Source organism: Tribolium madens, unplaced genomic scaffold (assembly GCF_015345945.1).
Source record: "Tribolium madens isolate multiple individuals breed KSU strain unplaced genomic scaffold, Tmad_KSU_1.1 Scaffold_2;HRSCAF=44;Tcas5.2_LGX, whole genome shotgun sequence".
Taxonomy (NCBI): domain Eukaryota; kingdom Metazoa; phylum Arthropoda; class Insecta; order Coleoptera; family Tenebrionidae; genus Tribolium; species Tribolium madens.
The window spans coordinates 2,803,457-2,928,720 of record NW_025400995.1 but is presented as its reverse complement, the minus strand read 5'-3'; the positions used below and the strand labels follow the sequence as shown (position 1 = coordinate 2,928,720).

Genomic DNA, 125,264 nt, shown 5'->3' with positions numbered 1-125,264 from the left:
TCCTATTAACTTCGCACATTTTATTGTAGTTATAAAATTTTGCCATTCAATATCGAATATAGATTTTCAGAAATACGACCATATGGTAACGATTAMTATTTAGAATATTTAATAGATTCTTTGGATTAATGTCCAATAAGTATAACAACAATTAAAAAAAAATACTGCGAGATTACTWAAACTGAAATTGTTATAATGTCAAACACAGAGCGATTATCTTTTTTCATAAGATGTTAAGTAAAAAGTACCGCAGACCGGTACTAAACAAAAAGTTTTTTGACCAATATTTACACACTGAGAGAACAGTTTTTTACTAGTTAAAGATTTAGCTTAAATGTAAACTAATAATTTTTTAGAATACGGCGGAAGAAACTATTGTTATCAGAGAAGAAATAATTTGTTAGGAATTTCCAAACATAGCATTTCTTAGTTTTTAAGTGATTCTGATTTTATAAAAACTTAACATCTACTTTAATATTATCATTGCAGTGTTAATAATAAGAAATATTTATTAACAAGAAACAAGGATCATTAAAGATTAATAATCTCGCATTAGATATTAAAAGATGTGTTCTTGATAGTTAAGAAGTATATCTTAAATAGAAAAATATTTTTTAGGTAAAAATATACCGGATTGCTAATCAGTATAGCCACCAGCAGATATATAAACCTAACAAAAAAATAAAACTGTACATATATTATTTAGAACAATTTATTAAGAAAAATAATAAACATTTAAAACATCATTAAGTACAAATTATGTATTTAGTACTGCACGGGGACGGGGATGCCAGGATGTCAATCACTGCATTAACACTCATAAATAAAAAAATAGACTTTAAAATTGAAAAACTTACCAAAGATGCAGATTTGTACTCTTTAATATGCCGCATCAATTTGAATTGGTCATCAAATTTTGGCACCAGCTGGGGAAGGAAACTCTGAACAAGATCCAGCAAAATATCATATGACATTCCTTCATCTGAATAAGAAAAACCAAGAAGTAGATAGTTAGATTCCATCAGTTTAACATTAAATATAATTGCTTAATATTTACCAAAAGTTTTTATCGACAACATACTGCATAATTTACAAAATGAAATTATTGCAGTTGAAATAACTTTATGGAGAATGTAGTTTGCAACAGTCCAAATCAGCCACTGCTCGAATCTATTGCTCATAAAAATATTTTTATCTTAATACGCAGAGCATGTTGCAATTAAAAATTTCTGGTGGTGGCTGATCCGGCGATTGTAAATATCATTATACTAACCTTCAAATTTTTGTAGCAGTGTTACAAAATGCCACTGCTTAAGCCGCTTTTGGCACTTTTAGTCAACCGTACTCCTGCACTCCTCAAAACACAAACACAAATACAACAGAAAAAACAAATGACCATTAAACTATTCGTTCATGTAAAGATTCGTTCGAACAAAGTTGGAGCACATTCACCACACACAACGTGCAACTGCATGTTGTGGTGAGCATGCGCACTGACATGACSCGCTCAATTTTTCCAAGTAATATTTACGTATTTACATTTGAAGTTCCGTTTGTTATATGTTAAGATCTTTATGGTGGTTAAAAAAGAATAAACTGTTGTTGAATAATCGTTTCCATTGGTTATCATGTAAAGAAAATACCATTATTGACTAAACGAAAATTTAAATAGATTTATTATAACTATTAAATTATTACTTATTTATTACGATCTATAGTTTACATACTAAATAACAATACCGTAAAGAATATTATGTTCAATAAAAATAAATCAATAACTTAATGGAAAACCCGACATGTTATTTTCCAATGTTGGTTATTGCTTGAGAACATACATGGATTAGTATTAAACTTTTCTTAGTCAAACTAATCTATCATTTAGCTGTTACTATTTATTTTTCTCAGTGCAAGAATTATCAATTTACTGGCGAGAAACTGAGAATAGATCAACATTTTGAAAAAACCGGAAAGATTAAGAACTTTAGAATTGAATAAAATAACGTTTTCGCACTCCTAGTAGTCTTTGAAACTAAGGACTTAGCAGTTTAATTTTTAGAGTTCGTGAAAGTAGACTCTTTAAAAATGATAAAATTGGTTATACAACTTCAGGTAGTTTAGTTATTAAATTTGGATTCATTCGGCTCAAGGTAAAAACTGGATTATTTTAAGATTCTCGTTTGTAATAGAAATGCCGCGTCACGAAAAACGGGATGCTTAATCCTTTCCATTTGGAATTTAAATCGGAAAAAACACTTTTGAATAAAACTCTGGATATTTGTCTAATTACAGCAATTATTAGTAATGAAACGAGTAATCAACGTTTAATTTTAAAGAGGCTTCATTTGGGGCGTTCAGATTCAGAGGAAAGTGAAGTGTCGACTAAGTGTAGGTAAGGATTACAGTTGTAGGTTCAAAGTTAATTACAATTCAGTACTAGCGCAGGTGTTTCCACCAAAGTTTGCTTTGTTTTGGACACTGTGATTTAAGTTACGAGCATTCGCTGCAGCCACGAATTCCACCTGACCATTTTGCATTCTATGACACTGACAACGAAAGGCATACTTCTGAAGCCTCCAAATTCTGTTCAAAAGCGTTCCACAAATGTTATTCCACATTAATTAAAAAACGACACAAATGAAAAATCCATTTTCTGCGTTAAAATAATCAATTGTTAACAAAAATAGTGAAGTTTATTAATAAAATTATGCCATTATAAAGTTTTAGTTATTTAAAAACTTAATTTAAAAGATCCTTTCATCCAGATCTGCTAGCTTAGATTTAAAACTCCATTGATTTTTTTTCTCTTGCTACATTATGAATGTACATACATCTGAAACACTCAGGCGTGCTTTTGAATTTTTCTACAACTTGTGGATATGGAAAAAATAGTGCAGTTTATTAATAAAATTATGCCATTATAAAGTTTCAGTTATTTAAAAACTTAATTTAAAAGATCCTTTGATCCAGATCCAGCTTGGATTTAAAACTCCATTGATTTTTTTTTGCTCCTGCTACATTATGAATGTACATACATCTGAAATACTCAGGCGTGCTTTTGAATTTTTTTACAACTTGTGGATATGGAAACTCCCGAACTAGAATCTTATATAAGCATTAGCTTAAGTACACGAATATGTAATATGAAATTACATATTGGCAATACAGACTTTGTCTGAAGCTAACAATTAACTCTAGTTAATGTTATGAATTTCTCGTACTAGAATTTTTATAACTACAGAAAAAATCGTAAATTATTAGAAATTAAATCCAGTAAATAGTACCTACCCTTTATTACGATGCATTTTATGAACTAATATTTGCAACCAAAAAAGCATTTTTAATTGCAGATCTTTTAGTGATGAAGTGGTCCATAAATATATTCCCGTAATTAAAATCCGATCCATTTACTGAAACGTAGTTCAAAGCAAAATTATTTGAAAAGCGTATCATGTTTTAAATATTGGTTTTATTGAAATTTACTGAAACGAACAACATTTCTATTTGCAAATTAAAGATTGATGTTAATAATAAAAAGTTTTTAATTTTTATTGGCTGTTTCATAAATCAAATAAAACGACTTCCTTAAGAGGCTCACAGAGTATTATTAAATCCACTTATTGCCACCACAGTGTTTACTCAGACTCAGAAGGATTATAATTAGGAAGCTTTCTCTTAAATAAAACGTTTAGATGTCACGTATTACCAAGTTTAACATACACTTGTTTGTAGCCCCAGATGTTTTAAATAATTTTATGATTTAAGTTATTAAATAAGCATTATCTTTCGAAAGCTCATTATAGAAACAACACATGCCATAAAAATGATTTTCAACCTTATTTCAAAAGTAGACAAATTTAAATTAAGCAATATAAGTTTTTCCAAGTACAAAAAGTATACGGTATTGAGTTAAAATAGTATTGTAGTTAAGCTTTCTATTATATAAAATTAGAAATATCTATTCAATGTGTTTATTGTTTGCAAAATTAAACGTAATAAAAATGTCTATATCATGTTTTTTACTTTAAAACTGCCTTATAATTTTGATTATACTTGGTTACTAAAAATATTGTTATTATGTAAAAACAACTTGACGGAAACAAATAAACTACGCACAAATGAATAAAAATATTCTAAAAAAAGCTTGATATTTAATTATGTAATTTAGTTTTTTCACAATCATACTATTAATTAACCTTTGTTTAGCTCATCTAAAAGATAAAAATCAAATAAATCAAAACAATTATTGACATTGAAGAGAAACTAGAGTCACATTTGTCTTTACCACCAATGTGACCAGACCTTAACTCAATTGAGAATAGGTGGGATGCGTTGCAAAAGAGCTTTTCCGATCACCATTCACGACCCATAAACCCACGTGAACTACAAGAAGCGTTACCGACCATTTGGAATGCAATCTCTCATGAGATTCCGAAAATATTATTAACAGTAGGTGACAGCAAGTCGTTGCTAACCATGAACATTATACTCGATGTTAAATTAACTGTAACACCAAAACTGCATAAACTGACAAGAACGATATTATATTTTTTAGAAATTTATATTGATTTTTTATTACAAAATGTATCTGATTTGTAATGTTTGACTTTATTTTATTATTTTTAACAAAAGATCCATTCTTATTTATAACTAAAAGTTCCAATAACAGCAATATTTCTATTCATTTCTGCGTAGTTCATTTTTGCAAAAATCGAGATCAATTTACGTATAATAAAATTTTTCGGGATGTGCGCATCATCCAATCTACATTTCCTGGTACTCGTATTTGTTGTGAAGCTTGGTGCGCTTCCTAGAAAGCTTTACATTCAATTTGTTGCCATCATTTGTTTTTAATAAATAGCTAAACGGTGAAGTATAAAATTTCGGATTTCGGATTGAGTAGGTCGAAATTACTAACTGAATATTTTAATAAACAACTGAAATTATATAATTACGCAGAGGGCGAAATAAAGACTAAAAATAATCTATCTATATTTATAAAATAAAACAGGACAAAAGCATGAAATGAAATAGTGTGAATTAGTGAATTACTAGTAAATTAGTAGATTATTTTCGAAATTACATCCTAAAAATTGAAAAAAATGGAAGAGAATGTTTATTTAAAAATAAATGGAAAAAACATTTATTTTTATGTTCTAAAATGCACAAAACAGTGTTTATTTATTATTTATTTAGCTATTAAAACATTACACAATAGTGTAGATTTAATATTATAAACATTTACAGATGTTTTAGAGTAAATTTAGCTGAAATAGTAATTTTGTGGTTTGTTCTCACTAACACATTTATATTCTTATTAAAAAATTAAAGATAAAGTATATAATTTTTTATGTGTTTTATCTAAGTTAGTTTAAAATGTTATGTTGATACTTTGCCAAGCGTAGCCTGTTGAAGTAAGTGCAATAATCGGAATAATCGTAATGTTGAAGTAGTGTTATTGGAGAAGTGAAGTTAAGAATTGAGTGTGGAGTTGTAGTGTGTATCGCGTGTCTGAAGAAATTGAGGTGGAGTCTTCGTGTCTGGAGGTGGCGATGAATCAATCTGTTGGCGGAAATGTGGCTCTTAGCCGGTGACCTTCGTCGGCACCAGAGTCCTGGATGCAGAGCAGCGTCCGACGGCCGCCGGCGTCGCGGCTCTAGTTCCATCTCTATGACAACGGGCTGCTTCACGCAGGTGCCAGCCAACCCCTATATATCCAATCCTCCATAGAGGGAAATCCAGTCTAGCGCAAGTTTCCGTCGAGGAGCACTAAGATGAGCGCGCTGCGCCGCCAAATCTGAGTCTGGACTCTTGCGCACTTTGCGCGTGTGGACCCACCATGAGACCATCTCCAAGTGTTCCGCTTAACTGAACAATTAATTAAAACTTGATTGCGATTTAATATCGATCCCGGCCTAATTGGTGCTTAAATTGGTGGGTGTCGGGGCACTCATGGGGCCGATCTTGCTCCTCCTGCTGGTGGCCGCGGCCCGCGCGGACCTTGATGCTGACCGGAAACTCATCCGGATCAGAGGCGACATCATCCTCGGCGGCATCTTCCCCATGCATGAGCAGGTCCCCGGACGCTCTGATATGCCCTGCGGCGCCGTCAAAGAGGAGAAAGGCATGCAACGCCTCGAGGCTATGCTCTACGCTATCGATGAAATCAACTCTAGCCCCGACTTACTCCCAAATGTCACTCTCGGTGCACTCGTCATCGATTCCTGCAGCAGCGATACTTACGCTCTCGAGCAGTCCATGGAGTTTGTCCGCTCATACATGAACCAGGTAACGTACCCGAGAAGTTACCACAAAACTAGCAGACGCTCTCTAACCACTTCTCAAGAACAAACCAAACCCTTTTTAAACATATCAGAAAACTTCAACATTTACCTAAAGGAACAGCCCCGACGTTTCAGCAAAAATTATATATTTATTTGAATAATGTACATTCGACGCTTGCTACATTTCCATTCAAATAATCTACGGTGTAATAAAGCCATTTGCCATGTCGGATGTTATGTTCCTCGATATTCACATTTGCATTAATCATCTTTACGAGTCTCTTGTGAGATTCACTTCCGCTGATTTTCTTCCGGATATTTGCAATACTATTTTTCGGAAAAACAAAATTGCAAAAAAAGCTCTATACAACTAATTGATCTCCTCCAAGCCTCAATTATCTGAAGTTTCATAGAAAGCCCTCATATTATGTGCTTTAAGTATTATAGTGATTGGGTATTTGAAGCACGTTCCAAGGCCAAAATAACAAAAATGTGTAATTTCCTGTTGGAAAATAAAGAAACATTTATTTTGTTATTGCGTTTTGCGAACGTCTTGTGCAGCTGTGGTTTTTCATTTTTTTAAAGGGACGACGCGCATTAGTCAAGCTTTTAGAATAACATACAAAAGTTGTCAGTAATGTTAAGTATTAAAAGCTTCAGCTTACCACATTAGCTTCAAACTTAGAATTCAATAATTCAAAAAGTTTTTTTTACTCGAAGTGAAACTTTGTCATAAGACGCCTTCTTCTCTAACTCCCGTGCTTTATCAGCTTTTTAACTTATTTGTAAACAACGTCGAGCGGATATCGAAGATTCAAGGGAAACCTTATTGGAATTGCCTTATATGCGTACAAACTGGACACAAGAGCAATATTGTTTTTTGCAAATTGTTCTCTTGTTGATCGGATCTTTCAGTGACTTAGCAATATTCAAATGCAGTTCTTAAAAGTTTATTACGCGATGACTGGATTAGTGGATTATAATGCAACAATGTTTATATAATAAAACCTTTAAGTATATCGTAGATGTTTATATATAGCTGAATTATTTAAATTGCAAAAAGCGTAAGCTAATTTCGTTTGTAATAACTACAACAAATTTGACTAGCATAAAGTTTACTTGTAATAATTATTTGATAAACATTACACGTGTTTATTAAAACGGGAAGAGCTTTTATTAGAGGGAAAACAGCAATTTGGCCTTTATATTAAGCTGTATATTACAAGCGCACTTTCATAACTTGAATATATTTTCCAAAACGATTGTGTATAACAGCACGATGAAATGCCTGATTAAGATGAAACAATGTGAGTGGAAGCTTGTTTAGGTGGTACGAGATTAGTGGAACAGGTTTTCGGGTTTGAATAGTCTCAATTTGGGTGAAATGTATTCAAAAAAAAAAAAAAACTAGTACAACCACTAAATCTTTACGATAACGATTAAAATCGAGGCTGGCTTGGTGCCATTTTTTTTTAAAGGTTGGTTTTTCAACAACTTAAGCAATTTTTGGCACCACAAATTATCCTGCTGTTAGTGCACTACATGCGGATATCACGCAATCAGATACTTTGAGAATTTACTACAACTGAAATTTAACCTAAGTTTTCTAGTCAAATCGCTGCAAGTCATGTCCCAGGAAATATTTATATGTGGTAAGCCAATCGGAAAATTTTCAGCACATTGATCGACTTCGTTATGACACTCAGACTGTGTTTCTGTGACGCCTGTTTTAATTTATTACTGAAGGCTGCACTAAAAAAATATCATTTGTTTTAAATAAACTAGTACAGAATTGTATTTCCCTTTTTTCTAGCGTAGCAACGCCCAAAAGCCGCAATTGTGATGACGAAACTTTAAAACGCTTCTTCAGGTATGAGTTTTGATTTCAACCCTTTTAAAATCCTTTTAGCAAAAAATGAGCACATTTTAAAGAAAATTTTTATTTCTATTAACTTTTAGCACGAATCGATAAGCGTTTTAGTATTGAACACGCTATGTAGATAATATTTAATTAAACTGCACTGCATATATTCTATTATGTGGTTTATTAATGTGTGAAAGTGATAATTCAATTTTTCGCGTGATTGTAATTAATTTATATTTGACTTTGTAATAAAACGGTTTTGTATGTAATTATATATTTGTGTAATGGAATTGCTTAAAGTGTCTCCGGTTGAAATTACTTATGTTGGAGACATGTTGATGGCACAATTTCATGCTCTTTGAACAGGAAGATGATATTTTCAAATAACGTTATATTAAAAATAGTTTGAGGCAACTTAAGCGTTTCAATCAATGTCTAAAATATAATAAATGTTTGATTGGATATCCTTATAACGTGTCTTATTTTTCATTTTCTTTTCTATTCACTTGTAAACCGAACGGACAGTGAAATTTATTGAGAATGTTTGAATTCTCTATATAAATGTATTGAAGCTATTGAATTTGACGGAAAGATTTTAAAACACAGTTAAAAATGTATGACTTGGTAATATTTAATTAAATATAATTCAGCTTTGATAAATCATTACAAACTTTCGGTTTAAAATTTAAAATTTTTATATTTTTATTTTTATTAACTAATAAAAATTTTATTTGACTGAAGGTTTGTAATGATTTATCAAAGCTGAATCAATTACAAGTCAAGGTGAAAGGGCTAAATCTTTAATCTAGCTTGTTTTTTACCTTACGTAACAATGTTAGATAAAGAACAAAGAAAAAGGGAATGTTTTTGATCAAGACAGCTTTTTTGTTTTCCGTCGATTCTTCCAGCATCACTTTTTCTCTAACTCAACTAAGAAAAACGTTTGATTTCGGTTTTCAACTTTAGTTTGTCAAGATTTACTTCCTATTCTTAACACAGAAGCGTGCTTTCTTTATTACCGACTTCATTTCATCACTTTAAATTCATAAAAAATGTTTCAATTACTTTTTTCTTAACAAATTTCAGACCGTTTTCAAAACTCTGTAACATTAATTAACATTGTACTCCTATCATTTTGGATGTTCGAAATTAATTAGTTTAATAATAAAATGAATTTTATATGTAACACTCATTATCTTTGCTTCCAATTATAAACTAAACCAATGTTCATTAACTATGAGTATTTCATATTTTTTTAAAAATTAATTTAATACAGGTGCCATTAATATTAAAACATTCAAAAAACAATGTCAAGCCGGCAACAGCAGCAATATCATACTTACCTTGTTTACCTGCATGTTCGTTTAAAACGCCGTTTTCCTGTCATTTTAAAATAAATGTGTCATAGTAATATCTCGAATTTACATAATAAATATGAAAATATTGCTTAAAATCAACTTTTGTATAACAAATTTATAGCACAAACTTTTTGAAGTTTAAGTCATAGTGTGCACTTGTCACGATTGTTCAAACTCAACTTTATGATGAAAACAAAATATAAATTCTAAATGTGACGGTAATTTCTTTCCAACATTTGACACGAACTTTAACACGTTTTCTGAGACTATTTTATAAATACACATAAATAAATCATACAGTGGCGTTTTATATTACTACATTGCAAGATAAAATCTCTAATAACAGAGTAAAATAATTTTTTTTAATACTTTTTTTACGTGTTTCAAGTTAAAGTTTTTTTGAAATTCTATTAGATTCCAGCTTTACTTTTTTAATCACTTGAGCGTGTATTAAATGCTTAATATTTATTAGAGCTTAGGAATGACAATTAAAGTGTAAATTTATACTCATTTTAAGTACATAGTACAAATGGAATAGATAAAAAGATTCAAGCGATACAAAAACGTAAACATGTCCTGTTAATCCTTTGCTGGCGCAGAGTTTGGTTCGAATTGAATTATCTGAAATTTACGGCAACGTGGACGCCCAAAAATAATTTAAAGTAAGTTTTGTTGGGTTGTTCTTTGAATGTATTTTTTGCTGAGAAGTTATTAAAGCTCAACTAATTTATTTCCATATGTGGCATGAATAGATATCAAAGAAAAACAATCCGGAAAGTTAAAACGATTTTCGAAGTTGTACTGTTATATTGCCACGTGAGACTCAAGGGTATTTTCTTATCTGCTTTTCCTATTCTATAAAAGAAACGTATTATAAAAACTCCAATTATATATTTTAAATTTGTATGGGCAAATAAAACACATTCAGTAATTAAAACATTTGGAGGATCTTTAAATTGAAAAACATTTTTCTTTTGTTGTAACAGTCATTTATTGACTTTTAATTTGTAGTGAACAAAATAAATTTACCGCTCTTGTGTGTATTGATTTGAGTTTATATTTTATTCAGTTCAAATTGAATCGATTTTATACAGCTTCTAATTAATTTAATCTTTAAGTAATTCGTTGAAAGTTCTCAGTTCAAGCAAATGATTGAATAATGGAGGCGATGGTAAACATTTCGGACTCTCGCAATTTATCATTAAATTCTAGACTCCAAAACAATTTCAGTAAGACAGAAGTCGTTATAAGACCAGACAGGTGCTTTGACTTTATAGTATAAGGGTCTGCAACAACAGGTATTTATACCAGAGATTAGAAAGCACGCAATTTAAGAGTTTGTCGGCAAACTTGCGAACGCTGAACTCAAATTTAGTATTGTTTCTTGAAATGGTTGTAACTGTACTTTCGAACAAACTTTTTGCCTGATTTTGAGCCAATTGAAAAGTTTTGGCATAATGATCAAAGTCACAACTTTGGATAGACTTGTAAAACTTCCGGATCTCTATGGACGTGACAAAGCGTCACATAACGTAATAAAAAATATGTTGAAGACGTGAGGACTTGACAAAGCAAACATGTCTATTCTGTTCGAAGAGGTGAACGACTAACTATACATATATATCCTATTTGATATCCGAAATCTAAAAGTTTCACATTGAGATTGTGTAAATACAACTTTTAAATTGATATTGACAATGAAGATTAGATTGTATGGCAAAAATGAAACGCAAACATCCTACCTCTTTTATGAAAAGCTCAAAGGTGCGATTGGTCCTGTAAATAGGATGAACAATCCATTTGGGAATGTCCCAGTCCCAGAACCTCGTTTGTCCTTGATAATATGTAAAGTGGATTCTCTGAAATGTGGATTATCCGTCCCATATACATATTACACGTACGAAACCAAACTCACTCTACTCACATAAGCTGATTTTAATTATATGTGCTTGCTAAGACGTGGATTACTGCAATTACAACATTGCACAATAGACAATATGCTTAGAATTCCAATTGAAGTGTATATACGTAATGTTAATATTGTTACGAAGACATCAAAGACGTGAATTATTTATAACTCTAAACCAAATTGAGCTAAACTAATTTTTAATTTCCCTCTTGCATGTTCTGGATATTTTTGTGCAGTCGCAAATTTATGCGTTTCTAAAATTTTCTCATAAATTAATTCCATTCTCGGCGTAACTTGTATCAGACCACATTTTTGCTTTTGATCGATAAATAATATCGAGGGTAAAAAGTCGTCTTTTTGCGCAACAGATGAATTATAATTAAATTCTTATAGAGTGATGAAGGTTCGTCTACAATGGCGGTAATTTCCCTATCAATAAAATTTGCATTAATCTTGAACAAGTTGACAAAAGTTTTACTTTCTGGCCGCTTATCAACAGAATTTAAATATTAGTTAAAGCAAATCAGAGTAATTACAAAATTACCATCTAATGCAAAAGCGAACTCTTATCGCAAATCTAAATTCGAACTTAGCAAGTTTCCATCTTTTGACAACTATAATTTTGCTTTTACGACATTTCTATGGATTGGCTTATCTATTTAGCAATTTGTCTGATAAATATGGACGTAAAAGGCTAACTATTAAAAGAAAATTTCCGTGATGGAACGTTATATTGAATAAGGATTTTATGGGGACGATACTTTTTTTAGCCAAACTCTAATAAAACTTCCAACTTAAAAAAACAAGTAATACAGATCGATATAATCAAGACGAAAACAGTCCCTAACAGTATGCAAATTTTATTTATTACGTTTATTACCTGAGGGCGGCAATGAGATAAAAGCAAGACTTCTAGAATCATGTTTAAAGTATGTAATAGTATTAAATGTCAAATTATAAATGTTTTAGAAGCAAATTTACGACGTAAATATTAGGCACCCTTGAGCTTACAGGACTAGATATTCACGAACTCAAAAGACAAGCACGTTTAATCTAATTATGCCAAGAAAGTAATTACGTCTTTGCGGCTTAGTCCGAATTCAAATTTACACCTCCTTTAAGTTTCTCAAAAACTATTCATAATCACAATTTCCAATTCTAAATGGTTGAATGAATTCACTGATCGCAACAAAAGTTAATTTATTTTAAATAACCACAAATCTGGTTTTGACAGGTCTATATTTGGAAAAATATCTAACAACATTTTGTACAAGAAATAATACTCTCTTGTGGACAGCATTTTTGTGACTTACTTCGGCGTTGTCATACACGGAAACCACAAGATAGTAAAAATAGGAAGTTATATTCCTTTCCGTGTCGTTAAACTCATATAGGAATTATTGATTTCTATATATATGAGGATAAATATATACATACGAATTGTATCTAGAACCATAAATTGCAGGATCGATGATAAAGTAATCATTTGAAAAATGTTATATGCATTTATGAATAATTCATTTTAGGCGTGATTAATCAGTCTAGTTCAGAACAATCGTTTAATGATCACTAGTATACAGGGTGTGTCAGAACTCGACCCAGAGAAAAATTTCAGGTAAGATAAGATTCCAGGAACATGGAAAAAATGTTTAAAAAAATTCGACATTTGACATTTTTTATGTCGATTTAATGATTCTGATGATCTTGTACATGTTTTTTTTATATTTATTTAGTAAAAGCAGAAAAGTTTTGCTAATAAAAGCCACAAATAACATTAAACAGTTTTACAATTTAGATACAGTTTCCTTGTTTCCTCTTCTAATAGCCTGTAGCAAAAAAATATTTTTACAATAGAAATAAATAGACTTAAAGTGCATAATTTTGAAATTTTTATAGGTAGAATTTTTTAAATATTTTTTCATGTTCATGGTATCCTACCTTCGTCTGGGGCGCGAGTTCTGGCACACTCTGTATAATTGAAGTTGTTAAACTTAGGTGGTAGAGCACCTTAAATCCACCTAAACCTCGCCCTATTGTACAACTTGTAACAATAAAGGCCAGTTATAATTATAATTATAACTTATTTAATTACATGTATAGTTAATCCAGTTAACAGTTTTTAATTCTTTTGTAAATTTAATCATTATTAATTCTGTTGAGTTGTAGAAGAAAACATGTGGTGGCTTCAGAGAATTCTCTCGAGAACTGTGAGAAGTCTTTCAAGAACGTCTTGTCTAGACAAAAAATTCTAATTGTGAATATTGGTTGTTCTGTTGTTTGAGTCTGAATGCTTTGCGGTTAAAGCGGCAACCTTGTTAATGTTAATCTGACGTAGGAAATGAACATATAGTTAAGACATAACATAATTAGTTAAACAAATCCTTTTAAGGAGACTCTAACCAGAAACTGACTAAATTCACTTGGCCTAATAGCAAAGACGGGGAATTTCAATTGCTGCCTCCCATCTTAATATTCCTTGGTTGGGAGTTTGTAATTACATGAGATAATCCCTACCTAACATGTTTACTTGACTACTAAGCGTCCGCTAAAAACACTCGCAAAAATCAATAGGCTTTAATCAAACGCCAGCTCTTGGTTTCCTATCACAATAGTCAAATTTTAATAAATAACGACGTTATTTTTCGGTGATCGAGCGTCGAGTTTGTTTTTGTACCGTTAACAAGTTCACGCTTTTCACTCAGTTATTTTGTAATAATGGCTGTTGAAAACAATTTTTCTAAATTAATTTAGACTCACTAATACGTTTCTAGTTTAATTTTCTTTTATTTCACGTTGTAAAAGGATTTTTTTTTCAAACGAAAGAATCTCTTTAAATGATACCACAATATTTAATTACGAGCTGTTTTGCTACTGCCAGTAAACAATTCACTTAATTAATTGTTGTGTGACAAGTGGGCAAGGAAGAAGGGATTCACTGAGTAGAAAGGACTTTGAACACACATAAACCGACAAATTCGAATTAACTGAAACATTTTTTGTAGCGCTTTTAAACCGGTTAAAATTGAAAAGTTAAAAGTTGCTATTTTTACACAATTGCTTTAGTTTGAAAGAAAGAAGTGACGCTGTTGTTGTTTTGGGTTTACTTAAACGTGAAATTTTAATTAAATTTTAAGACAGCGTAAAGTTTACTAAAAAAATATACTTCATTTATTTATGATGAACTTTGACAACGTTTCAACAATGTGTTTTTTGTGAGTAGCCACACTTACACGTTCGTAGTTTTTCAGAATATTGAAAATCAAGTTTTAAAGCAGAAACTCTGGAGGGATAATTATAAAGTTGAAAGTTTTTGACATGTCATATGAAAGTTCGGAAAATGTATGTATACGTACATTTTTTACCAATTTTATGCTCCATAAAAAGCCAGTCAGGGTCTTTAATCACTTTTCTCTAGCAAGACAAGATAGCCGCCGAGATCTTAGGTAGTTTTCATTTATATGGTAATTTTGACGATTTATTTGTGGTGTTAAAAAAGGAGTTATCGTTAGTTGGAAGTAATTTCCTGTAAGCGATTCGTTCTGCATATTTTTTAAAGTAATTTCCATTGTTGAAGTGGAAACTTCAAATGTGCATATAAATTTCAAATTTTGCAAGAGTTTTAGTTAGGCATTATTCAAAGTACCCGAACGAATGTTGACTTTTCAATAAAATCATAACTTGAAATTCTTTGAAAAATATTGTTTGAATATTATAGATATTTTCCATGTTGACCTTTCACGTTTAACTTTATTATCAAGACGAAGTGTCATTTGATTTCACAGATGAAAACAGAATTCTCAACGCAATCAAACTGCAGTTTGCAATTCAAATTCGCGTTTCAATTAGAAGAAACTCTTTCAGGGAGACAACTCCATTCCAATCAATTACCAATTATTACCAATTAGTGTGTAAAGCAATCATGAAAAAACAGCAATTTTCTTTTTAACGATTGATGGGAAACATGATATGAAGGAGTTCGACATACTACTCAAGTGCTCCGGGGAGATTTACACTTGTAAAGTTCTGACGTCGAAAATCTGGTTGTTTGTTTCAGCTGACTCATCAAAAAACCTTTCATCTTCGATATCTTAAAGTTGTTGCCAACCTTTCAACTTAAATTATTTTTAAAAGCCGTGCGCGAACGGCCGTAAATAAACAGCAAATTAATAAAAAATCCGTCGATAACTCTTCAACTTCCTTTTTATTTTCGGCCATTACTTTGCATCCGCCAACGGAACCGGCAATGCTGTGCTTTATTGCCTCGTGGACCTCATGCAGTTATCGATTTATGAACCTACGAAACTTCTAAGAATAAACTTTGATACCAGAACGTGATACGCCTTTCTCGACTTGCCCTACAAAATATTTGTAGTTTTAAAAGCAACTACTCCTGTCAGCGTCAAAATTTTTCATAATGACATTTTTCATTTCTTCATGTTTTATTTATTTTTTTATTTTATTTATGATAACCTTTATTTGTTTGTATCACAACAATAAACTTTTAAAAATAGGCCTCTTTAATGCTTCTATGTTACCTTCGTTTATTTCTGTCGGAAATATCAATTGTTTTGATAGATGATCTTAATGTCACTCTTTGTTCTATTCTTACACGGAAAACAACAAAATCTGATATAATATCGATTAAAATAGACTGGTATACACAGGGTGAAATATTTTTGAAAATCATTTTATAAATAAAAATGAAAACTTTAATTTTAGTACGCCACTCGTTAAATATTAAGTTAGATTTAAAGGAACCGAAGCAAAAATGCTTCAAAACTAAATATCTCAATTGATGTGCCCAATCTTTGAAATAAAACACCTTTTAAACTAAACCCCGTCTTTGAAATAAAATATCTGGTGTTAACGTGGGCTTAAAGTTGCGAGCTTTAAATCTCGATTTTTATATACAGAATGAGTGCAGTGTCACCCTCACACAATTCTATCATTTTATGCGAGTTTTTGGTTACTTTTTTTGATTGATGTTTTCAAACCAGTATTGTCGCGCTGTTGAATTTCTTTCTTAGCTTTAAGCAAATAAAATATGACGCAGGAAGTGAAATAATAGTTATGATGAAGAGGAAAGTAGAGATAATGGCGACGAAGCACGCACACCACGTGGTTATGACCCGACAAATAGCTGTCAAATTTTTTCCACACGAAAAAATAGTAATATTATTTTAGTAAAATATTTTCAGGCGGCCTTTGTAGCACTTTAATCGCTTTCTTGCGTTAGCAAGCCACTCACTTTCATATTTCATTTTTTCTAGACTTCTTTTATTCCTTTAGTGATTGCAGGAGATTCCAGTTTTTGTCACCGTTTGGGCTGTATTTTACTTAGAAATCCTCATTTGTTCTACAAACTTTCCACTCTATCTAATTAAAAGTTTTTGTTTCAATTTTTGCGATTAAAATATATAAAAATCGAGACATTTTATTGCGTTCACAGTACTTGACAAAACATTCACTTGTGTATGCATTAAGATTTATGGGGCTTAAGACATCTGAGATAGTTTTACTGCAGTTTTAAATTTTTCATAAGATTTTAAATAATTAATTAGTTTTTGGTTTGTTGGATCAAAATTATGCACTCCCTTGTTACAGTAATTAGAATAATTGTCTCGAAATTAATTGTTTGCGGTACGTGTAATAAATTTGATTTCAGTGAAGAAATTGTTGCAAATTTTACTTCTATAAGTGTAGGTGGTCACTATGACGACATGATGTGTTAGAACAATTACATTAATTCCGGTGGTAAATATGAATTGGGACGAAACATGACAACGTATAAATTCTGAAAATGTGATATGAATATTTGATTTGAAATTTACGTGTTGGTTTGAGCAACGTGCTTGTTGTAAAAGTTTTATTTAAAATTTACTATTGTCTTGATGTAGGACAAACAGAATTTTGCAGTTTCTTTGATTTAAATCAATTTTTCTTTGAGAAAGTGCCACTATTTTGTTCTCATTTATGAAAAGGGGAAGTGAATTCTACAGTTTAGAAACATATAACCCAGGAAAGTGAAGCGAGGCACCGGATGGCAGCAAGCATCCGATTGCTTGCAGAAATTTGCACAACGTTTCACCTCCTTCGTAGCAATCGTCTTTTTTCCGCTTTATTCTCACTCGTAGCTCTTTTATTAAGTCTTAGCTAATAGCAGTGTCTTAATCACAGCAAAAAAATTTAAAACGAGTCCAATCCAATTAATCGTAAAATTCTTTTTAAGCTACTTATCGTCATTTTTTCTTTCATGAAACGCGGTCGATAGAAGGACATGCTATATTGGTTCAAGACGTTGAATAATGCATTATAATAATTCCAATTTTTTGCAATGGACATTTATTATATAATTTTTAATATTTTTAATTCACTCATTTATTACAGTTTAAATATTTAATTACGTATATTGACTAACAAATTTATTTTTTTACACAACATTTTAATATTAAAAAGTTAGACTTGCAAAGAACATTGCATAATATGAAATATTCAAAAATTACCATTGCTTTCACCCGCCCACTATTTCTAATTTTGTTTTATTCTCTAGTGTAATTTAAGCTTTTGTTGAGGCAACAAAATACAAAAACATTTACCCATAACATTTTTTTTTTAATTTAAAACACTTTGACGTTTTTACCTATGTTTTTAAATAACAATAAAGTTTATTGACCCGGCGCATCCACAATTTTTAGTGATATATTTTTTACTTTGTGATGCAAATTATTTTTAAACTACGATTATTTGATTACAAATACGCATTTTGAAAGCAATTAGTAGTCCTAACAGTTCTATTGAACCTACGTCGCCGCATTTATCCGATACGTGCCTTCATAGTAATTCTACATGTCGGTTCTTCTAATTACTTGTGAAAAGAAGAATTATACCCAGATTTAGTTCTGTAGCAGAAGCTTTTATTGGGCTTTGTTTTTATCAGAAGCATTGGGTTGTTTGGTCGTTGTGTTGGGTGGGGCAGAATAATAAATAATAGAACTTGTGAAAGCATTTGTCAATCTGTCAATGTAAGATATTTTTAAAATGTATTTACTGAATAGACACAGTACGCTGGTTACTATCAAATAAAAAAATTTAGTAAATTTGTTTTTTATGCAAATTTTTCGAGTTTTTTCATTTGCCCTCGAGAATGAGTAAACTTTCAACTGGGCTTAAATTTATGTTGTCGATTATGTCTTTTTCGTAAACTTTTTTATTGCTGCTTTATCCACATTGTCCTCGAGTTAACCGCACAATGGCAAATGCTCGAGTTTCCGGAATTTATTGATTGTGTATTTAATAACTTTATTGGTAAACTAGCAGTCATTACCAAAGAAATGCTATTTTGAGACACTTATTTACGTTCATTGGTGCTTTGTTTGACTCGCTCAAACGTGTTTAATGAGAATTTAAAAATTACAACTTGACAGCTTTTTTCATGTCGAAAAGACTAGCAAACATTAAACTGCAAATGGCTGGAAAATCCGAAAGCAGTAAAGCGTCCGGAAACCTCATGTTTTCTTTGAAATATACTCACAGATTTATTTTTCAGCCACCGGATTTAAACTACGTTTAAAATAAAAAAATTATAGAAACCAAAAGTTAATCTTTGTTTTTTTTGAAAATCACAAGGGCAGCTCTAAATTAAAAATCTTTCATATTGAGATCTTAGCGGATTTGATAAGAACGGCATTTGTAAAGACTCTCAAAATTAAAATTCCTGCGTCAATAAATGTGGTTTAATCACAATATAATCTAAGAAGGTACGCAGCTTTAGGACTTTCATTTGACGTTTGAAAAAAATACACTGAAAACTCAATCGACTTTGCGTCTCAGCTTGATTAATCGAGCGACTTCTTTTGATAATTACCGACAGCTGTCGGTAAACCGTGGCAAAGACCAATCGACCGGCATATATCGACCTACCCCTTCTCATTTACGCGACCCCACCGAACGCCAAATTGATTATAATGGGGGTCAAACTTCGCTACTTTTATCCAATTTAGACAAGATCTTCCCAATATCGACGCCAATTTTCTTAAGATTACACTTCAATATGTGCACACGACGTTTGGTTTAAATTATATAAGAGAGAGGGGGGGGCACCTCGCTTAGATCTTAGATTAATAACGAAATAGTTTTATAGTGTAATATATTTTCTTTGTAAGGTCTGTTTGACTAGTAAAACGATTTTAATTTTGTTTAAGACCGATAAAAATTGTGATTTTTCTTTTAATAATAGCCGCGACATAAGCTCGGGTATTTGGTCGTAAAACCAAAAACAATAGTAGAACCTAAATGCCGTAATAAAGTTTCACCAGATCGATTAAAATTGTAATACAATGAGCATTTAGTCCGGTCGTTTTACCATTTTTGCGCTTAACAAAAGCTGCGTTGGTGTATTTACGTGAAAGGGTGTTGGTTTAAAGTTTAATAGGTGGCATAAAATAATTTCGAGAACAGGCTGAAAAAATGTGGACAGGAAATTGCGGATATCATTGTGTAGTGGAAAACATTCTACAAAATAATCTCCGGTTAAATAAACCTTTTACTGTATTTTTTGTAAAAAAAGCGTTTGTCTCGTATTTTCTATTTCTTTTTGTCAATTGACGAAAAATAAATGACCAGAAATCCGTCAAGATCGTCGAACATAATCGAAAGTCATTAATACAAGCTGAATTATGGGGGTTCCTAATTGGCTGGAAGTTCACGTAAATACGGGCCTGTCTATAGGTGATGGAATTGCTCTGAAATGCGGCCTTTCGCACATTTTGATAGATGGCAGCTATTTTCAAAGTGGATGACAGAAGGGATGCCCATTATATTATTGCTTTATACACATATATTGCGTTAACTTTAGTAAAGCGTTGCAAGAATTTTATATCAAATATCGCACTTGAATCAAATACTTTCTATTAATACAGCTTAATCTTTTCAGCGGACGGAAAAACAAGTGAACAGCTAGCAACAAGTTTGCTATTTGTAATTAAAACTTCAAGGTTTTTTTACTGGATTTATTAAATTAAAATTAAACAGGATGTTAAGTCGGAAGTTTAATTTCGCGAAATTTTACAATTGCTTCAACCTAATGAAAAACAACCTTCCAGACGACAATATTTACGAAAGAAGTTGTCACACTATATCCGGTGATAGAAACGATGTGGTATCATTTTAACAATAATAAGTAGCACAGTTTCAGTAAATACAAAAATTCGTTTTCTAAAAATGGGCCTGGATTAAAATTTTTGGATATCTCTGTTATCATTTACTTGATGATTATAAAACTTGACAAGATAAAAGAGTAAAAGATTTACTTTTGTGTTATAAAGTTCTGAGAAAAGTATACATTTGCTGTGGCAATAAAGTCTTTTTGGATTGACTGTGCTACTTGTAGAGAAATATTTGTGGTTAAAAACAGGCCATATAATTTTGAGTTACCCGATATTTCAAAAAAAGAGCATAAAACTGATTTAACAGAAAAAAAGAAGGTTATTATAATAATAGTATATTATATTACAAAGTAGAAAAAAGATTTTTTGTAGCCGAGCTGTTTATTTCTCGAAATGCATCGAGGGAAATAATAAATGCCAGGCTATAAAAACTTTCTCTACCGTATTTTATATAACATTTTTTTACTATTAGCACATTTATTACCAACATGTTGCCTCAGACGTAACATGTAATTCACACTACAATTTTTGTTAATTCACTATTACCTACAGTATTACCTCATTACTTACCTGAGTTATTAACTTAATTTGAAAATTTTATTTTATTCTTATCATAAATAAAGTTATGTCATTTTTGTACTTCTGCAACTATTAAAGGAATTTTTGAACTTCATAATATGAAATATTTGTTAAAATAACAAAGAAACTGCAAAGAGAAGAGAAAAATTGATTAACATTTAAATTAACATTTGCCTCACTACCAATAGTATTTTAACATAAAATAACGCAACTTGTTGGTTTGACAGTTTTGACATAACAGAAGTAGTAGAGTTGGGGTTATTCTTATGTTTTTAATGAGGAAATTTAAGTCTTTTTTTTATTTTGCATTAATTCAATCTTGTGATGTTAATAGTTTTTAATAATAATACTTTAGAAATATTTGTATCAATTTAATACCCTCCAACATCGGCATTTACTCACCTCTAATACAAACTGGGTTCATAGTGAAAAATGATTATTGACTACTAAGAAAGAAAAACAACCTTTTGATAAAGTAAATAATAGTATCTTTTACATCTAGTAGAAAAAAATTATAATTGTAATTATAATTTATTTGAGTTTGAAATATTATATTTTTTCTCAATGTGCCAAAATCAATGCATTCTTAGTGTAGTACATCATTTTCAAAAATTCTGTTACGTTTTGTAGAAGTTTTGGTTACGATTTTTGGCTTTAAGGCTAAACAATTGTCGATGTTCTTCTATTGACTTTGTTCAAATTGTGTTGCATAAATTATATTGTTTAACTTGTGTAACCGTTGAGTAATTAAATGTTTGTTTGTGGCTAATGTGATTTTGGAATATTACAATTGGTCAAGTAATTAATTAGTAAATTATTTGCTTAAATGCCAAATGTTTATTTTGGTTTACTATTTGTATATAAAATTTTAAATATAAACATGTAAAAGTATTAAATATATTGATTTAACGCATCCAATTTAAAGTTAAAACGTACAGTATTTAAATTTAAATCGTCGTTAAAGAATTAAGAAATTGTTGAAACTGAAAAAAAGTTAATTATTATTTGCGGATGGAGTTTGTCTCGCCTCAATATTTCGGAAGTTAGCTTGAGAGAAAATTAATGAACTGAGCTGTCCATTTGTAAACCAAGACCGGACAAGCGCGTCCACCTTGAACTAACATTCTAATAACCCTCTTTTAGCAGTTTTTAGCAAAAAACCAGCCGACAAATTGGCTTTTAATGGTTGGGATTTGTGGCTGGGTCGGGCTGGTCTGAATTGGATTTTTAAGCAGAGCGTTTTATTTGATTCCGGAGGTGTCGATCTCGTGGGAGGGAACAACGAATATTTGAAATTCAGGTGACATTTCATCATGCATAGAATTCGGAGAAGTAAATGGAGGCAATTAGAAGAGTGGCAACAAGCTTCATGCCCAAGTTTCAGTTTAGTGCATTTGGTCGGTTAGTTTGTCGCAGAAACTACACTGAAAGTTTGAAATGCGCAAATAATTGGATGCATACCTTAATTGAATGACCGCGAGAAAGGGCATGGAGTTGAGAATGATCGATGAGGGACAAGTGTGGCCAATGGACGAGGCATCGCAGGCGTAGAAGGATTAGCGCGTTTTGAAGGAAGAGAGCCCAGGACGCAATCATCTGAAGTGGGTTGTACGCTCTGATTTATAACGGCGACTCTGTTGAATTGAAAGAGCGACACAGCCGCACACGGGACTAAACAAAGATAAATTACTATTTGAACAGTCTGGAGGACTCTGATCAAATATTCACATATTATAAACGTCCTTCGTCTTTCAAAACCCAAATTTTTTTAGAAACTCACAACCCTCGTCAAATAATTACCGTCACACTGAAATACACAAACTAAATCAATCAGCAAGTTCATGCGAGCCCAGGATTACGCCTCGTTCCAAACCTGATACATTTGTATGGATCAGCTCAAAGGCCGCATTTATGACGATTAATCACTTCGTTAATATCCTTAAATAAAATTCCTCAAAATCCCTAAAATCTTTAAAACACACTAACTTCTACTAACTTTTAATTCAGTCATTTCTCCTTGTCATACATTTCTCAGCCCTTTCACAATAAACTATCCACCCAGATTTATAATTAAGATAACTCGAATAACGTTTTGCTCTAGTTTTCGTCATCAGTGACCAAATCTGAGGTAACATCTCGACCCATTGACCCATTCAACAACGATCCTCGAGTAATCAAAGCCAAAATGGTCAGCGCTCACTTCAAATCCTTATCAAGCGCTACAAATCCCAAATCTACCTATTCACTTTTTATCACCGCCACCAAAAACACGCCATTCGGATCAGACATGATAAATTACATAAACGGAATCACTTACCATATTTACACCTGTAGATGCTTTACTTCCACAAAAACCGGTTTTAAATCACCAAAAAACCGGTTTCGCCCTAAAACCTAAAATACGGTAAACGGTATAAATAATAAACAAAATTAAAAAATACAACAAAGTGGTAACAATAAATACACAAAAAGTACAGACACCGTGCCATAAAATAAAAATGTAGCTTTTTTATTTTATATTGAAAACACGTTATCAATTACACAAATTTGCAACTTTCTAGTAAATCTTTTGGAAAGCCTAATTTTAAGAATCAAAAAAATATTGACAACATCTTTTTAGTTTGATATAACAGAATGTTTTCTGTGACCACTTACCGATGTAACAGAAATAAAAAAAATGTGAACCACAATAATTAAGGAAAACTACTTCCAGATTGTAATAGACCTAAACAACAAACGGTTTTCATAAAATTGCAATAGCCGGTTTCTGTGTGCATACCTATTCGATTAATGTAAACGTTATGTTTCTGAAAAGATATAATAGGATCCTTGTAAATGTCACTAAATTTGATTTAATGTCTGCAAGGTCCTTCCTCGGTCAATAAAAATAGCACTTGGAACGTTGTTATCGGTGAATTTGAAAAATTATGTCTTTATCAGTGCAAACAAATGTAGCAATAACTCTTATTTTCTATAAGAATCTATAAGAAATGGCTGTTACTTCAGCTAAGCTCTTTGGTAGGCGTGTTCTTTGCGATACGCATCGGATAAGCTCTAGAATAAAACTTTCCTCCGCTGATGCGAATACACGTCAAACTCTTCACTAACATAATAAAAGAAAAAGCACCAATTTTTTTGATTAATATTGTAATAAAACGTCTAGGGCTGTTATGTTCTGAAAAACCTAACACGTTGATGAAGTCAAAATATTTATTATTTAGGCCACATATTTGTCTCGTTAGTAAAAAGGAAATTACATATTTAATTTATACCTTGGAATCAACAAAAACATTTTTGTGCATTTGTTTTTTTTTGACATTTGCGTTTGAAATGTCTGAAGCGTATTGAAAATAAAGGTACAATTAAAAATGATTTCCATTGGGTTATTTCATCCCATTTAAATACAGTTAAGAGATTCCGTCAGCGCAAAAGAATCATTAAAAATGTCGATAAATCATCGTCAAACTTATATTGAAGGTTTCAGAAAGTCTGTAATAAAGCGACTGTAAAAATGCCTTCAAATACCTGTTCATTTGATAAAGTATAGGTAGTTAATGTGTTTATTATGCGTGATTCGTGGAACTTTGTTCCAAGTTTGATTGAAACAGAAGCGACGGAACTATATGCAAGATTAATGAACTTTGATATTGAATCTTAAGCGGAACAGTTAAGCCATACATTAAAACAACTTGACACTTGCTTTGTTATACAGAAATATTATCATTATCTCTGAAAATGTATCAATAGTACGTATCAAATTTTCTCTGATGCTTTCAATCGCAAATATTTACTTTGAGACAATTAGTTCAAGAACGGAACGAAAAAATACTTTGTTTGTGTTAACGTTCGAAATCTGTTTCGGCGCATCTATCTTGAATCTAACGCAAATTATTTACAATTAAAACAAAGTAAATGTACGTGTAGACATCAGCACGAAGCGGATGAAGCTAGGTGCAAATAAGCTGCATAAAGGGATTTAAATTTCTCTTTAATTGAATTTCTGTTTTAACCAACACTGTCTCTCAATTATTTTTGTGTTTTTTTAAAGATGTAAATTAGTCAAAATTTTGGCTCATTTCCTTCTAATCTGAGAGCCATGCGAAACAATTGGCTATATATCAATGCAATAAATATTCCCTCAGCAATTGTCTAGTGGTTTTAATATTAAGCGTCTTCTAGATTTATAATCAAAGATTAATTAAAACAAAGTTGACCTTTAATTCGGGCATTCATTTGTAGTTGTCAGCAATTCTATTAAGAGCAAATTAGAAGCGTTCACAGCACAATATTGGTTATTTGTATTTAGAATTAATAAGTGTAATTATACCTGAAATAGTTTCAGTTTTATCTGTATATTTTAGAGACTGAAATCCATTAAGGCTTAGCTTTACTGGAACGAGTGGGTCATGAGCATCATGTGTGGCGAGTTAATGACGCGAATATTCTGTATGGATGATAATACTGCATGACCAAACAAGCTTGTATGGTCAGATATGCGAATTTCTACACCGACATTTATTAATGAATGACGCAATTGCGTTTTCTTTGCATCATTTCATTGCGATACTAGAACAACACAACCAAACTTCTGTTTCTTTAATACCACTTACTTACATTTTATCCGGACGTTTCTTTTATTGTCAGCGTTTCTTTGTTCTGTTTGTTTGGTCGATCGTTTTGAATTTGCATATCGAAACGTTTAGATAAAATATTTCTCACCCACTCTTATCTATCTCTTATTGTCTCGGCCGAATATATTCAGAGGCGTGAGGCATCTCCGATCATTTTTATTTAAATGTTTCTTTATATCTAATGCATCTTTCACTCGCTGCACATCAAATTTACTGGCAAAAATACAATAAAATTTAACCGCAATAAATTTTTACTATCTCGCTTTTCCACCATTGTTCCAAGATTGTACTTAAATTCATGCGACTATAACAATAAAATATGTATTATGTTTTTTAACCAGTCTTTATATCAAAATAAATTAATAAATAATCAGGCAATGTTTTTTGTTAAAAATAAATTAATTATTGAATTAAATATTGATTTTGTCTGTTTTTCAGTATTTTATAATCAGAGTAAAATTCTATTATTAATATTACACATTTTATAACCAAAGAATCAATACCAATAATTAATAAACAGTATTGTGTGAAATTGTATTAATCCAGTATTTATAAATGAGGAGTATTTTAATAGTTATAATTTTGCCCGGCGCATCCACCATTTTAATTAACAAATGTGTATATTTATACGAATGTATTGGTTTACTTAGCACTTTTTAAACCGGTTTGATACTAGATTAATTAAAGGTTTGTTAGCTTTATGTTTACATAAGAAAAGCAAGTTAACGATGTTTGTCATCGATATTATCTGTAATGTTTCAAAGTCGATAAATGCAAGGACAGAGTCACTTTGAAAATCCTGTGTAAAATGCAGACGTAAAATGTGAGTAAATATGATCAAAGTTTTCAGTAGTAAATCACGTTAGGTGATTCCAAATGGTAAAAAACTAGTAGAATAAACACTTTGTGTTAGATTCCGTGTGTCTACTTTCTGGATAAATGTGCACTATTTGAATAATATATTAGGAATGTTCGCATAGTATTCCCTTGAGTGGCTTTTATCCTTCATGAAATACGTCAAACGTCACAATACCGTTGCATTTCTTTTTTCCAAGTTTATTCATTTGAATAAAAGTAATTGATCATAAATTGTGAGCGTTTTAGGAAAGCCTTGACCATGTCCATCCATGTTTAATTTTCCGGCATTGTACAGAAACCGTAGCTAATGTAATTAATCCTGTCGGGGTTGATAGGTAGAGAGATTTAAAGCTCTGAGAATTTAGCCTTATGTTTACAGTCCGAACAAACACATCAAGAAAGATGATTTATGAAGCTCACTCGTTCACTCCAAATTCACAGTCTGTTGTACTCAAAACTCACAAAATATCCTTAATATCTCAAAAACTCCAACTACTGTCAAACATCAACAGTACAACTGCTCAACCTGTTATATTACACGGACTTTATTTCACTTGCTGGCAGATTTATCTTAAATTGTGTTTACCCCACTGTCTAAATAGAACAAAAATATTCGTTGAATTGTTGCGTTTCTGAGATTCAGTTGAAATTATTTATTTTGTACGGAAGCAATTGAAATCTCGTGAGTAACACTTTTATCAAAGTTTCTTTGGTATGCATATATGGGAATTGATTTTAACAGAGTACAGGAATTGAATTGTAAATGTAGGAAATAATTTTTTGGAGTAGAAAAGAATGTAGAAGTTTTATTGAAGTAATATTCTAAAAAAATATATAAATTGTGAACGAAACTTAATCAATTAAGTCGTGCTCGTTTATATTGTTAAAATTAGTCTGTATTTAAATCCCAGAAGGGAGTAAACGTTGTAAACACATAAAAACGTACCGATCCTGAGTCAATAGTTGAACAAAATCAGCCGAACTTGCCGACAATTTAGATTGAAGTATTGCTCTTAGCGACGAGAAGCAATATAACTGTCTTAGTGGTACTCGAGGGGTTGCCTTAAACTATGTGATGCAATGCTCTTTCGGTCCTGTCCTTCCTGTCTCCCACTGTTATGTAATCCTTGCAGTCAACAAATGTCATAGCATACCAATTAGTTTTCCAAACATTTCGAGCGTGCCTGGGCTGCAAATACACGGACAATTTCTTGTTTGTGTACTGCAATGTCAGGCTTTACCTGATTATAATTTTATTATTTGAATAAATTACCATCAATAAAAAATCATTCGTGACGGAGAATCTTAACAAAAACAATCCTTTCAAAGGTCAAGTGTCAAGAGAAGTGTGATCGACGACGGATACATCCATCTTAAGATGCTTACAATGATTTATATTCTGTATTTAGAATCTAAAATAAAACACATTAAACAACAGACAGCACTTAGGCCCTCAATATAAACGGTTGTTATCCCGGCGCATCCACCATTTTTAATCTTTTAAATTGTATTAATTTTTATTAAGGCATAGTTTTTACTTGTTGTAAAGATGTAAATAAACTAAATTTAACTATTGTTTTTAATTTTTTGTTGCATCCAAATTAATGTATAAGAATGTTTAATTTTGGCTTGACAGTTTGCCGAGACAAACTCTATTTTAGTTACATTTATGCTAAATCATTCTGGAGCACTTGTGCACTTGATGATTTGATTCTGAGTGTTGTAAATGATAATTTAAGATGTAGTGCTTTATAGTAAATATACGAGTGAAGATGAAAAAGTTTGACTTTGAATAAAAGCGACTTTATTTTTGCCTAAAAAGTTTATTTAATCTGATTGAAGATAAAATATGAGATTATGTCTCGTGTGTAACCTTTTTCTTGGTCGGGCTCGTAGTAAGTGAAGCGTATAAGTAAAATTGGAGGTAAAAAGAGTTTTTTGTCCTTTTAAGTTTTTCAACAAAGGGAAATTCCTGCTTGTTAGATGATGAAAATACAGTGTCCTTTGTAATCCGGGGTTCATTTTCATAATTAAGCGTGTTGTTGTTTGTTCATGATAAGAATTTAGTGTTGGTGGAACGGTTAAGAAATAAGTTTATTTACGGGATGTTTGAAAATGTTGTTTTTACCAGTGTTAATGGTGGCTTTTATGCGCACAGGCAAAACAAGAAGTTGAAATATCATTAAGCTTAGTCCATTAGGGTGACATAAAACGTAACTTTACTAGCTGCACTAGTTCACAAGCAACTGAAACGGTCCTAGCTCTAATTTACGAAATTATGATGTGAAGATTAGACGACAGTTTTTACACAAATCTGCTTTTCATAATTTTGAAAAAGTCAAGTCAGCACTTTTACAAAATTAAATTATGAAATAGGATTTGCAAACTTGAATCTACAAGTTTTACAAACTTGTGAAACCTCATTTGTCTTTTCTTATAAATTAATCGACCTTAGATCCCGGAACTCAGGTGTTAGAACGTCGTGAAATTTTATGATTTATTAAAAAAAACGCTTATTTTGCATCGCTTTGCGTTGATTAATTGCATTTTCGTCTATCGTTTAATGATAACAATTTGTCTCCTTGTTCTAAATATAAAATAAATATAACTGTTAAATTTACTGCTTTCAGTATAAATAGCGTCGTAAACCTACAATCAAGTACGACGATATCTATAAAATTATTTATGCTGTCCAAGAAATACACAATTTTTTCTCTCTGATCGTATCAATTTCTGAAATTGACACTTTTTCCAGGACATGTCGGAGTATAAGTGCGAGTCTGGAAAGCCGCCAGTCTATGTGCCACATAAACCGGTTACAGCTGTCATTGGGGCTTCTTTTAGCGTGGTTTCGATCATGGTGGCAAATATCTTGCGGTTATTTAAGGTATGTATTTATTTATTCTCAAATTTATTTATTCCTCTCAAATTCTGCGTTTACACACGACAAATTTTGAGCTAAGCCGGAAGACCCAATCTACACCAAAAATATATGGTTTTAGCTCGTTTGCTACAAAGTAATAATTACTACAGAGCATCCATCATTTTTTTATTAAAATTTTTCTACACGCTCTGTTTACAAATAAATTAGTAACGCTGAGTTTTGTTTGGCATTATGTTAAACAATAAAAGAGTCTATTATTTTAAACACAAAATATACACAAACAAATTGAAATGTATTGTATGGTACCCCAACATTTTCACAAACATAAATGTCACTTGTTAAAACCATTACGTTACATAGTTGCCAATCATGTTAAAGAATAATAAAATTTGTGCAGATAAACTTAAAATGAACTAATCAAGTCAGACTAGTATATGAAGTGCTTTTATAAGTGTTCATCAATCTGTTATACTTTTGCAAAAAAACTAAAACTTATAAAAGTTTCATAAGAAACGCTATATTTAATATTGCATTTTATCGATTTTAGCGTTCACATTCAATTGATTATATTTTGAAGTCCTTCCAGACTTTTCAATTTTTATATTGGCAAATATTTTGTAAATAATAATTGTTGGTATCTGTGAAAGCCTTAAAAGCACTCACCTAAAGTGGACACTAAAAATAAGGGTATAAAAGCCACAATAACATGGGTCGCATTAAAGACCATTTTAATTTAGTGTGAATACTGTAAAAAGGAGAATTAGGTATTTTCCTTATTTTACATGACAGCTTGCCGATCATTACCTCTAATACGAATAATTTCCAGACAGAAATCCGGAAACTTATTCGAACAAGCTGCAAGCGAACTTCCTCTATTTCTCTTGTTTTAATGAATAAACTTGTGACAGGTTTATTAAATCTGCTTGTTCTTTTTTTCTCTATTACAAACGTAAATAGTAAAATTACTCAAGAGAAAATTTGTTATTTAACAAAAATATACTTTAATTTAGTAACAAAAAATATTAAAATAGTTGTTAATGATAAAAATTGTATTTTCTACTTTTGGGCCGAGTATATTTATATTTTTTATTTTTCCCTCACCGTCCATACGTCTCACTAAAAGCATCAAAGTGGTCAGCTCAAGTTTCACACATTTCTTTACTGATGCACTTATTTCAGTCGCGAATCTGACACTTCTAAAACGATAAACTCTGCTCTTGAAAAATTCAAATTTCCTATGCAAAATATGAGCTTCCTAATTCCTGTTTATTTACAAAAACTTTTACCAAAACATTGCAATGTCTTAACTATAAACAATTTATTACATTGTGTACTGAGTAGTAATTATTTATATTGTTAAAAGATATTTTAAAAGTTGTTTGTTTCATGATTATCTCTATTGGGGATTAATCAAATATTTTATGAAAACATTGTAAAACATTTGAAGTTTCTGAGAAAAACAAGTTTATACAAATATCTACTAAAATTCCTCAGCATTTGCCTCGTGTTCTTTCGTTCATGTGACATATTTTAGTGTTGTAACAGTGTTTTTGTTTTTAAATTTAGTTTCAACTAAAAGAACAATTTCGTTTAAAAAAATTACAAAACTTTTAGCTCGATATTCAAGAGTCGAGAAATGGAAACATTATGTTTGTGAAAAATGTGTTTTAACTTTCGGCAAATTTTGTAAGTTGAATATGTAAATTTGGGCAGAGTAAAATTAAGCAGAGTTAATTATACTTTTAATTGGTCTGTGTTGATCAACAGAGAGCAGCTAATTACAAACACAATGCAGCGAGAGGTATCTTTTAAACGCGCGTAAATAGGTGCAATGAAGCTTTCTGAAGTATCTTTGTAAAGGTTTAACTTGGTACGACATGCGTATAAAATTTCATATCTGTTAAGAAGCTTGAACAAACAAGGAATTGCCTTTAAAACTCGTAGAGTAAAAAATGCCATAAAACTTATACCAAAGGCATGTAAAATAACTAGAGGGCTATGCAAATAGGATTTCTTTGTGAGGACGTAACTTCCTTAATTTGTTTTCTTGAGTGAACAATTAGTGAAGAGGGTTGTTTACTAAATGTTTCAGATCCCCCAAGTCAGTTACGCCTCTACCAGTACCGAATTGTCCGACAAGTCGAGATTCGAATATTTCAGCAGAGTTGTGCCGCCTGATAATTTCCAAGCTCAAACGATGGTAGAAATCATCAAAGAATTGGGCTGGAAATACGTGTCCACAGTGGCAGTTGAAGGAGATTATGGAGAAAGAGTAAGTAAAGTTTTACAACCGTATTTTCCAATCCAATCTAATCTAACTCGCTTATTTATGCTTATTTTTAAGCGTAACTACATAACTCTCAATCGAAATATTCCGGGAAAATATTACTTCGAATTTAAAAAGCTATCAAACACGCCCTACACAATTTTAAATTTTTATTTGAATAAAAATTTACAACAATTTGACCGATCGTGGCTACTTTTTTTGCTAGTTTTTGAGTAAACTTAGTTTAACGAACAATCCAGTAATCCACTACCATAGTGGGAAATATTTTTGTACATTTTTGCTTGATATCAATGAATTCGTAATGTTGAATAACATTTTTTTGTTAAGAAACGATGTTTTAAGAAGAATAAAATTAGGATTAGATGTAATATTTTAGGTAGAGCTTTTAGGAAGAAATTAAGAGTTGTGAGACTGAAACACGAAAGGTAAAATCGTGAGAAATGTGTCTCGGAAAATTAGAGAAGTTGAGGTTGGTTTGTTGTTTATGGCTTTATATCAATCACAAATGCAATTATGAGTAATAGGAAAATGAGTAAAGCAATGCCTATTTTAACTAGACTCATAAATTTACGTTATGTTTGGCTATTAAGTTAACAACGTCACTGTTAAAGTTGTCAAAAGATGGCGCACAACTTTTAACGTTAGAGAACACTTATCGCATTAATTACTGCGTAAGGCGATAAGTCTGTGTTAGTAATTGAATATTAAATACTCTAGATAATTTCTGCATGGGTTTAAAAAGCCTATTAAAGCCTTGGGGATTAAAAATCGACTTCCAATATTAATTAATGGTGGGTACCTCTAATATATAGAAATAATAAAATCGTCGTGCAATATTTTTGTTTGAAAATATTGAAGTCGAAACTGGTGTAAAATTTGGTTCGAAATGAAACAAACGATTGGTCCCTTATTTCCTATATGAGATTGCATGGGCTCGTAACTACCGGAAATGGACTGAAGTGACCGCTCACTAACGCAAATAACTAACTGAAAAAACCCAATTTCTGCGAAAATAAAACAAACAAGAGAATTTAAGTGTATAGAGGAGGAATGGGAGATGCGCCGGGCCAGAAAATTTTACCGCAATAAAATAATGCATTCTTAAGTAGGACCGCGATGGGCGGTAATAAATCATAATAATAAAATTTCGTGTCAACTTCTTCCAACATACGATGTCGCTTATGTATGTACAACAAGGAAATTTCAACGCATAAATAATGTTATTTCGAGACGTGTCGCCTAAACACACGTAAGCATTTTAGGTATCCGTCCTATTTAAATAGCGAAAGACAAGACGTGTATCCAACATAGGGTATTAAACGGCTCAAACACCCCAAATGCCACTACAAAATTGATTTAAAATGCGTATTATAGGAATCCTTCAATGACCCACCATTTACATTTTACATTATTCAAATTTTATTAGAATTTTCACTTCTCTCGAAGACGATATTAAAGAAGTTGGTGCTAGGATTATAAAAAATTTGTAGCTAAAACAAAACTTTATTGAATAAAATGATGTTACGAAATATCAACTTCAGACAAGTTTCAATTTAACTTTTGTTACTAAAAATACTACATACATAACAATTTAGACTTATATACGTTTTGCTCTTTTACAAGCTGAAATATCAAGAAATCTGCTTCGTTTAAATATAAATGCAAATTTTGCTTTCATATATTATAAAGCTTTTCAACTACAAAAATTAATCGAAAAGAGAAACGACTCACCAAATCTAGTTTTTTTATTTTTGTTTACTAATTGTAACATAGCTCCCAGCATTTGCAAATCTTGTACCAACTTTTACACTTTGCGTAATTTTTTTGACAATTCATCATAATAATAATTTTAAAATAGAATTTTTAAACAAATTACATAAAGTTGCGAATATCATCACCTGAAAATTTCTTTGATCTTTGACTTAATATGTTAAAACAGGCTATAATTCAACTCACTATATTGATCTTGTTACGGTTAGGATAGAACAGTACTCACGATATTAACAATCTATACTCGAGGGAGTTGTTTAGTAAGCATCTTCTCAATTTAACACAATGATGTGGTTGCTTTCGTATAGATTATTTAGAAATTAATTACTTCATGTCTAAACTGGCCCAAGAAATTACTAAATTATTTAGTTGACGTAAACTAGATTGGTTAATTTGGTTTCGTAGGTCCAAACCGAGCTGACCAACAAAACTCTGCAAGCTTTAGTTCCATAGCTCCCATGGTAAAAAATATGTAAATATAAATTTGCATGTTCGACGTTGCTTTGTTTTGGTTGTAAACTACGGTGGAAAAATGTGTTTTGGAATGAAGAGTGGACTTTGTGTTTGCGATGAGTGGGCGATCATTTTAGTGAATCAATAAAAGCTCTTGGTATAGAAAAGCCGGCTTAAATTAGTTGAAATAAGATAAGCAAACGGAGCGATATAGAAGGATAAGAAGGAAGGATCTGAAATCCGTCGGCACGCCAGATGAAAACGCAGATATGCAGCAAAGCAGATACACAACGGATTCGGATTTAGAATCGGTTGGGAAAAAGTCACGGGACCTTAACCGCGCCGACCACTCTCATTGTTATGCAATCCACTTTACGAGTTTAATTGACGTCAAAATTGCCAGCAGGCAGTTCTTTAAAATCCGTTTAAAATTATGCTGATTTTGTGAAAATTTTCCAAATATAAATATTTAAAAATGATTCTGATTTATTTAAAACACGACGATGTTTTCGCTCCCAGAAAATAGCAAACTTTTCCACGCTAATTAAATTCTTCACTGACCCAAAACTTTTTGTTTTTACTAACTTAATTATCTCCAAGCATATTGTGTCACGGTAAAAAATCACTTCTAAATTTACATCCTTAACACTCTATTGTGAAAGTTTCTTGCTCCCATTAATCGTAATTAATTGTACAATAATATCAAAGTGAATTCTATTAGAAACGACATTTTACTGCTCAGTTTATTGCCGAAACAATTTCACAAATTTAAATTTGTACACAAGGACAATCGCTTCCACTCCAAATACAATTCACATTATCACAATCAAACGCCCAAAACGGTGCTTCCAAAACGATGATGCAGAATTACATCTAAGATAAAATCACAAAAGGACAATGTTCTTACGAACACAAAAATTACTTTTCAGAAAAATTTTGTATTAATAAAATACACTTACCTAACAAAAAATGAACAACAAATTTTGAATAATTAATTATATTAGAAAAATTAAGAATTTAAACAATAAGTCCAGGGTTTATATTCAAATTTGAATGCTGATATAGATATTCTCAAACGCTTCCAGCGACGTACATTACTAACGAACTGCTATACCGATCTTCCAAACATCTCCAAATTAGGATCAGCAATCATACCATTCAGATGTTGCGCTACACAAAATTTTAAGTGCTGTATTGTTTCTTGTTTCAATAATAATTAATTACATCAATTAATAATTTCAGTGTATTTACTAAACAATATAAACATAAAAAGGTAAAATGTAAAAGAAAAAGTATACTAGTATAGTAATACATATCAACAAAACTGAGTTTAGAATCGAGTGACAAGGTTATAATTAATGTAACTCTAAATTATTTTCATTTAATCGAGTTTGGTCCAAATCTCGTAATAAATGTAATCATTATCTGTTTCCCGGTTAGTTAACTATTTGAAAATGTGTTTAAATCATTTCCCTTTTTAACCCTAAACTGCGTTGGCTAATTATAAATGTGTACATAAATCATTGCATGAAAATGATTTTATTTTTAACGACAACAAAACGCATTTATTATACGAATACCAAATAACCATGAAAGCAATGGAATTAGCTAAATATAAACCTCGTTTTTACTCTCTATTCAACAAAATAACCATAATTTTAAGGAAAGAAAACTAGTCTAAAAATACCATAAATCTTCTCGCATCGAAAATATATCGTTCATTTTGTGTTGTAAGAAAAACTTGATTCTTTTTATTTTTCAATTTATGTTGATTTATTTTGGCATTAATTGTGGCGCTTCCGTGTTTATTTCAATGATCGCATATCCATCGAAAAAAATTTAATTAAACTCGATTATTTCCAAGTTAGCGAATTGTGGAAATGATAGAACGAACTGATAAGCTATAATCGAACAGCTGGAAAAGTTTTAAACCATTGCTCGGAAAATTCGCACGAAAAATAAACGATTTCCTACAATACACACCAAATACAACAGTACAGGGATTGTACTATTCACCGGCAACAATGAATCAATTCGCATGTTTTTAACTCGGAATATGTGCGATTCATTTGACTGCTTATGCAATGAAAATAGTTTTTGAACTCTACTTTTAAAATGAGCATTTTGAAGATAATGTGACTAGTTCACAAAATACTATTTCTCTAATTTTGGTGTTAAAAATTTTGAAAGAGTGAAAATAAATCGCTATTACGAGTAATTTGATTAACATGAGTAAGCGTCATCTACTATTCACTATTGGTAACAGTGAACTTTATTAATAAATATTGTAGAAACTTCCATGCGCGAAGAGGTATTTGCGCAATTGAAGCACTCACCTCTTCGTCGCTCGTAGCTCTAATAATACGCTCATGCGCAAAATGTGTATTCTCACACTTTTTCGTAAATAACTATTCTGCTTTTTGATAATCATAATTAAAACAAATGTACTCGCGCATTTGTTGGATTATCGTCGATGATTTGCATGAATTTAATCACGTTTATTGTCTATTCACTGAAATGAATTCAAAAGAAATTATTTATTTTGGAAGCTATCGGTTTTATGCAAATTCAGAGAGATTTGTTGAATTAATTCCATTGTTAACACAGCTTCACGTATCGAGTTGCTCCAGAGGACTGCTTCAGATGACTCTTGCAAATGAGGTAGCATCATAAATCGATTACAGTTACATTCTCGAGAAACTGCAAGTGTCACAGTAATTCAACACCGATTTACGATTTACTACTAAGACAGGATTCTGTTTTCTAAGAATTAAATCTGACTTTATTTGAATGAAGTCTTCCTTTAGGATGTAAATAATAGAACATTTCAACAGATTTTACGCAAAAAATATACGTTTTGACTTTCCAATTGAATATGTATGAAACAGACATCTGAAAAGGCTTATTTAAAAACAATTAGGACGTGGTTACGGTTTTTACTAAAAAACCTAATTCTATCTAAGGGAAAATGAAGGTTTTAATTTTATTTGCAAGTCGAACTTTTAGTGCACGCATACTGTTACATTATTTACATACTAGTATCATTTTACTGAGCTAGTTCTAGTTTCAAAGTTGTCGTTTGTTAGCTTACACGGTAAACAAGAGTAGGTAAAATCATGTTTAACGATGCAATCTTATAGCGCAGCTTAATTGAAATTTTTTCATCTTTGCAACGAGGAAAAACAATTCGCAATGTTTTCACGTGCCTCAGTATTGTTTTCTTGCATTTTTCCGTAGCTTATAAATGGTAAATAATTCAATTTACATCATACATATTACAAATATATACAAACAAAATTCCATAAGCTTTCACCGTGATTTTCATCCAAAAGGGAATATTTAATTTTATTATTCCCAAATAAAGCAACACTACAATATTAAATGCCTCATACAAGATTTTAATCAAAATGTTATTCCCAAGGGGAGATTTTGCGTACATTTATTAGATCCGTCTACAGACAAGATCATTTACTTTCAGTCTTAAATTTATTATAACTTCTTAACCTTACTCCAGCCTCATACAAGTTTAATGGTGTGTAATTTTTTTGTCAAAAGAATAGTAAAGTAACGAAAGCTGTCTTTATATAAGGGAAACTAACGTCTATCACGTAAAAAAAATAATCTTTGAGAAAAGATAATGCTAATACGTATTGGCGGCTCGGCAACTTTAATTAAAAAGTTTTTAACCAAAATCTGCTTTAATATTTTAAACCCATTCATACATATTCATTAAAATAATAATGCCACGTGTGTGTTACCTTTACGTTTAAAATTGTTTTAATTTTGATCATTTACATAAACTCTCTGTGAAATAAATTAGCCAGATTGTTATTACGGCACTCTCTCAATTTCTCAAAGTTTTCTAGCAGAATTTTAAGTATTCCAGACACGCATCAGTGAAATTGGGATAAAAATAACTTTGATACGCGACTGCCATTAGAAAAAATTAATGTCTTTGGCGGACAAAAAGCTCGATTGGTGCTTAGAGCGGAATTATTTAATTATCGACGTTATGATCCATTGACTGAATTAAGTTCTTTCCCACTTGTAAAGCACTGCATTGCTAGGCATGACCCACATCCCAGAGCTTTCGTATTGACTACATTTCACTTCAATGGCTAAATTTAAAACTGTAAGGAGCCAGTACACGACTTGATTTTAAAATTAATCACGTAATTTAATATCGAACATTGGTTACACAAAAAATCTCTTGTATAAGAACAGCTTTTGCCTTTTTAAAGAATTACTTTACCGTCTTATAGATTTTGTGATATTTGACGCTAAATTTAGGTAAGAAATTTTTGTTTTTTTGTTAAAAGTTCTAAGATCAAGTGAAACAAATATGCAGATATTGAAGGCATCTCAGCATTATTACTAGAATAGGGTCATAAATAGAGATTGTATCTAAATTTAGCATAGTTTCTGGATTAATTTGAATGATTTGGTTGATGAGAGGGTTGGGTTTAATTAAAAGAAAAACACTTGGGGGCTTTAGGGTAAGTTAATGTCAAGTAAATTAAGGAAAAGGGGATGAAGAAATTAAACATCAAGGTTGTCATAATTGGAAAAATGTTAAATATTCGACTAGTAAATTGTATAAATAAATTTACATGTAACAGTTGAACCGTATGAAAACTAATTAAAGGAAACAACGTTTTCTACGTGACGAAACTTCAAGATTAAGGTCTTGACATCAAGTAACAAATCGGTTGTTCGATTTAAGTTGATGATCTGAGGACTTTAACCAGGTCACAATTAAAAATTCTGAAAATAAAGTTTTATTTTTTATAGTAGATAGTAGAAATTACGTATTTTACATTTGACACTCCAACTTGAGATGTGCAGATAGAATCCTAAGAAATTTATTATTACAGGGGATAGCGTCTTTTATATCTTATTCAGCCGATGCCGGAATCTGCATAGCAGTAACCGAAAAAATTCTCCGGAATTCTAAAACCGAAGACTTCGATAGAATTATAGATCGACTTCTTCAAAAGACGGCTCGTGCAGTCGTCCTCTTCGTCGACGAGGACAACACGAGGTAAGATTTTTGAAACCGTAAAAATTTTACTTTAAATCAATCTAATGCGGTCCAATGGAAAACACAAGCACATAAGTGCTCTAAGCCACAGGAACAATACCGCTTCTGCTAATCGATAACGTTTTTGCTGCTTTTCTAAATCGGTCATTACTGAAATCCGATACATTCCTACTAATTCCAGGATTTATTCCGTTGGTCTAAGAGAGATTAGTATATTATTTCAATATCTTCTTTCTCTCAATTTTCCATAAGCAACTTTGGCTATTAAAACCACATTTTAGTCACCCCTACTACGAAATTTTTTGATCAATAAAGTTTCACTCGTTCTGCCATAAAGCTTCCTGCAAATTTTCTAATTATTTTAAACTTTATTTTAAAAGCCTGCAAATACGCAAAAAATGATTAATATCATTTTCAAATTGAGTATATCGAGTGTTAAACTTTTTTTTTCTCGATGAATATTAAAATGTATATTTCCAAACATAAGTTTGGTAAAGAAGAATTTGGAGTTTTTTTCTTGATAATGCTGCCAATCTAATCACAATGAATGTAGTATTTGGTGGAGATATGTGTGAAATGACATTTAGATTAGTATGGTATGGCTGATATACGTTCCAAGCGGTCTTTAAAATTGTTTAATTGATTGCTGAGAGCCATAATAGAGTCACCACCACAATGGATGATACATAATCCAAATTAAATCGCAATTAGAGACGACATTTTGCAATAGTTGCAGTTTCGGAATGTAAAACAAATGCAGTACGAAAAAATGTTATACTTTATAAACTTCAACTGTCACTCAGACGCGATAAATGTTCAGGATTTATAGCAAACCTTAAAAACAGGGATTTTATTTTCGAGTTGGCAGCTGGAGGATTACTTTCCATATTAATATGAATTTGTACAGAGATAGATATTTTTTGAAATAAATATAATTCAATTTGTACATAAAAAATTTGTTGTCGCAAAGATAATTAAGTTTTAATCATAAAAAATATGACAGAAGCAAAGTGTAAAAATCCAAAGCTCGTGGATACAATAAAGCGGCGAGATTTTACCACATACTACACTAAAATTTCATGTATATTACCATATTTTCTTTTAGTGTAGAAAAACGACTCATATAAGCCAAAATTGAAAAACATATAAACATTTAATAAAATGAAAGCTGGAGGTAAAAAGCATACAAACGTCTAACATCATTTTAACGACAGAAGTAAAGATATTTTTACTTGTAGTCATAAAATACTGTAACAAAATGGTATATTACTTTTCACAGTATTTCTCGTCTTTGATATTGGACTGAAAGAAAACTTGAAATTTGCACTTTCCAGGCCTAAAACGATTTCTGCGTTTTGTTTAAAATTTAATTTGTTTTTTGTCTGAATAATTTAGGCGGCGTTGTGCGTTTTCAAGATTGATTCAGATGTGTTTTCGCTACACACCACCAAAATAAATTAAAATTTTCAATCTCGGATAAATTTTAGCACCAAACTCTTAAAGACACTTTCCAAAGACTTCTGCTTTCGATTATTAAAAGTTTTGCAGTGAATGCAAAACTGTAAACACTTTATAGCTATTTTCATAAAGTCAAATTGAAAATTTTAAAGCCACAATTTTATTAAGATTTAGCTTCCAAATCCGGATATATTTTTGTTCTGTTAATGTATTTGGGTTGCTTGCGGTTGTTAGGGGTGATTTGTAAAATCTCAGGATTTGATCCATTTGTCGTAATGGCGCCTCATCATTCGGAAGTTGAAAATGGCATATTCAAATCGCGTTTTTTGCTAAATAAAAGCTATTGATTTTAAGCTTGGATAGTTGGTTTTTGTGTAGTTGGTTGAAACAGCCTATTTGTTTATACTTTTAGAAAGCTTCTGCAAGCAACAATTCGTGCGAATAAGACAGGACATTTCCTCTGGATCGGTAGTGATTCGTGGGGAGCTAAAGTACACCCCGTCAGGGACCAGGAGTTCGCTGCTGAGGGAGCAATCACCATCCTACCCCACAGGAATGCTATTCAAGGTACTAAAAGCTATATTTATACACGAACACAGACCGGTCACGGTCCCGGATCAAATACTTCGATAACTCGCAACACCACCATTTATTAACTCTTTGATCTCGCATTCACACTATTACCTCTACTACAACTAAAAACGCTTTCCAACGTTCTATCGCTGAAAAAAGCCTTGCTGCTGAAGCACTAAATGTAGAATGCGTCATTCTATAAGAGTGCCTCTGACAGGGCCAAAAGTAATTTGGATAATTAATCTTCCCAGAAGTTCAAATATCTGAACTTAAAACTAATTTCATAAATCTAGAAAAACAGACTTTTCATAAGTTTATTGTACTTGTGCAAGTGCACTTACTCAAAGACTTTGCTCACTTATTTAACTCAACCAAAACGTCATTTCACTTTTTATTAGCTTTTTGTTGACTTAATAAGAAACCATAATCTCAGAAGTTCGTTCCTCACACTCACAATTTTTCATTCATATTGATTATTCTGAATTTCACATAAAAATCTCTGTGAAAACATTTTAAATACCCACAAATAATTGTTGTCTCTTTTAAATCGTATCTCAGGGGATTATTACTAATGTTTGTCATTAAAAAATTAAATTGTTTTTTATTCAGTTTGGTTAAATGGACGTATGTATCGCAATAAACGTATTAATTGAAGATCGGTCATAAATTAGATCCATTTCAATAGTCAAAAAAATATTTACGATTTAGAAAACATTTTGCTGATCGGTTTATTTGATGAGAAAATATTGCTACCTACACTTTAGCTACAACTAATTATGAGGACATTGAAAAAGTTGTCGTATTATATAAATTGCATCCTAGCACGACAACGGCCACGTCTTCATCCAATCACAAAACATTTTTAATCCTACAATGACAAATAGTTTCTTATTTTTTGCCATTCTACAACAAGGAACATGACCCGAGAATGCACAAGAAGCAATTCTGGAAAAAAATTCTATTTCTTATAATAATTTCTTTAATAAAATGTAATTTGTGATACTTTTGGTTTTAGAAATTACAGATGTGTGATTTTTTAAGAAAAGTTTAATAAATTTAATTTTTTTAATTAAAGTGGGTTATTCTTGTTAGATTAATGTTAATAGTAAAAGAAAAACATTATTGAATACTTTAAAAACAGTTTCAATAAAGACTGTTATTTTATTTTATTTTTTCTGTTTATTTCTCTAATTTGTAAAATAGTTAAGAACAGAAAACTCGCTGTAATAAATTAACCGTTTTATAAAGAAATTTATTACTATTATATTTGCGCAAGGAAAACATGTAAATGAAAACACAAACTATGTTAAAAATTTACACAAAATGTTTATTTATTGTGTTGATTGAAAAGAGAAAATCTAAAAACACATATTTAAAGCAATAAAATTTTGTGAAATTGCAATGGCAAACTCCTGAAAATTAAATTTACTCTAATTTAAACCACACTTTCACTTTCAAATTTTTTTTAGTGATTCAACCTGGTAGCTAATAGACTAAGCTAATATAAAATTATTATTTATTGATAATTATTTTAAATTTCGCTGTATTATGAAATTTTGAAGATCAATTTATTTAACGAGCATTTTGAGCAATTATTTGCTTCTTTGCTTGAGAAAGAGTGTGGGTGTGTCAAGTGTAGAGAAAGAATGATAATTACAAAAATGATGTAAGTTGACACCAATGAAAAATCGCGAAAAAAGTTGAGACCTATCTGTGAACGGTAGACTGAATCCGAGGAGAGAAACATGCGGATTCAGCTTTTATTCAATTACGATTTGCTTGATTCAGTTTACTCCAGCCGTGTCTGATAGACAGTAGAAATGGTGTATTTTATTAAAAGTTTCACGGCCTAAGAGCGAAAGATAAGAGAAATAGTAGAAGTTGAAGGGGGCGAGTTTTAGAAGTGTCACTAAGGAAACTAGAAAATTGTTTGAAAATCAATGAATAAGAAACAGCAATAAGTTCAAGTTGATAATGCGCTTATTCCACATAGTCGCTCACAAAATTGTTCATGTCAAAATAGAATTTTACGAACTAACTCTGATTTCACACACTTTAGAGCTATCAGTATTTTGCTGGATTCAGGATGGTGCATTGACAGCTAGCATTCAAGAAGTGAATGACACTTTTATTATAGGTACACTAAGCTTTTCACTTTTTATTGACATTAAACCTGACGTGCTTAATGGTTTGTTTTATTGAGATCTAAGTATTTATTTCATAGCTTCAGCAATATCCATTACGGAATACTACTTTGTCACAAATTAAGGTTTTCACTTAAATTTTCGAAAAACAAAAGCACTTGTATAAATTTTAAATTGAAACATTAACACTAATATAAAAATTTCACTTTGAAAAAATAATTTTGTCGCCTGATTAAATTGCTTCCACAAACATTACCGGTAGCAAAATAAACTTTACTGACATGAAAAACAAAAAAACCTTTTTTAATTAATTTTAATGTTTCAAATTCTATGAGCAAACACTTTGCACACAAATTCGTAATTTCTATTTTAAAATTAAACGCTTAAAAGTAATATTTGCCCTAGGTGAACGTTTGAAAAATCAGTGTCATTTTTATAATTGTGAACAGCTTTGTGAAATTGTTGCGGTGCGTCCATTTCTGTCTTTGATTGAAATTTACCGACTCTTGCGTGTGTTTGATGGGATAGGCGGCGTGTGGGCGGCATGAAGTGTACTTAAAGGTGGTTTCTGAGAGGTTTAAAAAAGCGAAATTTAGAGAGAAGGTAGGCAAAGCTCGAATCTGTCCAAAATTAATTTACCCTAACAATGTGTAAGTAATAAGTTGAAATGTTGAAGCGTCGTTATCTCTGAGGGGATCTCGTTATAGAAACGTCCTGAGGTGATAGCAGAACAACGTAAAAACATAACGAAATGACATATCACATTTTGGCGAAAAATATTGGGATGGAAACGTATTAAGTTTCGTCACGATTGTACTTTCGTTTGAGCTGTTTTTGTTGCAAGCTTAAAATTCAGACATCCACGTATCTATAGCCGGATATCTCGACTCTCTATTGAGTCTCTCTCTGAACGAATTTTTACGTTTTTGCTCTAGGATCTAATAACATATGTTTTAACGTTGCGACATCTTTAATTCTATACCAGTTTCATTAAATCCAGTTATTTGACACGACAGGGATTTGTCTCCCTTGACATTTCGTCAAACTCAACTCGACTTAGAGCTGTTCATTCTGTATTCGAATAATCGTTCACTAAGCGTACAATAAAATAGCCATCACTTTTGGGAAATGTCAAGTGGGAGGAGGCCTTCGGGGCAAAATGACAGAATTGCGGCTTTGACAGCCACACGATTACCTCAACCGCTGCAGGGACAAGGATAAGCATTTTATACGCACCACTCCATTATTTATGCCCACCATGTATATTTCTAAGACAGATAGCTCAACCAAATAAATCCTCATGTCAAAAATGAAAAAAATACAACAAAATCTCTATTTATTCTACCAGCACATCATATTATTACTAAATATTAACTGCTTTCATTTCAACGAATAAAGGATGTCATTATTCTATTATATTATGCATCGATAACCTAATCTTTTCTGAAATAAAAGCTCCGAGGCAGGATAATTATTTCATTGTGTCGGCTACATGCCAGTTTTGAATACAATAAGACTCGACAGAATTTCTTACCATCTACGTGGGCACATCTGAGAAAATCTTACATTTCAACGAAAGATTCTGTCACTACTACAACATTGCAGATCTGCAGGGCAAATTCATTCATTAAGAAATTTTGTGACATTTAATCTTAACTTCTGTTAGTTTATTAGTATGAACGTTTCCTCAAAAATTTAAAGAGAATTAAAGAAAAAAGTCATAAAACTTTGATATAGTGGTTTTATAGTAGTATAAAATCGGTTGTTTTGCTAGTTCTTTTCTGGCGCAACGATATTTATTCCGAGTATAAATTTATCAAAACATCAATAAGTCTACGTTTACAAGAAAAGCATATTTCATTTATTCAATGCTCTAGGAAATAATTTTGAGAAACTTCTTTTCAATTACACTAAAAGCCTTGATGCTATTTCAAATATTAACGAACATCTTTAATGCTTTTCCATTTTGCACTTGTGTGATAATATAATAAAAACCAAAACGCAAGCACCCCTCAAATATAATAATCAAACAGAGCAATGTATGTAAATCTGAAATAGGCTTTCATAAACGTGAAAATACGATAGAAGAGAGTCAGCAAGTTTTCGTAATATATGGGCCAACAGCGGTCGGGAGCCCATATTTCAGTTTGAAGAATGTACCTTGGGGGCAATTAAAGGCTTCTCTGTATTGAAATCTGGCAGCACGCTTGAATTTCGTGCGATAAAATATTTGAGTGTTTTTGTCACGAGGAAATTCAATACATTAAACATGAAGTAATTTTAATAAGTGTGTCTGTGTGATGTAACGTTTGCAATTTTTTCAAGGTTGGACACTTAGGTTCGGTTTATAGAAGCGTAATTAAGTTAATTGAAATAAAACCTAAGATCAACTGATCACATGGCCAAATTGAACCAACCAGATGCTCAGATTCCGGTTAATCGCGCATTAACTTTTAACAACGAATTCATTTTTAATTCGCCTTCTCTAAACTGACTCTAAATTTTCGGTAGATTTTGAAGTAACTGTGACACCAATAGACGTGCAAATAATCCACAACTTTAGATAAAATGTATTAACAAGAACGTTAACTTGGCTATAGTAAACACGTTCGGTTTAACAACTTTGTAAGCCGATGCAGATATACGGCCATGGAGATATTTTTCACGTTAGCACTGGCTGTAAATTCTTTAATTTGTTCGACGTAATCAGGTCAATCAAGCCGCACTGGCCAACAACAGTTTAAGTTTATTCCGTCTTTAATTTGTTGGTTTAGAGTTTGCATCGTAACGAAGCCACAAGCCGAAGAATGTTTCAAGTGCATCTGAGCTAATGCAATTTACATACAAAGCGAGTACTCCAATTATAACAGTTATACATTTTAAGGATGTTAAATGATGCCTCTTAAAATTTCAATCATGAAATGCTTAATTCTAAAAAATGACGACCAAAAACCCTCCACTTGAAGTCTTGGCAAATTAAAAATTTTGTAAAGTGGGGTTTCCTGCACTCATATTTCATTTTACTCAAATTTTATTAAAACAACTGACAAAAAATGTCGCTATATTACGACTAAAAGGCATCAACAAACGTTTAATTTACTACGAAAACCAATTTTCTCGTTTTCCAGAAATACAATTTTCATTCCACCAAAAACCATTCTTGAGACAGACTTTCCAGTTTGCATTTATATTCAACAATATTCTCTTTGTGTTTGGCTTTTAAAATATTTTTTGGTTAGTTTTTCAAAGAGTTTATAAATATATATCTAATTCCACATAAATGAGCTTGCTTTTTCATATTTTCTACGTAAGCAGCTTTGTTACTACTTTGTTGACTTATTTATATGTATCAAATAATAACAAGAGTTTTACATCAGTACAAGAGTTTTCCTTTGACTCCTTCCACTGTAAGAATATCCGATTTTATAAGAATAGTGAATAAAAAAGTTATAATTTATGAACTGAATCTCACTCTCCTCGTATTAAGTTTTAGTGATTTTGTTTTATTTCTGTTGGATTTTTAGTTTTTCAGTGACAGAAACATTTAAGAAAAAATTATTTCAATAAGTTGATTTTTCGGAGATTTTTATTACTATAAAGTAATTTTGTACGGCACTGTGTAAACAGTGAAATATTTACCACTCACGCGTTCTGTAACATAGCTACCTTAAATTTACAAAAATCGAAAGCAATAAGATTTGAAAGACATTTTATTTAATTCAATAAAATATATTTCAACCTATTTTGGCTTAATTTTCTGTAAACGTCATTTAACGTCTTTTTATACAATTTCTCTAGTCTATAGAACAAATATACAAATAATAAAATACAAATTATTTTATGTTGAAATAACACTAAAAATTTTGAAACCACTTATTGTTTTTCAAATAGTGTTTTAAAATAATAAAGTATTGAATAATAGTACTCCTAGAATTTACGACCACTGTGGGTAAAAATGTTCTCTGATTTGCTTATTTTGATTTTTGATTCGCGATTCATCTATTTCAGCTTTATATATGAAAAATTCCGTACAAATAAAGCAAATAAAAACTGGCACGGTAGTTGAAATTAATGAAGCGCAGACTTTAGTTTCAGCACATACTCTATTGTTAATAAAACTGTTAGTACAAAACGCGAGATACTTCTCAAATCCTCACGAATTAGTCGGAAATCAGGATGCTCAAATTCGAACCTGAACCCTGGATTTGAAAGAAGCATAATTTTAAAACTTGAAATCAATAACAATTTATCGTTAATTTGGTATTTATCAAAATCTACAAAAGATAAGCTTTCGAATGGTACAAAAATCACGTCAATACGTTTTTGACAAAAATATTTTTCTGTCTTTATACAATCCGTGCTGGCATTTCTCTTTTGAGATTACATCTGATATAAAATGTAAATTTTTCAAATTGTGTATACTTTTTCAGATATCGTTTCATATAAAGTGGTTTCTTCTTAAAATCTCATTGCTGATGAATTTTTTTTTTTATTAAGTACGGTCAGATTACGGACTGGTAAATAAATATATAAAACCAATGAAACGTGACAAAATAATGGCAAAATAATTCATGGGTGAGCTTCATTATTAATTTGAAGCTTATCGAACTCGCACCCAAATTCTCACTCGAAACGTTTTGCAGCAGTGTGATCTATTAGTGACCATAAACATTTGACAGTCTGACAATAATTTACAGCACTGGGCGAGCAATAAATCATCTGTGCTCGGTTGCAGGAAAGTTTGCAACTTCATGATTAGAATGTAGAAGTTTCGAAAGCTACTAACAACGTGAGAGCACTAAGCTTTCATGCGAATAAGCGAATGAGCGAGTAAGCGAATTGATACAATAAAATTTTTGCAGAATTCGACGATTATTACATGTCACTGAGGCCACGAATGGAAGGAGATGGGTGCAACTCAACCATAGACTCCAACTTGCCTCATCCCACAAAACCCGAGCTAGTTATCAACTGTCGCAACGGATGGTTTCGCGAGTTTTGGAGTCAACACAACAAGTGCAGTTTCGATAACACTGACCGGAAATGCACAGGAGAAGAAACTATATCGGATTATGAACAAGAAGGTCTAGTGCCATTCGTGGGTAAGAATAATTTTTTTTTTCAAAGAGAAATTTAGTACGTTGCAGTTTTTACATTCATTTTATCGCCGAATTCGTCTTAATATCTAGAAAATTGCTTCCAAAGCGGAATTCGCTTTTTAGACTTTCTAACTATATACCTACTCAAGATTCAAATCTCGAGTTAAATTTTAAGTTGGAATTATGGCCATCAAGACGAAATCTTACTTGTTAATCGCAGAGCTCCTGCAAGTTTCGGTCAAATCTGCATAACGCAGGGAAATTCGACTCCTTGATATAAGCCTGCGAAGTCCAAGCGACTTGTAATATTTTTCACAAGTTTCACAAGGTTTATCAATCTTGTGTTAGGAGTGCTAAAACACGACAACTGTACATTGCGTAAATGTTACAAGCTTTTGCCATGTTCAAACTAGCTAGCGGCACATTTGTTTGTCCAAAACCGGCACGAGGTGTAAAGTTAGTTTCAGAACAGTACAGTTTTGTAACTGAATTAGGAGTAAACTTTAATTTATAGTTATGGTTACAAATTTGAGTAATAATGTTCGTATCTTTATCTTAAATTCTGATGTGAGTATTTAATTTGCTTAAAATAATAGATTTGGATACCGAATAAAATTAAGAAAATAGAGATCTAGTCTAATAATAACAGAAGCATGTTTCTAAGTAAACGTCCGCTTTTCGGGATTAGATGTTGTAGATGTTTGAGCAGTAAATGGTTGAGATGTAAATTAAAGGTAACTTCCGTTGTAATTTGACAAGGGGGAATGAATCAATACACTATTATGTTAATGTATGAAGTACTTAACATGTCAAGGAACGCCTGTTCCACTTTCCATAATACAATAATCTCACATATTAATTAAATTCGGTAATTAAATCATTTACATACGGCGCTAACCGTCCCCTCTAATAAGGGTAATAAGCAGGCAATTACACTATTGTAAGACGCTTACTCTACACTATGTAATCCTTTAAGATATGTAAGTTGGTTGTCATGAAGTATCTAATGACACACCATTTGTATGCCCGCGTAAGGCTTATCGCAAGGCCTATAATACCTTTATTATGTGTCCTCTTCCACACTAATCAATCTTACAACATAACCACAATTTCAAACGCACCAGAAGCTTATACTTAATGGAAAAATAATTGTCTCATACTGGCACATTGGTTCTGAATTACAAAGAAAAGCTCGAATCTATAAACAAAAAACAGAAAAGAAGTACAATTCAGTTTAATAATATGTTATTGCAATTTTAACAAACTTTCTAATTAAATTTTTGAAATTTTATAACAAAGACAAAAAAATTAGAGTTCACCTTAACGAAATCTCAAAAAACCTGATTTATGTGATATTAACTTTACATAATTTGTTTCAATAAAGACAAACAAAAGCATATGTTACTGCAAATTTGTGTTTAAATTTATATTAAGTTTAAAGCAATATTTTCTTTTCAAAAGTGTTATGTACAATTTTAAAAATATCTAAAAATTATGCAGTCACTTACTTCAGTTTTGTTTAAAATATTAGAAACTCTTTTTTCGAAGTTATATATTTGTTATATTGCATATACATAATAAATTTGATTGAAATTCAGATGCTGGTCCAGTTTCAAGTTTCGGTTTGTTGCAAAGGTAAACTCAACGAGGCACTGTATTATAAATTAATGTAAATCAAATGTTACGCTTTGTAAATTGTTTTTATATTAAACATTTAGTTTCATTTAACTCGAAAATAAGTAAAACTTGCATATATTTGAATAGTTTCAGACTTTAATTAGTACTTGGGCTTTTAATTGATGACGGGTACAGCGATGCGTTGCTAAAGGTAGTTTAAATTTCGGTTGGCATTTCTATGGTTGTGCCACATTGAAACAGCATAATTAAAATGTCACCACAATACATGCCGGGGGCGGACGACCGAAAGAAAAGGACAACAATTGTTCAATATTATTAACTCATCCAAATATGACGAGCTTCTGTAAATAGGATGTCAACACTTTTACTATGACTTACTCCAGAAAAATCATCTAGAAACCGTGTGACGGACTCATCACCTATAAATTGAAACCTAAATCTTATATCCATGCAAGCTTTGTTCCCGAAGGATACATTTTAATTTCACTGAAAAGTCCCATCTTGATACAAATCCATAGGTTTGGTGAGAATTTTTTAACAATGGCCAATAAAATATTTTTGTGACTTGTTAAAGTTAATTGTCTGCTGTGTTATTGGAAAAGACTTTAAATCTACGACGTATTTTTGTTGAATGGCTTTATGTGCTTTTTGTGTAAGTTTTTCCGGCATTTTATGTCTAGGAGAAAAGCGTTGCGAATGTACATTATGCTCAAATCGATGGAAAAATTTCCTTTGAAAGTAATGTATCGATACAGTTGGAATATTTAAACATGATTCAGTTTTAGGAATTGTAAACATCCAAATGATAAATAAAAAATCGATAAAATCAAAGTAAAAAATTGTAAATAGTGATACGTAGTTCATGTTTAATTTAACTGGGCTCAGATTTACCAATTTTATAGGCTCTAATAAAGTCATAAACTGGTTTAATTAAAGGTTGTCATTTTATTGGGCAACTTTAATTGAGTTGGAATCATTTGGAAATAAAAACTTCCAACCTACCCGCTTTGTAATTAAATGGTAGTATGAAATCTGATGATTTATGCAAGTTATCCATCTTGTTATTGTAGGGAAATGAAATTACAAGGCAGCGGTGGTCAGCTTCGATTGCCGCATCTGTTAGGAACATCCTCAGGCATTTCAACTTAAACTCCTGATTGGTTAACCAATTGCCATGAAACCAAACTAATTTTAACTTTTTGGAAAAACTGCAATTATTTGACACAAAGTGAATAAAAACGAGTTTTAACTACTTTATTGATGGCCAATTTACAATTGTGGCGTAACTATAGAGTTAAAGTTGATGTTATGCGCTTGCAATACAGGGTAAACAAGTAAAAAGTGTAATTTTTTCATTTCATTCAAGATGGAGCGTGAAAACCCTGAAAAGGCTCTATCTGGACTAGGTTTCATTTACGCATCTGTGTTGATATTTATTCTCCCTACAGCTATTTATACATAAATGAACTGCAAGAAATTATAAAATTGACGCAAGAGAACGTGGGGTAATTTAAATATAACTAAAGTTCATTAGCTCGAAACAAACCGAAGGCACTTTGATAAACCATCTCATTGTACGAAAATATTGATTTCTCATTTAAAACTTTTCCATCATTTTTTCTTGTTATTCCAAACAATGACAGATTAATATCACCTCAAAACTTCACGTTTAATTTTAAAACACAAACATCAACTTTAAACGACATTTTCCTGACAATATATTGCTGAAGGCAAAAATCAAAATTTCAGCTTGGTTATGTATCATATTTTCAGCTGATACCAAGCGAAAATCCCAGAAACGCATCCTCAAATTTATTACGATCGGGCAAACGACAAAATACTTTTTTTGACAGCGAGGCACAGGAAATAATTCAGATATCCGTATATGTTTTCACCCCAAAAGCATTATATCTGCTTTCACGAGGCTAACCAACTTTTACAATCAACTAATACAGCAGACATATCAATTATTCATATATTAACTGGTTTGGCGAGTTTTAAAGCTCAAGCTTTCGATATAGAAAAATTGGGTATTATTACAAAGCGGTTTTGAGAGTATTCTGTCGATAATTTAAGGCCAACAGTATATGAGTTCAGGTGATTTACACCTAGTTTGGGGCAACAACACCGAGATTTACTACTAAAAGGTGACGATGTAGTTAGTTTAGAAACTATCAATATTGTGGTCAAATATAACACAGCGTCAGTGTTTCTTCCTATACTCAATATCTCACTTTAATCGCAAGAGGGATTATAGCCCTAAAAATACGACCATAAAATAAGCGATCTCCTGGTGAATCAACGGAACAACGCGATTTCAGATTTTTCAAGCAAAAGCTTAATCAGCTTTAGCCCTGACATAAACAAGCTTTTTTCGAACAAATCTTTGAAAGAATTGTTTTTTAACACTCGATCAAAATTTTATACATGTCTGACAAAATGTCATTTCCCAATTGAAATTAGATTAGCTAACACAGTAAATTCGATTATTTGACACACAAAGTAATAAGATTACGAGGGTTTTACTCCAATTAAAGATCATACATGGACGGAATAATATAATCAAATACAGTTGCAAAAAAATTCAACACGAAAAAATTTCAATTCAATTGGAATAGAAGCCTTGAACATTTCTGTGTCAGCTGAATAGAACTCGATCTCGTTCAACAGTTGAAAACTCATTACTCTATTTCATTATTTTTTCAAAACTTGTTAGAAACGAATTATCAAAACGCTTTTCGCTACTTTTAGCTACTGAAATATGACTTAGCACAAATGAAAATATATATTTGAAATAAAATTTATTAAAAGTAAGTCGGTTAATTAGACCGGTGGTTTAACGCTCTTGTTATTCATAAAAAACAGGAGAGACAGCAAGCTTGAATAACTCAAAATCGTAAAGCTTTGATCACTGCGTTATTTAAGCTCGTTTTCTGATCAGAGCTTTATTAATTTGTCGGTTGTCGAATTATTGAAGCCAGTATCAAAGGTGTTCAGTAATATTTCAGGTTAAAACCGTTATATGCGTTTAATCCAATTCCTTTGAGTCGTAATTGAAGCATTATGAATTTTAACGACTTGTTTGACTGAATATATCCAACTGTCTTTTCCATGTACAAATTGTTTTGTCTCTTCAAAAGTTGAAATTTCGAAGCTTTCACAAACTTAATAACAATTCGGATTCTGTCAGATATAAAAAGAAAAGTTGATGTCTTGAGAATGGTTAAACCGATCTTCTTACAAATCAAAGCGAACCCAAGCCAGAGAAGTGGATCGGTTAAGATGTTATGTTACACCAATGACCGATTTGGAGAACTCAAGTGCTCATGTCCTGGAGATTTTTTAGAAGTCGATGGCATCTGTTGCGGATGTTTTACTTTATAAAAACGAATACAATTTTTCTAACTATGAAAGCCCATCCAGATTTTGAAATTTAAATTTGTAGCTTTTTCATTTGGGAGTATTTTAATCTGTTCATCTTTGCCGAGTCGCTTGTTAGGATTTAGTTAATTAGCCAATAAATTTAATTAACTTTTAAGTAAGTCACGTATTTTTCAGCGCTTTCACAGCGAAACTACCTTAAATTTATTCGCTCAAATATCAATATTGAATTACTTCAGGTTGACGACACTCTTAATTTATACTTAATCTTTTTGTACACACGAGCCAATTTGTCATCTCACAGTTTTTATTGACCAAATTAAACTTTATCTGCGTCGAATTGTCGTTTTTCAATTTCTCCAATTTAAACATTAAACAATATAATTTCTCTAAAACTGCATTTTTTACTCTCTGTGAAATTTCATTAAAGACGGTTTTATGTTCTACCCGTCCTTTCATTATCGTTTTCTTTGAAGGTTTGTTCTAAGCAAGGCTATTTTATAAGCTTAATGCTACTAATTTTAAACTGACATAAAATTAATTCAAACCGTTGAATCTTTTTGTTCGTAAATTTTTCTAATCATTACAAATGTGACACAAATATATACTTTAATTATCTTACTTTTCATTACATCTTTTGTTTCTTATATTGGGTGAAAATGACTCGTTAGGATTTCATACAAAAATCTTCTACAATAGAGTGGATTTTTAAATCAGGAAACTATTCCAAGATTTGTAAAAAAATTGACGTATGCTCAGTTACGTAGCTGATATGAGAAAAAACCTGCTGCACATTTCACTTTGAAGAGTCTTAAGTTCCTTTGCACGAGTCGGTAAATTAACATTTATTTATAAACCAAATAATTCTTTTACTATTAAACTGTATTTAAAAAAGACGCCTGAGTTAGTCCTTTCAAAGACCACAAATACTTTTTTCTTAGACAAGAAGCATAAATTCGTACAAACGCTAGTGAAATTCATTTTCTCAGTGGTTGTCTTTCAAGTGTCTCGAGAGAGTCGCTTTTCACACTTTAGAAAACTTTACGTTAATTGAATACAAAAGGTAACTTTTCTTCAGTAAAAATTATAGCAACATTACTTCAATTAGAGCCTTTAGAGACTAAAAATTTGTGTAATTTTGCTTTTAGCTTGTTATTTTTGAATATAAGTGTACAAATTACAGCATTATCAATTTAGTATGTGGGAAGCATTTTGACTTTGAAACATTTGTAAAAATGATTCCGTTTAAATAGCGAAATTAATGGAGAGAGTCCGTTGTCATGGCAAAGGGTTCAAAGGATTTTTGTAAATCCAGCTTTATGGTTAAACTAATTTGCAATGAAAACCCAGATAAATAAATAAAGAGAACGTGATGCCCTTAGGAATAATTAGCTAGCTTAGGGTGTGTCCATTTTATTTTCTGTTCTAGTTGATGCAGTGTACGCCGCCGCTCATGCCATTCATAATATCATCGTCGACGAATGTGGAACTGATCCCTTTTATTTGTGCGACAAGCTCAAACCTGCCCCTTTAGGAATACAACTTTTAAAGTACTTAAGAAATGTCTCGTTTATAGGTACGTAAACGTTTCACTCTTTCAGTTTTTTCAAACAAAGTTAAAATTTATTTATTCCAAGATTAGATCAAGCAATTTCAAGGTACGAAGTATAACGCGAAGCGGAAGTCCAATAAGTCAAAGTTCGCCTAATTTAAATTAAAGCCGAAAATTAACGGAATTTATTGGAATTAGGCTGGATTCGCGGTTTCGGGAGAATACCTGCCAAACAGAACTACTTATACAATTAATTGATGCATATTTTATGTAGATTAAAGAAAATCTGATCACAAACTTACTTTATTTAAATATGAAGATGTTTTTTATTTTAAAAACCCACCTGTGGTAAACAACGAAAGATCTTTTTTATTTTCTTGCTTGTTAGAAATTCACTTTTAATTTCCTGTTTCATTGTACGAAATTTTATCATTATTACTTTTCACTTTATTAAAAACTTTCCACCGGAAATGTATATAAATATAACTTTTCATTTTGTTTAGAATGAATTGTGAGGCTACTTTCAAGCCGTTTTTTCAAATTACATTTTTCACAGGTCGGCAAAAAACTGAAATTAGATTCAACCAAGATGGCGACGCGTATGGTAGCTACAACATCTACCAGTATCAAAGACACGAAGATGGAAAATACGACTACAATCAAATTGGTTCGTGGAAAGAGAAGTAAGTTATTCGTTCCTACGATCAGTTTTTGCACTCGTTGCATAAAAGCTGCTCTAGGAAACACTTTAAAAAGATAAGAGCAAAATTAAAAAGTGTCGGAGATGATTAATGTTCCGGTCACGGCGGCAAAATGATCAGACGGTTGAGCATCGTAAACTTCACACACAAAAGCTTATTTTTCTGGTTAGTGAGTAAAACAATAATTACCATTTAGTGTTTTAACGCTTTGTGATAACCGTAATTTGTGTAAAGTTTACAAGTGGAGCTTTTGTAAAATTATCTCGTGTTGTGTTAAAACTATCTTGGGACAATAAAATAACGTGTCTGCTGCATGCGACAATAACAACCGGCGAAGTTATCCCCTGTAGAGCAACCAACGCTTTCCAATTTTTAAACCCCTAAATCAAACTAATTTACAACTTGATTTTGAGAAAAATATCACAAGTTTGTTGAGGTATACCTCAAAGATTAATCAGTAATGAAGAGTCGTGTTTGCAATTTATTTCCAACTTCATCATTTACTCGTATAATTGTGTTGTTATTATATTTCTCGTAACTTGTTTGAAAAGTCTCGAAAAAAGGAACCTTGAGCTGATTTCTTCCAATAAGATAAATCAGAGCACGAAATAATCGAGAACGGGATCGAATAACATCACCAAACAGCGACAATTTTCTTCTCATTAGCTTTGTTCCAGAGTTCCGTGATATCGTAGACGAAAAAATAACAACGAGACATGTCAAAGCATTCGATTTTATTCAAACACTCTGAAATTGGCGGCTTATAATTAAACATCAATGCAGACAATGCAATAATAGGAGATGACAGCTCGAGACTAAGACAAACTGCGAAATTTCATCTGATTAATTGTTACGAATAGTTGATTTTCACAAGTGCCACAAAGTGAATTGCAAAGTACGTTAAAAATTTACTTCGTTTTATTTTCATCGGCGTAATTATTCCACCCTGCATCGTTTTCCAGGAATATTTATCCGAAACTTTATCAGAGAAAAATATCACTGTTACAGTTTTTTATTGACAACAATTTTATAAACATCTCGTTAATAAAGTTGCGTTGCAGTCACAATTAATTATTTTCAATTTGATTCGACTTCACTTTTTTTTTTAATAAAGCCAAACACGTGCATAACCTTAACCTTTATTTTTATCGCCTAGAACATTATTTAGTGCAGTGATCAATTGCATTACGGAGCCAATTAATAGCCGTAATTTTTAAAATAGTTGCACTTTACGAATTCACCGGCAAATTATATTGCACCGCATTTATCGAAAATTTAATTAAAATGGGAGGGATTTAGAACAGTCGTGGAACAAATATTTCAAATGGATTTTACAATACATTGCCGAAAGTTTCATCTAACGATATATCAATTTTCTAATTCTGTTCTTGGCAGTATTCCTATTAATTTCCCTCTTGTCTATTATGGGCTGCACTCCTCTGTTTAAAAGGATAATAATCACACGAAAAGATTAATCGTTACTTGTTTGAAATTAAGTCAAATAAAATGTTTGTAGCAAGTTTTCTGAAAATATAATTTGAATGTTATATACAATTGTGAACTTTCACCGCAACGACCACCTTAAAAAATTTACACATCTACAAAACACATAAATTATTTTTAACACAACAGCTCTACAGCTTTTACACCAGTATAGAAATGATAAACTGTCTTAAAAACTGTGAAATATGAAAAATATTGTCAAAACAACACCAATTCCCTTGCCACATTACTCACTCCTGAAGTGTAAAGTCCGAAACTTTTTCTAATATTCTTTATTAGTTTTTTCGACAAGTACAAGAATAAATTTAGACAGACTCTTCCACTGGCGTCTCTAACCCTATTGTTATTACCCAGGAAGATTACCTTATTTAACTTACCGTTACAGAATACAATATGAGGGGTTGCTTATGAACTTTGATCATCAGCTCGCTGCAAACACGTAACTAATTTTACAACACTGTTAATTTTAATAAAACTGCATCACGTTTTGTTACGGATTGAAAGTATAAATAATTTGATAAAACTAGTTAAATGCTTCGACGACGCTGATATTTAATCGTATTCAAATTAAATTACGTCTAGGGTACATAATTTAAAATCAAAATTGCTCAGGCAATGTTTGTTGAATTACGCTTTCAAAAATGCAATTATTCCTTGTTTCATACAAACAAAAACATGTCTGACTTAATTTGACACAAATTTTTATTCAAAATACCAACCAAAGACAAATCTACTTTATTCGAAAAACAAAACGGATGCGAGAATTTTAAATTATCGCTGTACAATGGTTGCCTGTTTTCTTTTTTTGTTGCATCACGACTATTCAAGCCATATTTATTTATTTTAACCACTCATACGCTATACACAATATACCGACAAATCCCAACTATCACAAACAAAAATTAAAAAGCTTTTGTAAGAAATGTTTTAACAATTTTTCAAATAAAAATGCAAAGCGTTCCTCTCCACATGAGTGTCTGGACCCATATTTTTAGTTGAAAACTTATTAATGGAATTTGGCGTCCGTTTTGAAATTAAATTATTTATTAAAATAATAATAGTTTGGTCATCAAAATGCCTTTAAATTTCTCTCTATATTTTGTTTTGCAAACAACTTTAAAATTTATTTTCTATTTTTGATGTTATACTCGTATTAGGAGATGTTATTGACATTTTTGTTTCCAATACTTTTAATACCAAAATTCTGTAAAAACAAATTTAATAATATGAATTTTTTCTTAAATTTACAACACGTAAGAGATTAAATCAGTTTTGATTCTAATTTTCAGAATAAAATTAATTTCTTGGTGCATTTCAGACTGATCTTGAACTTAAGCCGGATCCAATGGAAGGAAAGCGATGAAATGCCCAAGTCAATTTGCAGCGAAACATGTCCATCAGGCCACATAAGGAACTATCAAGCAAGTTTGGTTTTGGCCGGATATCCGGGCCATTTTGACGTCTAATTGTCTATTTCAGGATCAGTGTTGCTGGGTGTGCGTTTCCTGCAGAGAGGACGCTTACGTCTTCAACGACACTTGCAAATCCTGTCTTCCAGGCTACGCCCCCAACAAGGACAAGACGGACTGCGACAAACTGAAAGCTTTGGTCATAGAATGGATGAGTCCGTGGGCTTTAGTCCCGCTTTTATTTTCCTCTTTCGGCATCCTCTGCACCATCTTTACCACCTGCGTCTTTATCCGGTATAACCGCACGCCTGTGATCATGGCCTCGGGCAGAGAACTCTGCTACGTTCTCCTCAGCGGCGTCCTGTGCTGCTACTCCATGTCCTTCATTATCCTCGCAAAACCCTCGGTGGAAACCTGTGCGGTTATGCGTGTGGGCCTAGGCCTGTGCCTCAGCGTCTGCTACAGCGCGATTTTCACCAAAACCAATCGCATTTCAAGGATATTTAACAGAGGGGTGAAAAGCATCAAAAGACCTGTTTATACTTCGCCCATCTCACAAGTCGCCATCGCACTCGGTAAGCAAATACATTCCTTTTTCAGCCGAAGGAAAACCATCATCAATTTTATCAACATTAAACGACGAAAAACTGGATTTTACGACCACACCAGCGCACAAAATTTAGACGAAACTTTACAGCCATTTTACTCTATCTTTTAGTAATGGGAAAAATCACTCAAGAGATTCATCTTTCATTCGGAACCAGATACTAGCTACTAGTTTTTACGTCCCAACATATAAAAAAACATGTCGAATTTGAATATTTTTACAATAGGGATTTAATATATTAATAAAAAAGTGAAAGATTATTAATGCAACTAAGTAAGAAAAGTGTAATTGGCGATAAGTATTTTGTTCGTGCTTAAAAGTCGATTTTATTGTCGAGTTTAAGTTGTCGCCTCGACAATAAAATGGGTGACGTGTCATAAAAATTGATTAAACTGCATGAAAACGATGATTGTTTGAATGCACTGACTAATCGCTCTTTTATTGGCAGACGTCTCGTTTTGTGTGATTGAGATTAAAATAAGCGAGTAAAAAGTGTTGAAACAGGAATACAGTAGTAAACACACTAATCATGAAAATTACGAGGGAGAATATTCCTTACCTTAGAAACGAGAGACATTCAAGTTGTCACAAAGATGGCTTTCTTGAAAATTTGTTTGCGGATAAAAAAGCCTAGTGATAGTCTTACGTTAAGAACGCTTTGTTGGAGTGAAATCCGTGCTCTCTAAACATAACAAAAATAAGTGTTACGTATTATTCGTTGGATAAAATATTTCGTTTTTGTGTATATTTGCAATTTAGGCACATATTTCATTTGCATTTATGAGGGTGCGCCCTGACTCGAACAAATATAATATTGAAATATCGCTGTCCCGGCGCATCCACCATTTTTCTAATCGTCAATTTTTTTGGTGGCGGCATTTTTCGGCAGGAATCGTATCAATACAACTGATTGGAGCGATCGTTTGGCTTGTGATCGAACGTCCAGATATTCGGGAAATATACCCGTACCCGTTGACAGCCGTTTTGACCTGCAGAGTCTCAACTTTCTCTCTCATCATGTCTTTGGTTTACAATATGATACTCATTATCCTTTGCACCTGGTACGCTTTCAAAACCAGAAAAATACCAGAGAACTTTAATGAAGCCAAATATATTGGATTTACGATGTACTCCACTTGCATTGTCTGGCTAGCGTTTCTTCCAATTTACTTCGGGACAAATAACGACTACAAGGTAATCGCTGATTCTGTCACCGCCAGGCGATTTACCACCCCCTTTACAGATTCAGATAGTCAGCATGTGCATGTGTCTCAACATAAGCGCAACTGTTGCTTTGGGTTGCTTATTTACGCCCAAAGTTTACCTCGTCCTATTCCAACCCTACAAGAACGTGCGTCAAGGCAACGGAAACCAGGTGAGTCAACACTAAGTAATCCTAAATTCTAAGTCAACTTTACAATCCCCAATAACCAGTTCATCTCAAACTGCTTTTACTCACTCTCTTTACATAATTCAATTACTACACCCCGAACCCAATACTTTATCAAATTTGCATATTTTTACAACGCATTTAACTTAATCATTCATCTCAGCTATAAACAATACACCAATTAATTAATACGCACTTAAATTAAGTTATTTTATTGACTTGATTTACTACGGCACCACAGTTAAAATTTATATATTAATTAATTCAGCAGACCCGGATTAAAACAATTTATTTTGACAATGGTCGAAAATATTTCACTGGTGCACGTATTAATTTGTCAGCTGTTTTTAACTAACTTGATTCACTTGTCACTACATCAACACTTATGCAAAGAACTGAAGCTCCATTTAGAACAGCTTTAGCTCTTGTTTGTTTGTTTGTTGGATTGCAACGACAGATAATTAACACCAAACTAATGTGTTTCATTATATTAAGAACAATTAATTTTGCCAACAGTGGTGCCATAAGTGCTTAATTTATACTAATTACACATGCATGTTCATTTGTAGCAAATTTCTCAGTCGGTTTTATTTTTCTGTATTAACGCAACTGCGGCGGAAATATTCCGACAGATCAAATAATTTTATCATAATAACTGATAAATCCGATATTCATAACAAGTGAGCTAAAATTAACATCAGTTGATTATAATATACAATTATTACAAATTATCAAGTCAGAATATTACATAATCTGCTTTAAAACAATAAATATTTATGAATTTCATGTATCGCATGCAGTTTTGTAAACAGCAAGCTTTCAAGATATTTTAGTAAAACTCTTTCAGATATTGTAAAAAATCGCAATAATTTTTAAAATCTCCGATAAGTTTTCGTTAATATAAAGTGTGGGTGTCAAAAGCCTGCACATAAAAAGAAATCCAGAAATAAATAAAAGAAATAAAAGGTCTGTTTTTTATGAGAAAGTTATGGTTGTAGCACCATATCGCTACCGATGGAGTGTAGACAAGTCGCCCTTTTTTAGGTCTGTTATTAGGGTGGAATTTGATGTGAGTAGCCAATGTCGATAAAAGTGGGTTGTTGAATTTTTGACAGTCCAGCAGGCATATTATGCTTATCAGCGACCGGTTTTGCGAGTTTGTGTCACCGCCATTGAGTTGCAATAATGCGCGTGTGAATTTCAGGGTGGAAATCCTGACCGGCCGGCTTACAGTATGCGTTTCGCGGGTCCTCGGTCTCAAACAATCCAGTCAATGACGAGTAACTCCAGATCTTCGCCAAGATTGGGCCAAAAACACGCCAACGGTGATCCGAACGCTCTTCCGAGCCCCAGCATCGAGGAAAGCTCTTTAAGTTAAATCAGTGTCTTCCTTTTAAAATCCGAAAACGTCAATACTCAACTCAAATGTCAAAAATCAAACCAAAATTAGTATTTACAAATGTATGTCCTGAAATTCGTGTTAAAATTTTCGATTTTCTTGTTGATATTCATGTCTAAATATAAATAAGTTAATTGATGTTGAGCCCTTTTACACGTATTGCAGAAATATGGCAGTAAAAACTAATTTTGCATCTCTGTATCTTACATCTCTTACTACACTTTTGCAATCTTGATGTAAAAACTAGCAGTATTGGAATATTTAAATAGATTAGTATTAAATATTGTGATTCATTGTATATTATGCTTTAGTCGGGTTTTTATTCGATTTTATACTATTTGCTCACGTTTCATTTCATCTGTGCCTAATATGTGTGGTGTAAAGTAGGTCTAAGCTGATTTTTATCTGTAAATATAAGACAAGGAGCTGATTGGATAAGTCGTTAGATAGTAAGTATGTAAAATTTGTAAATAAGTCGTTTTCTGTTCTCTCCATTTTAAAAACGAGACGAGAAGGTGCTATATCGAGACGCAATTTTTATTTTTAAAGTTTTAGTTTGTAAATACTCAATTTGTGATTCTATTTAAGTAATGTGCCAAAGCATAAAGGAACGAATTTATTAAAATGTAAATAAAAACCGTTCAGCATCTGTTAATTTTCACAGTGTCGTTAAGATTGGTTTAGCTCATCGTTAGGATAGTTCTATTTTTCTAAATATATACTGATCATTTCGGAAATCTCTATGTTCCTTGACGTTGTTAAGTTTCAAAAACTCGTACAAATTGTTTTATGAATGTTATTTATTTATGTAGAATAGATAAATCATATCGAAATACATAGAATAGGAAACATGTGTAAGCTGAAAATATTGTGATACTATGAAAATAGTTTATTTGTGTAACTTAGAAATGCAGTTGTTGTAATTTAGGAACATTTATCTGTAGTTGTTAAAAATTTGATGGAACTGATTAAATGGGTAACCAGATAATCGCATTATTTCCACGCTATTTAACCAAAGTCCATTCCTGTTTACACCTCAGCAATTCCAGCAATAACGTTTATCTACATTTCAAGAACCTTGAAATATTACATTGCAAACAACTGAAATTCTGTAGAAAATCGGACGATATCGTCTCTAGTTGGATGCTGTTTGCAGAGATGGTGCTACTTGAGAAAACTGTAACCTCACCCCGAAAAACCAGATCGTTATCAAATAAGAGTTATCAGACGAGAGATGGTGCTTGTGAAATACAGAGATTTAAACAATTTTATTTATCAAATTCCCGCGCCATACCAATACTACAGTTTCATAGTAATACTCATGGAAACTTTGATATCTGCTCCCTCCAGTCCAACCTGAATGCTTAAATACTAGTCCACGAAGCCATAAGTGGATATTTCATCGCCAACCATCGTCCGATAATTATCAGTCATCATGGCTTTCCAAGTTGCACCAAAAATAATCCGTAAGTACCATCACCCCATAAAATATTTTTACTAATTTTTTTCAGTTTTTGCCATGTTGAGCCTTGCCGCATCCTCATCGGTGATCCAGCAACGGGACGCGGAATGGGAAGCAATGCTCAACGACATCCTCACCAAGGACTTAGACTTGGACAACGCCAGTGCCAGAAATATTTCCGAAAACCTTCTTGTCACCCTGATATCATCTCTTCTCTACATTTACTTGATTTTAACGGTGTACTATCTCATGCTGCTGGACAATGAAGACCGCCTTGCACGTGTGATTTCTTGGTTTGCGAAGTTTATGATTGTGTTAACGGTGGCCGTCTACATATTTTCCAAGTATTTTCTTCCGAAGAGAGACATGTTTGAGTCAATCAATCGACTTGCAGTTTGCCTGTTCACTTTATCGGTATGTTAACTCCACATTTTTATTATTTTTCGATTTTTCTAATTTTTTTTAAAGACTTTACAGATTGTCCATTTGGGGGTGTGCTTGTACCGCTCCTATTTTTCCTTCCCGAACATTCCGGGAATTATAAAAAAATACTGGAAGAAACTCCTGGTTTTGCTTGGAAAGAGAACTCCACCTCCTCCTCCTCAAAATATACTCGAACTTGAAGATACCGCCGTTTAATTTGTACATATATTTTTTACTAATTTTTATAACAGTGTGATATTATATTACTCCTAGACTTATAAATGTGATGAAGTTGTTTAAAATGTTTTATTATTATTATTATTATTATTATTATTATTAATATCAAAAGTTGTGTTCCAAAAAAAAAATAATAAAAGGTTTTAAAATGTAAAAATTACTTTTATTGACCTTTTCACCCTTAAATTTTTATAATTAAAATTGTATCAAAAAATTTGATTGTGCAACATTAATAATTGATAATTAAATATTTACTATTATCTAAAAAATGAGTAAAGCTTTCCGATAAAATTGAAACTCATGAGCAAAGCGCGGATTAAAGTATGGAGCAAAAATCATAATCGAAATATTAAAAAAAATGTTTTAAGCACTGTAGGCTGTATCGAAAGTGTATCAAATTGTGTTTGAATCATAAGTTTGCTTGATATACTCCTAGGTGATACTAAATATTTGAGGAGCAGACTTTCAAAAAACAGTTTGTCTAAATTTGCATTTTTGCGGGAGAGAAGATCTTCCTGCTGTGATTGGTTGATTACTGGAGGAATGCAATATCGCTTTTGATTGGTAAGTTCCAATGTCCCGCGTGAAATCTAATATTTGCAATTAATATTTTTTTTCTGCTATTTTAAAGGGAGTTTAAAAAAATAATAATTTCCGTTTTATAATTACATGAGCTAAAAATATAATATTTTCTGTAATTATTTACGTTTTTATACATTAATTAATGAATTAGCTTCGTACAATTTTCAATTTTGTAATTTATCATTTTATGACTGAAGGTCAAATTTTCGAAATATTTTTTAAATATGTATGTATGTATGTTTGGAAACGTAATATTATTCGAAAATAATTTTCCTTTGTAACAGAAGATATTATGTCTTACTTTATCAAGCAACAACGATAAAGCAAAGGAAGGAATGCAAAGTATCATAATTCCAGTGTACAGGATGTTCCACCTAAGATTTTTGGATCTAATATCTCTATGAATTGACAACGGATTCTAACGAAATTTAAAATGTAGAGTATTTAGTAGGTAGAGATTAATATCGCATTACTAAGCCTTAAAATGTAATTTTAATATGACTTTTAAGATTGTTAAATTACTTAAAATTTATAATAAATTGTTAATCGCCAATAAAAAATGCCATAAGCAAAAATCTGTCCTTGAAAGAAGTCCCACTTACGAAAAGAAAAATATAAAATTGTGTAAAAAGTGGCAGAAGATGCAAAAACATGGGCGACTCGAAGTCGCCATCATATGGTTCTAAAGATTCTAAAGGTGTTCTAACATAATTTACCACAGGTTTTCAGGGTTGTACAAAATGTTACTTAAAGACGTTTTAGAGTCAACTTTGATAAAATTCTTTCAAAAATTAGGTCAAATTTTTAACAACATAGTCGACGTATTTTTGGTAATTGAGACGAGTGACTTAGTTTATTTTTTGTGTAGAGGAGTATTTTTAGTGTTTAACAATATAATAGTCATTTCGCTTAATTTTAAATTGAAAAAATATGTGTTAAAATTATATATTTATCTTGCATACTAATTGCATCTCCACTTTTTTTCATAAAAATCCGTTGGCAAATAACAGAGATATTAGACCCAAAAGTCTTACGTGACACAACCTGTATATTGTTTTAAAATTTTTATTAAAAAATTTGACCTTAAATAATTTACACACTTTCCAAAATAAAAGCGATGAAGCAAAAAAATTGTAAGTTTATAATAATATCATAATGCCTTTACATTTTAACAAAAATATTTTTGGGTTCAAAGTTTAAGCCTTGTTTTACCATCTCTGTCTTATGCATGAGACTACCATGTCTTAGCCAATCACATGACACTTCCCCCACCTTGATAAAACAGTCTACCATAACAAAGTTTTCAAGTTTCAGTTGCAAAAAAGATGTTTCCGTTGGAATTCAAATTCCAGTATTTCCAAAAGAGATCAGGTAACTGTTCATTTTTCAAAATTTCTATATTTTATTTTTTATCAATTTGTAGTCAAGGAGCAACGGCTCTATGACTACAAAGATCGCTTTTTCACTGCGATTCATTACTTAGCTATCATTCTGGTAGTTTCTTCTTCGTTTTTCACTGGGTAAGTGTTTCCAAAAAAATTTTGAAGAGAAATAATTTTTGATTAAGTGTCCCCTACCCCGACTATATATCATGGAACATGACCCAGCATTGTGATAATGAAAATTTTAAGCAACCCTTAACTCCAGTTGACAAAACATGGGCAATTGTGACAATTGTAATCGTTACTTGCTTAGTCGTGTGTCTGATGTCAACCCGGATAATAATTTACGGCTGGGTGAACAAGGATGTGCTGGATATAAGTATAAAACTCACATTATTTTTCTGTGTGTAACATTTTTATTCCAGTGAACTACTTCTTCGGCTTTTTAACCCTGTGGGTCGGAAGTTACGTCCTTAAGAACCTCATCGGTTATCCCATCCCGTCTTTCTTCACCAATGACGAACTCTACTTATTTTATTGTTGCCAGTCTTGTCCTTCAAACACATCAACGAAAAAATTTACAGATCTCGACCGCTACTCCCGTGGTGCTTTTCCCTCTTTCCTAATCTGCTCCATTTCCTATGCCACTGCTTTCCTCTTCGTACTTTGTACTTATTTGGATGAAAAAAAACGTTTTGCAACTAAACTCCTCGCATTGTTGGTACCTGGAGGCGTCTCACTCACTTACTCTTGGTACTTGTGGCGCAACAACGAGAACCATCTCCAAGACGTCGTCGGAGGTGCACTTTTTGGAAGTTTTCTGGGTGCTTATATTGTAAGTTTAAAAAAAAAAAAAACATTAGATAAGAATTATTTTTTTAGGCCAGAGATATCTTTCAAAAGAATAACAAACTGGGTAAATTTTACGACAATTTTGTTTCCGTGATTATAGCAAGAGAGGTTGTTACACAAGTGCAAAGGGAAAATACAGACGAGAGGAACAGATCTAACGAATATGTCATCAATTTGTACTCGCACGAACATCCAGTTTCTCAGCTTCAGAATAATATCAATAGTAATTATAATTCAACTGTTCTTAACGACTATCCACCACCATACTCCAGTCTTAATCTAACAGAATAACTCGTTTTTTATAATTTCATACTTACACAAGTTTTGTGCATTTATTTTAATCTGTTAAAAAGTATGATATTTATGGTATTATTGTATTCTTAAAATTAATAAACTTTTGAAAATAAATAGTTGTTTTTTACCGCAACAAGTTATACACTGAAGTATTGTTGTTTGCACAAGTTTTAAACAAGATTTAAAAAAATAACACAGGACAATTTTAATAAAAATTGTCTCGTTTTTAGTTTATAAAGTGTATAGACCTTTTATGGAAAACAGTAGAATCTTATCTATGAAAGCAGAGAAGTTCAACAATTGAAGTTTGTATTTCCTTAATAGTGAGTGACAGGTCCTCAGCTTGAACAATTGGGTTTGAAACAATGCTTCTGGGAGAAATATTTCATAATCATCTCCAACTCAAATCTCTTCTTTGCATTATAATTACTTTGAGGATTTTTCTTTAAAAATGTACTTATTTGTTGGAAAATAGTTTTCACTAAATTTTAAATTTTCTCGAATTGCAATTTTTTTCAATTTTTGATTGTTAGAGGCGGATGCATTAAACATAAGTCAGTGTCAGATAATTAGAACGAGCCATAATATTTAAATATATGACTAGTCGCGCTGCAGAAATCATTTCCCGGTTAGGTACATCCTCTGAGGGCGACGGGAAAGGAAGTGGCAATGGCAGGATACATGTCACATGACCGGATACCTGTAAATGACTAGGGGCGCATGCATTATCTGCAACAATTCCAGTATGCTTTAAAAATTTTACCAGAATTTTTTCACGAGAAAATATTGCGACGCCTGAAGACAATATAGGATTTTAAGGACAACGAAAAATGTCAATGTTCATTATGTTCCAAGAAAAAAATTACTTACCCTCGCTTCGAATATATTTTATTTAAAGTGCTAAGCCATTCAAGGCAATTGGAGTTTATATAATAAGTCAGTAAACAATACGAAAATAAAATTAGCCAATTATTCAAATTGGTAAATTGGATCTCGCCTACAAATCCGATAGAAATGAGCATCTACTAAACCTGCATACATTAAATCCTCCCATTCTAGAAAAACCTGATTTTTCCGAGTGTGGATAAATTAATAAATAATTGTCAAATTTTAGACGTTGTTCTAAAGTTAGTAACATATTTTAAGAGTTTGTTAGAAATATCCCTTTTAGCCCCTCTCCCACGCAAGATGGCAACGTGATTGGTGGATAACGTTGTTGATTAGGGCTTCCAACAGGCTGTCGATGTAGCGCGTAGCAGGAGTCAGTGGTCCAGAGTGCTTCAAGAAGACCACTCTTCGGTGTTTGGTGTCGCGTTTCCGCGTAGTGCAGTGTTTGTGAATTTACACACCACGTGGATTACATCGGTAAATATTGCGTAATGTGAGCCACCCTACTTAATTATACATATGAGAAGATTCACACAAAACAGTTGCCACTTTTCGCATATTTAACGCAGGAATTAACGCGCCAAAAAGAGATGTGAATTTTTAATCACAAGTAAACATCGTTTCATTGGCATTTTCGAGTTAATTTTTGATTTCCCTTGCTTCTTCCTAAGACGCACAAATTCCTGTTGCTTACTCAACAAGTCTCATTAGGGTTTTAATGATTTAGAACTTTGAAATATTGTTTTCGTTAAGAATGCTTTACTTTGCTTCGGGTTTAATTCAAAATAAATTATGAACAGCTAATTGTAAAAAGGAGATTGCGTTAATCATTCCACAAATTCCAATAAATATTTAGTTTTAGTCTGTAATTAAGGGTTTTAAAAAATATCGTATGAAGCTGTGTAAAATTAATAAAGCTTTCGCGACTCGTTTTGATTCTATGAATTAAAAAGTGTCGGTTTAATAATTGACGCAAGCTCCCTATTAAAACAATCTGTCTGTGAGACCCCCACAATATCACATTTATTTCAATTTCGCTATCATGATTTACAAGGGAACGAACACTAGATGAGCAAGCTTATGGCATTGGCGGAAATACCCAGTTATATAATATTGGTGCCCTAGATATAGTAGGCATAATATAAACTTACGTACGTTGTAGCTATTATTAATCCAAACGATGCTATATTTACAATCAAATTTTTTTCAAAAAAAATAATAAGTCAATCTTTTGGCGAAATTGCTTGAAAATCGTTAAATCCGGAATCGCAACCCGGACTCATTTCCGGCTTAATGCAGACTCCAGAAAAGCAATACTCGAAATCCGATGTTTTATCTTATTCAATAAATACGATGCTTTTCTCTTTTTAACATCCACTGTTGCAAGAAATCGAGCGTGATAAGGGCCATAATTAAAATAGCAATTTGCTTTCAGTTCGGATATAATTACGTAGGACCGAACTGTTTCTCTGTTTCAAACGAGTTTCTCAGCTTAAACGCTTCCTCAAACGTGAAGAACAATTAATTCCCTTTTAAAGCTCGACTCTGGTAGATACCGTCTTTATTTATTTTCCACAAAAAATCAACAATGCGCAAAGCCTGTCTTCGCAAAAATCATTTTCACTTTCTGTCACGACTTGAAATGGACTTGAATCAATTCGAAGAGACTTTCGATACTTGTCTCGAACCGGAAATTAAGCCAGCAATTGACACTTTAAACATAATAATTTTTGAAATGTGGTATTGTGGTGACGTGTGACCGAATTGTGATTTGAGTTTTGGTGGCAGGTTGAGATTTGATCTGTAATGAGCTGACGTTTCGCAAAGTGTGAGAAGAAATATTGAGAGAATGGCCGAGAGGAAAGAAGAAGCGCAAGATTGCTTAGAAAACACCCTTAACTTAAATCGACACGAAGAAATCGAATTACAAACATTAACCGGTGTTCCAAATTCAGCGAATAAGTTACAGTCGCAGAAATATGCGAATGTACCTGAACGAGGGACGTGGGCTACAAAACTAGACTTTATTTTATCGGTAGTTGGGTTGGCTATAGGTTTAGGGAATGTTTGGCGGTTTCCTTACTTGTGTTACAAAAATGGTGGTGGTGCCTTCCTTGTACCTTACTTTATCACACTTATCCTTGCTGGTATCCCAATGTTCTTCATGGAGCTGGCACTTGGCCAAATGATGACGATTGGAGGGTTGGGCGTTTTCAAAATCGCACCAATTTTCAAAGGTAAGACGGGAATTGAGTCGCAAACCAAAATTCGTGAACTAAATTTCAGGAATCGGTTATGCCGCCGCGGTTATGTCCTGCTGGATGAACATCTACTACATTGTCATCTTAGCCTGGGCAATTTTCTATTTCTTCATGTCATTACGATCAGGTAATTCACCAAAATCCCCTCAACCTTAACTAAAACTAACAATTCAGATGTTCCTTGGCGCACTTGTAATAATTATTGGAACACCAAATATTGTGTTAACCCTTACGATCGTAGTTCACTAACTTGTTGGGAGCAATACAACCCTAATAACACTTTTAGCAAAATTTGTGCTATTAACCAACACAACATATCAGTAACTGAACTAACCGACCCTGTTAAAGAATTTTGGGAGTAAGTCACTAACTCATCCCCATTTAATATTAACACCGAATTTTAGACGAAGGGCTCTTCAAATTTCCGAAGGGATTGAACACGTAGGCTCGATTCGGTGGGAATTAGCCGGGACTTTACTTTTTGTCTGGATCATTTGCTATTTCTGTATTTGGAAAGGTGTGAAATGGACCGGAAAAGTGGTCTACTTCACTGCTCTTTTCCCGTATGTTCTACTCACCATTTTACTGATACGAGGAGTTACTCTGCCTGGCGCCATGGAAGGCATCAAATTCTACGTTATGCCCAACGTTGCAAAACTGAAGGAATCCGAAGTCTGGATCGATGCAGTCACCCAAATTTTCTTCTCTTACGGTTTAGGTTTAGGCACGTTGGTTGCTTTAGGCAGTTATAACAAATTCACCAACAATGTATATAAGTAAATCAGTGCATTTTTAGTCGCTCTAATATTACTAAAATAATTTTCCAGGGATGCTTTAATTGTGTGTTGTGTTAACTCAAGCACGAGTATGTTTGCCGGCTTTGTAATATTTTCAGTAGTGGGTTTCATGGCGCACGAACAGCAAAAACCGGTGGCAGAAGTCGCTGCTTCAGGTATACGAAACCGCAAATGTAATTTATCTTAGGTAGGAATTTTCAGGACCTGGATTGGCCTTCCTGGCGTACCCTTCTGCAGTTTTGCAACTTCCGGGGTCACCACTTTGGGCTTGCTTGTTTTTCTTTATGATTCTTCTAATAGGTTTGGATTCGCAATTTTGTACCATGGAAGGCTTCGTCACTGCCATCATCGATGAGTGGCCACATGTCTTGCGAAAAAGAAAAGAAGTCTTCATTGCGATCGTCTGCGCATTATCATATGTCGTCGGATTATCGTGCATTTCAGAGGTATGGCTGTTGAGAAATTAATTCGAATACAAACTTTTTACTAGGGTGGCATGTATGTGTTCCAAATTTTGGATTCGTACGCCGTCAGTGGTTTCTGTCTATTGTTCTTGATTTTCTTCGAATGTATCGCAATTTCTTGGGCCTTCGGCGTTAACAGATTCTACGATGGGATTAAAGAAATGATCGGCTATTATCCCATCAGTTGGTGGAAGTTTTGTTGGACGATTACTACACCAGTGATCTGCATTGTATGTTTATTTTTTTTTATTATTTAGTTGTCTTAAATATTCTTTCAGGGCGTGTTTATATTTAATCTGGTTCAATGGACACCGGTTAAGTATTTGAATTACGAATTTCCACTATGGGCTCACTTGTTTGGCTGGTTTACTGCGCTTACTTCCATGTTGTGCATTCCTGGATACATGGTTTGGATTTGGATGGTTACTCCGGGAGATAGAGAAACGGTGGGTATATGTTTTGTAAAAATGTGTTTTTTGAGTTTTGATTTTCAGAAAATTCGGCTTCTTGTAAGAATAGAAGATGATGTCCCTACTGTTCGAGCGAAAATGCAGTTGGAATCATCGACAGTGGCAGTATAATTTTTTTACCGAACTTTCAGACGTTTTTTTTTACCGTGTCACATCTCGTCTTCCACTCAAATTTTCATTAGTGTTCAGACAGCTTTGTAATTAAGCAATTAGCATGTTTTTATCTAATTGTACTGTTGTATTTGTAAGTTTGTATACTTCATACAATAAGTATGAATTTTATCAAGAGTACCACGTACAAAATTCTTATACAATAATTTTAGTTACGTCACTCATGATGTTTAAATGTTAAAAATGTTAAAATAAATTGGGATTAAGTCCTCTATTATACAATTAGCTTCATATTGTCATTGTTTAATTTATTAACTTTTTAGTGATAAGAGTAGACTCTAAGAAATATAGTGTTTAATGCATATTTAACTTGATTAATAATGTACAATAATAATTGTTGTAAAGATATATGTCGCTTCTTCAAAATACAACAAGTTTTGGAAACACTTTTTTATTGAAAAATCCTTTAACAAAGTCAAATCTGGCGCAGTTGTGTCAAATAGCTATTGAGGATGCGCAGTTCATTTTATTGACGGACCGAAGACTAAACTGCATAAAAATCGAACATAACCCCACTGTAGCCCAAACCCCATTATTAAAAATGTTCTTATGATAAATCTTACAAATTTAATGCAATTACCGAAACATATCTGCTTTATTTCCTGTTAAATAATGAAAGTTTGTTAAAAACAACGTGCCTTTAATGAATGTGTCTAGACGGGTCTTAAAAAATCAGGAAAAAAATCATTTATTATGGATAGGAAAATGATATATGCCTTCAGAGGCTGGATAGCCTTTGTTGCATTTATGGATCTCGGTACAGCTGTGCGAAGTTACATCGAAAAACGATCTTTCCTAAGTAAAACCTTCTCAGAGACAGATTTTGTTGATGGTAGGTGGTTATCAGGGTTAACTTGAATAATATTTTCTGTTATAGAGGAATACACTACCTCGAGGATTTTGGGTGTTTATTCAATTTTAAAAGCTTTAGCTTTAATTCACTGTACACTCTACATACATTACAAACCGTAAAAATAACACCCCCTGTACCGTTACAATTTACTGTTTTTGCCTTCTAGGGTTGTCAGTATGGGGATATTCTCGCTCCTCGTGACAATTGTAATGTATCTCACAGAAACGCTGTATTTTCGTGCAGCGACTCTGAATTTTTATGTTGTTTTTCCTTGTGTTTTAAATTGTAAGTAAACCGCTCCAATGGAATTAAAATAATTCTAAAATCTCTAGGTGTCACACTAGGGGGACTAATCTATTTGCCAAAAAAATTGAGAATATGGGATCCGTCTCTTGATTGTGATGATGAAAATGTCCAGTTGCTTAAACAAGCAGGAGCCATGAAAAGGCGGCGCCACGTTAGAAAAAACAACTAAAGGATCTTTTTTCTCAAATATAATGCCAAAGATCAGCTAGTCATTTTGTACATTTTTTTATTTATTTTTTGTAGATAGTGTTAAGTGTAGGGGTAATTTTTTAACTTATTGACGCTTTTGCTAAACATTTCACATTATTATAGGGACTGTTCATAGATGACGTCACTAAATTCAAGTTGAATAAAGCAATTTTAAAGTAAATGACTCTCTCGACTTAATTACATACTTCTGCATCGATTAAAAGAATTTATAATGTAAAATATTTGATAAAATAACAAAGAAAAGTGTCAAAATTTGCCCTAGTAGTAGTATATTTGGACATAGAATAAGCCCGTTTGTTGTTTTGACAAAGAATATTAGAAGTGGGGTTATTCTGATGTTTCATTTCCGTGATGATCCCTTAGTCAAAAATATAAAAAATTGACAAAGTAAATTATTATTTTTACAACTAGTTGTGAAAAAATCGTTTGCAGCATGAAATAGCAAAAATGCGAGATAATTGAATTTGTCGAAAACTGATGAAAATCCGACCAATCAGAACGTAACTCAATCTAGAACGCGTTATACACTGACACAGTTCCAGCTCTCCTTCCTTTTCTCTTCCTAATATGACTTTAACGACGTACGTCTTTACCACACCACACACTTCTTACCTGCATATTCAAACGCTTAAAACTATTCAGTTGCCTGGTCCGATAATTATTTTTGTTAGTGTATCGTTCCTAAGTGTTCCTTTTTGACGAAAACCGTTTAATATGGCCACAACTATTCCACCACGTAAGTATAAAATTTTATCTCGACTTATTAATTAAATCTACTTGAGATTCGCGCACAGGTAATTTGGCGGGTTTTTTGTAATAGATATTGGGACCCAAAGCCGCATATTTTGGAGGGTGGCCCTAAACTGGCCAGTCAGAACTTACCCTCGAACGGCGTCACGATTCCTACACGTGGTTTTCATTCAATAAGTGTAATTATAGATAATTTTTTTTGTTTGTATGCAGTTTAATGAAGGAAAATTGTCCGAAATCAAGCTTTTTATCAGTTTGGAAAAATCACCTGTTTTATTTTAAATACGTAAGGTTATCTGTTAAGAGTTTAGGGTGATAAAAAAAATAATTTAAGGAAAATTCTGCCCAGTCATTATTGGTACCCACTCCAAAATCATTGTGGGATTTTTAAATGTTGGATGATTCATGACGTAATGTAAATAATTGGCTATCATAAAAACAAAAGAGACCGCTGTTACACATGACTCGCAGATTGTTTATCAATTATAATTAAGTAATTGGAAGCATTTGTTTCCGTATGACATAACTTTAGTTGAAAATATAAAATAAAATATTTTTGTGAAAAGTAACAACAATGATCATAACTGCAGATTGTTTTAGTAATACTTGAATTCCTTATTATCGATCGCTTTGATTGTATTGTGTACAATCAATGGTTATTTAATCAGTACATTTGAGAATTATCATAGAAAAGGCTTATTTTTAGTAGCATAATGAATAAAGATGAGAAAATCGTCGCTTATTTCTTTTTTGATCTGAGATGGAACTGGCGGGAACTTTTGTAAAATACTCGTATTTAATAATTATTTAGCAACCTTGAAAATGTGTGTTATTGAAATACGAATGAAAGTCATCTAATCGTGTATTTTAGTTCTGTCAATAATCTCGCCGCAAACAGATCACATCTTATTAGAATGCCGTTGCTAAAAATAGACGACGATGGTAAATTTGCAAAGAAGAAATTGTAAAAACGACAAATTATGTTTTTCCAGATGCCGCAAATTCGGAGGTTTGTTTGGCCCTTTACCGGAAATCTCTCAAATCCAAAGAAATGGACCATGGAGGGACACATTTCGACGGCCAGCACCCCCATGTCTTTATCACACTTGGAGCTTCGGTAAGTTGCAAAAATGCCAAGTGTCATTGACTAATCAATACTTAGGGAGATTTAGCGAGAAAGAAAATCTACCCCACGTTGTGGTGGTTGTATAGAGATAATCTCCTGCCGCTCAACACAGTATTTTTCGGCTATGCCCGCAGTAAGACGTCAGTCCAGGAAATTAAGGAAAAATGCAAGCCATACATGAAGGTAATTATCAATGACTCATCTCCTATTATTGTATGCACTTTATGACATTGTCAAGGTGAGAAGTGGAGAAGAAGACCGATTTGAGAACTTCTGGAAGCTGCATTACTACGTGGCTGGATCGTACGACTCAAGGACCGACTTTGAGAGACTTAACCAGGAGATTTGCCCCTTTGAGAAGGGCCCAGCCGCGAATAGGGTGTTTTATTTGGCTCTGCCACCCTCTGTTTTTGAAACTGTAACCGTTCATATTCGAAATTCGTGCATGGCCCAAAAGTAAGTCGTACGAGTCGGTTGACCTTGTTCTACTTTCCACTTTGCAGAGGCTGGACAAGGGTTATTATCGAGAAACCTTTCGGTCGCGATTTTGACTCTTCGCAAAAACTGTCAAACCATTTGAGCTCTCTATTCACCGAACAGCAAATTTACCGGATAGACCATTACTTAGGGAAGGAAATGGTGCAAAATCTCATGACCCTGAGGTAGATTTTCACAAGATTTAGCCAATCGTGACTTTATATCCGTAGGTTTGGCAATCGTATTTTCAACCCGACTTGGAACCGAGACAACATTGCCTCAATCCAGATCAGTTTCAAGGAACCATTCGGGACTCAAGGCCGTGGAGGGTATTTTGACGAGTTTGGTATTATCCGAGACATCATGCAAAACCACCTCCTCCAAATTTTGACTCTTGTCGCAATGGAGAAACCAGCGTCAGTCCACCCTGACGATATTAGAAACGAAAAAGTGAAGGTTTTGCGATGCATTAGAGTAATTGAGCGAAAAGATGTGGTTTTGGGCCAGTATGTTGGGAACCCGAATGGGGAAGGTGACGCAAAATTGGGGTATTTGGACGACCCGACTGTGCCCAAAGATTCAGTGACCCCCACCTACGCCTTGGCCGCTCTCCACATCAATAACGAGCGATGGGATGGAGTCCCATTCATTCTTAAATGTGGAAAAGGTGGGCGATTTTGTTATCATAATCATGACATTCATTGCATAACTTGTCTTAGCCTTGAATGAGCGTAAAGCCGAAGTCCGGATCCAGTTTAAGGACGTCCCTGGAGATATCTTCGACGGAAAGCCGAAACGTAACGAACTGGTCATCAGAGTACAACCTGGTGAAGCCTTGTATGTCAAACTGATGGTGAAGACGCCAGGAATGGCCTTCGATATGGAAGAAACTGAACTGGATCTGACTTACGGCCATAGATACGCAGTAAGTACTCGTGCAAATGGTTGATTTAAGAGTTATTTTTCTTATCCCTAGAATGTTAAATTGCCTGATGCGTATGAAAGGTTAATTTTGGACGTATTCTGCGGCTCTCAAATGCATTTCGTCCGGTCAGATGAGTTAAGTGAAGCTTGGAGGATCTTCACTCCACTTTTGCATCAAATTGAAAGTGAAAAAGTTAAACCAATTCCCTATGTGTAAGTGTGTTATCCAGATTTAAGGAACATTTACATTTTAACTATTTTAGGTATGGGAGCCGTGGGCCTAAAGAAGCCGACGAAATGTTGATGAATAACAATTTCACTTATACAGGCTCGTACAAATGGGCTGCCCCCAAAATGTGATCTATGACATGACACCATTTTAATTTACATTCCAGAAAATGTATAATGGTTGAGGAGTATATTTTTATATTTTAATTTAAACTATAACTTATATGGCAATAAAAGTGGTAGTCGAATTGATCTTATGTTTTATTTAATCCTCGGTTTAATCCAAAGCAAATTACAAGACTTAATAAATACATCATCTTAGTTGAAGTCTATTTACATATCATACAATTAAATAAGGTACAAACGTGACTCAAACTCGATTCTGTAAAATAAAAAAAAATAATAATTAAAAAAAGATTTGGCGTTTGATCGCGAACTTACAACCCCACAATTGATTAGACATCGCTTGTAGCAAGAAAATTAGTTTTGTTAGAAAGTTATTAGAATGACAATGACCAAATTATAAGTCAACGTAAAAGTTAGCAGAAGCACATTCGCCCAATTTAAACACCCAAAACAAAACAAAAATAATTACCAAGGTCTAATATCGGCTTGTAAAATGTGGTCGATAATTCTTTGAACAACATCCGTACTTCTAGCCGAACCCCCCAAATCTACGAAAAAGTCAACCATTATTGAGAAAAAATAAAATAAATATTACCAGGGGTGTGTATTTTATCCTCACAGATGGTTTTCTCAATAGCGCGTTGAATAAGTTCAGCGTGTTGTACATGTCCCAAGTGGTGTAACATATCTACTGAGGCACTCAACATAGCGATGGGGTTAGCAATGTTTTTTCCCGCAATAGCTGTCCCCGTGTTTCTAGTACCAGGCTCAAAAATGGCGTACTATAAGAAAAAATATCAAGAAAAGTGATACAATTCAGAAAAAAAAATTACATGGTCGCCATAGTTTTTACCAGATAAGAGACCAGCGCCCCCTATCAATCCACAAACTACATTAGAGACTATACTTCCATACAAATTTGTCATAATCATAACATCAAATTGGTGCGGCTTTGATACTAGTTGCATGCAACAATTATCAATAATCATGTCGTTGTGTTCAATTTCGGGGTAATCTTTTGCTACCCGTTTTGACGTTTCCAAAAAGAGACCATCTGAAAGTTTCCTGCAAGCAATGATCAGTCGAAAATTCGAGTTTCTAATTTTCTTACATAATGTTGGCTTTGTGTATAGTTGTAACTCTCTTGCGACCATTTTTCTTGGCATATTCGAACGCAAAACGTGCGACTCTATCTGAATTTGATTTGGTTACAACTTTCATACTTTCAACAACTCCATCAACGCTCTGAAATTTACTAGAAGTTACAAGTCCCCAAATCAACCCCCGATCAAATCACCTCATGTTCCAACATGGCGTACTCTCCCTCAGTATTTTGCCTAATGATGACAATGTCAATATCCTTTTGTCTTGCATGAACTCCCGGATATGATTTACAATGTAAAATATTTACATACAAATCTAATTCATTTCTGATTGCCACATTTCGGGAAACGATACTCGCGTCCTCGCTTTTTGTTTCAATGTTGCCTAAAAACAACACTCCAAAAACGGGCATGATTGGCAACCGTGCAAACCTTTAATGGCAACGCCGTTTCTCTTGATCGAAGTTAGGGCATAGTCAAGATCACTATTTTCATCTCCAATTTCTACAAGTTCAAAATCAACAGGGGCTCCTGCATATTTGAAAACCTCTGTAACATATCCCATCAATTCGGGACCAATTCCACCCCCTGGTAACATCGTGACATGATGACGGCCCCCATACATTGCAACAGGGATAGGTTCCTGAAACTCCCTGAAGGACTTTTACGCGAAAAAAATTGAAGGAACTTACGACTTTTTTAATAAGGGGTGTCTTGTGCTGAATTTCAAAAGCTGACATCGTTGATTGATGCTAAAATTTCATCAATATTTATATTAAAGGTTATGCAATAGATGCGTACTCACTCTTAAAACAAGTTTTCCTAAATCGAAAGGCTTTTTAAGTAATACTCTCGAAGCCATTTTGGTATTTCTGTGGCTTAAAAACTGCGGTAATCCTTAAAAATTTATTTAAAAATAGAAATTAATGTAAATTGAAACTGCGATCTTAATAAGATGGCGCAGATGTCATGACACGAAAAGTGGAACAGTGGCGCCACGCTTGAAAATCGAAAATGGAAAATTTACTGGCGGATGTTATAGAAATGATAACTCAGTTATCGAAATATTATTTAATGATAAAATTCAGTGGTCGCTGCGCGACCTGAGAAGCCCCGGAGTCTTCACAGGAGCACAAAAACTTTGATTTTTTTGCTTTCATCCATTCTATTAATTTTAATAAATAAGTAATAAATGGATAAATTTATTCAATGCAGGGGTTCATTTAGTCTAATTTTTTGTGGTGTTATACATGTTTTGTTTATTTTTAGTTTCTAAAAAAAAGCCTGGTGTCGCGGTTAAAAAAGTTTGGGAACCACTGACTCTAGAAAAAATTATTAAAAAATTGAACAAGTGTAATTGCTTTAATTCTATTAAATATTTCCTATCTGACTTGAGTACTAAAGGTCAAAATACATTATTCTAAAAATAAAAAAGCACCAGTTTTATTAAATTAATGCATTAATTATTTAATGCAAATAAAATTATTCTCAATTTTTTACGAAACTGTTAATACTTAGTTTAGAAGTGACTTTTTTAGTACTAATTTCGTCAGTGAGGTATTATCATCGATAGAATTGTTCACTTTTCTTAAACATAAGTATTTATACAGGGGTGCGCCAGAACTCGCGCCCCAGAGAAAAATTTCAAATAAGATAAAATACCAGGAACATAAAAAAATGTTTAAAAAATTCTATTTGTCAAAAAATTTGACATTTATTTTTGACATTTGACATTTTTTTATACTGATGATCTTTTATAATTATTTAGTAAAAGTATAAATGTTTTGCCAATAAATGCCACAAATAATATTAAACAGATGATACAGCTTCCTTGTATCCTCTTCTGATAGCCTGTAGCAAAAAAAAAACTTGAAAAATATTTTTCCAACAGAAATAAATAGTCAAAGTGCAAAATTTAAACTCTCATAACTTTTAAATTTTTATAGATAGAATTTTTTTAACATTTTTCCATATTCCTGGTATCTTACCTTACATGGTATTTTTCTGAGGCGCGAGTCCTGACGCACCGTGTATAATGTATAAGGAATTTCTTTCTGAGGGGTTTGAGTCCACTTTTTTTACAATAATGAAAAGAGTTTTACTATGGGTTATAACAAGTTAACTAAAAAACAGTCTGACTAACCTGAGAGCATAGCAAATGTGTATGGCACTTACTTTTTGACGTAAAATACAAAACTAAAGATATTAAAAAAATTCCTCATGTCGTTTTAAGTTTCAAAATTTCATATGTATACCTCTTAAAATAAACTTGTATATGAAATAAAACACAATTTAAAAAACCGCAGTGTGTATTAAAACATGAAGCTTTAAAAGGTTTGCAGTATTACAGAAATATTCTATGTAAACAAAAAATACTGGCTATCAATTTATAAAATATGGTTGTGACACTACGTATACGTAGAAAGTTTATTATTTGCAGGAAACCTTCTCAACATTACCAGTAGTGAGTGTAATCTAAAATAGAAAATTTTAAAATCAAAGATGAAACATCTAATTTAACTAACACAAAACTAATATATATAAAAAAATGCAATATAAACAATCAACAAGAACACATTTTTCCATTTCTCTGACCACTTGTGTCCTTAGATATTGAAAATTTGTCTTCATCTTTCAGTGACTCTACATTCAATAAAGTGTCGTTTTCAAGTATCTGAAATAAAAAAGTTATATTTAAATTTTTAGTCCACATACGCTACCACTTACTTTTTTAACCAAAGCATTAGCTGCTTCATCTATATTAATATTATCTTTAGCTGAAGTTTCAAACCATGTTGTAAACCCATTTTCTTTACAGTATTCGTCCATTTTACTGGGATGGTTAACTAAACCCTCCTTTTGTTGGTCACACTAGAAAATTGTAACGATGAATATTTTTGTCTGCAATACAAATTATTTATTTTCAATTCAATATAAATATTAAACCTTGTTTGCAAGAAGAACACAAGGAATTGGAGACCCATCGGATAACTGCACTTTCGAGTCCAAGTCAGATTTCCACTTTGCTACTGACTCAAAAGTATTGGTTCTAGTTACATCAAAAACAATGAAGGCTCCTACAGCTTCCTTGTAATAAACTCTAGTCATATTGCCATAACGTTCCTGTCCTATAACTAAAATATTTTCCAACTTATTTAAAATGCCTCACTCATTACCTGCTATATCCCATAACTGAAGCCTTATAAGAGTATTGTCATCCCAGTTGAGTACTTTTAATGCAAAATCAACGCCAATTGTTGCTCTGTAATGTTGTGTGAAGAAGCGATGAACATAACGTTTGATTATAGACGTTTTCCCAGCTCCCAAATCGCCGATCACAAGAATTTTGTATAAATGGTCCTTACGTTCAGTTGTTTTATTTGCATAGGACTAAAAAATTATAATTATTTCATCACTGACATAATTTTCTAATGTTTCAATGTAAAGTAATCAACCAATCAAAAAAATCTAAGGTACTTAAAAAATTACATAACTTGAAAATAAAACTAACTTTAAAAAAAAATTATTCTCATTTTTATTCTTAGTCACAAAAAAAATAAACAGAACATTTTAATCCGAATTTGTTTAGTTCCAAATACTTTCTGCGCATCTGTATGGACTTAATTATTTCTTTTTATTAAAAAAAAATTAAATTAGAAAAACCTTGACATTTGTTATCATATTTCTCGTGTCTTATAACTTTTGGCTAATACTGTATATTTAAATAGAAGAGAATATATTAAATTTGTCATGTTCTATACATAATATTTTATTCCCATAAACGATACTATGTGGTTTTTTAAGCATTTGTTTTATTGGTTGTCAAAGTCCTTGCTGAACGATATCAACTTTCCTATCATATCAATTACAACCATTTTTGTTAGTGCGCTACAGACTATTTACTTTCAAAAAAATGTTTTTCTTATTTGAAGAAGAATTTGCTGTTTCATTATTTCAGATGTAGGAAATACATTTTTTCTCTTGATGAATGAATTGTGTTAATGTGTGGTTAAATAGTCGTTACACTTTATCATGTTTGTCTAGGAATAAATCTGAGTGTATCTGATAATGATGTTTGTGTAGAAAAAATATCAATGAAACTATTACCACAGTAGCTGCCGGATCACAAATAAGGTCACCATAGGCAGGCATATCTTTCAATGTTTCCAAAGACTTGGTTTTTTCAGGCACTTTAACACTAACGCGATTTTGACTGATTTCCGCAATCACTCCCGAATTGTCTGTGTTTTTCGCTAGGGCTTCGGCACTTTTCCACGATTCAGAGAGATTGCTTTCAGATACGGACTTAGCAAACATTAAACTATCATCGCCTTCGGGAGTTTGCCGTCCTAAGGGCGACGTGGAAGTGCTCGGGAGAGATAAACTGACTGGCCCTTCTTTTGGATTTCTCGACGGCGATTTTGATTTGAGTTTAATTTTTTTTATTAAAAAACTTGCTTTTTTTGGTTTTAAAAAATTCGACGATTTTGGCGGAATCACGACTTTTTTTGTGCGCTTCTGGTGAGTTACTTCTTCAACAACAGTTTTATGTTCAGATGGCACATCGTTTTTCATTTTTGCCGCATTCAAATATTACGAGCTAAAAAGCCGAGTTTAGACTGATGATAACAATCTGGAGGTGTAGCAAAGTAAAGGTGTGGTGGGGCGGACCTGGAACCGCATTAGGTATCCACCACAGGAAATTTTACTCTACAAGAGTTGTACAAAAGTTGTTAATGCGTAATTACTTCATTAATTACATTATAGTTAATTTTAAACTCTAAAACTAATATAGATCTTAAAAAAACGTCGATGAAATTTAAAAAAATACTGATGATAGGTGGTAACAAAATTAATTAATCAGTCAAAGTGAAATAATATTTTAATCATAAAATTAGTACTACAAGATTATTTTCATTCGATCAAGTATAGGTATGGCTTCTGAGTCCTTATATTGTAATATTATAGTTGACATCATTTCAATGGCTTCAGAAACTAACTACTTACCTAAGAAAATGAGTTATTTAAAATCATTATCGGTAATATAAATAAGTGACAAAAATAAGTAAAGCAAGATTTTATTAATAATCATAAAAAATTGTGGTAACGTATAGGTGTCTCAGTGAGTTGAAAAAGTCCATTAGTTACCTTTAAATGCTAAAATAAAAAAAATAATATAGGACATTGATAGGTACTAATCTATTCCATCGCCTAAAATTATTTTCAACTATACAGCCTGTCTCAAAAATAAGTTACAATACAAACTTGTGTTTTTTTTAATGAAACACCATATGTCTCTTAGCGTTTTTGGATGTAGATTTTTATGACAATGTTTATTGGTCGATTGTGCTTAGTTTTATAAATAAGACGTTTATTTTTGACGAAAACATGCACTTTTTAAAATTTATTAGACAAAAACTAAGACATGTAGAAATATTTTTTTACTACCGTAAAGAAGAAGGTACAAGCTATAAGGTTGTAACATTTTTTTAGTGTTTTGCATTTGCAAAGATAAAAAAATAAAGGCGTTTGTTAAAAGTTCAATAACCTAATAAAAATCAATGGAACACCCTATTTATTGTTTTTGCATTTAAAAGATTATTAAATTGTCTTTCTAAAATTGTTTACTTTTAGGTGTTTATAATTAATAACTAAAAAAATATTTAACGTTAAACATTAAAAAAAAATACTATTGTTTCAGTAGCCAAAAAGTGTACCTACAAGAGATGGAAGAAATATGATATTAGTGTTAAACTGAAACCATTATTCTTTATTTTTACAATAAAATAATTTGAATTTCAGTATTTATAACGACTTTTACAATTTCTGGATAAATCAACGGATAAGTTATCCGTGGCGGAATTACTATGGTTGCCATAGTATCAACAATGCTCAGATATTGATAGGGATTGTTGCTACAATTAATATTGAATGTTAAACATCTTTTCATTCATCAATTCTAGACATTAAAAGTTTATTTTTTTAGAGAGACAATTTATCAATCTATTAGATGCAAAAATAAAAAAGAGGGTGTTCTATTTAATTTTTTTAAGTTATTTAACTTTTAACAAACTTCTTAATTTATTAATCTTTACAAATGCAAAACACTAAAAAATTGCTACAGCTTTAAATTCAGTACTTTTTTCTTTGCAGAAGTAAGAAAAAAATTGTTTTAGCTGTCTTAGTTTTTGTGTAATAATTTAAAAAAAAAAAGTCTTATTTCTAAAACTAAGCAAAATCGACTAATAAAAGTTTAGCGTAAAAACATTGTTTTAAAGAGCTACATCCAAAAATGACGATGTTTCATTTAAAAAAACACAAGTTTGTATCGTAACTTATTTTTGAGACATGCTGTATGGTTGAAAATAATTTTAGGTGATGCACTAGATTAGTATCTATCAATGTCCTATACATTTTTTTAAATTTTACCATTTAAAGGTCACTAATGGACTTTTTCAACTCGCTGAGAACCCTGTATGAGTAAAATTTAATAACATTTCGATTAAACCAAGACAGGAGTGATCTTCTAAGGGAAAAAATGGTGACGTCTATTTCAATTTGTATTTTTTTTTATGTAAAGCCACTTTAAACGTTACAGAACATATATCGATATTCTTGAATACGGATTTTATAACCAATTATTTATTCTTCAGGACCTATGAATCAAAATTTATTAGGTATATTCATCATCATCAAAATCTGAATGTCGGTCAAAGTTTATTTTACATTAAAATAAAAACATATCAGTAAAATCGTCTAACCAAATGGGAACTTTACTTCCTTCTAGAGCAATATTTTGTACAACGTGTAACAAGAAAATAGAAACATGGAATGATCTAAGATTCTCAAAATTGCAATTTAGAAGTTGGTACGCAAGATTCTTTTTCGCCGCCCTGCCCCCACCCCTGAGTGCGCCACTGGTTTGACACATTTCTAGATACAAAATATTGTTCCTTAATTTTTATTCTTACCGTTTTGATATTTTCGGTGTTATTTGTTTTTTTGTTGCTTTTGATAAAGTTATTGTTATTGGGTGATGGAGGAGGCGTGAAGAGTGGTAAAGCATCATCCGATAAAACGTCACTTTCGTAATTGTAATCATTAGAATAGAAATATCGTTCACGTCTTTTATTACGTTCACTACGCGTTCGACGGTTTAACCGTCTAACTGGCGCTTCTTCAATCATTTTTTGATAGCATTATACGAAATAAACTAACTTACAAATTCACACGACACTGTCAATTAAGTATTTAAAATAGTCCGATAAATACGAGGGCCACTGACCCATAATTATTATCTGTTATCGCATTTGACTCTTAACTTTACGTCCATTTCTGCAAAATAGCTGATGGAACTCAAAATAGAACAGGGAACACGTCAAAATTAACCGACGGTCTTTTTATGACAAAAATATGGTTTTAACATTAAAACTGAAATGTCACATTCAGCAACTTATTATTTATTTATTCCCATAATAAAAAAAAATTCAATAGTGAAATAAGTTTTAATTTGTGAAAGAAATATTGAAATGGACATTAATAACTAATAAGCACTTTAAACCTTTATTTGAAAAAAAATATTAAAATAACATTAGTAATGATTAATACTGAAGAGAATGTTTTCTTATAGAGTAAAAATGTAAAATACTATTTTACGGATCTAAATATAAATTCTAATAAAATTTCGTCTCAAAAATTGGAATGTATTTTAAAAAGAATTAACTTATTATAAAGTATGTAAAATCTAATAAGATACAGATAAAGACTACTCTAGTAGCAATCAATATAGTTTTTAAGATTTTTTTGTTAGTTTAGTATACAACAAATTTTCTCCAGAAATTTGGTACACTACATACATTTCTATAAGGAATTTTGAGTTAAGTTGATGTATAAAAAAGAGCTAGAATTTCTTAACGTTTCAAATTTTTTTTATTAATACATTAATAATAAAAATTTTAATGTGTTATCCACTTGTGCACCTTATGAAAAATATCAGGAGCGCCACTGGTATTTACTCTGTCACGTTTATGATAATAACTGATAAGGTGGAAAAATAGAGTAGGTGTCAAAAACAAAGCAAGCTACCTTAAAAGGGAGGTAACTGATGCCTTGAATAAAATAATGTAAATGTTGACTTACCATTTCAATGTGTTCGGTCTTATTCTCCTTATTGTGTTGATAAATACATTGGTTTTGGCGCCAGACACAACAGTAAAATCTTTCTTCTATCAATTTTTCTGACTTAAGACACTTTCGGATAGCAACGGTTTTACCTATAATCGCTGCTACCATTTAATAATCATATATGTATTAAAACTAAACTTGTCAACGAGTTTCAACCACAACTTTAAGTCTCTTTACATTGACCGCTGATTACTGATAAGTTTAGGATAAATAAACTTCAGTTTTCTGATAACACATGCTCATGATTTACGTTACAGAAACCTGCAGTGAGATTTATTTACGGGAAACAAAAGGCTGGATGCATAACATGAAGAAATTGTCAACAATATTTGCTTTTCTAGATATGTTACAGATAATTGTCCATGTATTAAGGTCATAAATGTTGGCAACACAAAATACAGAAAGAGTAAACACTATAAACTGTATTCACGACCAACGATTCAAGACGTTAGTATATTGAAAACAAGATTACTCTCTTAATATACAAAAGAATTTCAAGTATTATACATCAAAGTGAAATTTTTTAAATCTACAGGCCGATACGTTGAGATTAAAAAAAAATGTAATACCTTTAAAAAAAGAACAAAAATGCATAAATGCTGAACTTGAAAACAACATTACTCAGTCATTTTTGAAGTAATCAGTCTTGGTTTTTGTGAGATAATTTAAAAGAATATTCTATAGGCCGTTGCGTTGGCATTTTTTTGAAAAAGTGTTTGGTTTTTGAGATATTGTGATTGATGTTTTGTAGAGATCTAAGATTATTTATTATCTATGAGAGTTTTAATAAATAGCAACATTAATCAGACAAAATAATTTATTATACAACAAATTTACACCTATTATTAATTACACAAATTTCGCCTGCATAGTAACTAAATTGTACATCTGTAAAAAACATAATATTTGGACTACAGTATCTGACAATATTTTGGTTTACCAGCCCTGCACCTACAAGATATTTTTTGTATAAGATTGGTTGTAATTTCACATCCTGTTAGGTTTTATTTCATCATCATGAATGTATTAATTTTTTCTTTATTATTTCTTATAAATTTTACAAACATTCCCAGTAATTTTGATATGTTTGTTTTGTAGTTGTTTCACGTCACACCATTTCGAATAATTTTTTAATTTAACGGATATTATATATACAGGATGACCCAGGGATTCGTGTACGCTCTATAACTTTTTTTCAATCCAAGTTATCTACATGATTTTTTTTAAACGATAGATCCAACAATGAGGCACATTATAAAAATATTTCTATTCATATACAGACAAGTGTCCCAAATAAGATACACAACTAAGTTCCGTTTTTTTAAATGAAAACCCCAATTTTTTATTACATTTCTGGATTTGCCACTAAATTGTCAATATAACTCACCTGGTTTCTTAGACTTACCTGTAATAGTTTTTGACTTATGCCAATTATTTGTATTTTGTCATTTTCAAAAAATCGTAGTACGCGATGGAACATCGACTCCGAGTTTGCCTTTATCTCAGAAGACGCGCTAAAGCTTTAGGAATCAACTGGAAAAAAGTTGGTTAAATTATCTTGAATAATTTTGAAGTTATGAATTTTTTATGGGTCTATGTACGATGTAATTTTGACACATAAATTGGCATAAGTCAAAAACTGTTGTAGGTAAGTCTAAGAGCCAAAGGTGCATTATATTGACAATTTAGTGGTGAATCCAGAAATGTAATAAAAAATTGGGGTTTTTATTTAAGAAACAGAACCTAGTTGTGTATCTTATTTGGTACAACCTGTATATGAATAGAAATATTTTTATAATGTGCCTCATTGTTGCATCTATCCTTTAAAAAAAAATCATGTCGATAACTTCGATAGAAAAAGAGTTGTTGGGCATGGACGCACCGCTGGCTCACCCTGTATATTATATCGATTTTTTATTTTCATAGTGACTTTCTACACACCGACTTGTCAAAGACAAAATAGTACTTGTTGAAGGATGTACTTAATTAATGACGGAATAAAATTGAATTAATAATTTATACCTACATAAAAATGTAAATGTTATAATATTTCTGTCTTCGGTTAGAAGTAAATAAAACCAATTATTGCTGACAATCTGTGACTATAGTACTACTGTTATGAACTCCAGTTCAAAATAAAAATGAAAAGAAAAAGTGAAATAAGTAGGTAAATCTGGTTACAGTAAACTGTAATTTCCAATGTCTTAGCTAGGACACAAACTGTAAAAAGTGTGGCTGAACAACCAATGCCACAATGAATCCGGATGTCCCATGGTTTGTAAAAAATAGAGGTTTTTGCAAAATTTTTATTAGATAATTCTCAGAACAAAGTTAAAGGCACTGTAATTAAACAAGTTACAAGAACACGTTAATAGTACTATTTCAAAAATTAAACCAAAAAAGTCTTCTGAAAAATATAACATTAACTAAATTAACTGAATACAAACTCTGAAACAAATATAAATTTAAGACAGGTCACGTTACATTAAAACACCTATCAAACAAAATCACAAAAAAATCGAGTAATATCACTGTTTCCTTTAGATAACATGCAAAAAACATTTCAAAATGTAATATTTAAGTACTTTAGAAAAAAACACGAAAAATAAATTAAATTCTAACACCACTGGTAAAAAATCACAAGTTGATATTTTGGAGACATCATTTTACTGACTTTCCTCTGGAGTTTTTGGTGCTGAAAAAAACATTTAAGATGCAGTCATTAGCAGAAAAGTTTTCTTACTCTGATCTTCCTCTGGATCTGTCACCAAGCAAACGTCCACAAAATCAGCTAAAAAATTAATACAATACAAAAGAATTGGCTACTATGAATTTCAAACCTTCATCAGGGTATGCAATTATAGTTTGGGGGGTACATTTGGCACATGGTGGTGCTTCATCCTGACTAGTAGTCTGCTCATCAGTCTTCTTTGTTTCAGTTTTCTCAGATCCTTCAACATTCAGTCTTGCCAATTGATCTTGAACGGCCTTCAAGTTTTCTTTAAGCAAATGTAATTCTTGTTCTTTTTTGGTCATTGTTGGACTCGCCTTCTTAGCCTCTTCAGTTTTTTCTTGTGGTTGACTAGGAGTAGGTTCAATTCCATAACTTTTCAACAACTTCAAATAATGACTACGATCAACTTGTATCTGACGGCATAATTTATTCAATTGTTCGACTTTCCTTTCAAGACTTTGGAGATACAAATCCTGATTTTTTTTCAACTCGCTCATCTCAATCAAGGCTTTCATACTGTCATTAAATTTATTTTTCCAAAACTGTGCTTCTTTTTCCAAAGCCGCTACTTGCTTAGTCATGTTAGCGATTTCTGTTTTAAAGTTATCAAAAACATTCGCGCTTTTGGTCATTGTTGATTCAAAATCTTGGTACTGATTTTTGTATACGTCAATATGATCTTGAAGACCTTTAACTGTCTCTAAGAGGACGGTACAATTGGCCTCGCTTTTTTCAAGGTTACATTTCATGAGTTCTTGCTCTTTGGCATGTACTTCTTTTTGTGCCTTCATTTCCAAGTCCATTTTAGATATAGTAGCTTGGGAAAATTTGCGCTCTAATTCCAGCTGATGCGACATCCTTGCAATATCCTCCTCACGTTTTTTGAATTGGTTAAATAAATCAGCCAATCTAGCGGTCATTCTGAGATTCTCCTCGCGTAATTTTTCACTTTTCTCCTTATTTTCGTCCATCATGTTGTTAATGTCACTCAGCTTATCAGCAAATTTTGAAGAAACCTCCTTGCGGCGTTCTTCCTCTTCCTTTATTTTGACCAAATTTTCCTCCTAAAAACATGCTGGAATTAATGTTCTTAAAAAAAAACTATGTTACCTTTATTTGTTTATTTTGTTTCTGCAGTTCACGGCACAAATTTTCAAGCCGAGCTCTAGCTACCACACTTTTTGCTAATTCGCTTTGGTGGTGATCCCTTTCTCTTTGAATAGCTGAATTGTGTTTCAACAGTTGCTGATTACTGCCCGTCAGTAACCGGACTTGGTCATGCAAATCTTGATATTTCTCTTCAATGTAAGACAGTTTGCTTGCTTCATCCATCGCTGCAACCACTTTTGAAATATTCTCCCACGATTTGGGGTCCTTCTTACGATGTTTTTTCCTAAAAACAGCCGAAGTAACTGCTACTGCGGCCCCTTGATCACCGGCCGCTGCTGTAGCCCCTTCAACGCCGGCCGCTGCAGCAGCCCCTTGCTCCTGTTCTTCTTCCATAGCCGGCTTCTTGCTGTCAACCTAACCTTAAAGAATGTAGAATTACCAACAGTTTCTAAACATTTATTCACAGAATAACGTAATGCTGCTTAATATTACTCACAACTTGTTAATTGATATCACAAACGTAGCACGTTTTTATCAAAATAGAATGTACTATCTGAGGACCGACAAAATTTTTATAACGGACTTTTGTTTTGAAAATCTCTCAACGAACAAAAGCCAACTTCACTCGACACAACCTGCTACTTGTTGCGCGGTAAAATTTAAAAAAGGTTGACTCGCACCACATTTTCAAAAAAGTACTTTTTAATTACTCATTAGTCATCACAAAATTATAATATACCTTAAAAATATATAAACAACAAATATATTTTGTTTATTGATGTTCATTCTATTACAAATCACTGATACCCACTTCTGAGGTTTAAGAAAATTCACAAAAAATAGTCATTTAGATTATCTCTAAAATTGTACTAAATATGAATAAAAAATCACTTTTCACTAGACTACTAGACTAGTAAATTATAATAGAAATGAATTTCAAATGTAACAACAAATGAAATTAAAACAAAGCAAAAAAGAAAACAATTTTAATAACAAGCTACACATTGAATATGTTAAATAAGAGTCCTTTTAAGTGTCTAGAGGTTAAAGGTAAAGCCGTTGGTCAATCTTATTACAAAAATAAGGTTAACAAAAACCACGTGATAATTTATTTGTGAATTGTGATGAAATAAGAAAAGTAGTATCTCACCTAAACGATTAACAAAATACTGTAACACTAGCTAAAACGTAATTAACAATTATGTTGAATTCCGAAGGAAAAATCGAAAATCAGTAAACTTTCCAGCTTTAAAATAGAGGGCAATACAACTGATTTGTTTTATTTTTAGGAATCAACTAGGTAGGACAAGTTATTTTTGGATTTAGTGTTTTAATGATGGTGTAATATAAGAAAATCTTGTTAACAAAAACTTGCGTTCACGTAGCTTTTTGTTTATTCTTTAAGGGCCCATGCCAAAGTATATTTGGTTGCCTAAAATTGTATAAAAATCAAATCGGTTTGCTATAAAAAATTATACACTAAAAAAATTTGGTTATTCTACTACTAAAACAAAGGTGGCGCGGGTAGGTAAGCGTTATATCGACAATTTAGTAACCGATCCAAAAATGTAACAAAAATTAAAGGTTTTCATTAAAAAACAGAAGCTAGTGTTATTGTAGGGCACCTGTATATGAATAGAAATATTTTTGGAATGTACCTGTCGATCTTACCGTTACAAAAATCAAGTTGATAGCTTTGATAGAAAAAATAAAGTTAAGGAGCTTGCACGCATCTCTGGGTCATTCTGCATGTCTTAATTTGTATTTTTTTTGGGAGTTGATTTTTACTTTGCAGGTAGTATTAACGGGCATATCATAACTAGTTAAACTTATTCACATATCACATAGTGATATTAGACTCGAAATGGAGTCTGTAGGAGTTTTAAAGCACAAATTATTAAAATTTTCTGTCCCAAAAACGGTCCCATCGCATGAGCACTATCAAGCCTCTCTTATCTAGAATGTATTGCTAGTTGCATAATTAAAACGAGTTTTGAGCCAATATGGCGGCTTCAAAAATTCGTAATTTTTAGAATTCGATATATCGCAACTTTATGTATCGATGTACTGAAACGTCCATCGATGTTCTAGGACTTTTAGAAATATCGATACTTATTTCCTATCCCTACTCTTCTCATCTGTCAATGTCAGGTGTACTTTGAACTCTATGTACTTTGATAACATCATTAAATAATTAATAAAGTAAAAGAATTGGTAGATTTAGCAAAATGTTTTCGAATTGTTCGCGTCAGTTAACTTCACAGGTATTTATATAATTTTTCTTATGTAATAACTTTGCTCATAATTGAACAATTTCTAGTTTTCCAATCATTTGAAACGTCTTCAAAGTACTCTAATTATCGCCGAACACGATAACAAGGGCCTTAACCCAATAACCCAAAATGCGTTAACTGCTGCTAAAAAAATAGGGGGCGAAATTTCTGTTCTCGTAGCCGGGACCAAATGCGGCCCTGCGGCGGAAGCCCTAGCCAAAGCAAACGGTCTTTCAAAGATCCTTATTGCCGAAAGTGATGCTTTTAACGGTTTTACGGCCGAAAGCCTGACCCCCCTTATAATTTCAACACAAAAACAGTTCAATTACACTCATATTATAGCCGGGGCTTCCGCTTTTGGTAAGGCTCTTCTGCCGCGAGTTGCGGCTAAATTGGACGTCTCCCCCGTCTCTGACGTGATTGGGATTAAATCCCCAGACACGTTCGTGAGAAGCATCTATGCAGGTAATAAAAAATACAGTTGCACTCCTGTGGTGGTGACCCCCCATACTCTTCTTAGGTAACGCCATCCAAACCCTGAAAGCCAACGACCCTATCAAAATTATAAGTGTCCGAGGGACCAGTTTTGAGGCTGATAAACTCGAAGGGGGCTCGGCTAAAACCGAAACTGTCCCCACTGATGGCTGCGCCACTGACATGACTGTCTTCGTGGGGCAACAATTGAGCAAATCCGACCGGCCTGAGCTAACCAGTGCCAAAGTCGTGGTCAGTGGGGGTCGTGGCTTGAAATCGGGCGATAATTTCAAGCTCTTGTACGATCTTGCCGATAAGTTGAATGCAGCCGTGGGGGCTTCCAGGGCTGCTGTTGACGCTGGATTTGTTCCGAATGATCTTCAAGTTGGCCAAACTGGGAAAATTGTCGCACCGGTATGTTATAACCGTTTTCATATTAATGTGCATCGAAGTAGTCGTTGAAACGGATCATTTTAAGGTGGCAACCATGCGAAAATTCGAACAATCCCAACCTCAAAATTATTTTCTCAAATAAATATGTGTATTTGTTTCTGAGGTAGCAAAAAATAATTAAAATTAACAACGTAATTAACATAGGGTGGCAAACAAAAAATTTTGTCATTCTTATTGATATAATTAAATTTGTTCTGAATGACATTAATGACACTTTTTGTGTGAATCGGCCTTTAAATTGAAGATGCATTTAGACTTCGATGCACTTTAAAATGAAAAAGAGATAATTACGATGAAAGTGTACGTAATTGGGATTTTTTTGATAGGATTTATACATCGCAGTGGGAATTTCGGGAGCTATTCAGCATTTGGCTGGGATGAAGGACAGCAAAACTATTGTGGCAATCAATAAGGATCCAGAAGCCCCAATTTTCCAAGTCGCTGATTATGGATTGGTCGCAGATTTGTTCAAAGCCGTGCCGGAATTGACTAGTAAATTGCCTTAAAGTCTTTCGCGTCAAAAGTTTTGTAATTATATATTTTTGAAAATAAACTTGTTATTATTAAAACTTGTCTGAAAAACTTTATTAAAGTGAGTAAAAAATAATACTTTGTTACGTTATTGGACGGATTAATACTTGCACTTTTTATATCACATGAGTTAATTCAGGCCGAAGTTACGTGTAAAGCTATCAATAAATAAAAAATAAATATAAAAAATTAACTCCAGGTGTCAATAAAACACAAGATCATATGACTGAGATGCTCGGGTGTCTCCAGCATTGCCATATGACCGGCATTTGGGATCAGTTCTAGAAAGGCCCTCGGTATGGTCTAAAACAATCGACTATTGCTTTGTCTCATTAAAACCAAAAAACAAACCCTCTCCATTTCACATTGTTGCACAAGCGTAACTTTCTTGTCCTGCAGCCCATGCACCAGTAGCGTGGGTACAAGAATACGTCTATGAAAGGCAGCGTCGCCCTCGGGCCAGTTTTGCCCCCTTGAAATGTACTCTAGGATGCGCGGGGGTATCGCTGACTCGGTTTCGCAAACCTCGAAATGTTTACCCCGGGAGGAAAACAGGAAACTTCTCTTTAAACCACAGAAAATAAGGGGCTTGAACAGAGTGTGGATGCACCCAAATGGGGAAATTTCGCTGTTTTTGACCGGGGCTGCGAGAGGTGTAGGGCCGCCGCCGCTGATTAGTATCAACTGCGAGATTTGGGGGGCCCTGTGTCGGTAGAGAGCTGTTACGATGCTACACCCGTAAGAGTGTCCGATTAGAATGCATTTCCTCTTGTCATCTGATGCAGTGTAGTGGTCGAAAATTGTTATTGCGTGAATTAGTAGATTGTGAAAAGTGTATGAATTTGGCTTGTTGGGGGCTGAACTGTAGCCATGCCCTAACATGTCGGGGGCAATGACCTCATATCCTTTATTGACCAAAGTGTGGATAACTGGCCACCAAACCTCAGCGGAATTGCCAATACCATGAAATAAAATAATAATCGGTTTCTGAAACAAAAATTTGAGAATTGAATGACTCAATTAGCTCTGGTTATACTTTTTGTGCCGCGTATTTTTTATGGAGGCATTGTTTAGGCTGTCTCGTGATCGGTTTTCGCAAAACAACACCGTCATCGTCGCTTTTTTGATAAGCTAAATTGATGACGCCGTTTTGATTCCTCAAAATATAGTATTCCTGAAAGGCTTCAAAGATTGTTTCTTGGATAATGCGCTCGACGAAAGTCTCAATGTTGACAATGCGTTTGGGAACTGCATCGAAACTGGAAACACTAAAGTGGCTTAAGCAACAGGCAGTTCATATTCATCACTCACCTGTCTCGGTTTTCTGCTATTGTGAGTTTATTATTTGAGAGTCTGAATGACCTTCTGAATGAACAACTACAAATTCCGATTTTTAAAGGCTTGTTCCATTTTGTGAACCAGTACTCTTCAGACAGCGAACTTCGTTTGGGATTTTGGTGCAGGTCCAAATTTGGTAATTTTTGCACGTTTTCTGGTGTGATATGTATCACACGGATGCGTATATTTGATTCAATTAAAAAAAATTCGCTGTTTTCGGGCGCTACGGGATCTAGGGGATAAACAGGTTGTTTGATGGTGCAAATAGATAAAAGTTGTTCCCATGTATCCACCACTTTTGGGAAACAATAACACGGGTTTGAAACGTACTGTTGCTCGTTCATTTCGTTTATGTTATGCCCATTTTTAATTTTATTAAACTCAGCCCACATTCATTACAGTTAGGTCAATTAGAGCTTGAACTTTGAATAATTCTGACTGAAATTTATTAGGGTAGGTAAATTTTGAACTAACTAAGTAATACCCACTTACCTGAGCCTTGCTTTACTTAAGTATTGACTTAAATAAATAAAAACAGTTGCTTGGCATTTTTTGTGACCAAGAGGTTGTCGTAACTGTAATAAGTTTTTTCAATTTTTTCCATGCGGAATCAAATCATTTCTAACACACAACTGCTTTTACCACCTGTTTGCATAATTATATTGCAAATTTATTGAATAAATTTAAAAATTCGCCAACAAAAACAAAGGTCACTTTTGGAGACTTGGAAGGATTGGTAGGCGTGGAACGGTAGATAAATGGCGGCAAATTTGAAATAAAACAACTTTGATGTGAATTAATAAGTATTTAATTAATAACATCATGATTACAGAGAATTATACCAAAAAAATCGCAATTTCACAATGCGTTAGAACAAAAAAATTCTAAAATAAATATGTTTAGATCTGGAGTGATAGTTAACATGTAAACGTATCACATTTTTTACGGACTTAATTAATGTTCTATCACTGTTTTACATGTTAGTAGGAAAAGAATAATCAAAATGTTAAGCCATTTTGTTGATTATTGACAAGTGAAGAGTGTTCAATTGATTTGTCCATCTATCCAGAGCGTTGTATCGTGCCATATTCACAGCAGCCCGTTCAAGGAATAAAACTTGATTTACTTGATCAATTCTCCCTTCAATAGTACTAAAAAAAGCAACGCATTAAAAACCAGTACAACAAAAATCAAAAAACCCACTTATCTAAGATGCACGAAACTAAAAGATTCTCTACTTCAGAAACATCAATGTTTAATTCAGTTGAAATAAAAGGAATCTGAATCCGAGTGTATGGTTTAATTAGCTTAATCAGAACTTGGGTCCGGATGTTGCGTAACAAATCTGTAAAAAAACTTGTAGAAAAAAAATTTGTTGGGAACATAACAACCTTCAATATGTTCTCTAATAAAAGGATCATCCATAATATTCTGTCTGTTCTGTTTCAAGATCGACTCAAATTCATTGATATCATTGGTTTGATAAGCGTTTACTAAATTTGTCATTGCAAGAATTTCCGGATCATTTTTGTAAGGTTTAGCTTCCTGAGAATCAAACGGGTTAATCCCTGATTTCATTAGCCTGAAAAAAACAATTGTATAATGGCACAACCACACCAAGATTTTTACATGTTAGCAAGAACAAGATATTTCAAACAAGTGGTTCTTCTGGGGCTGCCTGACTCGTCGTAGTTTTTAAAAGCTTCAAAAAAGTCAGTATGAGCTTTTTCAAACTCGTCCTCGCGTAGATGCATTTTGCCGCCACATTCTAAAAAAGATGTTATTTTTACGCAATGAAAAAACCGTTTTCACCTCTTATAACGCCCATGATAAGTGGATGAGGTATTGCTGATTTAATATGAAGCGATTGTTCATACAAAGTTTTCAGTTTCTTATTGTTTTTCTGCGCTGTGTACATTTGGATTTCTAAAGCGTAGATTTCTAACAGTTGCGTTCCCTTTTTTAAGTCATCTTCACCGTCATCAGTTTGGCAAGACTGATGCAACTGTTTTAAAATTTTTGCCAGTTTGTTAAAATCGCCGCGGTCGTAATAAAGTTTCCCTAATTTAGTGTTTGTTTTAAACCATAATCTGTCATTTTTAGCGTCCTTGAGAGCTTCTAGAGTAGTTTCATAAAAGTTTTGTAACAGTTCCATCTAAAAAAAACTCATTAAATCACTCATTTCATTACTATAAACTACTGACATTTTTTGACGTTGAGATGTAGTCTAAAATAGAGTTGATTGATTTTTCGCTATGATTTCTTGTGACGGCACTTTTTATATAAGTCAGTAATTGCTTATAGCGCGTCATCATTTCCTCAAAATTACCCTTAAATCAAAAATAATGTAACAATAAATACTAAATGGGGCATTACGTACCAGTTTAAAATTAATTTTAATCATTTGTTTGAGGGCTTTAAAGCCCCACTCCCCCTTCTCCCCACTTTCTAGGTCTAATACTTTTTGAAAAGAGGCTAGTGCGGCTTTGGGTTCTTCTTCCTTCAGAGATTTGCTATTGTAGTACTGATTTTCCAGATCAACATCCGGTTCTGAATTACTATCCTCTGAATATTCCTAAAAAAAACAAATTCCAATATTTTAGCACCAAATATAAGCAAAATACAAAATAAATGTTATAAATAGTACAAAAATGTTTTAATTTTTTCCAGAGTTTGAGGTTAGGTAACACCTACCAGTCCATAATCCTCCTCATCTTCGCACATAAAATCGTCCTCGGCGTCAGACATGGTCTTAGGTTCTCAAATCGAAGTTTTTTCACCTTTAATTATGTTAAAAATGAGTTTTTTGTCCAGTTGTTCTTATACAAACTGACAGCTTTAATTTTTAAAACTATTGACACTGTTGACAGATGACAGTGGCGTACCTAAAAATCACACATTTAATTATATTATAAATCAAATATCACAATTAATAGCGTCTCAAATAATAATTAAAAACAGTTAAATTAAAATTTATAGAATTTTGATAAACTAATAAATTTTTATTGATTTTAGAACAGTGGTGTAGACAGTAAATTAATTATTTTAAACGCGGTTAATTTAAAATAAAAACTAAGTTTTTTTAATATCATTTATTCATAATTATAAAATATAGTACATTTACAGCCATTTTGTGAGATCAATTGATGGGACGCTTACGCATGGAACAATCGGATTACTGAAACAAAAAATACAAATAAAAACTCAAAAACTTTTTTTTTTAAATACTTGTCTCCTGGTGGGTTCCATGCATTTACTGTTACGTTCAGTATATAGTCACTAGTGTCACAAACAAGGCGCGAAAGCGTCGCCTTTCGTATTTCATTAAGTTGTGCTAAAAATTCTGTCAGTTTTAAATAACACAAGTTTGAAAATTCACCTGGAGTGAATGAATGCGGTTGGTTTTCGACTTCGTACCAAAACCGGTCACCGTTTTTCCATCTATAGAATTGTTCTCCGATTAGACACTCCAAAACCGGGCTCATTCTGTGTCCTTCTGGTTTATTTTCAAAGTTAACGCCAACAAAAAGGTCGATATCGTCAACTGACTTGTAGACGTTACGGACAGTTTCTATGTGCTTTTTGGGCCAGATGTCGGCCAAATCGTCAAAATTCTTAACTTCGATTCCTCTGCAACCGTACAGAACCGTTGGGTAACCCGGGACTGCATGATCTCTTGCTCTTTGGATGTCGAGAGCGTTCAAGTCAGTACCGTAGGGTTTACCAAAATGGAATAACTTCTCTTCTATCTGAGATGTGTAGAAAGAGTCAATCGTTTGCATGGGTTGGGTAATTACTCCCAAAATTAATTCGTCAAAGTGGTTTTCTTCTTCCAAAATTCCGGGAGAATTCATATAATCCGTTAGGTTAATATGTGAAGTTGGGTCTAAATGATAGTTGTATAGACTAAAATCAAGAATTGCACAAATAGTAACACTTTTGTGACAATTTTACCCTATCACTCCTTGTAGGCCGGAATGGAAAATCCTAAAAGCGGGATTACTGAAACTTATAAGAACAATATTAGGGATTTCTTCGTCGTATTTGTGATATCCTTGACTCCTCGACCTGAGTTCGTTTTTAGTCATAAAATTTTCACTTAGTATATTTGGTAGAAAGTGATTATATGTGATATGGAGATATTCAGCTATGACAATACTTCGAGTTTCTTGGTATATAGTTTCGTCATCCCATTCTGGGTGAATGCTGGCTAAAATATCAGCGATTCTGTTATGTTCCCTCACTAGCATAGTATGCATAACTGTCAATTGAGTATTTTGGTTGACACGAGCCTCTCCTGAAAGCAATATTATTCTTTTGCAAAAATAATAGAAGAAACAACCTGCAACATAGCACACATCTGAATTATAACACGTCCCTTTTGACGGCAGAAAACAGCGACCATCGGGTTTTTGTCGTACTAACATTCGACCACCTTTATGTTCCCGCAAAGAAGATGCAGTTTCAGAATCAGATCCATAAATTTGGGACCCATCAAGACCATGAGTGACGCCATTAATCTACAATTTTGTAGTTTTCAACCATTTTTAAGCAAAATGACAATTACTTGTTGTTTTGGCGCTTCAGGATCACAATCCCCGGTCAAAGTCGTTTGAGTCCGTGTCATACTTAAACAAGTTTTATTATATTGTGAGTAGAAAGGGTCGTCTTCAGGAATTGGAATAGATAAACACACAAGAGGATCATCTGAGGCACAACAATCATCAACTCCGGCTAAAAAACCCCAATTAGTGTCTTAATAGCAGAATTTGTAGTTTTGCTACTTTTGGGAACACCGACGGCAAAATCGTGGGCAATAAATTGTGCCCATTGGGCTACAATTAGTGATATAGTATCAGGTACGTCCTTGTCGTCAAAAACAGTAGTGACGATATGTCTAGCATTGGGTAACTCTCCTCCATCACTTGCCACAGGAGGTAACTCTTTGTTATCACTATACCGAGGAGGAAAAACACGAGCAAAAGCTGATGACAACATTCCCCATACCGGGTGTTTTAAATTATTGCATGAACCGTCAAAAGAACGATATTTATACTTGGAGTCACACTCCGGAGGGGTTAAACCACAAGTATCATATTCGCTTGAATCACTAAAATGGATTTAGACAAAATTTAACAAGAAGTGAAACATACCCAAAGTTTTTAGTCCTATCGACGGTATACAAAGGATGAATTGGGGTTTTAAACGAAAATGTTTTAGCACAAACACAAAGAAAAATGCACAAGATGTGGAACTTCATTGTAAGCATTGTTGATGCAATTGCATCATTGGCGTTTTTGAGCCCTTTTATAGTTTAGACAAGTATCTTATCTTAATTTTGCAAGCTAGATTTTGCATTAGTGATTCATACACATATGATATATTTTTAACTAGGCTAACGACATCAAGAGTCAGCGTTTGATTTTTTAATGACATGGCAGAGTTGCGTTGCATATTTTTTAGTGTCAAAAGCCCCAAAAAATATCATCAAGTACGTGTATCCAACCATGAACGTTGTGCAACGTATATTGTTTTCTAAATGCAAACGTAAATAAAATAAGATAGTGTCAAGTGACTCTTGTGATTGATTGTCCATCAATAGATCAAGATATAATCTAGTAGTGGCAGTTCAAAAAAGATTTGGCCAAAAGGATCTTACTTATTTATCTGTGGCGCAGCCAGAGACAGAGTTTAAGGGGGTTTACCGGCTTACCTATGTAAAAAAAATTGGGCACTTATTAAAACTTCATTTCAAAATAGACGAGGAAATACATTGATTTACAACAATTTCTCACAGTAAGCATAATCAGTGATTGTAAAAATGTAGCATAAAATGCTTTTAAAAACATTGTCACAAAAAGAATTTTGTTTCTGTAATTAAAAAGTCGCATCGTATTGTGACATCGAAGAGAAAAAAGCTCTTATGCTTTTTTATGCGTTTTCTTTTTGATATGTTTTTGTTGACTTATTTGTTCTTATGCTCTGTCCCTTTCTTAAATTTTTTGCGTTCTTACTCTCTCGTTCTCTCTTATTCTTATCTGTTATCGACAGCCATCTTTTATTGCTTATTTAAGTTAATATTTGAATTTAAATTTGTGAAAAATTGCTGCTTTTTTTTTTTACCGGGATCGAACCCGGACCTACCTGCTGGAAAGCGGGACCTTATGCCGCTGAGCCACTACGCCGTCCGACAGTGTCAATGTTTTAATTCAATATATTCATACAGACTTACACAAAAAATTTTCAAAACTTATTTCTTGCATTTTTGCAACGTTTTTGTACTTATCTAAGTCTCTTGAACCTCCAAGAGTACAAATTCTAATTTTGAAGTTTCCAATTTTTTCAATTTTTGTCGAAATTTTGGGCGATTTTTGGTACCCGGAGCAGTTTATTGCTAATAACTTCGGAATTATTGATGCCAGTTCTTTACGTTTGGTACCGTTGAAAAGCAAATTTAATTTTTTATCATATAAAAAAATAATTGTCCTACCTTAAATAATTATCGAGAAAATTGCTGATAAAGTCAAAAATGTTAATTCAACTATAACTTCTAAACGATCAAGAATTTTGCACTTTTCTCGGATTTCTCGGAACATATGTTACATATGTATGCATAAAAAACATTATAACGTTTGAGATACAGTTTAACAATTACAAAATTAGAAAAGTAAATTTTTTTTAATGTTCTAAAGTTATAACAACAAATAATTGTAAACAAAATTCTAATGTTTAACTTGGTTGTATAGTTTTAGTTTTATTACCAATGCCTGATTTTGTTCTCGCTGCGCCACTGCTTATTACTATGCAGCAATTTTTTATTTATTATTGAGAAAATAACTAGAAAATATATAGCACTAGACCATATTTTGTAAAAATTCAATTTTTTGACTTTTTATGAGACTACCCTGTATAAAGAAATGTCATAAACGTATCATGCTTTGTTGTAATAAGAATATCGTCCTAAAAAGATTATTTTTGGACAAAATAAAGATAAAATCGGCGAATATTTTGCTGATAAGATCACAGTTTGCACAATTTACAACTTGCATTAGATACTGTTAAAACAAAGTTTTAATTAAAAAAAATTAATACGGTTGCTTACAAATTTAGGTTTCAATACATTATTGATGTTTATATCGAGTGACTATAAATGTTGTGGGTTAATAAATTGGGTTGACATTTTTGCAACTTTGAGGGGAAATGGAACGTTGGCGGGTATGGTTGAGGTGATGGTACATGGGGTAGTCGCGTGTCTCCATGGTGGTTCCAAGGTTAATCCTGATTTATGATATGATGAAGCATCCTTGAAGGACATAGAAAAACATCTTGGAAATAGGAAATATATTGCGGCTTTATACACTACCCTGAACGCCTGAACGGCTTTGCGCTACTTGACAACGGCGAAAAATGTTCGCATTTCTCATCATCACTCAACTTTATTGTAAACTCTAAGCATGAAATAAACTGCTACACGAAACGCGTTCAAGTTCATTTTCCATGAAACTACCGTTGTCGTTAACCTATTCTTATTAAGTCGGGACTGCTACAGGCTCAACCTAGTACGAAACAGGCAAGTCAAGTGGACGTAACTGTCACACTGGCCGAAATTTATATAAAAAGAAAAAATTGCACCGTGCCTGTTCCCCTCATTGAATTCGTAATAAACTTATAATAATAAGGACCGGTTTTCTAGGCCAGGAATTTTAAAAGTTGGTGTCAAATTCCGCGATCAATTACGCTGGAGGCCCTCGGGTGCGATACTATACCAGCTATACCGTCCACAATATAATGCAATATGTTTGAAATTGCTCTCCTCTGCGCGTTTTCCTCTTGGTGACGTTTTATTCCTTTACGGTGGTTGCTTACTCTTTTATTAAGCTCTGTATCTGTCTAGAGCTAGGATGAATGGTCCGGCGTTAATAACATAAACAACGAACTGTGCGTACTGGTTACTAAAGGCTCGCAAACGCAAAGGAAGCTTTATCGTGTCATTCCACTTGCTTTATTTCCTGTGCATTTGTTGATTTCCCCCATAATCACAACCGCATTTAATCCCCAACCTGACAAAGATCGATTGTTTCAGCGGGCCCTAAAAATTTTGGTCAAAAATAGGTGGTGATGTGATCTTGTGGGGTGTGGGTTGTAACAGTCCGTAGACTAGTTGCGTGGTCTCGGAATCGTTCAGGGCTGGACTTGCCCCGAGGAATATTCGAAAATTTCCCAAAGGATCACCCGTGCCACTATTGAAAAACGTTTCTGAAGTGTGCATTGAATTATTAAATTCAATTTAAATTTCAACGGGTTTATATTATTAGCCATTATTTACAAATGGACACTTACATGTAATTTCATTTATTAGTTAAATAAAAACTACAGACTCGTACACACATTTCATTTATTATTTAAACAAATATTTATTTTATGCGCACTACACACACTTTTATTTGGCACCACCTTGTGAAAACAAAAACGTTTTAATGTCACATTTTAATTAATTATCAAATATAAGCAATTAATTTATTATTAATATAAATCATCAAAACTACGTTATTTATTCACTCTAATATAAATAATGATCAGTCCAAAACAACTCTCAAACCTTCATACTTTGCACATAAATATTTATCGATTATGGTACTCGTTTGTAATATTTCACTAAAAATTTCAACATTATCCCTAAAGCTTTAGCCAATAGTCTTTCTGATCGAATATTCCGTATTTTATCAATTTTTCATACAAAATTATTATTATCCTACTAAAAAATTCGTGTTAGAATTCAAAATCAATACTATCTTTCGAGTTCATTGCAACAAACTATTTCAACTAACAACAAATAGAACAATATTTTCGAATAGTTCAATGAAATAACTCATTTTGTGTAGTGACACGTTGTTGGTCTCTTATCAAGAACCACAGGTGGACGTGACAAAAACGGCCTTCACCGGATTTTCCTAACTTTATGACAAATTTTCATTTATTAGAAAATCCGTTCATGTAACCAATTATACACCTATGCTAAACTAAAACGTGAAAAGTGGAAAACTCAGAAAAGATTAGTTTTCCAACAATATGGGATAATCCAAGCTCACCCTCTGACATAGATTATGATTACGTTTTTAACATTTTAGTAAATTTAGAATCCTAACGATCTAACATTCGTTGTGATTACGTCGCTCATAGTACGCACTCCAAAAAAAAAAACAAACATCAATTTTCATTTAAACATAAAACAAAAACATTTCTCATGATAGGTAACAGATGTTCATATTTTTTATTGCATGTTAGCTTGTCAGGAATAAATTATTAATGTGGTTGCGTTTTTCATTTGTTTGCGTCAAAATAAATTTGCATAAACATTAGTAAAACAGCAAAATCATTGCAAAATTTGATTGTGATTAATTGTTCCACCCTGTATGTGAGATTTGTAGTCTTGAATTAAATTTTATGTTTAAGTGTAAGTGAGGAAACGCGATAAATTTTATTTATTCCTAAAATGCAAAGGGTCTTTTATATCAACACATATCCACAACTTACAGGTGTCGCCATCACATGTCAGAAACACGCGGTGCTTACAGTCAAATCCCAGCTTTGTATCTTTGCAAGCTCCTAACGAAAACTTTAACAACCCAAAAAAAGTATCGGCCCTTTTATCATAATCATTTTCGTATTTATTTCCGGTGTTTAGTCTGTTATTGCAAAATATAAAATCAAAATAAAAACTGAGCTCCTATAACCCGATAGCCCCAAAACGTATCAAACACAAACGCAGCAATAAAGTAAGCAATACGGCGCAACTTCGATCATCGCCACAATATGCCAAAATCCTCGTTGGCTTTTAACCGTAACATCTCGCAAAAATTTTCAGCCTATTTGCCCAACATTAGACTTAATTAAAACGGGCAAACTTCATGCTGTTAACTTGCTTTATGGTAAGACTAACAAGTTGGAGGAAGATGTTTGCGTAATTGCTCGTTAAATCGAAGTTACGATTAACGAAATGTAAATGATTGGCTAGTGTTTACCATTTGTGTTCAATTAACAAAGATTAGTTATTAATTCTCGTATAAACAAATTTGGCATGCATGAGAAAGCCGGCCTGGCCCCTCTGTTCAGGCTTCGATTACTGCTTCGAATATTCCATGTAATTTCATACCGAATGTAGTAAACAATAACATAATAGATTAATAAGCAACTCTCGAACTACAGATTCAGCGTATCACTTCATCCAAATGCACTCCACTGAGCAAATATCTACAGTCTACAACAGAATTTGTCTTATACAAAATTCAAAACACGTCAACTACCTAATATAAGTTGATAAATCTCCCAGAAACCTATCTACGCATCACGCACAAATTCGATCTACCGACAGGGAAAAATACAGACGCAATTATCACACCTCGGTACCGACTGTTTTAAAATTCATTGTATTAAATTTAACCGCGAATAAAACTCCCCAAAGTCAACAACTGTTTTATTTACACCTTTCTCCAAATTTTTAAACAAGTGTTATTAACATAAAAATTAGTGTTTCATGATTGCTTTATTATGTCTTTCAACTATTCTCTTAAGAAATAAAAGAGACCAAATGTATTAAATAATCTATTTACCGGTCTTGAAGATGTCATTAGTTATCATATTTTTGCGGGGCACCCATTGAAAATTGAAAATAATGTACTCTTGCTTAAGATAAAAAAATACTAGTAATAACTCTTAATAATATTTGGAATTTCGTATTTATTCTAATCATTTTTAGTAACGTTGCATTTTTTAAAATCACTTTTAATGTCAAAAATGTCTTAATTTTTCTATTTTTCTATTTTTTTCTTCGAAAAAATGGACCAAATTCATCGTTTATGTTATTCTACTTTGTTTTTCCATTTTTCAAATTAATTTAGTAAAAAACTTTTGAAAAGAGATTTCTTATTATCTCAAAAACATTTTACATAAACCTTTTACTAATCCAAAAAATTTAAAAAACAAAAAAATTTCTTTTTTTGATGATTTTTAAAATATTGTACCTCAATGAAAAATAGTCGTATTTAGATTAAAAAAAATAAAAAAAGTTTTTACTCTTGGAATATTTTGTCAAAAAATTTTCTGCGCTACGGTTATTACGCAATTCTAAGAAATAGCGCGAGAAAAAAATTGTATTTTTTTGATTCTTTTTTTTTTTTGGTCCACGGACTTGGATAAATTTTTATTAATTAAATCAATACATGAGCCAGATAACATTTTAATTTGGATTTTTTATATTCTCTTTAAGTCGATTTGTCGTTGAGATATTTGACTTTTAATGAAAAAGGATCTTTTTGTCTTTGATCATTGATATCTCAGCAACCAATGACCGCTCAGACAATGTAAGGACAGTTTTTCAAAAACTGGAATAAATTTTCTGCAAAATATTGTTACGATTTTTGAAAAAAATTTTTTACTTGCAACATTGTTGTAGTAAATCTATACTCACTACTCACCAATATTGATAGTGTCATTAGATTTTTTTTTGAGCCTAATGTACGGCCAATAACTCTAAACTGTTTTCTCGGACCGATTGATCAAAGTTTTACAAAAGAATTAAAGGAATTAATTGTGTAATCTTCATCAAAATGAAAAAAGCACTTTTTTTCACATTTTTCTACGATTTTGCATGTTAAATTTGAAAAAAAATATTCGAAAATATTAACAATTTTTTTTTGATATTTATGAAAATGTAAAAAATCAAAAACCAATACTGAATAATTTTTAAGACCATTTATTTAGCTTTTGCATACCCTAATTTTAGTCATCTCAAATGAATTGTATTAATGAAAAGTTGATACCCCTGAAGCTGTATTCAGCACTAGATTTACGAACATTCATGCAAATTTTCAATAAAAGTAATTTTTTTTAATTGTTTCCGAATATTTTTTTTCAAATTTGAGAGTAGAGTATTATTTTTCAAAACTCAACAACTTGAAGCATTTTGCAGCTTTAAACATGTGCTTCTATTTTCTTTACACTTTTATTGCATATGTTATTTATTGTTTTTTTTTTTCTTTAGTACTAAGTATCCAAAAAATTGTATTGTATTTAAATTTCTTAAATATTACATACAATAAATTCAGCAAACATAAGGAAGAAGAAATCGTTTTTTCGCGTAATTGTTCTCAAGTCCTGCAAGTTATACCAATTTTTTGTTTATCCATTCATTGAAAATATGAAAAGTCGGCGTCCATGACTCCACCTCTATTCAATTTGATTTGTAATAACATTTAATAATGATTGAGTCAGAATTTTGTGTCGTTAGCGTTTCATGCGGTTTTTAAAAATGATTCAAATTTTGTGAGTATTTTTTGTGGCCACGTTGTAGAGCACCTCCCTGGGTAATCACGTGTTATTCACATTTTTCCGACAAGTCTATCACTTATGAAAAATGGCGGCAGGTCGACAAAGCGTCTCTTAAGCCGGAAGAGTTTCCCAAAAAGAGAGGAAAACGGTGCTGGATTTCCCAAAGTTTGTTTAAATAAAAGGAATAAAGCTGGTGACATCGTCCATGATTGATTCGCGAGCCATCTTTGGTCGTGTCACTGGAATGACCGCATAATTTTCTAGAGCTTAAGTCGTTAAATCCCGGCTGATTTAAGTAGAGTCATGTGACAAGTCGCATATTCCTTCATTGAGCATTTCTTGCTGCTTTCAATTAAGTTCGAAATGACATCATACGTTCCAGGATAAGCCAAACACTAGCTCTGGATTGCGCTTTCACGATCTTAGGTGTGTTAATGAAATTTGGCTCACCTTGGTTTTTATTTTTATTGTAGCGCAATTGTAGTGAGTTCGGGTTGTAACTTGAGCTGAATCATTGCAACTCTGATATTTAATTATATTAGTCGAGGTTAAAAAAAGCTACTTCGGCTTTCAGCTTGTAAGCATTGAAAACCTGTCTATAAACAAGCTGAAACTTTATTTAACTTGAGGCTACTTTAACTTTATTATGCCGGCCTGTCACAGGAAGGATTTTTGTCAAACGGTAAAAATGAGAGTAAACAAATTTCTCAACAAAGTTTTATAATTGCGCCCAACATTTTCAGCGGTTTACTCAGTCTCTGGACAAGACAGAATACACTTGACCACGACACGACATTTAATTAACTGAATTTATTTTGTCATAAATTGTTAAATTTTGATCGGAGATACTGACTCATCGAAATTCCCTGAGGAGAAATGGCGGAATTCGTTAAATTTGGCTGATGAAGTTTCATCAAACTTGATACATTGTTACAAATCACTGTTGGAAGTGTTAAAATTAACCAAGTAACTGAGAGTCACGTGCGGCGGTTTCGGTTTGGTCAATTGAAGCATTGCCTATTTCATTGTTGCAGAATTTTATTAGATGAGCGGTCAATTACGAGCTATAGCTGAATCAGCATACGTTTCAATTTGAGTTTCATGTTCAATTATTAACGTACAATGTTATTGTAACGAAGTTAATTGTTTTTCCATAAACGGGAATATGTCCGCTGCTTTTATTTCAAACAGTAATAAAACAATCCAAACTGATAATTTTGTTTTTAGCTAATGAAACATAAAACACATCTTCATATTACACATCTTAATATTTTAAACCAGTGCAGTAATTAACCAAAATTCGTCTTTAGTCTGCAGTTTTAGCTTGAAACCGCATCACCAAACTAACTTCTCTTAGCCAAGTCTTCAACTTTAAATTCAATTTTCGACAAATATCCTAATATCACTCTCTAGAATAGGTGATTTGTTTCTGGTTACATATTGACATTAGGCTACGCTGCAATTTCGTGATTAATTAATTTTTATTGTAATTAAGTAGATTTTTTCTTTTTTTTCACTACTCAAGTCGATACTTAGTCAAAAATATTCGATTAATGAAATGGTTTAAAGCTGACAGTGTAAATTTTAATGTTATACAGTTCTGGTCCGGTTGAGCATCGTACGTCAGCGTAAAATAACAGTTTAAGGACCACTAAGCAAAATCTATTAGCTGAGTAGACATATTGAATAGTCGGTTATCTGGAAGAGGGTTCGGCCTCTATTTTATACACTTGGGTAAAATACCGAAAAAATAAGAATTTTCTTTGTCGGCAGTGAAATTGATTATGCTTTATTTTCGTCAATTACTGGTTTCCTTTGAACAAAACCTCAAATAGTAAAAGAGAAAAAAGCGATCAATTATCCTCAAGCGAGCTCAAAAATGTACAATTTTTTCGCTGGTGAAATATTTTGAGTTCTCGTTTTAATCGGAACTGTTGACGATGTTTACAGCGAGGGTTGCCAATGTAACGAACTTGATAATCAGATTTAAATGCGAAGGGGTAGGACAATGATGGTAATAGCTGTGTTACAGGTGGTTATTTCTTTTTAAAGGAATTAGTCCAATAAACAGCATTTCCCATTAATTATAGTCGGAAAATTTTATTGAGATTCAAATTAATTTACTTTTAATTACGTCTGTCCGAAAAAATCAGTATGTGACATTCCAGTTTTGTTCTTATTGATATTTACACACTTACCAAATGTTATGTTAAAAAAAGGTTTTATTAAAATGCCGGAGGACTTTTCAGTGTTTTTCTCTCACCTTGTCTGAATGAATCAATTGGGGTATAGCAGGTGGTGCTTTTGTTGATATTTGGGTTTAATAGGGGAGGTAAAAAAAACGAATGCTTTTTCAGCGAATATTCAAAATAATTTCTTGAAAGATGTGCCGTGTATGTTTATGCTTAGTAATCACAGTGATTGCAGCAGTTGTTCCTTTTGGTGAATGGAGTCTTATTCAAGTTAGTTCACATACAGCTCTTTTTGCAATTTTGCTTTGTTGAAGCGCCCTTTTGTGACGTTCTAAATATTAAGAAGGTGCAAATGTTCATTTCAGGGTGAGGGCTGTGGTGTCCTTATATCGCGCTGAGTCATTAAAGATCGGCTTGAGTGCTATCAGAAAATCTCCAATATATGACAACGCCAATAAAATTTAAGTGATTGCAATATTTCTAAATACCGCTCAAAGAAGATCGATTTATGGTGAAAATCATCTCCGAGCCAATCACGTCATTTCGTTTCTCTTATTCTAAATGTTTAAGATTCCTTGTGTGGGAGGCAGACATAAGAGTTTATTTTTCACGTTTTGACCCGACTCGACCCACCACTACATTTTTAAAGGATCAGCTACACATCTCGTCTGTGTTACCTGTACCATTTTGGATGCTTTCAAGAAAATTGGCCGCTTACAAATGTTAGCAGTAGAGCTGTGCACTTGTGGTAAAAACCGCCGTTTACTACTATAAGCATATTTTGTGACAAGTTAAAATGTTACATCGCGTAATGTATCCGTTTTTCAAAGCAATTTATCAATACACGTCATTTTAACATTTTCTCACACTTTATCATCCTACCTGTCCTTTCTTAAAATTAAAAAAATTCTTTGTTTCAATAGTTCGGGGATTAGTGGTGTCTGCATGGATGCAAGTAGAGGAGACTAATGAAATTAAAGCAATTCTGGTAAGTGGGTATAAATGAAACGGCTAAATTAGTGTGATTTTGTGTTTGAAAGACAAGCAAGGATTCAATTAATCATATATTTCTTGTCGTTCTCTCGTTGTAGAGACGCCACTAATCCAGATGGAGTTACATCTGGCAAGTGACTAGTTAATCCGATGCTTAAATGATCCATTTCATTACCTAACTCGCAAAAAATGAAATGTTTTTGTCTTATGAAAATTCCATATGTCACTTCTTACGTGTTCAGCAGGCCGTGCAATAAAAATGAAACTTACACGAGTCGTGCTCGCCTCATCAATGCACCCCTTAAATAATTAAACGACCTTCCATATTTTATGAATTCTTTATTTTGCAAACTTGAGATACAAGACTGCTAAGATGAATTGTTGTAATTCTAGGCCGGGAATAGCCGCAGAAGATAAAGAGACCGGAGAAACAATTTACAAATAGAATGTACTTAGGGTGCTATATCTCTCGAAGACTTACAAAACCTTACTCTAGGCTCTAGCTCAATAGTTACCTGTCGCGTGTTCGTCCTCATGAATAAAACAAAAGATCCATCTAAAGGAAAGACGCCATTTTGATGAATCTCATCTCAAAACATACCAAAGAAACGAATACTTACAAGTAAACCACACATAAACTTAAAAAGTATGCACTTGATTAAAATGCGCATTAAAAAAAAACGTATCTTTGTTTCGTAACAATTTTTAAGATAATAATAAAAACATCACCAGCAAGATCTCTTTAAGTCACGCAACAACGTTTTTATTTATTTCAGTTTAATTTGCTCATTTGTGTTTTTATACAGAATTAATTGAATACTTCAGTGTTTATTTTAATATCTTTTAAAAATACATACAAAAAAATTTAAATACCAAATTAATTAAAACAAATCGACTCGCCCGGCGCATCCACCAATTTTACTACTATTTTAAAAATTAAATTCTGCTTTCATTTATAGTGTGGTGCCACATAGGAAAATCAATAAAAATAACAATTTAAATTTGTTAAATTAAAGATTAAGTTCGGTTGTGTTTGTTTGTGTTCTATAATTAGGTTGGAAAATGTTGCTTGACGTTCGATATAGCATACATTAGCTCCTTTAATCTTAAGTGAGGCAAAACGTATCAATTTAATTTAGTAATATTTCTTGTAAATTGATGTGAAGACGTACTTTGATGACATTTTAATTGAAAGGCTGTTTTGTACGTTTCGCAATATGATGGCATTTAATAATTAACACCAATTTGTTAACTGCATGCATCGCTAGATTAGGTTAAAAGCTGCTATCTATGTTTCCAACAGGGTGGTTTTCCATTCAGCAACTTGACGAGATTGTGGTCCGTCATGATTAGCAAGAAAAGCTTCCTATCTTGATGAGAATATTCCCCGTAAGTTAATAACTAACAATGTCAATATGTGCGAGTAGTTAATTAAAACCGATTTGAAATTTTTGTCAAGGGTGAACTTCGTTGCTCCTTTGTAATCGAAAAAAAAAACGTAAAGTCTTCGATAATGCAATGGAGCGTGTTATAAATTGAACTAAGAATCGATGTGTCCTTTAGGGAAAGTGAGAACGTTTAAAAGGTGGATGTATGTTTATGCCTCTCTTGTGTTGCGTTACCGAATTTCAAATTTGTTGTCTATGTTGTTTTATCCAGTTCCTGTTTGTACAAAATTATTGATTGGATCATTGTTTGTACAACGTTTAATGACACGAATAGAAAAATACCAAACAGGCGCAATATTTTATTGATAAAACTCCATAAGGTAGGGAGACAATTTTAGTATTCAATCCACGTAGGGCGTTTAAAATGCAGGTAATCAAAAATTTACATCGCAACGATTTTGGCCGTAAAGTTCCCATGGGTGCATTGCCCAAGTTGACAAGTGGCTCTCTTGTGAAATAATATATACATCAATATCGATACTTAGTACAAAGCTTTTCACATCGTGCTTTATGGACTATTGTTTACTAAATAATAGAGCGATGCAGATCACTGTGTTGTAACACGTTACCAACTAATTACAATCAGATACGAAACTCGCACTTTTAAACACCGAACTATCAAAATAATTGAAAAATCTATTTGAGAACGTTCAAAGTTTCACTTTGAACTTTGTACAGTCATTGAACTCGAGAAAGTTTTGTATTGTAACATGATAAAAAAGTTTCGCGAGTTGTTACACTTTGACACTACAATAAATAATAGATAATTATTTGTTGGTTTTTGTAAAAATCCAGCGACGTAAATACTCCGATGTAAGTAGTTAAATTGGATTTAACTCGCTAGGGGTTTCGTAACCTTTTAAACTTACTCTGTTTCACAATACTTTAATCTCATCTCTGATCGTGCTAAGTAAATTTTGATATGAAAACCTCTTATCGTGTAGTTAAAGATTTACGGGTTGCATGGCCTGATCGGCCTGTAGCAATAAAAAGTTTAAATCAAGATTTATTTAAAGTAGGTAATAAACTAAAATTAATTGAAAGTGGAAAGGAGTATAAAATCGGCTTAAACAGATTTCGCTCGAGTGCTTTTTAGGGTGTAGGTTTTCTCATTTTTGTTTAGTGTTTTATGTTACTGCACCAAATGACAATAGCACAAAATATTTGCTTTATTATTGCTTTCGGTACAGCAATAACGACGGATGTTGCCGTAATTTGTATTATAATGCTTCTGTTGGTCATAAACAGATCGGTACAACTAATGGAATATTTAATGCAAGCATCATTCAAAAAAGTTTTATCAAATGCAACACAACTCCAAGTAACGAGCAAACAATTACTTTTAATAAAAAAAAACACAAAAAGACTTGTCGAATTAATAAGAGATTTGTGGGAAGAATGACAGAATCTCGTCATGTTTTTGCCACTCAGTTTCGTAAATAATCAGGAAATTTCTTCAGAGCATAAGATGAGTTTTATATTTGTCGTAAAAGACTTGATTTAATTTAACAAAACAGAGGAGCATTTAAATGAGTAAATTATCAGTACCCTTTGGAGATTTGACATCTGTTGTATGTTTATTAAATAATGTTGTATATGTGTCCTTTCTAGGAGTTTTAGGCCTTTGAGGTTAGTGAGAGCGGTGCTCCATCTCCTTTATTTCGTAATTAACAAACATGAATTATTATTAGCTGTGAAACCTAGTTTCTAATGCAAGAAATTTGTTACAGAGCAAAGTAAACAAAAATTTGTTTGTGGATAATTTTAGTGAATTTTTCTCAAACGGAAGTTTTTTGATAACTTGTATCACAATTTGAATAATAAGGATGTAAATTTGAAAACTCGGTAACTAATAAGGTTGTATTGATAGAAGTCGGTTGGAGTCGGCAGTTCTTTAAAAATTAATTTTAAGTTTATAACTTGTTCGAGTTTTATAAAACTAGAGTAGAGCGTAGCTCTGATATTAAACTTGTTGTTTATCAATCATCGGAATTAGATTAGTTGATTTTCAATGCAGTAGATAAATCAACCGTAAACGATATATTTACTTCAACAATATCAAAACTGGTCAATACAATAAGCCTTAAGCCGTTCTATTGAAGCGACGCAAAGTTAAATTTGTGTAAAGTATTAGCCTCTGTTTGGTTGATGTAATTTACGAGCTTGCGATTTTTATTCTCCTGATTTTTGATGAAATTTGGGTTAGATGAATGGTTTGTCGTATTTTCATTAAACAGTAATCCTTTTATTATCAGATCGATTTGTGTAAACAATCACATTTTAAGTTTTCAAATTTGTTTTAACGATTTTCAAACAAGCGAGCTACCAGGATGAGTGCTAAGATAGTATTTAATCTATTCTGCATTTCGAATTATGTAGTTGAGCCCGAGGGTTAGAAGGATTGAGTTCGATTCTCAGACCGGAGATAATGCGGAACTGAATTAAAACGGGACTATCACACTGTCACTATTTAGTCGGTTTAGTGAAGTTTGTTGCTCTGTTACGAATATATCAGCAACATCCACTAATTGACAATATCATATTCATTTCCCATCTATTTATACACGAAAATGCAAATTTTTTAAATTCAGTTTTTAAATCAAATATACATAATATTCAAATTGCACAGTTTGTCAAGTGTCTCAACATAAAATCAATCGGGTGAGACCACCAACATAAACAATATTCATCTAATAATAAACAAAAATCATCAAATGTTGTTGTTTTTTTTTCAAATGAGGTTGTCAGATGTTGACTATTCCTTGGGGCATTAATGATTCGCAGAAATTACCTGCAGTTGTAATATGTACCTACTTGGTCCTCAGGGAAAGGAGTAAGTTTGTTCGGGCCTCTTGGTTGGTTCTAATAGTGAGCTTGTTTCCTAAGTGAATAAGATAAATGCCGTAAAGGCACGAAACAAGTCTTGTCTGTTTGTAAATAATAATTTTGTCTATCCACTGAAACAAAATTTATCTCTTTAAATAAGTTATTAGTAAGTGATATTAAGTTGAGCGGTATAATTTAAGATTTTTAAATATTAGCGGAGTTAATTTAACTTCCAGATTTCGTGTACTTTGAAACGAGTACATTTAAAAATTCGTTCCTGGTGGTTGGTTTGGTGTAAAAGTGCAATAAAAGTGACGTTTAGCTTGTAAGTAAAGCAACTCGTTAGTAAGTTTCTGTTGAACCTTGAGAAATATTCATCGGTCTAATGAGTCAAGAATATTAGTTTATTCTCAAGGCACTTATTAAATCATACAACGGAGGATATAATGATTAATTTGCATATTCGTTCTCTTGCATTTACCCTAAATGTTTAAAATTACTATTGCATTCTCAATTTTAATTACCGATGTGTTTGTTGCTCGCGAACGGGCGTTGAATATTTAAAACTTTCGCTAAGTTTCCGTCATAGTGACGGCCGGGTTGGTAAACAAGACAGGGTGGAGATCAAAGGGCGACTACCACACGCCCCCACGATTGATTAACACACAACGGCTTCTCGCATTAAATAGCCACCCATTAAATGAATCCTAAAACACTTACTTATCCGATACTGACCGTCACAACGAGCCACATCCTTTTCTGCAATCTAGGAAACGGTTGGTATGCCTGACACACTATCACAACCAGGTTTCTCTGATGTATAGGTGTCGCCGATCCTGCATATTTAGTAGACCCGCTTCGTTCGATATCCGGCTGCAGATTTTCTAATTGCATGCTTAGCAAGGGATCATCCAACACCCCTTCACCCCAAAACCACTTTTTTAATTCAATTCCCGCTCGCTTATCTTAAAACAACCACAAACCAACGCACATCACTTCTGTTTTAACTCAATATTTTGCAATACTTTTTTTTCTATTACACAAAAAATCGAAGTAGTATTTTTTAGAGAACAAGCATTTAAAAAGTGTCTTACTTGAAGATGTTAAAATTAAGAGAAATTGACTTGTTGGATGGGCTTCCAGACGTCAGTTTCGAAATTGGGCAAATTGTGGATTATCTTTAGCAAAATAAAAAATGGTAATTGAGTAGGTTGAGTATTCGGTGGAAATGACTAGCTTTTATTGTTGATGGTGTTTTCCCTATTCAGCGAGTCTCTTATGATGAGCTAACTTCCCAGTTCTCAGTATTAACTTTGCAAACTCGTAACAAAGTGCCATCGGTGGTTTCCTTTTTGATATTATTCACGAGTTCGTCGATTGCTCGTTATTATTTTTACGGAATTATTTTTCTTGCGGCTAGTTCGACATTCAGTCGGTGTTCCGACGTCTTTAATTTGAGTTTGCACATTTTTATGTAAATATTTTGCGATTGTGTCGAATAATAAATCGTTTTTGGATTTTTCATTTTTGACTAGTGCTCTCTAATGTGGTAGCTGTGTAGCATTATTAATTTAGTTGAAGCATCGATTACATTATAAGATAACGCCGCTATCGATGCCATGCAATATTCCATTACAACGGGGACATTTAAATTTATCACTTAATGACATCCATTAAATTTGTTTTCATAATACATTTATTTTAGCGCTTCTATAAAAATTTCGGCTTTTGTTTAGCGCGATACTTTACAATTTGGGACTAATTAAATTTTAAGAGAATTGTTTCATTTATTTTATAACTCGATATATGAATCTTTGTATTTATATGATCAATAACCAAAATAATAACCTCGTTATCCCGTGTTTTATCTTTATTAGAAAACCCTCGGCTCCGTTTTCCCTGCGACTATAAATTAAGTTTTCAATCAATAAATTACAAGCTCTTCATTTATTACGCAATTAGTTTTCATGACGCTACCAAGAGCCATACATTTGACAAAAAACTTTTTCTATTATCACATTTTAAATTTATGTAAGTGAAATAATTTTCGATTTTTTTGTTTTCAATATATTGCTTTAGGATAGAAACATGGCCACTTGGAGTCAATTTATCAAGAATCAGCATACATCACGTGAATTTGATCCAATTTTAGACAAATGCGAAGATCTCGTGTGGTTTTCTCTATTTTCAGGGGAATTTATGACGATCAAATCAATGTTGTCTGTTTCATATCCAACATATCCAGGCGCCTCATGCTTTCCGCGAATAACTTTTCAGTGGGATTAATTCTAATTTATCGGTGTTGCTTGCAAATTTAAATTTTCTAGTGTTATAAGGCCGCGAGTCGTTATTGCACACTACATATTTAATGTGATGAATTTCGAAGTTTTTATGGATTTTAATTGCGAAAGTTGATACCGCAAGAGTAAAATTTGAATTGAAAATGCAAGGGTTAAAGCGGCACTTATCGTCGAGCATGCTTGTCTTTTATGGTCGGGAAAAGTTTTCTTGGTATTGTTGGTTTGTTGATGCGAAATTCGCTCATTAGCCTTTTCTGGTTTTAAATAAAAATGCTAAAACAAAATTTAAGTGCGATCCTCTTAAGCCGGCGAGATCTTCTAACTCTCCGCCTGGGTAAATACTTACGCACACATCTGCTCAAAGCAACAACTTTACACTTGGAAATGTTACCACTCATTAATTCAGGCTTGTTTCTTCGACCCTCTTCCTCGTCGGAGCACATTTGCCTCATTCCGGACCATATAAAACTCCCGCTACTCGTGATTTACTAAACGCTTCCTGGTTTCGCGAAATAATAACCATAACATTTACCATTTGCACTCTTATTGCTGTATTAAGTTAATTGCTGCACTTCATTCTGTCTGCGCGCACCTTCATATTAATAAAACTCGCGACTTTATTCTCTCGTACGCCCAACATAATTAATGCACCAGGCGTCTAGCCTCCGACGGGGGACTTTCTTTGATTTTATCCCACTACTCCCACTAATTAGCATTTAGGAGCTAATTTTATTGAATGCCATGAGAATATTAAACCAACTTCATGCTACAGCCAGATGGACAATCATAGTATTTCGCTAATTCTATTTGTTAAGGTCTTACCCTTTTCCTCTTGTTCCATTTCAAATTAAATTTTACTGTGTACATATACTTGTTATATTAATAGTTATTTATTACACATATTGATCGACCGTTTAATAATTCTTAATTTTCATTTTTTGTTAAATTAAATTCCAAGTTTTGAATGCCGTTCGCAGAGCACTCCAGACAGATTTATTTACTCGAAGGAAAAAGCTTAAATAAACATGTTGAAATAGTAAAAAGTTTTCCAAGTTAAACAAGTATTTGTAAGTGTGTTAAAAGCTTGTGATGTTTTTGGGAGTTTGTTCTTAAATTGGTTGTCTCATCAAAGATATTTTAAATAATCAAACAAAATCCGTCGTAAGTGATTAAAAAGAAAACATTGATTTTCAAAACATTATTTTAAAAATGAGTCAAAGCAAATATAAGAGTTCTATTGTAAATGTTTCACAATAGCTTTCGTCGCATTTGTTGTACCCTTAGTCTGAAAACCATTTCGCACACAATTGTTAAGAACCTGTATGTCTTATTCTTTTTTATTATAATTAATGTGGGATCGATTGAGTATAATTGAATAAAATTTTAAGTTAAAAGAATTAAGAAAAATAAAGCGGGGTTTTGCTTTGATATAAAGCTATGTTTCGAATTAAACTGGCTTCTGTATGTTGTAGGAGTATTAATTTAGTATTCAAGACCAGATATAAATTTTGAACGAAAACTTCAATATGATGGTATCAAATTGGTTTCTCTCGATTCTTCCATTGAGGATTAATAAGTGAATTTAATTTATTCCATAAATTCATTAGGAAGTTATCACAACACGGAAGGAAATCTAATATACAATTGTTTGACATGTAAATCGTCAGCACATAAAGCTTGCTGATTTAAAGGCAACGGAGATGCCGAGACAACAGACACCCACAAACGTATTAAAATCGACTGGGTCCGTGCTAACGGTCTAAATTACCAATACTGCTTAGGTATGCACTTGTTACGGTCACCAAAGCCAAACTTACGACTTGTGACCCAAATGAATGCATTTTTTTTGATTTTATAGTAGATTTTCGGCTTACATAGACACGTAACTTATAACTCACGCGGGACTGGCCAAATCGTATGAATTTTTTACAAACCGCAAATTGCATATTAAGTATTGATGTGATTTCTGGGAGCTTTGGCGGCGCTGTTTACTGCACAAGCTAGACCGGACACGTGATTGGCGGCGGCGATCCGATCGTGTGCAACTACCGAAGCTTACGGACTCCCTGTGGAACTTCTAGATTTTAACATTCAGCTCAACTAGGATCTTTCTTGGATTATTAATGTTTCACGTGTTATATTTTTATGTTCAGACCGTGTTCTCCTTTTAATACGTCTTATTACCATCACCGTTTACGCATCAATAGAGACGGAACATTATTGTTGCGGATTTACAAGCTCTGCTAATTGCTAAGGCCACTCAAATGGCCCATGATGTCACCTCCGCTCGTCATCTTTCCGACGATTTAGCCCTTTGGGATGGCCATCCTCAAATTTCCTTCGCATTGCACGCTTTCGCTAAAATTGCACAGACGACACAACTTGAACTCTTACTAAAATTACCTTCTTACAAATAATCAACAAAAAACCTTACTTCATTTTACCAACTTTTCTATTAAAAACGATGAGGCCGCCGGAAAAAGAACGAGCTGAACAAATTTACTAAATACAGTGGCAAAAACTGGATGAATTGTGTGGATTTGTTTGGTGTGTTATTGAGTGGGTAAAAATGTGTGGTAAACTTTTCAATTAATTATAATCTCGTCTAGACTGTTGAAATACGTTATAACATTGGAGTTGGAACGATTAAACAACCACAAAAGCATTGGTTAAACTTAGACTTTGAGTACATTTCACGCATGTATAATGGAATCGGATGTTCATACATCCGATGCGTTGCCAAGTTTTTCGACTTGGTTGAATGAAGGGAGAGAGAGTTGGGGTGTGCAAGTGAGAAGAAAAAGTCGTTAATGGGTAAGAGGCTAATGTCAGATTAATTTAAAAGAAAAATTATCTAGTTTTTGTGGAATTATTTATAGAATTGTGGATTTGAGGTAAAGGAGGGTGATAGAGACAGTTAAGTGTAATAATCTATCGCAGTGGAGAAGTGGGTGTAATTTTTACATGTAAGATCGGGGCTGAAAAATAGGGTGTTTGTGACACGTGAACGAATATTAGTATGTGTTGCGGATTAAAAGGCTATTTGTAAAGAAATAAGAAATCGAATTTTGGGATAGTAAGGGATTATTCCGTGATTAAACTGAAATCGAAGTTTTGTAATAAAAGGTTATATATAGGTATATTCTTTTATTCATAGGGGAGTTGAAACTAAAGCACGTCTCAATTAGTGAGGTAATCCCGAACCAAAACGGTCTATGGAAGCTAATTCGCCGTCAGAGGGCAATAGGGCCGCACTGGATATAATATTTGTATCTTTTGCATAATTCAATATCTCCAAATTAAGCTTTATTATATTTACATAATTTACATTTCACGCTGTCATAGATAATTAAATCATGAAAACTTTTCTCATTACATCGGTTGATTCAGACCAGTGTGTTTGATTGAGAAAATTGCCCATGTCTTTGTCTCAGTTTTTCCCTCTTTAGGAAAACCCTCGATGTACACGAACGTCTTCATGCGTACCACATACACACATGCGAAACTATAATGCCCCTTTCACATATTCCGCAAACGTTCAACAGAAATTGCGGCGACTCGTGTAGTGATACGATGTATTTTATTGCATCACATTCACGTCTATGTATACCACTTCGGACGCCTGACAAATTACCACATTTACATACATGTGTCAAGAATGAGCACTTAAAATTGCCGCTTTTGTCATAAATGTCGTATACTTGATTGCTGCCACGCACAGTACAATAACCCACTGTTCGAAGCCTGTCAATATATCATTTATTAATTTCATCACATCGACATTAATTAATTTCACACAAAAAATAAAACAATGCGCGAGGGTGAGTTAAAGCTTGGCTGGTTCACCCTGTATATCGCTTTAAATCAAATTTATCGGTGCGGTTCACGTGTCGGTTTAAATTTCGAGTAAATCAATTTTAAGTGTTGGTGGAGAAAGCAGGATGTAATTGAACGTCAGTCATACCACTTTCAAGATTTACAAAAGTTAAACGGTATTGTGCTATAAAACTTGCTAGCTTTGTAGTTTTAAATCTAGAGCTTTTTTATTTTATTTCTAGTGTTAAATTAAATTGAAGCATCAAGAGGGAGAATTAAAAGATAACTTACGAGAAATTATAATGTGGATACGTCCTTTTAGTGGCAATATTAGCAGAAATGGTCATCACCGAAGACGTATCTTTTTTAATAGGGATATTATTATGGAAACAGCAATTTTCCTCGTTTTAGTGCAACAACCATAGTTTTAAGTTTTAATAAAATTCATTACGCGGCAAATTTGCGTTTATGTTTTCCACTTTCGGATAAATAGTGTTTAATTTAAATTTAGGTGCGTATAATATAATTTAGCAAAATCGATGGTTACCGTAATTGGAAATTGTAACCTTTATTAAAAAACTGAAATTCAATAAAACGAAGCACCTCAAGAACAATCGAAATTGTTTTTGTTTTTGCTCGATTAGGGTTTGGAGTGATTGTTTCGTTTAGTGTTTAGAGGCCGCAGTCCGCATCGAATTGTAACGAGTGAATTTATTTATTTGTAACTTTAGGTTGTCACTGGTTAGAATATCTCTAAAAACATTTTAAAACGTCGGTACGGATTTCGCTAAATGGAAACGACATTAACGACGAGTTTTTTGCATAGAAGAGCTTTAGGGCTTTAGCTTTATAGTATAGGGTTGTTGCGTTTTAGTGGCAGGCCTGAATTATTCAATTAGAGTTCGATGAGTTTTGGTGTGATTTCAGTTTTGGACGAAATATATTAGAAGAGTTTAAATGTCGGCTTATGTCTATAGGTGGAAGGTAAACAGCGTGTTTGATTTCGGAGCGCGTTTCAGACGTGGTATTGACTGCTTTCTGGTCTTCGTATGCCCAGACACAAGAACCGGAAGTGACACAAGCCAGAAAAGGAAGTAGGCGACTGTTTCATGAGGTTTTATTTGAAGGTTGAACCCAACAAGCGAAAATCGTTTCTATCCGTTCTACTTATATTGCAATGCAGACTCAACGTTTAGCTAAAGATTGGAGAAAATTGTGCTATAATCTCAGAAATAGTGTCGTCGACTTAACCCAACAACCAAACTTGGGGTATTTTCTTTCATTAAGTAGTGCGTTTTAGAGGGTAGGTGTTGTAACGTAGTGAGTGGGTGCAAAGGGGCAATAAAATAAATTTCTGTTTAACTTATTTATATTACCTTATTAGACAATCTTAGAAACAATAACATTTCATTTCATAAATAAACAAAAACCAAACGAAACTCACATTTTGGAAATATTTACAGTCAAATAAACATCTCAACACATATTCGTTGACATTAATTTTTCTTCCATTCAATTTACTTATAAATAATTGAAACATTGTTTTGCGAATTTTTTTGTTTACAAATGCTTCGTAATTTGGCAACTGGTGATGTTACATCGCGTCGTAAAATTCAATTTAGCCGAAAATAACGATGCAACGCTACATCACCTGCATATCAGAAATGATTAAATTGTAAACAAAAATTTCAGGTAGTATCAAATCTTTAAATATAATAAATTATTCATTATTTTGGCACTTGAAACAATACAGTTACGAAAAATTTTGTCGTAAAAGTCATTGTCAGGACATAATTTTTCGTTATTTATTACAGTTTGCACACAAAATAAATTCATTATAGAGATGACTAGGTGGCGAACACAAAAATTAACATTCCGGTTTTCCTGTTGTAAAACAATGACGCTTTTTTCAATTAATTTTGATTCCAATACAAAATAACACTATACAAATCTATGTACAAAATTATACTTTCACATTTGATGGAAATGAGAGTGAAAGCAAAACATCATTTTAATTTATTCTTATAAACATGTATAATACTGCAGATAAAATGAGAGTTGTTGTCTTAGGCGCTAAATACATATATTTTACAGTAAGCTTTATGTTATAATTTATGTACAAATATATAAGTTTTAAAGAGCTAACACACTTTGAAATCAGCACATTGTTTAGCATTTAACAATTTTTCTTTTTTCTTGAATGAATTTACGTGGATTTAGATTGTCTTTTCAGTGCATCCACAATTACGCGAACTTTTCTTTTATAAAATAGCAATTAGACGCGTAGATATGTACTATTTGACGGTATTTGTCTTTTCAACAGAAATTTGCTTCAAATTAAAAAATTCAAATGTGGTTACTAAAAGAGTGCTAAATGTAAATAGTGTCTTTTATTTAGAATATTTAGCTCCACTTTTTGCGTTTGATCAAACAGCGTGCTTTTGAATTTATGTTCTATTTATTTCAAGCTTTTTCTCAGTGAGAAAAGACAAGCTTTATTTTATTTTTCATGTGTTCAAAGTAAATGCCTACGATTTATATTGTCGATTTTATCTGTGCGGGATGGCTAAACTAGTTTAGAATTTGATTAAAAAATTCAACACAAAAAGTGGAAACAACAATTCTAAAATAATTCGCTGTAGTGTCATGATATGTTACCAATTTTCGTTGTTGAGATAATATGTTTTACTTACCTCTAAATAATGATCAGCGTACAAACTGAAACGGCACGGCGTCAAAATTTAAAATGTGATTTTGGGTCGGGCGTAAGATATCATAACACTTGTAAATGTCTATATAAAAAATATGTTTGCTATAAATTTAGGACGTAAAATAATCGTTACAATTACTGATATGTTGGCAATGGAATGTTTCGGTGATGTTTACATAAAAACAGAAAAATTTAGAAGAAAGCTGAGCAAATGGAATTGTATTTTGTTGGTTTTGAGCTGGATTATTTGATATGGTACATTAATTTTGAGAAAGGGAAAACGTGCCCGACAAAAAACAGTGAAGAATCACAGCTGCAAACTGAGGGACTGCCCACCTTGCCATGCTGACACATCCTGGAACAAAAAGCAGATATATCATAAAATCAATGCCTATTCATCACTCTTATTCGAATTCATTCGATCGTTTCTTGCATGCACTTTGGATATTCAAATTAGTGAGCGAAAATGCATTCCCTCTACTTTATTTCAAACAATCGAAAATTAATTGTCCTAACTTTGCAACTCTTCCAACTATCACATCGATTAATGATCCCGACCTCGTGTGCAAAAAACTTCAGCCACATCAACAACAGGACAAAAGCTCGCAACTCACCCAACAACTTGCTATTATTTTGTTGCTCATTCAAAGCCGTCTAATCGATTTTATTGCAATTTTCATGCATCTTGATTTAAAAAAATTAAAACAACAAAAATGTTTTAGTACTAAAGAGGTTTGTAAGGACCTAAAAAATTTTTGGGTGTATATTAGCGAGAATTAGTTGCAATTCTTCATTTGTTTTCAAAGTAAACGTCTTATATTCTCTATAATTCTGTCTTAAGCAGGAGAATGCTGCTCATAATTTCACGAGTCGTTGGCTTAAAAACTTTTTCAAGCTGCGGGTAAAATCTAGCTAGGATTTGAAATTTTGCATACAATTAAAAAAAGGATTTGGTGCAAACGTGTGTATGTTTAAAGTTGGTGAAAGTTTCGTTAATTGAAGCGAATAATTCTTTTTGAGTTGGCGTTCTGGAAATAATGATTTTTGAATGAGGGAAAGAAACCGCGAAGTAGTCCTCTCGAAATATTTACCTCGGTGAGGCTAAGAGCTTATTTAAAAATCCATCTCCGTTCCAAACATAGTCAAGTACGTCAGGAAGCTGCATTTAAATGTAAAGTGAATCGTTTAAATTTGAGTAATATAAAAGGTTCAAATGTCAATAAACGACTTGCATTT

General features: G+C 32.6%; 14 protein-coding genes across 24 annotated transcripts in view; 7 read left to right on the top strand and 7 right to left on the bottom strand.

The window, feature by feature from the left end:
* The first annotated feature begins 5,759 nt into the window (after positions 1-5,759).
* On the top strand, positions 5,760-62,911 carry LOC123006430 (metabotropic glutamate receptor 7-like). The gene is made up of 13 exons (XM_044400899.1): positions 5,760-6,285; positions 29,400-29,531; positions 31,621-31,800; positions 38,913-39,079; positions 40,950-41,104; positions 48,117-48,356; positions 54,802-54,948; positions 55,481-55,607; positions 58,447-58,549; positions 58,608-59,112; positions 60,034-60,338; positions 60,388-60,519; positions 61,739-62,911. Exons 1-13 carry the CDS (start codon positions 5,950-5,952, stop codon positions 61,910-61,912), a joined length of 2,703 nt encoding a protein of 900 aa, XP_044256834.1. The 5' UTR covers positions 5,760-5,949; the 3' UTR covers positions 61,913-62,911.
* A 350-nt stretch (positions 62,912-63,261) lies between these two features.
* LOC123006609 lies at positions 63,262-64,197 on the top strand. Its single transcript, XM_044401212.1, has 3 exons — positions 63,262-63,399; positions 63,445-63,809; positions 63,864-64,197. The coding sequence occupies exons 1-3, from the start codon at positions 63,369-63,371 to the stop codon at positions 64,032-64,034; spliced, it is 567 nt and encodes a 188-aa protein (XP_044257147.1). The 5' UTR covers positions 63,262-63,368; the 3' UTR covers positions 64,035-64,197.
* A 1,742-nt stretch (positions 64,198-65,939) lies between these two features.
* LOC123006589 lies at positions 65,940-67,265 on the top strand. Its single transcript, XM_044401177.1, has 5 exons — positions 65,940-66,008; positions 66,061-66,157; positions 66,205-66,398; positions 66,445-66,854; positions 66,902-67,265. Exons 1-5 carry the CDS (start codon positions 65,963-65,965, stop codon positions 67,160-67,162), a joined length of 1,008 nt encoding a protein of 335 aa, XP_044257112.1. The 5' UTR covers positions 65,940-65,962; the 3' UTR covers positions 67,163-67,265.
* A 1,141-nt stretch (positions 67,266-68,406) lies between these two features.
* LOC123006274 (sodium- and chloride-dependent GABA transporter 1) lies at positions 68,407-72,591 on the top strand. Of its 2 annotated transcripts, none has more exons than XM_044400643.1 (10): positions 68,407-68,530; positions 69,842-70,290; positions 70,340-70,441; positions 70,489-70,672; positions 70,719-71,090; positions 71,142-71,266; positions 71,313-71,557; positions 71,602-71,805; positions 71,854-72,021; positions 72,070-72,591. In XM_044400643.1, exons 2-10 carry the CDS (start codon positions 69,903-69,905, stop codon positions 72,154-72,156), a joined length of 1,875 nt encoding a protein of 624 aa, XP_044256578.1. In that variant the 5' UTR covers positions 68,407-68,530; positions 69,842-69,902; the 3' UTR covers positions 72,157-72,591. The 2 variants fall into 2 exon arrangements, with proteins under 2 accessions (XP_044256578.1, XP_044256579.1); XM_044400644.1 differs by having other exon boundaries at positions 68,442-68,546.
* A 125-nt stretch (positions 72,592-72,716) lies between these two features.
* Positions 72,717-73,745, top strand: LOC123006277. The gene is made up of 4 exons (XM_044400650.1): positions 72,717-73,048; positions 73,094-73,184; positions 73,236-73,354; positions 73,402-73,745. Exons 1-4 carry the CDS (start codon positions 72,910-72,912, stop codon positions 73,542-73,544), a joined length of 492 nt encoding a protein of 163 aa, XP_044256585.1. The 5' UTR covers positions 72,717-72,909; the 3' UTR covers positions 73,545-73,745.
* A 426-nt stretch (positions 73,746-74,171) lies between these two features.
* LOC123006275 (glucose-6-phosphate 1-dehydrogenase) lies at positions 74,172-77,342 on the top strand. Of its 2 annotated transcripts, none has more exons than XM_044400646.1 (9): positions 74,172-74,321; positions 75,328-75,452; positions 75,498-75,644; positions 75,700-75,917; positions 75,965-76,123; positions 76,169-76,605; positions 76,658-76,863; positions 76,915-77,075; positions 77,126-77,342. In XM_044400646.1, the coding sequence occupies exons 1-9, from the start codon at positions 74,300-74,302 to the stop codon at positions 77,220-77,222; spliced, it is 1,572 nt and encodes a 523-aa protein (XP_044256581.1). In that variant the 5' UTR covers positions 74,172-74,299; the 3' UTR covers positions 77,223-77,342. The 2 variants fall into 2 exon arrangements, with proteins under 2 accessions (XP_044256581.1, XP_044256580.1); XM_044400645.1 differs by lacking the exon at positions 74,172-74,321 and adding an exon at positions 75,117-75,277.
* LOC123006276 (isocitrate dehydrogenase [NAD] subunit gamma, mitochondrial-like) lies at positions 77,334-79,288 on the bottom strand. 2 transcript variants are annotated; one of them, XM_044400649.1, is made up of 9 exons: positions 79,125-79,288; positions 79,012-79,071; positions 78,752-78,962; positions 78,514-78,704; positions 78,328-78,461; positions 78,050-78,281; positions 77,812-77,998; positions 77,686-77,764; positions 77,334-77,472 (listed from the first exon to the last, which is right to left on the bottom strand). In XM_044400649.1, coding segments are annotated over exons 1-9 (1,152 nt in total). In that variant the 5' UTR covers positions 79,182-79,288; the 3' UTR covers positions 77,334-77,471. The 2 variants fall into 2 exon arrangements, with proteins under 2 accessions (XP_044256584.1, XP_044256583.1); XM_044400648.1 differs by lacking the exon at positions 77,334-77,472 and having other exon boundaries at positions 77,682-77,764.
* A 1,322-nt stretch (positions 79,289-80,610) lies between these two features.
* On the bottom strand, positions 80,611-86,759 carry LOC123006266 (ras-related protein Rab-38). 4 transcript variants are annotated; one of them, XM_044400623.1, is made up of 6 exons: positions 86,459-86,759; positions 81,496-81,709; positions 81,266-81,447; positions 81,047-81,190; positions 80,845-80,993; positions 80,611-80,794 (listed from the first exon to the last, which is right to left on the bottom strand). In XM_044400623.1, exons 1-5 carry the CDS (start codon positions 86,609-86,611, stop codon positions 80,883-80,885), a joined length of 804 nt encoding a protein of 267 aa, XP_044256558.1. In that variant the 5' UTR covers positions 86,612-86,759; the 3' UTR covers positions 80,611-80,794; positions 80,845-80,882. The 4 variants fall into 4 exon arrangements, with proteins under 4 accessions (XP_044256558.1, XP_044256557.1, XP_044256555.1 ...); XM_044400622.1 differs by lacking the exon at positions 86,459-86,759 and adding an exon at positions 85,291-85,651; XM_044400620.1 differs by lacking the exon at positions 86,459-86,759 and adding an exon at positions 82,427-83,093.
* Positions 86,760-88,802: 2,043 nt separating this feature from the next.
* LOC123006575 (alpha-taxilin) lies at positions 88,803-91,745 on the bottom strand. Of its 4 annotated transcripts, none has more exons than XM_044401161.1 (5): positions 91,498-91,745; positions 90,348-90,761; positions 89,344-90,301; positions 89,247-89,294; positions 88,803-89,198 (listed from the first exon to the last, which is right to left on the bottom strand). In XM_044401161.1, exons 2-5 carry the CDS (start codon positions 90,738-90,740, stop codon positions 89,170-89,172), a joined length of 1,428 nt encoding a protein of 475 aa, XP_044257096.1. In that variant the 5' UTR covers positions 90,741-90,761; positions 91,498-91,745; the 3' UTR covers positions 88,803-89,169. The 4 variants fall into 4 exon arrangements, with proteins under 4 accessions (XP_044257096.1, XP_044257094.1, XP_044257093.1 ...); XM_044401159.1 differs by having other exon boundaries at positions 90,348-90,766; positions 91,498-91,744; XM_044401158.1 differs by lacking the exon at positions 91,498-91,745 and adding an exon at positions 90,844-91,076 and having other exon boundaries at positions 90,348-90,766.
* A 706-nt stretch (positions 91,746-92,451) lies between these two features.
* Positions 92,452-94,116, top strand: LOC123006578 (electron transfer flavoprotein subunit alpha, mitochondrial). Its single transcript, XM_044401163.1, has 4 exons — positions 92,452-92,611; positions 92,668-93,085; positions 93,141-93,508; positions 93,874-94,116. Exons 1-4 carry the CDS (start codon positions 92,576-92,578, stop codon positions 94,051-94,053), a joined length of 1,002 nt encoding a protein of 333 aa, XP_044257098.1. The 5' UTR covers positions 92,452-92,575; the 3' UTR covers positions 94,054-94,116.
* On the bottom strand, positions 94,004-96,141 carry LOC123006576 (protein ABHD8-like). Its single transcript, XM_044401162.1, has 5 exons — positions 95,909-96,141; positions 95,390-95,854; positions 95,115-95,346; positions 94,430-95,065; positions 94,004-94,381 (listed from the first exon to the last, which is right to left on the bottom strand). The coding sequence occupies exons 2-5, from the start codon at positions 95,806-95,808 to the stop codon at positions 94,268-94,270; spliced, it is 1,401 nt and encodes a 466-aa protein (XP_044257097.1). The 5' UTR covers positions 95,809-95,854; positions 95,909-96,141; the 3' UTR covers positions 94,004-94,267.
* Positions 96,142-96,206: 65 nt separating this feature from the next.
* On the bottom strand, positions 96,207-98,292 carry LOC123006129 (COP9 signalosome complex subunit 2). The gene is made up of 8 exons (XM_044400343.1): positions 98,111-98,292; positions 97,797-97,991; positions 97,621-97,746; positions 97,229-97,571; positions 97,046-97,184; positions 96,808-96,998; positions 96,620-96,761; positions 96,207-96,567 (listed from the first exon to the last, which is right to left on the bottom strand). Exons 1-8 carry the CDS (start codon positions 98,162-98,164, stop codon positions 96,423-96,425), a joined length of 1,335 nt encoding a protein of 444 aa, XP_044256278.1. The 5' UTR covers positions 98,165-98,292; the 3' UTR covers positions 96,207-96,422.
* A 202-nt stretch (positions 98,293-98,494) lies between these two features.
* On the bottom strand, positions 98,495-100,771 carry LOC123006128 (peroxidase-like). The gene is made up of 8 exons (XM_044400342.1): positions 100,570-100,771; positions 100,201-100,526; positions 99,984-100,150; positions 99,759-99,936; positions 99,371-99,713; positions 98,796-99,322; positions 98,645-98,750; positions 98,495-98,594 (listed from the first exon to the last, which is right to left on the bottom strand). The coding sequence occupies exons 1-8, from the start codon at positions 100,683-100,685 to the stop codon at positions 98,537-98,539; spliced, it is 1,821 nt and encodes a 606-aa protein (XP_044256277.1). The 5' UTR covers positions 100,686-100,771; the 3' UTR covers positions 98,495-98,536.
* A 21,908-nt stretch (positions 100,772-122,679) lies between these two features.
* The window catches only part of LOC123006350 (lachesin-like), a 62,426-nt gene continuing 59,841 nt past the window's right edge, over positions 122,680-125,264 (bottom strand). For both annotated transcript variants that reach the window (XM_044400769.1, XM_044400770.1), the window contains one exon: positions 122,680-124,383. In XM_044400769.1, coding sequence (XP_044256704.1) covers positions 124,289-124,383 — 95 coding nt within the window. In that variant the 3' untranslated portion in view covers positions 122,680-124,288. The remainder of the gene's footprint in view (positions 124,384-125,264) is intronic.

Bases quoted from the DNA above. Each gene is read 5' to 3' on its own strand.
- LOC123006430 (XM_044400899.1), top strand. From the start codon at position 5,950: ATGGGGCCGATCTTGCTCCTCCTGCTGGTGGCCGCGGCCCGCGCGGAC. The intron at 29,532-31,620 runs GTATGTATTTAT...TAAATGTTTCAG, and splicing joins ATATCTTGCGGTTATTTAAG to ATCCCCCAAGTCAGTTACGC. The intron at 55,608-58,446 runs GTAAGTTATTCG...GGTGCATTTCAG, and splicing joins ATTGGTTCGTGGAAAGAGAA to ACTGATCTTGAACTTAAGCC.
- LOC123006609 (XM_044401212.1), top strand. From the start codon at position 63,369: ATGGCTTTCCAAGTTGCACCAAAAATAATCC. The intron at 63,400-63,444 runs GTAAGTACCATC...AATTTTTTTCAG, and splicing joins AGTTGCACCAAAAATAATCC to TTTTTGCCATGTTGAGCCTT. The intron at 63,810-63,863 runs GTATGTTAACTC...TTTTTTTTAAAG, and splicing joins TTTGCCTGTTCACTTTATCG to ACTTTACAGATTGTCCATTT.
- LOC123006589 (XM_044401177.1), top strand. From the start codon at position 65,963: ATGTTTCCGTTGGAATTCAAATTCCAGTATTTCCAAAAGAGATCAG. The intron at 66,158-66,204 runs GTAAGTGTTTCC...TTTTTGATTAAG, and splicing joins TCTTCTTCGTTTTTCACTGG to TGTCCCCTACCCCGACTATA. The intron at 66,399-66,444 runs GTATAAAACTCA...TTTTTATTCCAG, and splicing joins CAAGGATGTGCTGGATATAA to TGAACTACTTCTTCGGCTTT.
- LOC123006274 (XM_044400643.1), top strand. From the start codon at position 69,903: ATGGCCGAGAGGAAAGAAGAAGCGCAAGATTGCTTAGAAAACACCCTT. The intron at 70,673-70,718 runs GTAAGTCACTAA...ACCGAATTTTAG, and splicing joins CCTGTTAAAGAATTTTGGGA to ACGAAGGGCTCTTCAAATTT. The intron at 71,806-71,853 runs GTATGTTTATTT...ATATTCTTTCAG, and splicing joins CTACACCAGTGATCTGCATT to GGCGTGTTTATATTTAATCT.
- LOC123006277 (XM_044400650.1), top strand. From the start codon at position 72,910: ATGGATAGGAAAATGATATATGCCTTCAGAGGCTGGATAGCCTTTGTT. The intron at 73,049-73,093 runs GTAGGTGGTTAT...TTTCTGTTATAG, and splicing joins AGAGACAGATTTTGTTGATG to AGGAATACACTACCTCGAGG. The intron at 73,185-73,235 runs GTAAAAATAACA...TTTGCCTTCTAG, and splicing joins CTCTACATACATTACAAACC to GGTTGTCAGTATGGGGATAT.
- LOC123006275 (XM_044400645.1), top strand. From the start codon at position 75,250: ATGCCGTTGCTAAAAATAGACGACGATG. The intron at 75,278-75,327 runs GTAAATTTGCAA...ATGTTTTTCCAG, and splicing joins GCTAAAAATAGACGACGATG to ATGCCGCAAATTCGGAGGTT. The intron at 76,606-76,657 runs GTGGGCGATTTT...AACTTGTCTTAG, and splicing joins CATTCTTAAATGTGGAAAAG to CCTTGAATGAGCGTAAAGCC.
- LOC123006276 (XM_044400648.1), bottom strand. From the start codon at position 79,181: ATGGCTTCGAGAGTATTACTTAAAAAGCCTTTCGATTTAGGAAAACTT. The intron at 78,963-79,011 runs GTAAGTTCCTTC...AGGGAGTTTCAG, and splicing joins CACCCCTTATTAAAAAAGTC to GAACCTATCCCTGTTGCAAT. The intron at 78,705-78,751 runs GTTTGCACGGTT...TGTTGTTTTTAG, and splicing joins AAACGGCGTTGCCATTAAAG to GCAACATTGAAACAAAAAGC.
- LOC123006266 (XM_044400621.1), bottom strand. From the start codon at position 82,894: ATGAAAAACGATGTGCCATCTGAACATAAAACTGTTGTTGAAGAAGTA. The intron at 81,710-82,426 runs GTAATAGTTTCA...ATAATTTTTTAG, and splicing joins GTGATCCGGCAGCTACTGTG to TCCTATGCAAATAAAACAAC. The intron at 81,191-81,265 runs GTTTAATATTTA...ACAATTTTCTAG, and splicing joins GTGTTCTTCTTGCAAACAAG to TGTGACCAACAAAAGGAGGG.
- LOC123006575 (XM_044401161.1), bottom strand. From the start codon at position 90,740: ATGGAAGAAGAACAGGAGCAAGGGGCTGCTGCAGCGGCCGGCGTTGAA. The intron at 90,302-90,347 runs GTAACATAGTTT...GCATGTTTTTAG, and splicing joins AACAAAATAAACAAATAAAG to GAGGAAAATTTGGTCAAAAT. The intron at 89,199-89,246 runs GTAAGAAAACTT...TGTTTTTTTCAG, and splicing joins AGATCCAGAGGAAGATCAGA to CACCAAAAACTCCAGAGGAA.
- LOC123006578 (XM_044401163.1), top strand. From the start codon at position 92,576: ATGTTTTCGAATTGTTCGCGTCAGTTAACTTCACAG. The intron at 92,612-92,667 runs GTATTTATATAA...AACAATTTCTAG, and splicing joins CGCGTCAGTTAACTTCACAG to TTTTCCAATCATTTGAAACG. The intron at 93,086-93,140 runs GTAATAAAAAAT...TACTCTTCTTAG, and splicing joins CGTGAGAAGCATCTATGCAG to GTAACGCCATCCAAACCCTG.
- LOC123006576 (XM_044401162.1), bottom strand. From the start codon at position 95,808: ATGTGGGCTGAGTTTAATAAAATTAAAAATGGGCATAACATAAACGAA. The intron at 95,347-95,389 runs GTGAGTGATGAA...AAGCCACTTTAG, and splicing joins ATAGCAGAAAACCGAGACAG to TGTTTCCAGTTTCGATGCAG. The intron at 94,382-94,429 runs GTTTGTTTTTTG...CGATTGTTTTAG, and splicing joins AACAATGTGAAATGGAGAGG to ACCATACCGAGGGCCTTTCT.
- LOC123006129 (XM_044400343.1), bottom strand. From the start codon at position 98,164: ATGTCTGACGCCGAGGACGATTTTATGTGCGAAGATGAGGAGGATTAT. The intron at 97,992-98,110 runs GTAGGTGTTACC...TGTTTTTTTTAG, and splicing joins ATGAGGAGGATTATGGACTG to GAATATTCAGAGGATAGTAA. The intron at 96,999-97,045 runs GTAAAAATCTTG...TGTTTTTTTCAG, and splicing joins TATCTTGTTCTTGCTAACAT to GCTAATGAAATCAGGGATTA.
- LOC123006128 (XM_044400342.1), bottom strand. From the start codon at position 100,685: ATGCTTACAATGAAGTTCCACATCTTGTGCATTTTTCTTTGTGTTTGT. The intron at 99,714-99,758 runs GTTGTTTCTTCT...TATTGCTTTCAG, and splicing joins AGATGTGTGCTATGTTGCAG to GAGAGGCTCGTGTCAACCAA. The intron at 98,751-98,795 runs GTGAATTTTCAA...CAGAATTTTTAG, and splicing joins ACCGCATTCATTCACTCCAG to CACAACTTAATGAAATACGA.